Source organism: Barbus barbus (genome assembly GCF_936440315.1).
Source record: "Barbus barbus genome assembly, chromosome: 12".
In the NCBI taxonomy this organism is placed as follows: domain Eukaryota; kingdom Metazoa; phylum Chordata; class Actinopteri; order Cypriniformes; family Cyprinidae; genus Barbus; species Barbus barbus.
The window spans coordinates 20,661,476-20,775,669 of NC_136740.1; the positions used below are offsets into that span (position 1 = coordinate 20,661,476).

The 114,194-nt window shown below is 36.6% G+C and overlaps 8 protein-coding genes across 15 annotated transcripts; 2 read left to right on the forward strand and 6 right to left on the reverse strand.

The window, feature by feature from the left end:
- Window positions 1-8,032: 8,032 nt before the first annotated feature.
- Window positions 8,033-14,077, reverse strand: LOC306878142 (complement C1s subcomponent-like). The gene is made up of 6 exons (XM_079430289.1): window positions 13,922-14,077; window positions 13,545-13,746; window positions 13,292-13,466; window positions 10,721-10,837; window positions 10,520-10,594; window positions 8,033-8,933 (listed from the first exon to the last, which is right to left on the reverse strand). The coding sequence occupies exons 1-6, from the start codon at window positions 13,954-13,956 to the stop codon at window positions 8,185-8,187; spliced, it is 1,353 nt and encodes a 450-aa protein (XP_079286415.1). The 5' UTR covers window positions 13,957-14,077; the 3' UTR covers window positions 8,033-8,184.
- Window positions 14,078-16,402: 2,325 nt separating this feature from the next.
- LOC306878558 (ovochymase-like) lies at window positions 16,403-30,760 on the reverse strand. The gene is made up of 21 exons (XM_079430987.1): window positions 30,656-30,760; window positions 28,250-28,448; window positions 27,516-27,696; window positions 27,266-27,388; window positions 26,526-26,719; window positions 26,278-26,425; window positions 25,981-26,096; window positions 25,442-25,517; window positions 25,010-25,135; window positions 24,832-24,915; window positions 24,009-24,735; window positions 22,806-23,007; window positions 22,348-22,522; window positions 21,227-21,361; window positions 20,802-21,004; window positions 18,506-18,653; window positions 18,196-18,314; window positions 17,767-17,845; window positions 17,542-17,676; window positions 17,379-17,453; window positions 16,403-17,278 (listed from the first exon to the last, which is right to left on the reverse strand). The coding sequence occupies exons 1-21, from the start codon at window positions 30,721-30,723 to the stop codon at window positions 16,515-16,517; spliced, it is 4,077 nt and encodes a 1,358-aa protein (XP_079287113.1). The 5' UTR covers window positions 30,724-30,760; the 3' UTR covers window positions 16,403-16,514.
- Window positions 30,761-33,221: 2,461 nt separating this feature from the next.
- Window positions 33,222-41,624, forward strand: LOC306878143 (tumor necrosis factor receptor superfamily member 3-like). Its single transcript, XM_079430290.1, has 8 exons — window positions 33,222-33,664; window positions 35,995-36,120; window positions 36,211-36,366; window positions 37,668-37,761; window positions 38,403-38,479; window positions 38,623-38,739; window positions 39,721-39,828; window positions 41,156-41,624. Exons 1-8 carry the CDS (start codon window positions 33,631-33,633, stop codon window positions 41,323-41,325), a joined length of 882 nt encoding a protein of 293 aa, XP_079286416.1. The 5' UTR covers window positions 33,222-33,630; the 3' UTR covers window positions 41,326-41,624.
- Window positions 41,625-41,858: 234 nt separating this feature from the next.
- On the reverse strand, window positions 41,859-48,856 carry LOC306878144 (retinol-binding protein 1-like). Its single transcript, XM_079430291.1, has 4 exons — window positions 48,429-48,856; window positions 47,309-47,493; window positions 47,029-47,130; window positions 41,859-44,510 (listed from the first exon to the last, which is right to left on the reverse strand). The coding sequence occupies exons 1-4, from the start codon at window positions 48,502-48,504 to the stop codon at window positions 44,457-44,459; spliced, it is 417 nt and encodes a 138-aa protein (XP_079286417.1). The 5' UTR covers window positions 48,505-48,856; the 3' UTR covers window positions 41,859-44,456.
- An 800-nt stretch (window positions 48,857-49,656) lies between these two features.
- On the reverse strand, window positions 49,657-69,453 carry LOC306878145 (tyrosine-protein phosphatase non-receptor type 6-like; the record flags this gene model as incomplete). Of its 4 annotated transcripts, XM_079430294.1 has the most annotated exons (18): window positions 49,657-50,047; window positions 50,541-50,614; window positions 52,056-52,207; window positions 53,068-53,135; window positions 54,408-54,562; window positions 54,857-54,991; window positions 55,179-55,325; window positions 55,434-55,513; window positions 55,646-55,742; window positions 56,748-56,873; window positions 57,392-57,508; window positions 59,767-59,947; window positions 64,546-64,740; window positions 66,489-66,611; window positions 67,476-67,504; window positions 67,732-67,885; window positions 68,076-68,270; window positions 69,378-69,453. In XM_079430294.1, the coding sequence occupies 15 exons, from the start codon at window positions 67,481-67,483 to the stop codon at window positions 49,945-49,947; spliced, it is 1,761 nt and encodes a 586-aa protein (XP_079286420.1). In that variant the 3' UTR covers window positions 49,657-49,944. The 4 variants fall into 4 exon arrangements, with proteins under 4 accessions (XP_079286420.1, XP_079286421.1, XP_079286419.1 ...); XM_079430295.1 differs by lacking the exon at window positions 67,732-67,885 and having other exon boundaries at window positions 69,378-69,422; XM_079430293.1 differs by lacking the exon at window positions 69,378-69,453 and having other exon boundaries at window positions 68,076-68,297.
- Window positions 69,454-70,074: 621 nt separating this feature from the next.
- On the reverse strand, window positions 70,075-89,931 carry LOC306878146 (chromodomain-helicase-DNA-binding protein 4-like). 4 transcript variants are annotated; one of them, XM_079430299.1, is made up of 40 exons: window positions 89,558-89,931; window positions 88,883-88,946; window positions 87,965-88,077; window positions 87,055-87,324; window positions 85,889-86,007; window positions 85,478-85,773; window positions 85,185-85,303; window positions 84,336-84,453; window positions 84,038-84,207; window positions 83,615-83,863; window positions 83,219-83,422; window positions 82,485-82,696; window positions 82,267-82,398; window positions 82,059-82,155; window positions 81,572-81,763; window positions 80,630-80,830; window positions 80,326-80,463; window positions 79,609-79,730; window positions 79,301-79,474; window positions 78,999-79,140; window positions 78,734-78,865; window positions 78,538-78,655; window positions 78,320-78,444; window positions 78,114-78,206; window positions 77,862-78,003; window positions 77,019-77,188; window positions 76,774-76,948; window positions 76,044-76,130; window positions 75,868-75,959; window positions 75,652-75,785; window positions 75,428-75,572; window positions 75,164-75,320; window positions 74,632-74,726; window positions 74,235-74,475; window positions 73,859-73,918; window positions 73,613-73,777; window positions 73,421-73,529; window positions 72,674-72,806; window positions 72,372-72,567; window positions 70,075-71,420 (listed from the first exon to the last, which is right to left on the reverse strand). In XM_079430299.1, exons 2-40 carry the CDS (start codon window positions 88,929-88,931, stop codon window positions 71,245-71,247), a joined length of 5,862 nt encoding a protein of 1,953 aa, XP_079286425.1. In that variant the 5' UTR covers window positions 88,932-88,946; window positions 89,558-89,931; the 3' UTR covers window positions 70,075-71,244. The 4 variants fall into 4 exon arrangements, with proteins under 4 accessions (XP_079286425.1, XP_079286423.1, XP_079286424.1 ...); XM_079430297.1 differs by having other exon boundaries at window positions 76,762-76,948; XM_079430298.1 differs by having other exon boundaries at window positions 76,774-76,951.
- An 8,810-nt stretch (window positions 89,932-98,741) lies between these two features.
- Window positions 98,742-103,251, forward strand: LOC306877721 (protein Wnt-4-like; the record flags this gene model as incomplete). The annotated part of the gene is made up of 8 exons (XM_079429656.1): window positions 98,742-98,830; window positions 99,035-99,188; window positions 100,343-100,427; window positions 101,108-101,239; window positions 101,332-101,474; window positions 101,558-101,698; window positions 102,790-102,952; window positions 103,082-103,251. 8 exons carry the CDS (start codon window positions 98,742-98,744, stop codon window positions 103,249-103,251), a joined length of 1,077 nt encoding a protein of 358 aa, XP_079285782.1.
- Window positions 103,252-104,247: 996 nt separating this feature from the next.
- LOC306877542 (cell division control protein 42 homolog) lies at window positions 104,248-113,279 on the reverse strand. Of its 2 annotated transcripts, none has more exons than XM_079429367.1 (6): window positions 113,164-113,279; window positions 112,146-112,250; window positions 111,808-111,880; window positions 107,773-107,882; window positions 106,224-106,421; window positions 104,248-106,117 (listed from the first exon to the last, which is right to left on the reverse strand). In XM_079429367.1, exons 2-6 carry the CDS (start codon window positions 112,248-112,250, stop codon window positions 106,028-106,030), a joined length of 576 nt encoding a protein of 191 aa, XP_079285493.1. In that variant the 5' UTR covers window positions 113,164-113,279; the 3' UTR covers window positions 104,248-106,027. The 2 variants fall into 2 exon arrangements, with proteins under 2 accessions (XP_079285493.1, XP_079285494.1); XM_079429368.1 differs by having other exon boundaries at window positions 104,400-106,117; window positions 113,146-113,263.
- Window positions 113,280-114,194: the final 915 nt, after the last annotated feature.

Genomic DNA, 114,194 nt, shown 5'->3' on the forward strand with positions numbered 1-114,194 from the left:
AATGAAGCTAAATTCCTCTGAATTCACATTTGATAAATAATTGAATATAAAGTAAGACCTGGTTCCCTATCAAGGGAACTTCGAACTGCGTCCTCTAGAGGTCGCTATGGGGAACTCCATCTACGTGACCCGTGTCTGAAGCATATATACCAAAACACCAATTATTGGCCGGCGACAGCCTATGACGTCACTCCTGGTGTCACCACAGTATAAAAGGGCTCCGGGAAAAAGCGTCATCCTCTTCTTCGTCTTCAATGACTGTTTTGTTTGAAGCGTGCATCTTACGAGGTAAGTATGCTTTACTTTTGTAATGGCGAGCACTAGCAAGGCGTTTGAGAGATGTGTGCATCCGTGTCCACGTTATCTGATGCTTGATGACTCACATGATCTTTGCGTCTTTGGTTTGCGCGCTGCATGTACTGCGAGCGTTTTTCTAAAAGCTCCGCTCTCGTCTGTCTCTCTTTTCGAGGAAAGAGGGGCAGCCGTCTGCTTCCCGCGGTTCAGGACCCTCCGCTGCTGAAGCACTTGGAAAATGAGCTCATGGGGTTTGCAGGTGGTTCTCGCCAACGAGTTATAGAAGGGATTTTCCTTCTCGCGCTCGTCTGCCGTGAGCGAGGGCGAGCTGTTGGATGACAATGACGTGATTTCGCTGACGTCATCTGAGAAAAAGAAAAACGCTGGAATGTGATACATACGCAGCAGCAGGTCAGGCTGTCGCCTCATTACACACTATGGCAGTGTTTCAGGCATATCAGGCTGATCTGTTGAAAGACCTGGATAAAAGTCAGGGTTTGTAAAAAATAAAATAATTTTTTACTTGACGAGGTTGCTGAGCTGTGCCGCACCACCGATTTAGCTCTTTGAGCCATTAAGCAGGCCGCCTCTGCTATGGGCAGTTCTATGTGGGTGAACCTGGCAGATATTGAGAAGAGAGAGAGGGCTTTCTTCTCAGTGCTCCGGTTTCGCCTTCCGTACTTTTTGGTACCTCCGTCGAGTCGGTGGTTGAAAGGTTTAGGGAGGCGAAGGCACGTTCAGCGGCTTTTTAAACCTTCATTTAAACGAGAAGGTCCAGGTCTGAGCTCAAACAGCGCAGGGGTCCTGGCCCATCCCGATCTGAGGATCAGAAATGGGCACAGAAGGCTAGTGTCGCGACTCGCGTCCTTCCCCGCCTGCGGGTAGGGCTTCAGGGTGGCGCGGGTCAAAGAGAGGTAGCAAGACCTGATGGAGGTGGTCCGGACGAGGCGATGCTCTCACCCAGGCCAGGGTAGAGTTGAACATCTCTCCTTCCCTCAGGGGGCCTGTACATCTAAAGCCCTCATCTTACCTTCTCTAATTCCCCTGCAACCTCAGTTTTTTCTACCACCTGACCGAGGTTAGGTGAGCACCTCCTGCGCTAGGCTTATTCAGCCCCTACACTGGACCGTTCTTCTGCGCGGGATCCATGGATGGGTGAGTACGATCCAATTTGATCAGATTCGCTGGTATGTGTGTTCTTAAACCAGTACTACAGGCTGGTATCAGGTGTAGTGCTGAGCAACTTTATTACAATGCTTTGGCTCTGAGGAGCAGCATTTTCTAGTCTGGCCCTTTTGTTCTTCAAACGAGGCCATGATAGGTGCATAGAGGTTTAGGTTAGAACTGCTCACCCTTATTAGGGTTTTAAGTAGCAGTTTCCTTGACCCCTTGTTGCCTTCTGTTCAGCTACCGATTACCCTGATACTATTTCCAGCAGCTTGTTCGGGTTGTTAGGTATCCCTCTGTTTGTAGGTCGAGCTAGCTTTGCTCCCCTCGCCTAGAATGTGGAGGGTTATTTATGAGCATGCCGCTCCCTCGTGAGTGTTTGAAACTCTTTTGCTGTAAGTAGAGTTTCCGCTCCCAGAGCTTTGTTACTTAACAACCTGATCCTTGTTGCTGCTGTACCCCTCCGAGCTCTACCCTGTTGGTCGAGCTGGCACTGCTCCCCTCACTTAGAGGGTTGCCTATGAGCATGCCGCTCCCTGCTGAGCGTCCGAGTTTCCTGTCATATGAGAGTCGAGTCTCCGCTCTCAGAGCTCCGTTATTCAGAAACCTCAGCACATCAGGTCTTTCTCTAGGCCTCCTTGTCAGGTTGCTCTCATAGTTGGTCGAGCTAGCATTGCTCTCCTCACTTTAGAGGATTATTTATGAGCATGTTGCTCCCTTTCTGAGCTCTCTTTGTTGGGTGAGCTGGCATCGCTCCCCTTATTTAGAGGGTCACTTATGAGCGTGTCGCTCCCTTCTGTTGAGAGTTGAGTTCTCCGCTCTCCAGAGCTCTTTCTTGGTAGAGTTAGCATTGTTCCCCTCATTTAGAGGGTCATCTATGAACATGCTGCTCCCCCCAGAGAGCATCTGACAATACGGTTTCTAAAATCCATATTTGGTAAGTGCGCACGCTAGTCTCTGTGCACTTTTCTAAAAACCACGCTGTGGTAAGATCGCACACCAAGTGTTTTGCGGTCTTTTCTAAAATCCTGTATGGTATGGGTTACGCGCTGCGGCTTCGTGCCCATTCTTTGAGTTGGTTAGGCCCGTTTTCTCCTTGGGCCCCACTCTACTTATATATGTGCTGAGTATCCTCTCTGTCTTGGTAGAGCTAGCATTGCTCCCCTCATTTTAGAGGGTCGCCTATGAGCATGCTGCTCCCTCAGGAGCTCTCTTTGCTGGTCGAGATAGCATTGCTCCCCTCTCTTAGAGGGTTACTTTGACTATGAGCATGCTGCTCCCTCCAGAGAGCATCTGATAGAGAGTAACGTTATTAAAGCTAGAGCATTTGGAGAATAGAAATTTCAAATCCATGATTATGGTAAGTGCTCACGCTAGTCTCTGGGCACTTTCTGAAAGCCACGCTGTGGTAAGATCGCACACCAAGTGTTTTGCTGTCTTTTTCTAAAATTCCTGTATGGTATGGGTTACGCGCTGAGGCTTCGTCCCATTCTTTGAGTCGGTTAGGCCCCGGTTTTCACCTTGGGCCCCACTCTACTCTCGTATGTGCTAGTATCCTCTCATGAACTGAGAGTTAAGTTCTCCGCTCTCTAGAGCTCTGTTTTTGGTAGAGCTAGCATTGCTCTCCTCTTAATAGAGGGTTACATATTGTAAATTCCAAGTGTGTTTTCATGTGTCTTAACTGAAGAGAGGATTGAGTCTTGCTGCCATAAAGCCCAGATTGGTGGAGTGTTGCAGTGATGTTTGTCCTTCTGTAGATTTCTCCCATCTGCATATATGATCGTGGAGCTCAACTAGAGTGACCATCAGGTTCTTTGTCACCAGTCAAGACAAGGCCCTTCTCCATCAGTTGCTCAGTTTGGCCAGGAGGCCAGCTCTAGGAAAAGTCCTGGTTGTTTCAAACTTCTTCCATTAAGGATAACAGAGACTACATGCTTCTGTGAACCTTCAATGCTTCAGAAATGTTTCTGTACCCTTCCCCAGATCTGTGTCTCAATTCCTTGGACTTCATGGCTTGGTTTGTGCTCTGACATGCACTGTTAACTGTGGGACCTTATATAGACAGGAATGTGCCGTTCCAAATCATGTCCAAACAACTGAATTTAAGTTCCAATCAAGTTATTAGTATTTAAACATCTCAAGGATGATCAGTGGAAACAGGATGCACCTGAGCTCAATTTCGAGTGTCATGGCAATGGCTGTGAATACTTATGTACGTGTGATTTTTTTTTTTTTTTTTTCATTTTTAATTTTTAATTAATTTGCAAAGATTTCAAACAAATTTCTTTCACATTGTCATTATGGGGTATTGTTTGTAGAATTTTGAGGAAAATAATGAATTTAATTAATTTGGGAATAAGGCTGCAACATAAAATGTGGAAAAAGTGACGTGCTGTGAATACTTTCTGGATGCACTGTAACTGACCCATGTTTGACATGTTTTTAATCAAATCTCATACCAGGAGTATCCCCTTATAAGCACAGAATGCAGCCATCCAGAAACCCATGTATGTGTTCTCACATCGCTCTGTAAAGGGCTGAATAAAAAAATCTTGCCTGTGAGGATCAGCCTAAAACAAAAAGAGAAAAAGACTGACACAAAAATCAACCCAGGCTCACAAGAAATTCATGAATTTGTACTCTATGCAGATATCTATACTCTATATCTATATCTATACTTTTAAAAAACTACCAAATAAATATACAGGTGCATCTCAATAAATTAGAATGTCGTGAAAAAGTTTTTTCTTGTAAGTCATTTCAAAAAGTGAAACTTTTATATATTTTAGATTCATTGCATGTAAATTAAAACATTTAAAGTTTTTTTGTTTTAATTTTGATGATTAGAGCTTACAGCTGATGAAAGTCAAAAATCAGTATCTCAAAATATTAGAATATTTACATTTGAGTTTCAGTTAATGACCATCCCTACAGTATAAATTCCGGGTATCTCTTGTTCTTTGAAACCACAATAATGGGGAAGACTGCTGACTCGGCAATGATCCAGAAGACGAACATTGATGCCCTCCACAAAGAGGGTAAGTCACAGAGGGTCGTTACTGAAAGGTGTGCCTGTTTACAGAGTGCTGTATCAAAGCATATTAAATGCAAAGTTGACTGGAAGGAAGAATTTGGGTAGAAAAAGGTGCACAAGCAACAAGGATGACTGCAAGCTTGATAATACTGTCAAGCAAAGCTGATTCAAACACTTGGGAGAGCTTCACAAGGAGTGGACTGAAGCTGGAGTCAGTGCATCAAGAGTCATCACGCTCAGAAGTCTTCAGGAAAAGGGCTACCAAGCAACTTCTGAACCAGAGACATCAGAAGCGTCTTAAAGAGAAAAAGAACTGGACTGTTGCTCAGTGGTCCAAAGTCCTCTTTTCAGATGAAAGTAAATTTTGCATTTCATTTGGAAATCAAGGTCCCAGAGTCTGGAGGAAGAGTGGAGAGGCACAGAATACATGTTGCTTGAAGTCCAGTGTGAAGTTTCCACAGTCAGTGATGATTTGGGCTGCCATGTCATCTGCTGGTGTTGGTCCACTGTGTTTTCTGAAGTCCACAGTCAACGCAGCCATCTACCAGGAAATTTTAGAGCACTTCATGCTTCCTTTTGCTGACAAGCTTTATGGAGATGCTGATTTCATTTTCCAGCAGGACTTGGCACCTGCCCACACTGCCAAAGGTACCAAAAGCTGGTTCAATGACCATGGTGTTACTGTGCTTGATTGGCCAGCAAACTTGCCTGACCTAGATTCTCTATGGGGTATTGTCAAGAGGAAGATGAGAGACACCAGACCCAACAATGCAGATGACCTGAAGGCCGCTATCAAAGCAACCTGGGCTTCCATACCACTTCAGCAGTACCCCAAACTGATCAACTCCATGCCATTGAGGCAGTAATTAAAGCAAAAGGAGCCCCTACCAAGTATTGAGTACATATACAGTAAATGAACATACTTTCCAGAAGGCCAACAATTAAAAAATAAAATGTTTTTTTATTGGTCTTATGAAGTATTCTAATTTGTTGAGATAGTGAATTGGTGGGTTTTTGTTAAATGTGAGCCTAAATAATCACAATTAAATGAACCAAAGACTTAAACTACTTCAGTCTGCGTGCATTGAATTTATTTAACACACAAGTTTCACAATTTGAGTTGAAATTACTGAAATAAATGAACTTTTCCACGACATTCTAATTTATTGAGATATTTTTATAAATATATTTTTTTGGAAATAAACATCTGGAAACTGCAGTAAAACAATTATCAGTCATTGATAATCTGCCCCTGTAATCATAATTTGTGTCAAAAAAAGTTGCTGGTGTTTTACAAAATGCAAAATGAGGCCACTTTTGTTCACACAAATGATGATTATATGGCAGGTTATTGATGAATAAAGGCTTATTTTTGTGTGGTTCCTTGCCTTGAAAACACATTTATCATATGTGTTTATTGTAAACTAATATATTTCAAAGTTGGCATCACATATTGGGCTCCGTATACTTCAAATTAAACACTTAATGTTCTTGGCTCCATGAGAGATTTGGGAAATGTGTTTTTTCTTGTTACTCACCTCTATATGATACTCATTAACTGTTCTCCTCAAAGGATCCAAAATTTGCAGACAAATGAATGAACTCAGGTCAATTAACAAAAGAAAAATAATCAGGAGAACCGGCCCATAGTCCTTTGTGGCCTGGGGAAAGTCCAAAAGAAAAAAGAAAACGACAGACAGACAGGAAGGGCACACTGTAACACTTAATAATAGAAACAAAGAATTTTCACATTATGTATATCTTTTTTTATACTAAGCACAAATACTGAATCTTTCTTACCTTTTTTTCAGTGCTGTGGTTTTTGAAGAATGAATGAATTGTCCATGTTTTTGCAAACATGGCCCCAAAAGCTGCAGTGCATCCAATAGATAGACATGAGATTTGTATCTATGAATAATGCCACAGATCATATACATACACATATAATCGCATAGCAGATCTCAACATTAATATCATCTGATTCTAAGGCTTAATGTCCGGATAAAAGTGCTGTCCAAATAACAAACTTCTGAATGCATAAGTACTTACAGAGCAAGAAACTTCAAATACTCTATCAGAAACATAAGAACCATCTAGTCCCATGAAGAAAATGGAGCAATAAGACAACACAGCACCAAGAATAATCAAAGAGTTCATAAAAGGTCTTGACATGCTAATGGCCCTGTGAATGACAAAATAATAGAATACTACAGATGTATAAACATAGTTTAAAGAAATGCACTGTTGAATGAAAGACTTATACATTCAAGATCACAAACACACAACTTACCAATGATCGCGGTGTTTCACACTGAAGACCAGGAGACTGCAAGCTGTAAAAATTCCTAAGAAAGTTAGAAACGCCACAATACCGTAGATATTGTTGAGTGAACTATCTGATTTAGCATCTGGGAGTCTGGAAGAATAGAATGTTTCTATTAACTTCATCAATCGAATAAGGAAAAGCAGCAGGTCTGTTGTGTTACCTCAGAGTCTGTAAGATGCAACTGAAGCTCGTAGTCACCTAAAGGAGAAGGCTGCTTGCTCAAATGATGCAGTGCTAGCTCAACAGCAGGAAGCACCTCTGCTGTAATGTTGTCCCTCTCTGGATCTCCGCTGAGTGGCATAATCCATAAAACTGGCAGTTTATGCCGCACCAGACAATAGCATGATAGCATCTGAGTCACTTCCCAAAAAGTGAGAACATTCAACAAGTTCCACCAGTATTCCATCCTCCCAGAGAAAATTCAGGCCTGTGCTTGAAAAGTAAGCGTCAGCCAAACAAACTTACACATGTCTTGTGTGCAGCCCTGAGTCTTTAAGCATTTTCTAAAGCCTCATCTGTTGTCACCTGGGAGAACTCTAGCCCTCAACTATCCACAGGGATAAAGAGATAAGGACTGACTGTGGACATCTGCTGCTGTACACTAAATCCTCAGAAAGAGGAGGAAATGCCATCACACAAATCTGGGCACTACACAGGCAGCATATATAGATAAAGTAATCAATAATCTAAAAACACAAGAAACACAAAACATCTTATTACAAAAGAATATATAGACACATTACATTAATTTATATATACAGTGCCTTCATTTTTTGCACGTTTTGTTATGTTGCTGCCCTATGTATATATGTTTATCCATATTTTTAGTTTTTGTGATTTTGCTGTGTGTTTTTGTTATTTAGAAACCATCCAGACTAACTGGATTTTGGGGTGAGGTAACACAACATGAAAAAAATCAAGGTGCCATAAACCTTGCGTTTTCATTCTGTTTACACAAACAATCAGGGTTAAAGTCTACAGAGATCCTTTCCATGTATCTTTTCTTTTTAGGCTATTAGATGTTTCCATCTTTGTCACAAATAAGGTGTTTGTCTAAAAAGCAGTCTTGAGTTTTTTTAAACATTCCTAAATCTTTGCTGATTAACAAGAGATACAACGCGGAAGGAAAACAAGTTTAAAAGACACAACAAAATTTGAAGAGGAAGACTGGAAAAGCAACAGTACAAAGTATAAAAAAAATGCATGAAAAATTTCTATATTTGGTTTATGAAAATTATTTTATTGGCGAGTATAAAACACTTCAATTTACAAATGCTGAACCATTTATGGAAATAGCAGATGCCCATACAGCAGAGAGAAATTTACAACTGGTGTTGGGAAATATTATTTTTGTGCACTTCCGTTAATTTTTTTCCATGGTTTCCTTGATCCAATCTAGGTAGTTTTGGACTTTAGTATATAAGCCCTTAAAGCTTTTATGCCCACATCCAGAAGGACCCCACGATACAATGCCTGTTAGACGATAAGGCTTGTCTGGAGACCCATAGCCCAGAACAGGAGAAAACAAAGGACCTCCAGCATCTCCTTGACAACTGTCTACTTGGTCTCCTCCAGCACAGATCATGTTATCGGTGACAGGCAAACCCAGTGAATCACATTCATTAAGTGGATATATCTGGACAGGTGCATGAAGCAGATTTCTACTAATTCCTTCTTCAAATCTTCCAAAACCTGAGATTGTGCCCTCCATCACAGACTCATCTGTTTTGTTTGGCAGACATACTGGCCTGATGTTTGGACCAAGTGGCACTCTAGCAGACATTTTGATCAGTGCGATGTCATTATCATAGTTAGGTTGATGACCACTCAAAGAAAGCCTCTGGTAATTTGGGTGAATTATAATCTTCTCAGTCTCCAGAGTGACTGGGTTTTTGTCCTTACTATTGATTAGTCCCCCAAGCCAAGTCATGTTGGTGTTTTCAAATTCATCTACCATTTGAGCAGCTGTGAGAGCCCAGTAATCACTGATCAGACATGCACCACCTCTGGGACTTTCCGTATGAAAAAGTTGCCAGGGAATCTGTCCCAATCTGGCTGGCTTCCCACCAAAGACTCTGCCACCAAACAGGACTTCTGTGTTCATTCCACACACTGAGAAAAAAATTAAAAACCGCACATTAAAGAAATTAACACATTCAATCTGCAGTTTTTTTACAGTAATTTTGTCACCAATTTCAGAACCTTGATGCCATTTTTCCAAACTCCAGATACAAAACTCAAAGCAGTCTTTTTTTTTTTTTTGGTAACACAGGCTCCCCAATGTTCAAAACATTGCATGTTGTGTTCATATCTTTGGTTTAAATAACGCATTTATCATGAAATATCATAGGAACATTACTTTAGATCTCCCACACACAAGATGGCCATAGTTTCACTGTTTAGCTAGTACAGTCATTAAATACAGTGCAAAACATGTGATACAGGTTTCATTATGGTTCTACACATTCATGCATCATGTAATAGGAAGAAAAGTACAGACACTGGAATCATTTTACAAAATTATTGATGAAATAACTCTCAGCATAAGTTTTGAAAAAAACTTTAGATAAGAAAAATTAGATAAGAAGAAAAAGAAAAAACTACAGTCAACTAAAATGTCAACTGGAGTGTTCCTCACTACACTTCTAAGTTTTCATCAACTCTGTCTTGGGGATTTGGCCACAGATTCTCATCCACATCACAATGGATGTTTTCATTAGCTAAACTAATCTTGGAAAAAAAATCTTCTAGCATGGCAAATCCAGGCCTGACATTGGTCTCCTGTGATGTCATTGCATGCATTATCCATGACCTGGAGAAGCGTGACATGTGGACAAAAAGTACTCAGTCGGGTTAAGGAAGGGGGAGTATGGAGGTAAATACAATGTGATAAACTGTGGATGGGCCTGAAACCATGATTGCACTCAGTGCCATTGCTAGGAATTCTGTGCCCATTGCACTGATTTTGCTATGGGGCCTCCTCAAAATTATGTTCAGTTGGTGTTGGTCAGGCCCCCCAGAGAACATCGTTCTGGGGCCCTTGTCTCAAGCACTGGCGTCTCGATCTCTCCTCCATGTCTTGACCAGGTTAAAGCCTGTCTCATCCAAAAATATTAACTGTTTTCGTCAGCATCCAGCTCTATCACCCTCTAAAAAGACATTTACTGTAGGAAAAACAAATACTGGTAATAATGATATAGAATGTTTGGGGATTTTTTTTCTTTCTCCCCTTTTTTTTCTCCCAAAAATATGCATCTTGAAATTGGTCATATTCAGTCCTCATATACTAAACGTGTAATATTGTTCATCATTTTCCATAAAACCTATGTATCAAGATTAATGCAACAGTTACCTGGCATTTTAAGCAGATGTATCAATTGATAGTCAGATCATTGTAATGAAATGAATAGATGCTCAACTCATATGTAATGTGTGAGTTGCATTTTGAAATAGTAATACTTTCATGATGTGTCATTTCAAACTGATTTTAAGTCGATGAACAATGATCTTAGGTTTCCAAGTATTGTATCCAAGCATTTGGAAAAAGTGTAAGTGTTTTGAAAAAATGAGCATTTTGATCATCGGTTGTGAGTTATTTGTCTAGAATTTTGAAAAATAACATGAAGGTTCCGATATTAGTACAAAAAGTATTGTAAAAACTATGTAATTTAGTCAGCTTCACATTTCAGAGTCATTACCAGGAACACAAGGAGGAATACTGTCATTGTTGTCATCCACTGTCCATCTCTGGTCTTCTGTACAAGTGTATCTTACTAAGATTTAAAAAAAAAAAAAAAAGGGGGAAAAAATTGTGTACCTGAGTATAAATCAAGTTTAATTGGTTGAAAATCAAATTGTGAAATCACATGAATGAAAATCAATTTTGCAAAGTCTCTGACCATTAAGAGTTCCTTCAAATGTGTAGAATGGCTCATTGCAGTAATACTCAATGACTGATCCATTGATAAACCGAACACCTCCATTTAGCAGGGGTTTTGGAGCTCCACAGCCAGTAGCTACAAATATAAAATAAAAATTTTACAATAAAACATAACACACTGATGTAGTGTCATGTCTCGTAGAATAAATGTAAATATAGTAGTGATGTATGCAGAATCCAAAGAAAACCAACCAGTGTGACACATGTAAAGTTTTACATTTTAATTTTAGTACATTTTGAGGGAACAGTTGAATTAAATGAACGCAATGACTGAAGATATGTTAATTATATGCATGTATATACTTACATACATGCACACACACACACCACACGGATATACATCATAAAATTAAATTTAACAAAAGATAGATTTTTTTTTTTTTAATCAGACTGCATAAAGAAGCAAATTCAAGTTTTGTTCCAGTTGCTGCGTATACACTCACAGGCCACTTTATTAGGTACACCTTGCTAGTACCGGATTGGTATCTCTTGTTATTTGAAGCCACAATAATGGAGAAGACTGCTTGGCAATGATCCAGAAGACGAACATTGATGCCCTCCACAAAGAGGGTAAGTCACAGAGGGTCATTACTGAATGGTGTGGCTGTTTACAGAGTGCTGTATCAAAGCATATTAAATGCAAAGTTGACTGGAAGGAAGAATTTGGGTAGGAAAAGGTGCACAAGCAACAGGGATGAACGTCAGAAGCGTCTTACCTGGGCTGTGGAGAAAAAGAACTGGACTGTTGCTCAGTGGTCCAAAGTCCTCTTTTCAGATGAAAGTAAATCTTGCATTTCATTTGGAAATCAAGGTCCCAGAGTCTGGAGGAAGAGTGGGGAGGCACAGAATCCATGTTGCTTGAAGTCCAGTGTGACGTTTCCACAGTCAGTGATGATTTGGGCTGCCATGTCATCTGCTGGTGTTGGTCCACTGTGTTTTCTGAAGTCCACAGTCAACGTAGCCATCTACCAGGAAATTTTAGAGCACTTCATGCTTCCTTTTGCTGACAAGCTTTATGGAGATGCTGATTTCATTTTCCAGTAGGACTTGGCACCTGCCCACACTGCCAAAGGTACCAAAAGCTGGTTCAATGACCATGGTGTTACGGTGTTTGATTGTCTAGCAAACTCGCCTGACCTGAACCCCATAGAGAATCTATGGGATATTGTCAAGAGGAAGATGAGACACCAGACCCAACAATGCAGATGACCTGAAGGCCGCAATCAAAGCAACCTGGGCTTCCATTACACCTGAGCAGTGCCACAAACTGATCACCTCCATGCCACGCCGAATTCAGGCAGTAATTAAAGCAAAATGAGCCCCTACCAAGTATTGAGTACATATACAGTAAATGAACATACTTTCCAGAAGGCCAACATTTCACTAAAAAATTTTATTGGTCTTATGAAGTATTCTAATTTGTTGAGATAGTGAATTGGTGGGTTTTTGTTAAATGTGAGCCTAAATCATCACAATTAAAAGAACCAAAGACTTAAACTACTTCAGTCTGTGTGCATTGAATTTATTTAATACACGAGTTTCACAATTTGAGTTGAATTACTGAAATAAAATGAACTTTTCCACGGCATTCTAATTTATTGAGATGCACCTGTATATGATGCAAAGCTCCTGGTCCACAACATCACAAAGTTGCCACTGGATTGAGATTTGGTAACTGTGAAGGTCATTTGATTATAGTGAACTCATTGTGAAATAGTCATAATTGTTCCTGCTAGAAGTACTCATCACAAGATGGGTAGACTGTGGTCATAAAGGGATGGACATGGTCAGCAACAACACTCCAGTAGGCTGTGGTTTTTAAAAGAGGCTCAGTTGGCAATAAGGGACCCAAAGTGTCCCAAGAAAAACAATCTCCCATACAATTACACCATCATAACCAGTCTAAACCGCTGGCAGGATGGATCCATGCTTTCATGTTGTTTGTCAAAATCTGACCCTACCATCTGAATGTCGTGGCAGAAACTGAGTCATCAGACCTTCTTTAGTCCAGTTTTGGAGAGCCCTAATCTCAGTTTCCTGTTCTTAGCTGATAGTTTTTGGAGCCATTCTCTGTAAAGCCTAAAGATGGTTGCAAGTGAAAATCCCAGTAGATCAGCAGCTTCTGAAATACTTAGACCAGTCCATCTGGCACATAAAACAAAGTCAAATAAATCAGTTTTCTTCCCCATTCTGATATTTGGGTTGAAATTCAGCAGATCAACTTCACAATTTGAGTTGAAAGCCTAGTTGAAAATATGTACCTAATAAAGTGGCCTGTGAGTGTATATCTCCACAGAGGTCCAAAAAGTCAAATATTTGTGAAAGGTAAAAAAAAAAAAAAAAAAAAAAAAAAAAACAAGATTTATAAAGATCAATATAAAGATAATGTTTTATCATAATAGACTGATATAAGATTTCTCAACAAAAAAAGAAGTGGAAGCTAATTTTTATGCTTTGGGTCATTTTGACCAGGGAGGAGATGTTTTCACACTCAAACGATGAGAGGAAAAGGGTTTTGAGCATTACTCACCAGCAACCTGGTAGGATGCAGCAAATCCTAAGTGTGATATAGGGTTTGAATCATCAGTTAGAAAAAAGAGCTGGAGACGGTTACCAGGCACCACGATGGGCTTGTCTCCTGGGTGAAACCTGTCTGTGGAATTCTGGCCACAAAACTTCCCCAGAACCTTCTTATCAGACACAAGCTGAATGCAGAACAAAATGACGTCACATGATTCCACATGATTAGATTTTACATTATTTTGAAGTGAGGAAACACTTACAATGACAGAATCATGACCACAGTTTGGAGAGGGCTCAATATCCAGATGATTAAACGTCAGCTGGATCTGATACCCCTCGGGCACCTCCAGGTCCCATTGCTCCAGGGTATCTGCTGGATACGGTTTAGGGTAATGTGGAGAAGACACCACCCCAAACATGGCCAGCTCACACTCGCACACATTCACACATACCCACAGCAGGCTGAATCAGTGTGTTTTAGTAGAACAGAAATACAGACGGAGGTCAAAGAAGTTTAATCCTTAGATAATTATAAAACATGTTCTGAGATGGTAATTATTCTCTATTGATGATTATTAAAATAATCATGAGGATAAACATGATTTCAGATGAAATATGAAATCTAAAAAGAACTTACCAAAGTATTAAAACTTTTCCAGCCATGTCAGGCATGCAGATGTCAATAGCTTTTTAACTAAAATTATAAAGAGATTCAGTAGTTTTTTTCCGTGGCTACACTTGCAGTTCCTCTCTGACAGAGCAAGAGTCCAACAGTCATGATATGACAGATTTATTTGATTTGGCTGTGCTACAAAAACAATGACAGCAAAATATATGTGATAGAGAGAGATGAAAACAACTTTTGCCATGGTTCACGCTGCTTTTTCAGCTTGAAGGAAACATTTTAGGCTGCACTTATATCCACCTTATTTTTCAACACAGAAGTAAGCCATTGGCTGCATCCGAAAACTTAGGCAGCTGACTTGCTGCCTCATGATTCCGCGGACGGCGGAATCATCTTCGCCGCAGGCAGTAGCAGGCTGCCGATCCCCGGACTTCCATCGCGGGGAACCAAAATCAGCCGCCTTCTCCTTTTCTGTGTCGGTCCTGTCTTCTGTAACATTTCCATCATTTAAAGGAATCCAGGACGCCAGGAATAAACAGAAGTTCTTTTAATAAGAACCACAATCTCAGACAAAGGTTACACTTCAAGACAGGACAAAGACTAGAGGGAAACTGAGGACTTTAAACGGAACCAGAACAAACGAGTAAACGAGATAATTAGTTGGAACACAGGTGAAAAGACTAAACGATGATTAACTAATAACAGGAAACAAGAACAGGAAGAACCAAATAAGGGAAAAAGGGAACTAAACAGAAACAGACACATAACAATTACATGTAATCTGGATTACGTAATCAGATTCCAAAAATTAAGTACTTGTAATTAGAGTAAATTACATTTTAAAATACTCGTAATCAGACTACAGTTACTTTTTTATTGATTACGTGATACATATTATTCACACAATAGAAATAAATTAACCATTTATTTATTCTCTCTAATTCCTATTTTTTATCCTATCTAAAATAGTCTACCGCTTATATACACACTCAGAAAGTCTTTCAGTTTTGTTGACATTCACATAGAGATTAGTCATTCAGGTGGTGACAGAGGATTTGACCAATGATTTACAAAAATCATTTCAGGTTTAAGTGTTTCAACATTGCATCAACTACTGATGAATACAAACATTTTTATTTGTATTATCACTAAGTAGATTATTTAACCATGTATTATTATATATTATTGAAAGGCTTTTGTCTTTCAAACTCATTAAAATGCAAATTCTCATTATTTCTAATTTGCAGACATTTTCAAACTTTTTGTCATATGAACCTCATTCTCCTACTGTATTATTTTTACTTTAAAGGGGTGGTCAATCAGCAATTCTGTAAAAGACAATATCTCCCTTTGCATTGAACTTTGAGCAACTTTGCAGTAACTTTGCAGATGTTTTTTTTTATGCTCAAACAGCAACATTACACACTAAAGTAAAAAAAAAAGTGAAATTATAATCAGTGACCCTGAGATTTTTAAATAAATATTTGAATAATTATCACATTTGCATGTTGATGGTTTTCTGACATTGGTTAATGTTTATGACATGCAGGTAAACATAAAATATTTAATCTTTTTTAGTAAGTGTATGATTTATTTTAATTTGACATATTTATGATTTAATTACTTGTTAGCCTTTCATTAAACTCATAAACCCTCTGCAGTTCCTTTACGAACCCCAGTTTGGGAAATCTTGATCTAATGTTTAATGCACTTCATGTTGTTCATTACAATCAAAGGAAAATATTTTCTCACTCTTTGTATTTTTACATCATTATGGCATAAGATTATCCTGTTTAAATCAATGTGATAAACGTGTTGTCAAAAGTAATCAAAAAGTAATCTGATTATATTACCTAAAATGTGTAATGTAATGGATTACGTTACTGATTAAAATTTTTGTCATGTAATTTGGAATCAGTAACGGATTACAATTTGTAAGTAATCTACCCAGTCTCTCTCTCTCTCTCTCTCTCTCTCTCTCTCTCTCTCTCTATATATATATATATATATATATATATACATACATACATAGTGAAGTAAAGTGATGTGTGTACTCGAAATTTGTGCTCTGCATTTAACCCATCCAAGTGCGTGCACACACACACACACACCGTGAACACACACCCGGAGCAGTCTATATATATATATATATATATATATATATATAGAAATGGTCAGTGAGAGGTTCATTTATTTATTAATTTATTGTCTTACAAGGTTTGCATATTGTATACTGTCATTTATTAGGCTGCAGAAGGTGGTGGTGTGAAAATATTAATTACATGCAATATGGATAAGAAAGAGTTTATCTGACATGTATAGTATATAAGAATTATTTGCTTTGATGATGATTGATGATTGCATAGCCAGTTACATAACCAATTGAGACCTCAGGTCATTTATTTTTTAACCCTGCAGATGGAGATAAAGTTATGAGATAATCCTCTTTGCTTAATTTTGAAATATTTATACAAACTGGACAAGACAAACAGGCAAAATAGGCTTATTTTAATCTAGATCTTTCTTACCATTATGCACATAATTGAAACTGACCTCAGATACCACTTGAAATTAATTAATGATCTCTCATGTTGCACACCGGATGTTAATTATTTGCCATTGTTTCTTCAATCCAGCCCAGGTAGTTCTGCACTTTAGTGTAGTAGCCTTTAGAAACATGGCCACATTTTGCAGGACCCCATGACACAATGCCCCTCACCTCGTAGGGCTGCTCTTTAGTTCCATAGCCCAACATGGGGAAGAATAGAGGGCCCCCACTGTCACCTTGACAACTGTCTATACGTTTAACCTCATCTCCAGCACAGAACATGTTATCAGTGACAAAATAATCCTCGAAAACACACTGTTCAGAAGGATATTCCAGGATATGCCCATAACGTAAAATATCACTTGTTGAGCCCTTCTCAAACCCTCCAAAGCCGGATACTGTACCCATCATGCCCTCCATTACAGGTTCATCTGTTTTGTTTGGCAGACACACTGGCCTGATGTTTGGACCAAGTGGCACTCTAGCAGACATTTTGATCAGTGCAATGTCATTATTAAAGTTTTTTTGATCATCACCCACAGGAACCCTCTGATAATTTGGGTGAATTATAATCTTCTTGGCCTCCATAGTGACTGGGTTTTCGTCCTGACTATTGATTAGTCCTCCAAGCCAAGTCATGTTGGTGTTTTCAAGTCCATCTACCACATGAGCAGCTGTGAGAGCCCAGTAATCACTGATCAGAGATGCACCACCTCTGCGAATTTGCTTAAGAAACAGCTGCCAGGGAATCTGTCCCAGTCTGGCTGGCTTCCCACCAAAGACTCTGCCACCATAAGAGATCTCTGTATTCATTCCACACACTAAAAAATGTAAAAAAGACACAAAAATATGAACATATTTGTAATGTAAAATAAACTTAAATAACAATAGTACTGTCTGTTGACAAACCACAATTATTACCAGGATAACAAGGAGGAATAGCATCATTGCTGTTGACTTCTGTCCATTTTCGGTCTACTGCACACTTGTAGGTTACTACACAAGTGAAAGAAAGAAAGCAAGGAAATTAGGTCATGATTCATCAATCACAAAGAATAAAGGTGGGTTTTGAATGGTATCTGACCTTTAGAAGTATCTTTAAATCTGTAGTATGGCTCATTGCAGTGATACTCTATGACCGAAAGATATTCATTGTTTTCTCCACTGATAAGCTCAAATTCTCCATTCAACAGTGGTTTTGGAGCTCCACAGTCAATAACTGTAATGTGGATGATACATAGGAAGGAAATGATGAATGGATGCAATGTAGCCAAATGCAAAATCAGGTGTATATTATGTATTTACTCACTCTTGCACTCTGGCAGTGTCAAATGCCATTGTCCATTACTCTGACATATGGACTTAAAACTGGAAATCTCTTTCTCTCCCTTAAAGAAGGCAAAGGAAAATGCTTCATTAAGTCACCACCATATTCTCTAAAGGAACCCCATAACTAATGCACTCTTAGGCCGTTCACACAAAATGCAGTTTTGCATTCATTTTGGATAGACGTGTTTAAGCGTTGCACTCACATATTGTGTTTTTTGCAGCGTCTTGTACAAGAAACAGCGTTCAAAAAATGTGGTGTTCAAGATAAAAAAGTTCAACTTTTAAAAAATATGTCTTTAGACTATTTTATCCGACACTGCCCTGTGTGTCATGTTGAACCACAAAAACACTTTCTGTGTGAATGGCCCCTTAGTTCTTGCTTTACTATCAGCATTATTGTAAACCTCACCATCATTAGCTTGTATCCTGGCTCACAGCGCACATGAATATAGTCTCTGTACAAGTACTGGACAAATTTCGGAGTGAGTGTTCCATTGCCAATGATGCCTGGATGTGGGCACTTTACCCCTTAAAAAAGATGTGAGGAAATCGGACTAATGAAGATTAAAACCCACAAATATTTGAGGATTTATAATATTACTGTTCTGGTATGTATATTTATTTTTTAAAGAGTGAAAAAAAAAAAAAAAATATATATATATATATATATATATATATATATATATAGTGTATATATATATTTTTATTTTTTTTCTCACTCTGTGTTGTGTAACGTAAGCTCCACCCCTGGCTCTGTCCATGTCCATCAGTGTGATACTCCAGCTGGACAAAGTGAGAGCCCGTGTTCAGGACTCCAGGGCTTTTTCCTCCACAGTACTTTTGGGGCTCTTTTCCTTGGACAGACACCTGAGAAAGAATGAAAAGCAGCACAGAAATAAACCTAAAAATGAATACATTTGAAGATGCAGTGCCCTCCACTAGAATTGGCACCCTTGGTAAATATGAGTAAAGGCGGCTGTGAAAATAAATCTGCATTGTTTAACTTTTTGAACTTTCATTCAAAAAATTCACTAAATTCTAAACTTTCATTGAAGTAAAACAACTGAAAGTGGGGGGGAACTCACATTATGAAATAAATGTTTTTCCCCAATGCATGTTGGCCACAATTATTGGCACCCCTAGAAATTCTTATGAGTAAAATATCTGTGAAGTATATTCCCATTCATATTTAGATTTTTTTAGCACGCCAGGGGGACTGGGGTATGAAATTGTCCAGCCATGATTTCCTGATCCATATAAAAAGTAGGGGGAGAGTTGCAACACTTTTTGCATTTCCTTTAGTTTTTCAGAGACTGTTTGAATTAGAAAGCCAGAATTTTAATACAATAAATCCACATCAGTCAGCTACTCACCCACATTGCTGTAACACCCACACACATGATTATATACATACAATTTATACTTGAATAGACAAAGTCAAATGTTGCAACTGACACCACAACAGGGGACTGATGCAACAGTCCACAGGGGCAGTTGCAACATTCATTAAAATGTAATTAAAACCATTCTTAAATATGATTTAGCAGTTTCTTTATTTTATTTGTGCATAGACATGGTCTTTAATAAGTTAAATTGGCTGTATAAAAACAAAGAATAGTAAATGGGAAAAAATAAGTACAAAGTATTAATTTAATCATAATCAAGACACTAAAATTTAATAATAGCCTACATCTGTTAACATCTGTCAAAGGTTACTGAACTAAGGCCAGTTGCATGAACATAGCCACTAACTTAAGACTGTCTTAAGAACTAGTTTGACCAACTAGCAGTTAACCACGGGGTAAAGTCTTACTTTTCAAATTCAAATTAGACAAATCTACCATTTTATGTAACTGACTTTATAAGTGTGTGTGTGTGTGTGTGTTATATCAATGTTGAGGTAAGGGACAGCATGTTGGGATGGTTGTAACAACTTGTTGAAACTGTCCCTTCGCTTAACAGCTGTGATAAAACTTGGTATAATAGCGTGACACAATATCTTTGACACATGCTAGCTATGCCTATTAGAAGCTAAGAAAACACAGATATAAATAATATGATTTTACAATGCTTCACGCAAACAACTTAGACAGTATGACAAAAAAATCTGATAATTAAAAAAATACTTTTTTTTACCATGAAAATTAATTTTTGTAAAAGGAATGGTCACATGTGCTTGATTTCATCCAGGAAGGATGGGGGGCTGATTGAGCATATGCAGTGTGAATATCATTACTGTAGCTCATTCCTGATTAAAGAAATAAGCGATGTTGCAACTGCCCCTTGTTGCAACCGTATCCAAACTCCCCCTACACCATGCCCACAGTTAAATGCTGTATCTTTAATGTTGTAGGCCTATTTTTCTGCCGGAGGTCCTGGACATCTTGTTCAGATACATGGCATCATGGATTTTAGCAAATACCAACAGATAAAAATTCTAAACCTGACTGCCTCTGTTAGAAATCTTATAATAGTTGGTTGGATCTTCCACCAGGACAATGATCCAAAACAAACATGAAAATCAACACAAAAATGTGTCACTGAACACAAAACGAAGCTTCGGTCATGGCCATCCCAGTCCTCTGACCTGAACCCTATAGAAAATTAGTGGTGTGAACTGGAGAAGAAGCACCAACATAGAGTTGGGAATCTGAAGGATATGGAGTGATTCTGTATGAAGGAATGTTCTCGGATCTCTTGTCAGGTGTTCTCCAGACTCATCAGGCATTATAGGGAAAAACTCAGAGCTGTTATCTTGGGAAAAGGATGTTGCAATAATTGGGTGCCAAGAATTGTGGCCAACGTGAACTTGAGAAAAACATTTATTTCATAATGTGAGTTTCCTCCACTTTTAATTGTTTCACTTCAATGAAAGGTTAGAATTTTGTGATTTTTTAAATTAAAGAGCAAAATGATAAACAATGCAGATGGATTTTCACAGCCACTTTTGCTCATATTTACCAAGGGTGCCAATATTAGTGGTGGGCACAGATAGACATTTATAGCAAAGCATACTTGCAGCCAATGGAAGAGGCAGGACTCTCCTTGACTGTAGACCTGCTCTATGTGGAAGTTCTGGCTGAAGTTAAGAGTAATCATAAAGCCTGGCTGCACAGAGATGGTGTAGATGCAGTCCAGATTAAGCGGGGACATGTCTGGGAAACCAGGACTCGAGATGGTCCCATCTAGTTCACTGTGCACCCCACCTCCACACTCCACTAACACAGGGAGGAAACACACACTACTTGCTACAGGTTATCATTCTTTTCACCTGTATGTAAACTATGATAGTATACTATGATAGTTTTTGCTAACATTTTTTTTTTTTGATATTTTGAATTAGCTTTTATTTTTATGTTGCTTTTATTTCTAATCAACATAAACTGTGTGCTGGAAATATAAAACACAGCGCCTGGGTTTTTATTAATGAACAAACTCACAGACACAGGTGCGTTGGTCAGACCGCAACGTGTAACCGTGGTAACAGGCACACAGGTAGGAGCCGAGGTTGTTGAGGCATATCTGTGAACATGGTGGACGATTTTCCATACTGGAAGAGGAACACTCATCTATGTCTAAGGGAACAGGTAAAGGAGCATTAAAAGATGTATTATTACATCACTGAATTATTTAATTATGTTTAATTAAATAACATCATACGACACAATCAACAGTACTGCTATTCCAATATTCAGCATATTGCTTTTATACAACAGTTAAATAAACAAGAAATAAATATTTATCAGCTTCAATTTTAGACACAATATTTTTGACTAGTTAGTGTGTCTAGTTTTGTTACGTCAGGGAAAATAGTTCCAAACAAAGCCAATGAATAATTGATTCCGAGTCACAGAGCAACACACCATAGTGGAATCAGTGTTTTACATAAAACAGTTGAGCGAATGATTCAATGACTTGCTTATAAAGACAGTCACTTGTCTGCACCAACTATGGTGTATCGATGTATACCGTAGATGGTATCAGTTTCCATCCAAAAGTTGTGAATTTGTCTTATTTTAACTTTCAGAACACTGAACAAACAATTGCAAATAAAGCACATTTTCCATTTTATGAGTCCAAGAGAAGAAAACGGTCGCTTCCTGTGAAATTGGCACAAAATATATACACTGAAAGTAGAAGTTGCTGCCACTGTGGTGCTTTATTCCTACATAATAAATTAGTAGCGCCTCAGATGTGCGATGTTTGGGAATGCAGTTTATTCAGTTTTGTGCATATCTTCTTATAGGATTAAAAAAATATCATAACTGCGTGCCTTAGCATATCTATTCAGTGTTTTTTTCCCCTCTGTATGCCAAAAATGGATGGAAAAACAGCTACAATCACTGGAAATTCCCCACTTTTAATACACAAACAGGCCTGTATGGAATGCACAAACACAGGCAAGTGGAGTGATACACTACAATCTTGGAACACCACTCAAAGCCAATTAAATTCTAGAACTGCTGTGTAAAAGAGCTGTTTTACGTCCTTATAGAATATTAGGAGAAGTAACCATACTACTACACTGTTTTGTTTGCAATATGCTTCAAACATGACTCACCAACCGCCTGGTAGAATGCAGTGAATCCCAAGTGTGACTCGTGATTTGAGTCATCTGTTAGAAAAACCAGCTGCAGACGGTTACCAGGAGCCAAGATCGGCTTGTCTCCTGGATGAAACCTGTCTGTGGAATTCCGGCCACAAAACTTCCCCAGAACCATCTTATCAGACACAATCTGCACATAAAATAAAATCACATGTGCTAATGTTTTACAAAATACATAGGCCTTGCTAAATAAATGTCTTAGTAAGCCAAATGATAGTAGTCACAATGACATTTCAAACCTAATTTATATGTAGTGCATGAAGTATGACTTTTTTGCCGTTATTCCCCAACAAAACACAATACACAACACAGTACGAGGTATGGATTGTGCAACTCAAATGAGGTCACAGCACTTGAGCATTGTGCATGAAGACATCCACATGACACATGTTCTAAGATGAAGCATCACTAACAGTAACAGAATCGTAGTAACAGTCTGGAGAGAACTCAATGTCCAGGTGATTGAACGTCAGCTGGAGCTGGTAGCCTTGCGGCACCTCCAGGTCCCATTGTTTCTGGAGATTTGCTGGATATGGCTGAGGGTACTGTGGAGAAGACACCTCCCCAAACATGGCCGGGTCACACTCGCACACATTCACACATGCCCACAGCAGGCTGAATCAGTGTTTCAGTAGAAAACAGAAAAAGATAAATATCAGTCGTGTTGTTGGAATAATTTAGTTAATTTACTAAATACACATTATAACATTATTACAAAGCGTTGACATCCACCAATGACTGTTATTACAGTAATCACACAATTTACATTCTATTTTGTAATGCTGTATATGCACATTTGAAGAATGAAATATAAAAACAACTTGCCAGATTATTAGATGTACTCTGTCCATAACAAACATGCAGATATAGCCGTTAGACTGTAAATGCAGTCATGAGGTTTTCTTGTGATAAGGAGAATGTGGCTAACAATCACATATGAGAGAACAAGAGTCTAAAAGTCATCAAAAAAGGTAAACTTGTTTGGTTTGGCTATAGCAGAAGAAAGAGAGAGATGTGACTACTTTTCCCGTAAACCATGCGTTTTCAACCTGTTTACTCAAACAGTAAGGGTTAAGGTCTACAGAGATAATTTTCATGCGTCTTTTCTTTACAGATTTTTGGATGTTTCCAGTCTTGTCAGATAAAAAGGTGTTTCTAAAGCAGTTTTGAGGAAATAAATCATAATTTATTGGATGCAACGGAGGTAGAAAACCTTTAAAAGTTGTGTTTGTTTGATTTGGCTGAAGAAGAATAGTAATCTGGAACACTAATCTGGCACAACTGCTAGGCATGAAAAAAAAAAAAAAAAAGAGAGAGATGGCAGGCTGGGCAGCCCGTGAGCACTTTACCTGCTGAATTACCTATGACATTAATGTAATGGTATAACATTGGACAAAAAAGGTCTTGCCAGAACATTTTTTTTATAAAATAGGAAATAAGAGGCTGAAATGATTTACTTGTGAAAATTGTTTTATTGAATTTTGATATAAAAGTTTCAAAATTCTGAATTATTCATGGAAATAGCAGATGCAGATATACATCGATCAGATACAGCAGATAGTAACTTTATTGGTGTATTACAATTAACAATTGGAGTTTTTTGTGATTTGTGATGTTAGTTGTTTTCCATGGTTTTCTTGATCCAATCCAGGTAGTTCTGGACTTTAGTATATAAGCCCTTAAATCTTTCATCCCCACATTTAGGAGGACCCCATGATACAATGCCTGTTAGACGATAAGGCTTGTCTGGAGACCCATAGCCCAGAACAGGAGAAAACAAAGGACCTCCACTGTCACCCTTACAACTGTCTACTTGGTTTCCTCCAGCACAGATCATGTTATCGGTGACAGGCAAACCCAATGAATTACATTCATCAAGTGGATATATCTGGACAGGTGCATGAAGCAGATTTCTACTCATTCCTTCTTCATATCTTCCAAAACCTGAGACTGTGGCCTCTCCCGCAGGTTCATCTGTTTTGTTTGGCAGACACACAGGCCTGATGTTTGGACCTAGAGGCACCCTTTTAGACATTTTGATAAGTGCAATATCATTATCATAGTTCTTATTTTTATATCTTGGATGAATGATTATTTTTTCTATATCTATAGTGACTGGGTTTAGGTCCTGACCATAAACTATTCCACCTAACCAATTCATGGAGTTTGTTTTAAATCCATCCACTACGTGAGCTGCTGTAAGAGCCCAATAATCACTGATCAGAGATGCACCACCTCTGGGATTTGACCTGTGGAATAGCTGCCAGGGAATTTGTCCCAGATTGGCTGGCTTCCCACCAAAAACTCTGCCACCAAAAGAGGCATCTATATTCATTCCACACACTAAAGGAGAGAGAGAGAAATATAAAATATATGAAAAAGAGATATGAAAAATATAGTATATCTGGGTTTATAGGTGTATTCAGAATGACTGAGTACCTGCTTCACATTTAGGCAAATCTTCCGTTAATTTTTGACCACTGTCAGACTCCCAGTTACCCTCAGCATTACAGGTAAAATTACCTGATGAAAGCGAAGATAGTGAAAAATATATAACTAATTAGTATTTTGATAAGAATTATGTCAATGTAGTTCACATAAACAATACACATCTCACCATTTTTATCCAGCTGATAATATTCATTTGCACACTTAAGACTAATCTGGTTCAGATAAGTTGTTGGAGGATCTTCATCTGATAGCTTCATTAATTCAGGAAGCTCTGGAAAGCCACAATTCACAGCTAAAGAAGAAAACAAAAAGTGTTTTTTTTTTTTTGGACACATGAACATTTTTCAGCTTCACACATTTTCTTGGCATTGTACTACTGGTGTACCCACCATGCATCAAATTGTATGCCACAAGTTTGTGCTAAGTTTTGTGAGCTTGTAACATCACATCATGTCATTTACTGTATATAAGGAGAACAGCAGTGAAAACAGCTCATTTAATAAATTAAAAATGAATTATTTCTTCCCATGTATATCTTAAAACACAACAACGTTCACAAATCAAGACGAGAAGACATTATAAGAAGACATTTTCTCACGTTCACAGGGAATAACAGGACTCCACTGTCCATTCTTCTGGCATGTGGCCTCATACTCAACCTCAGCTGATACATTCTATGGAACATTTCATGCTAAATGTGAGTTTCAATGATTAAAAAAAAGGTTTGACTCATAAACTACAGTATAAAGTACATGCTGGTATATAATGCCGACTGATATCAGCAAAAACTCAGCATACTATCCAAATTTTAAATATATTTATTTAAAATAATTTCATAATATAATAATATTCTATTAATTATTATCAATTTAATTAAATTATATTTCTTTATCTACTAATCTATTTTATATGAATAAAATTAGTTACTAATTTATACTAATAAAATATTTATAAAATATATTATTATAATAAAATATAATTTATACTAATAAAATTGTTTACTAATACATTTTATATTGTCAATTTTAATTGAAATTTAAAAATACATTTTCTAAAAATGTTTCTCAGCAAACCCGTAACTTAAATCTGTGGCCCTTCAGCCTGAGAAGGTAAAATCAATCAGCCTGAAATACATACTGATTTCAATACATGTCCTTTGTCACATTTCACTGTAACTTTGTCATCTGTGGAATATTCCGAATGCTGTGGGTTCAGACTAGATTTTGGTGTCACGGGTCCAGTACATTTCATCGCTGTCAGAAATCAAATAAACAACAACATAACATGTTAGGAAACAATTCTCAGCACTTTTCAATCAATATTCAGATCAGTGATCCTTCAAATGAGTTTTTCAATGGCAGATTCTCAGATCGTGTGGTCTGAACATGCAGTATATCGTTGTTTAGTTTTAAAGACGGGGAGCAACAGGCACACCTCTTGTTTCGTAATAGAGGCTAAACCCTCGGTTTGCTCCTTTATGGTCTGTCCTGAAGATAATCTCAACACGGTGAGACCCTGTGAGCAGGGATGAAGGGACTTCCCTTTCACAAAATGTCTTAACGTCCCCAGAGAGTGTTTTTATCTAGGAGGAATGTATATGGAAAGAGAGAAGAGGTCAATAAGGATAAATATAAAAAGAAAAACAAGACTGGTTCAAATATTGTACTAAACATGTTGCATACAGTTAATGAGTCAATGCACTCTCCGTTCTCTTTCTTCTCCACATCAAACACCCCCGTGAACGTCAGTTCAAACTGCAGACCTTCTTCTACGGCCAGAATGTAAGAACACACAGAGTTTTCTGGGTACGGCCCAGGCCACTCAGGTGACATCAACACACCATCTTGCGAGCCTGTGCGATCTTCACTGCAGCTAACTGACACAAAGAGAGAAAATAAAGTCTTGATTCATACTGTATAAACACTAACAGAATGAACAATCACATTATTATTATAAGCGCATGCTGCAGTTATGTCATTTGCCATGTTAAATGCTCAAGCTCTTGGATTCAGGTTGGCTTTCAATGTTTTAATCATTTATCACTTGGAAAAATTAATTCTGAAAGTGATTCCAACAATATAATTTCTCTGTGGAGTTCCCTATTCTCTTAGAATTACAATGATTATTAAAAATGAATAGTTATAGTCTATGGTGTGAATGGCCTTTTAGTCTTGTTGCTATGCTGATTGCTTAGCACATTTTTATCTTTTTCTTAGTGGAAGCATTTACAAATTATGAAATTATTTTAATTCAAATTAATATTTCATGTCCATTTACTTGCCAAGTAGCTATGTAAAATGCGGAATAATAAAAAATGCTTATTTATTTGTAATAATGACTGGCTAGCTGCATTCCTTACATAATTAATTGAACTAAATCAACATGACAGCCAAAATATGCATCTCAAAATCTCATTCATTACCTTGGCAGGTGTGCTCATCAGAGTCAAGGATGTAACCTGGTCTGCAGAAACAGCGATAACCTCCAATGTAGTTATTGCAGAGTTGGGTGCACTCATTTTCAGGGTCCATACACTCATTAACATCTAAAAGTCAGAAAGATTTGAGGTTAAAACTCAGATCAGCAATAACTGATAATACTCTCAGCAACCCACAAATAATCTCATATGCTTTCGGCCCTGTAGTCAATGAATTACTCATCATATTTCTCACCCTGTATGGTGTAAAAGCCTCGAAATCCAGTGTATCTCTGAGTGTTCGAGTAGTCTGCAAGAAATGAAACAGAGAGACAACCACCAGGGGAAGAGTGGAGGAAAGGATTGACAGACGCCTGCAGCTCCTTTATGGACTTGCGTCCACATAGAGTGAAAAGAAGCACCTCATCTGCAAATAACTGCAGAAAAATAGTTGTCACTTACAAAGGCACAAATCTAAATAATCTATGCAAAATATACACTGTAGTAGATCTTTTCACACAAACACTCTCTTTAAAGGAACAGTTCACCCCGAAATGAAAATTTGCTGAAAATGTACTCACTCTCAGGCCATCCAAGATGTAGGTGAGTTTGTTTTTTAATCAGAACAGATTTGGATAAATCTAGTATTGCATCTCTTGTTCATACAATCCTGGAGCTTTTTGCTTCACAAGATGTTAATTGATGGGCTGGATTCATGTCGATTACTTGTGGATTATTGCAATGTTTTCATCAGTTTATTGAACTCTCATTCTGACGGCACCTAATCACTGCAAAGGTGAAAAAGTGATGTAGTGCTAAATTTCTCCAAATCTGCTCCAATGGAGAAACAAACTCATCTATATTTTGGATGGCCTTACAGTTTTGGAAACTATTTCATTTGTGGAACCTTTTCATTTTTGTAACTATTCCTTTAAGATAAAACTGCACTTCTAAGTACACAAAGATACAATTTGCATTTTGTACACACACCTTCAAGGCGTCGTCTTCACACTCAAAACTTTCTTCTAGGTCCAGATGTATGAGAGTGAATGTGATTTTGTGTCCGGTCGGAGCACACTTTTTCCAAGCCAGGCTGGAATGGGGGTTATACCCTCGTGGATGTCCAGGTGACTGCACCCATCCAGCCAATGACACTGACCCACACATGGGAAAGAGAAGGACAACAACACTGGACAGGAGGGGAAAACAAGGGAGAAAATAGTAGGGAAAAAATTTGTAAAGTTTAAAAGACAGGGATAGACATAACGAAAAGGATAGATAGATAGATAGATAGATAGATAGATAGATAGATAGATAGATAGATAGATAGATAGATAGATAGATAGATAGATAGATAGATAGATAGATAGATAGATAGATAGATAGATAGATAGATAGATAGATAGTGGGTACGGAAAGTATTCAGACCCCCTTACATTTTTCACTCTTTGTGATATTGCAGCCATTTGCTAAAATCATTTAAGTTCATTTTTTTCCCTCATTAATGTACACACAGCACCCCATATTGACAGAAAAACAGCATTGTTGACATTTTTGCAGATTTATTAAAAAAGAAAAACTGAAATATCACATGGTCCTAAGTATTCAGACCCTTTGCTCAGTATTTAGTAGAAGCACCCTTTTGATCTAATACAGCCATGAGTCTTTTTGGGAAAGATGCAACAAGTTTTTCACACCTGTTCTGTCAGGTTGGATGGTAAACGTTGGTGGACAGCCATTTTTAGGTCTCTCCAGAGATGCTCAATTGGGTTTAAGTCAGGGCTCTGGCTGGGCCATTCAAGAACAGTCACGGAGTTGTTGTGAAGCCACTCTTTCGTTATTTTAGCTGTGTGCTTAGGGTCATTGTCTTGTTGGAAGGTAAACCTTCGGCCCAGTCTGAGGTCCTGAGCACTCTGGAGACGGTTTTCGTCCAGGATATCCCTGTACTTGGCCGCATTCATCTTTCCCTCGATTGCAACCAGTCGTCCTGTCCCTGCAGCTGAAAAACACCCCCACAGCATGATGCTGCCACCACCATGCTTCACTGTTGGGACTGTATTGGACAGGTGATGAGCAGTGCCTGGTCTTCTCCACACATACCGCTTAGAATTAAGGCCAAAAAGTTCTATCTTGGTCTCATCAAACCAGACAATCTTCAGGTGTTTTTTAGCAAACTCCATGAGGGCTTTCATGTGTCTTGCACTGAGGAGAGGCTTCCGTCGGGCCACTCTGCCATAAAGCCCCGACTGGTAGAGGGCTGCAGTGATGGTTGACTTTCTACAACTTTCTCCCATCTCCCGACTGCATCTCTGGAGGTCAGCCACAGTGATCTTTGGGTTCTTCTTTACTTCTCTCACCAAGGCTCTTCTCCCCCGATAGCTCAGTTTGGCCGGACGGCCAGCTCTAAGAAGGGTTCTGGTCGTCCCAAACGTCATCCATTTAAGGATTATGGAGGCCACTGTGCTCTTAGGAACCTTAAGTGCAGCAGAAATTTTTTTGTAACCTTGGCCAGATCTGTGCCTTGCCATAATTCTGTCTCTGAGCTCTTCAGGCAGTTCCTTTGACCTCATGATTCTCATTTGCTCTGACATGCACTGTGAGCTGTAAGGTCTTATATAGACAGGTGTGTGGCTTTCCTAATCAAGTCCAGTCAGTATAATCAAACACAACTGGACTCAAATGAAGGTGTAGAACCATCTCAAGGATGATCCGAAGAAATGGACAGCACCTGAGTTAAATATATGAGTGTCACAGCAAAGGGTCTGAATACTTAGGACCATGTGATATTTCAGTTTTTCTTTTTTAATAAATCTGCAAAAATGTCAACAATTCTGTGTTTTTCTGTCAATATGGGGTGCTGTGTGTACATTAATGAGGAAAAAAAAATGAACTTAAATGATTTTAGCAAATGGCTGCAATATAACAAAAAGTGAAACATTTAAGGGGGTCTGAATACTTTCCGTACCCACTGTAGATAGATAGATTGATACTTTTGATACTGGATTTTTGACTTTCATGAGCTGTAAGCTCTAATTATCAAAATTAAAACAAAAAACCTTTGAAATGTTTTACTTTACGTGTGATGAATCCATAATATATGAAAGTTTAACTTTTTGAAATAAGTTACAATAGAAAAATTAACTTTTACACGATACTCTAATTTTTTTAGATGCACCTGTAGATAGATAGATAGATAGATAGATAGATAGATAGATAGATAGATAGATAGATAGATAGATAGATAGATAGATAGATAGATAGATAGATAGATAGATAGATAGATAGATAGATAGATAGATAGATAGATAGATAGATAGATAGAAATGATGATCAAGCTTATAATCCATGCAATATTTTGTTAGAGGAAAAATACCTTGTAGAGAAATACATACATACCAAAAAACGATCATGATGAGAAGTGTTAAAACACAGCCCGCTCTCTCCTTCTGCACTTTCACTTTCATGCTCTGTGTGCATCATCATGTCCAGCCCTCTTTTCCCCTAAAAAACAGTCAACATACTTAAACTGAATGTTTCCCAACATCTGTCAGTGGGCGTTCACCTTGAACTGATGTGAACTGGAGGGGGAACATGTAGTGACTGCTCCAGACAGACTGTTGTGGGGATATACATCATATTAACATTAATTATACATTAATTTAAAGCATATTCAGTTATTCAAATACATAAGATTATTATGTACAGTGGCCCAAAGAAGTATATTGGATTTTTCATTGTAATTTGAGTTCACAATTTAAAATAAATAAATAAAAGTCAATATCTTTACTAATACAAACACTATTTCAGTTAACTGACAACTTATGTATATGAGCCAGAAACACATTGGCTACAGTACAATGAAGAAAACCCATGGATGCACTTTGACCAGACAGAGAGTAAGTACGCCGCCTGGTGTCAGAAATGAAAAAGAGAAGAAAGTGAGGGGTGGAGACATAAAAGAGGAAGAGAAAATTAGTCAAATATAGATAACATGGGAAAGGGAGAGAGTGAGAGGGAGAGGCCAGAGCAGGTTTAGAGGGTAAAGAGAGAGATGGGGGCACGGAGGAAGACGAGGTTATCGGCAATGTATTTTTTTTGGATGTTTTCCAACAACTATTTAATTTACCGTAATAACCACACACAAAAAAGGTCAAACATTGTCATTATAAAATGTTGCATTGTTTTCTGATGTCATTTTACAGCAGTTTGCTAGTATACTATGTACAATACATTGGTGTATAGAGCTGTTTAGTTATATTTGTGATTTGCTGTTGTGCAGTTTTAGTAAATATGTAGATGTGCATACACTTTTAATATTTTCTCTAATGCAACAGTACATATACCAATTACACTACATGACCATTGCCAATAAATTCCACAAATTATGCTATATTATCAATCACTCAGTCACTCAGGCTTTCCTGTAGCTCAAATAGTAGAGCATGGCGCTAGCAACGCCAAGGTCATGGGTTCGATTGCCAGGGAAAGCAAGAGCTGATAAAATGTAAAAACTGTAACTTGAATTCAATGTAAGTCGCTTTGGATAAAAGCGTCTGCTAAATGCATAAATGTAAATGTAATATATTTACCTACAAAGGAGCTAAGTAAGATATAAGTCACCAGACAAAGGAAGTAAAACAGAAAGCTTTATTTAACAAAAAACTAAGGAAGTAAAATTGTTCACTATTACAGTGTAGGCCATGATTCCCACTTCTGTTGTTGTTGTGGCGAACCTGAAGTTTTGCCTTTTTTTTTTTTTAAATCTGGGGTCCTGGGACTCGAAAGGGGACACAAGATGTGCTAAAATAAAATAAAATCCTTGAATTTGACATTATTACAATTTTAATATTCTTTCTAAAGGCTCTTTAAAAATAATGAGCTAAATCACAATTATTTTATTGTTTTGACAGCCATTGCTTTATGTTTCTAACTACAGTGTTGACTTATTAAAAAGTAAATATTGCCTAGATGCTATTTTACACAGGTATGTGTGTATGTGTATGTGTATATATATATATATATATATATATATATATATATATATACAGTCTTAGGAAGCATTCCTATTTGTGGTTTCATGCCATTAAAAAGGTTGAAAACCCTGATCTACAGTATGCAGTATGTCTCACATAACAGATAACATAACCATTCAAATATAGTACATCTTTATAACACCAGTAGTTCTTATGAATATGCTTTGGGAAACAGATTAGATGCGTTTGTTTACATCACAAGGGTGATTAAAACACCTAAATGTATACAGTATGTTTTTGTTTAGTGTCTGTTTCTACGAACGACAGCATATTTGATCTTCGCTATATGTTGGTGATGAAATTAATATCGTGAGGAAAGTCCTTTTTTCATAAACTATTGAATAAAATAATACATACATGTAGAGGGTTCTGTGTTCCAGCCAGCACTCACATCAGAAATTACAGTAAAGATATGAAACTACACTGTTAACAGTTCTGACCAAATGAGGAAAAGAGTAGGAACAAACGCACACACATTCTCACCGTGATGGTATTACAGTGTCTTCCACAAAGCAGTCTGTGGGTTTTGAAGTCAAACCTCACTTTTTTTTCTGATACTTAGGTCACACTGTGTGATTAAGAGCAGATAGAAACAGATATTTGCAGATACATTTTGCTAAAACTTTCCTGCCCCTATTCAGAAAGAAATAAGAGTGATAAGATTATTCAGAAATCTTATTAAAATACACTAATACTAATACACTAATACACTTCCTCACTTGTACAGTTGATATAAAACCTAGTTTTAAAGAACTGCCTCATTATCTGAAACCTTTGGCAGCCCAACAGTAATTGAAGCAGCTGTTTTAGTGGATGTCCTGAATAATGTTGACTGCTGTAATCTAATCACACAAAAACTTCTTCATGTTTACACTATTGTCTCTGTGTGCCTCAGGGGTTTATTGCTGCATGAACAGGAAGGAAGGGCAAGAGAATGCAAGCTCAAGTGCAGAGGGTGGATATAGGTAGCGGGGCTTTACAGCACAGAGGGCGGAAAAAGAGTAACAGAGGGGGTTAAGAGTGGGTGACGTAAAAAGATACAGAAAGGAAAGAAAATAATGATTCCCCTACCTGCTGCGGATGAACTGAGACAACCCACAAAAAGACAGAGCGAGCAAGCAAGCGTGACAGACAGACAGACAGGAAGAAAAGAGAAGAAGACAACTGACGCAATAGCTCGGGTCAGCATGATCGAATAATTATCAATTCCTTAACTTACGTGAACGGATCAAGACATCACTTCCACAGTTGGTGTTAAGTGTCAACAGACTTCATATGACTGTACAAAACTGCTCACACTGAAAGGACCGAATCGAGAAAACACTGAACGTAGCAAAAATGGGAGATCTGGAATGCAGTGCATGTCCAAAAGGTGGGATTTCTATACTGTATCAATACTGTAAACCAGCTGATTTAAAAAGTTATGGGAAGTTATCCTTCTCTGTTAGAATCTTTTTACATAGGCTATAATATAGTGGGAATGTTAGTTGTTTTAATATTAGAATCTATTAGTGTTTAATGTAGCCTATTGTTTCACTTTCAGCAGTTCACAAACCATTGTGAGAGAATAAACGATCAAGAGTGATCTTCTGCTTTTCATTACTGCTGTTTTTACAGCGACATGATTTGAAGTTCATTTACATTCAATTCGCCTGTGTTTTGTGCTAATTTAGAGACATAGCTTGCCATTCAGTTGACTGTAAGACACATGGTAATATTTTTACTCATCACATTGTTTTTATCAACGTGAAATCAGCCCATTAGAGGCTCTGGCGTACTCAGGAAATCCTGTACTGTAACAATGCTAACAACTGAGTTTTTGATGGTTCCTGGAATTTACGCATTACAGGACATTCTGTATGAATTTGAAATAATGACATATAAGGTGGACTAATATGTATGTATTCACTACATTTTATAACAAAACAGCATTTAATCAATGAAAGATAGCTCAGGGGCACCTTTCCATCAAAATATTTCACAATGAGCTTATGTTTTAAATTTTAAAACTGTATATAATTGAAATGAAGCTAAAAGGTATTTGAACACTTTCTGGTTATACAGACTTCAGAGGAGGATGTTCATAGTTAATGTGCTGAACTACACCTATGGTTATTCTGGTAGAACACCTGTGTGAACTTGAGGAGAACTGACTTCTACTATACATGCATGAAAAATGATCATTTGAGAAGTATCATTTGCAGTTACCACTTTTTTTTTTGTTAATCTACTGCGATGAAATCCATACTTAATACCATACCATAATAATAATAAAAAAAATAATAATAATAAAAAATATATATATATATCTATATAGGCCTATATATATATATATATAAAAAATAATAATAAAAGAAAACACACTGAATAATGCTTTATTGTGCTTTTGCCAAGGAAAGCCATTGTTTTCAACCACACTGAATACCAATTTATAGGCAAACAAACACTTTTCTTGTCTGCAGTGTTTTACAGTGACATGATTTGAAGTAAATTACAGTCAATTTGTCTTGCGTTCTGTGGTAATTTAGTGACCAAATTATTATACAAGTAAACAAAACAATTTTTTTTTAAGAATCATTGTGTGTGTGTATATATATGTGTATGTGTGTGTGTGTGTGTGTGTGTGTGTGTATGCATGTTTATGTGGTTTATGAGGACACAAATTTGTATAATGACATGGGTATGACAGAGGTATTACAATATGAAGGTGGTTTATGAGGACACTGCCTATGTCCCCGTAATTCAAAAGGCTTAACCTGTTAGCCTGCACCAGAGCGACCTCGCACTGAACGCTCTTTGTTTGCATGTGTCATTGTTTTCTAATAGAATAAATGAAACGGGACAAAGTTAATCTTGTCAAACTCTATATCATTCTGAGGGTCTAAGCCTCAAGCATCGACGACAGATCGCTGTTTTTCGATGGAAAGCTTATAAGGAATGAGTGGCACAAATTTGCTACATTTGTGTAAGCAGTACACATCCAAACACGCAGAGTAAAAAAGCCGTATACTAAATGGTGTTTTTTTGAAAATCTAAAAATGCACAAAGTCTCCTGTGAGGGCTAAGTTTAGGTGTAGGGGTGATGTAGGGCAATAGCACACACAGTTTGTTCAGTATAAAAACCATTATGCCTATGGAGAGTCCCCATAAACAACAAAAACCAACATGTGTGTGTGTGTGTGTGTGTGTGTGTGTGACCCTGGACTACAAAACCAGTCCTCAGTATAATTTTTTCAAAATTGAGATTTATACATGATCTGAAAGCTGAATAAATAAACTTTCCATTGATGTATGGTTTGTTAGGATCGAACAATATTTGGCCGAGATACAACTATTTCAATATCTGGAATCTGAGGGTGCAAAAAAATCGAAACACTGAGAAAACTCGCTTTTAAAGATGTCCAAATGAAGTCCTTAGCAATGCATATTATATTACTAATCAAAAATGAAGTTTTGATATATTGAAATTTACAAAATATCTTCATGAAACATGATCTTTACTTAATATCCTAATGATTTTTGGCATAAAAGAAAAATCAATAATTTTGACCCATACAATGTATTTCTGGCTATTGCTACAAATATACCCCAGTGACAATTATATTGACAATAATTTTGGCAATATAGTGTAGATCATAAATACTAAACTTTTTGTGTGCATGTGGAGTCTTTTACAAAAACTGAGCTCTCTTTCTTTCTCAGGAAAATATATGTTTGCCAGCTGCAATGCCACATCGAATACAGTGTGTAAAACCTGCCCACGGCGTACATTTAATGATCAGGAAAACAATCTGAGCCAGTGTCGAGCCTGCAGGGAGTGTTCCAGCAGTAATTTCACTTTCACTCACTCTGGTTTTTATTACAAATAATACCACATGTATTTTATCAACAAGTAATGTTTGGGTATGTGTGTGACAGCCAGCAACATGGAGATGCTAAAGGAGTGTGAGGAAGACAAAAACACAGAGTGCAGGTGTAAGCTGGGATACTACTGTTCACACATAAGTGACTCCCAGTGCGATAACTGTAGTCCAGTCTCCATCTGTCCTCTGGGGAAAGGAGTTGCCTTTCGCTGTAAGTAATGAACATTTGGTTTTCAAAATGTTTGATGCCTTAGTGTATTTCCAAATATGAAATCCTTGAAATATTTTAAATCGAAATGTAAAGAAGTCTACTTATTTAAGTCTCAGTCATACTGAGAAAAATGAAACTATTATAAATAAATATATCATATAATCAGTGTTGGGGAGTAACATGTAACAGCGTTACATAATTAAATTAGTTACTTTTGAAATTGTAACAGTTACAAAGTGAGTTACATCTGAATAGTTTCTCTCACACACACAGAGATTTCTTTCCCAAATTGCATTGACTGCTCTTTGCATTGACACCAGTGTTTCAGGAGTTTAGGTTATGATTTTAAATCTGATTTCATCCTCAGAATGATCTCAAAGTAAAAAGAGGTGCTAAAGTTTGATTTTGTGGTGGATGAGCTTTAAAATTAAATGATTATAATCTTAATTCAAGTGATAAAGGATTTTGAAAAAATCTGACAGTAATCGGTGTTGAGTACTACTGTAAAGTTAACCATTCCTGGTTTAAATGGTTGAAAATTATTAACAGTTAAAAACATTTGTTAGAAATTGTAAAAAGTAATCAAATGTTATCAGGAACATAACTTTAATAAAGTAATAGATATAGTTACACTACTTAATAAATTTGAAATAAGGTAACTTGTAATCTGTAACCTACTACATTTCCAAAGTAACCTTCTCAACACTGGATATAATATATAAATATGAGGTCAATTTGTTGGCCAATCGAAAGGCTAATTTGTCATGGGTCCCTTTGGAATTTCCAATGGGTTTTAGAACACGAAAAAATAAAATACGAGCTATGCGTTACTTGCAGAGACTCTCACGTTTGGTACATTAGAGTCACGCCTCAAACGTGACTTGAAATTACTGGGCATTTTTAAAAACCTGACAGTTGCTAGGGACTAAGATGACTGTTCATTTCACCAAGCACCTAAACTAAAGATGCTGTTAATAGCTGTAGTCTTTATTTAGTGGCTTGTTAGCATTTTAAAACAAAACACTTTCTTTAATCCATCTACATATCCTTCAATATGTCTTAATAAGCTGGTTCAAAGACTATGGGAAGGGTGAGCATAACCATGTGAGCATAACACTACACTTTTCCACAAAATCCTGAGTGACTTCTATATTGACAAGTCAAAAAATAATCAGTTGAGTTTGCACTGAAGCATGGATATACCTGTTAGAAAATCTGCAATGGTCTAAACTGCATCCATAGACTGTTTAGAGTGGAATATGTGGCAGAATGACTGCTGAATAACTGAAGCTGTGTTGCAGACACGTTCGATAAAGACACTGTGTGCAGTCCTTGCCCAGAGGGAACCTACAGCGATGTGATCGACTACGTTTCCAGCTGCAAAAATTATACAAGGTGAGAGTCAGTGTTATACATTGACAGTATACTGTATCAATTTCACAATTGACAGAGTAACAGACTGACTTCTCACAAATTCACAGAATCCCCCACACAGTGCATATGACTAAAAAGTCCTTTAAACTGAGATGATCTCTTGCGAAACTATCACAAGCTTCTGACTCACATTAATTATTTCCAAGTTACACAACCAAAGATGTCTTGTCGTTTTCTCTATAAGGTATATCTTTTTAGACCTATAATGCCCTTTCTTATTCACCACTATCTGATTTAAACAAAAGACAGAGGAGGAATGCACAGCTTTTATATATAACCATTACAGGTTTTATGTAAACGTGTCTATATGTCATTCTCCTACACGAAATAAGACCGCATTAATTCGCTTCCATTCAATAAAAGTGTAGACGTACACTGTGTGGGAGAGTGGGTGGGTATCACTTCCTTTCTCAAACTCTCTGTGACATACCCATACATATGTCTTTCCTTTTTTATACACATACACAAAGCAATACACACATACAAAAACTAATATTATACACATACATCATAGTTTCCATGTAATTTTCTTTAGCTCAGTAGAAATAAAATGTGACACAGTTTCCCTTCTGAAATCATTTGCCTCATCTGTCATTTAACAGTTGTGATGATTTGGGTCGACATGTGAATGTTCCTGGGACCAGCCAATCAGATGTTGTGTGTGGACAATTTAAAGCTTGTAAGTCTCTATACCATTACTGGAAAAACTCTTATTTTATGGGAAATGTCACCATGTTCAATGTGTGTGTAAAAATGAGTTGGAAAAAATCCTTCCTACCAGACCTGGAAATGAGAAATCACTATATCTCTCCTTTATTTCAGCTTGTTCTTGGCTGTTACCTGCGAGTCTGTGGGCAGGGATTGTGATTACTACCGTGATTATATTTCTGATCCTGTTTATAATTTATTGGAGAAATAAACGTCAGTCAAAAACATTAGGTAAGTGTAATATATAAGTGTACTGTAACATACTGTATGAGGTCCCATCTCACTCACTAAATATATGCACGCATGTATTTTCATAAAGAGATCATGATTTATAAATCATTTCCCACCTAATATGTATTCTACAATCAATTTTGACAGCACATATTTAGAGAGCGACAGGGTTTAGAATAAATCCGGGAATCATCAACATAGATATATAATTTTAAATATGAAAACACTGATATGAGACTGAATCACGGTCTTAGAGACTGGTCACAAACAATTCTGCTGTGTGGTCAAATAAGTCAAGCTGACTTCATATCAGATCTGTAGGTTGTAGTTCTAGATTGACTGTAATTGTCCTTGATGATGAGCGAGCAGAATTTTGCACTAACGTACATAAAAGGGTCATTTTGCAGTAATGCATGTTTGACTGATGGGAAACCGAACCCAAACTCTGTCACTAACACTCCTAACATAGATGCATATGTATTCCCACACATACAATGTCTAATGCAGGTCACTGAGTGCTCAACTGCTCTGAAATCTTTTGATATTTAAGATAATACATCTGCTGCTGTCACTGATTTCCAGCATCAGTGAGGATGTACACAAAGTGCTATGTTATAGGCTTTGTCGATATCTTACTGCTTAGTGCACAAGATGCTTAAGATTAACTGTTGCTGGTAAACCACATCCTTTCAGTTCTGCATACAAGCTTGCAGACATGTACCAGTGTAGTGTACAAACTGCACAACAAAGTCTGTTAAAAATGATCAGACATCTGCTGGAAGTAAAATACAGTAAATGTAAATGATGACCATCTCTCTCACATAAACATTTGTGGAATTTTCTACATTAAGAACAAAGTAACTATCAAATAAATAATTCAAATGTATCTGTTGAATACAAATCTAAAGAACAGTAAAAAAAGAAATCATACAGGAAATGTAATTTTATTTATGAGTCATAACTGACATTTTGTGTTCTCAGAGATTTCTTTAAGCCACGTCTCGCCAGTGCTTCCTCCAGACATCCTGAAATACCCTGCAGACTGTGATGTGGAGAAGCATGCAGAACGTCAGCAACTCACACATTTAGGTAACATGTTTAACTAGATATGTGTAAATGTAGCTCCAAACAGTTCAGTTTTGATTCTGTTCAATTCAATTACTGTGTAAAGTTCATCAATTATGAAACTGAAAACAGTAGTGTCATTATCCAGCTCAATGTTGATTCAAGTCAGTCGATGTTGCTTCTGAAAGCATCTCTAATATTTCTAAAGCTGTGACCTGGAAATCTTTCAGATAACTTCACGCAGTATTTTAGAATCTCACCAAACATTCCCACAGTACACGTTAAATAGAGTCAGGAGAGTTTCGAAATAGGCCTTACCGTATTTTGTGATGACTTCTACCATGGCTTTGCGTCACTATGTAAATCATTACGAAGTTTCCTTTGACCTCTTCTGATCTTATCAACTGGCAGACGAAGGTAACAAACCACATATATGTTGTCTTTCATTGCATGCCAATTAACCAAATAGGTTTAGCTGTTTTGGCCTCCCAGGACTCCCACACTTTCCTCCTGCACTTAATTTGCAGCGGGCGATAAAGTCTTTGATGTCTCTGCAAAATATGGGGTCTGAATCGCATACTGTTGTAAAACCAGTCATATCGTGACAACAGGTAGACGTTACGGTTTGTACAGTAATCAGCTTTTCTGGTCTAATCTCAAAAGATGCATTTACAAGAAACTGGTTAACATCTAACCTGGACCATTTTTAATATTTAAAGAGTTTTGAATGCTTTTGAAAACGAAACACTAAGACAGACCAATCATCTTATTTAAAATACAGTAAACAGTAAAATTTTGAAACATGTTAGAATTGAACTTTTCTATTTGAATATGTTTAAATAAAGCAATAAACCCCAAGAAGCCATGGTTTACAAATTTATAACAGCTAAGGTGCCTAACAACGCCCCTCAGCTGTTATAAATTTACTGTAAACCACGGCTTCAGGGGCTTATTGCTTTTATAAAACGATTACGTAGTAAGGTTTCACAAAATAAAACAGAGCAAATAAAGTGGAATGATATTAATAAAAACATATTCTTCCACCAACCAATGTTGTTCCTCAGAAACGGTTGTGGCTCCAACAAAGTGGTTGTTTGTAGAGTAATTTACAACAGCTTCGAACTTGGCTCAACCAATCAGAATCAAGGACAAGAACTATCCGTTTTACAAAATGTAATTTATTCCTGATGGCAATACTAAATTGTCATGAGACATTACATCTGAATATATGTTAACTTTATTCATCTTACGTTATTAAAAATTTTAAATATTTTTTGTTCAAAAAGGACACAAATTATTGAGATGTTTAGCCAATCACTGATTGATAATTTTCTATTTTCTTTTTCCTCAGTTGGAAAGTACCCAGACATGGACAGCAGCATACAGTGTGATGGATGTTTGCCAACGCTGACAGTGTCAGAGAAATACAGGCCCTCAGCTGCCGCAAATGGATATACAGACAGCATCACATCCCACTCGTACTATCAGTCGGAGCCCCAGGAGTCTGAATGGAACGATTAACTCTGGCTCACAAACATCCTATTAACCTGACAATTATCTACAGTATAGAGTGGTTTTATCTACCAGCATAGAAGCTTTACTTCTGTTCTGGTAGAATTTGTAAATAACTAGATTTTATTTCTTTATAGAAAAAGAAAATGTATTGAATACACATTTTACAAAACCTATATGTATAAAAACATAAACAGATACTGCAGTTACACATTATGTTCTTTCTTGTAATAATAATATATTGTCTTCATTTAAGTTGCTTTTTTTTCCAGATGTTTCATTTCATTTCAATAAACAATTGGTATTTGAATAATCCCTTGACTGTTTATAAAAGCAAAGGGGTGAAGACTGTCATTGTGTCATACCAGGTCTTACCAGAAGATGTCCCAATGACCCGTAGACTTTTCTTTACAGACCTGTCAGTCCGAGTTAGCTCAACATTACATTTCCAAATCCATTATCGCCCCTTAGAGGTGAAATGAGGAAATTGCAAAAAAGGAAGGTGTTTCATTTTTCGTTCAATTTTTATTTATTTTTTTGTTAATGTCCTGGAAAGCAGTCCAGTTTGTGCTCACCTAGGCTGCATTTATTTGATTAAAATGGAGAAACATTACAATTTAAAGTAACATTTCCATTTGAACACATTTTAAAATGTAATTTATCTGTACGATACCAAAACGGATTTTTCTGCAGCCATTACTCCAGTCTTCAGTGTCACATGATTCTTAAGGAATTATTCTGTTGATTTGGTGCTCAAAAAAACATTTTAATAATGTTTTAAATGTTAAAAACAGTTGTGATGCTTATTTTTATTATCTATTGTGGAAACCATGATAAGGATTTTTTGATGCATAGAAAGTTTAACAAATCAAAAATTATACATATCTTTCCTGTCACTTTTGATCAATTAAATGCATACTTGCTAAAAAAAAAAAAAATACTTAAAAGAAAAATCTTACTGAGACCACACTTTGAACAGTTGTGTAGATAGATAGATAGACAGACAGATGGTTTATTTGAACAGTGGGAGACAGAATAACAAAAAAATCCAGAAAAACGCATTTCAAAAAAGTTATAAATTGATTTGTATTTTAATGAGTGAAATAAGTATTTGACCCCTTCGCAAAACATGACTTAGTACTTGGTGGCAAAACCCTTGTTGGCAATCACAGAGGTCAGACGTTTCTTGTAGTTGGCCACCAGGTTTGCACACATCTCAGGAGGGATTTTGTCCCACTCCTCTTTGCAGATCCTCTCCAAGTCATTAGGGTTTCGAAGTTAACGTTTGGCAAATGGAACCTTCAGCTACCTCCACAGATTTTCTAAAGGGTATAAGGTCTGGAGACTGGCTAGGCCACTCCTTTGTTGCCTTGGCCGTGTGTTTTGGGTCATTGTCATACCCATCCACGACCCATTTTCAATGCCCTGACGGTACATGGCCCCATCCATCATTCCTTTGATGTGGTGCAGTTTTCCTGTCCCCTTAGCAGAAAAACACCCCCAACGCATAATGTTTCCACCTCCATGTTTGACGTTGGGGATGGTGTTCTTGGGGGTCATAGGCAGCATTCCTCCTCCTCCAAACACGGCGAGTTGAGTTTATGCCAAAGAGCTCAATTTTGGTCTCATCAGACCACAACACTTTCACCCAGTTCTCCTCTGAATCATTGGCGAAGTTCAGATGGGCCTGTACATGTGCTTTCTTGAGCAGGGGGACCTTGTGGGCGCTGCAGGATTTCAGTCCTTCACGGCGTAGTGTTTTCTTGGTGACTATGGTCCCAGCTGCATTGAGATCATTGACAAGATCCTCCCGTGTAGTTCTGGGCTGATTCCTCACCGTTCTCATGATCATTGAAACTCCACGAGGTGAGATCATGCATGGAGCCCCAGACCGAGGGAGATTGTCAGTTATTTTGTGTTTCTTCTATTTGCGAATAATCGCATCAACTGCTGTCACCTTCTCACCAAGCTGCTTGGCGATGGTCTTGTAGCCCATTCCAGCCTTGTCTACAATCTTGTCCCTGACATCCTTGGACAGCTCTTTGGTCTTGGCCATGGTGGAGAGTTTGGAATCTGATTGACTGATTGCTTCTGTGGACAGGTTGTCTTATACAGGTAACAAACTGAGATTAGGAGCACCCCCTTTAAGAGAGTGCTCTAATCTCAGCTCCTTGTATAAAAGACACCTGGGAGGCAGAAATCTTGCTGATTGATAGGGGATCAAATACTTATTTCACTCATTAAAATGCAAATCAATTTATAACTTTTTTAAAATGTGTCTTCCTGGATTTTTTGTTGTTAATCTGTCTCTCACTGTTCAAATAAACCTACCATTAAAATGATAATTGACTGATAATTTCTTTGTCAGAGAGAAAATGTACCAAATCAACAGGGGATTAAATCATTTTTCCCCACTGTAGATAGATAGATGTATTGTGTGCATTGTTATTAATTTTGCAATTAGCATTGGAATAGTATATGAAATACATTAATACAAACAGGATTTTATGGTATAAATGGTTATATTCTAGAGTGGACAAATAAAACTACAAGACATATTTCAGACCGCATGTGTTACAGCACTTTTAGACAATGCATTTACTACAATTACTGCAATAATTCAAACTCCTATCATGTAGATTTATCAAATTCATTATTTATAATATTTGTCACTCCAGTAGCAGGACACTGGACATTAAATGTAATTTAGTAATGAAGAATTTAAGTTGTACTTGACTAAACCACTGGCTGATTTAGTCATTATTTTTTTCTTACTGCAAACATATCTGCATAATACAATATTAGGGTGCCATGAATCCAGCCTGATCCATATATTACAGTGCCATTCCTGAATGTTCACAGAGGGCAACAGGGCTCTATTGTAGTGATCTCATTTAAACTTTATATTTTAGTTTGGTTGCAGCTGTGAAGGAAAAACGGTGCTGCAAAAGCTGAAACATTTTTATAGAGAGTGAACCAATTTCTTAATTTGTAGTCTCCATTTAAACACTATTTGTTGTAGCTCAGAGACAAATCGCTGTTGCGATATGGCCTTTTTCTGAACCCTGAGCTCTAAGAACAATCTGAGCTCAAAAACCCCCAGCAAATGGCCCCTCTATTTCTTTCTCTTCTCTCCACCCTCACTCAGCCTTCTTAAAGACTTGCTTGGCAGTGACATCCTGAACCCTCATCTCCTGCAGAGAGAGTGAGAGAGACGTGACAGAGTAAAAAAGGATGAAGGACATTGTGAGAGTAGTAGCCCAGTTGTTAAAGATTCGATCAGGTTTAATCCAAGAACTAAAGACATTCAGAGAAGGTCCCATCACCACTGTGATTCTGAATAAAGCCTTGAACACCAAATTGGTCCATTGAAACCATTCCTAAAATGAAAGTACTGTTTCTATAAATGAAAAGAACTCAAATTAAAAGACTTTTAATTACTTTGAAAGAAGTATCTTATATTTACAAAGGCTGTATTTGATAAAAATGAAATAACAGTAATATTGTAAAATATTATTACAATTTAAAATAATGGTTTTCTATTTTAAAATGTATTTAATTTCTTTGATGGCAAATCTAAATTTCCAGCAGCCATTACTCCAGTTGTCAGTGTGACATGATACTTCAGAAATCATTCTAATACGCTAACTGGTGCTCAAGAAACATTTCTAATTATTATCAATGTTGAAAACCATTAATATATTTGTGGAAACTATGATACATTTTCTTAGGATACTTTGCATGGAAAGCATTTATTTAAAATACAAATCCTTTGTACAAAAGTCTTTAATGTCACTTTTGATCAATTTAATGCATCCTTGCGGATTAAAAGTATCAATCTTAAAAATAAAAAAAATAAAAACTTACTTCAAACTTGAATAGTAGTAACGTGTAACCCAAAAAGAATGGTTTCTATTTAAAGGGGACCTATTATGCAAAAATCATTTTTATAAGGTGTTTGAACAGTTGTGTGGCCGCAGCCCTGAGTGAGAAGCTGCGGTCCGCCAATACTGGAGATATACACTGTCAGCGCCAAAGAGGCTTTACAAGTGTTGTGTTTTGGGATGCACTAATGAACATAGGAGTCGCCATGATCTCCCCCAATCCGTGTATTATTCGTTCATTCGTTTTTTTTTATTTAATATTGAAAGTAAAAAATGAAAAAACGGCTCCTTTTTCTTTTATTTTTTCCAAAAAACTAAAAACGCTTAATTTTTTTTTGTTGTTGTTCAGGGATAGAAAAATTAATAAACAGCTTGAATATTCGATTTCTACACGTAGGTGGGAATTAAACGCCCCTTTCTGCTGATTGGTCAGCCGAAGATCAAACAGTCATCAGTTCTTCCGCAGTTTTCACGTGGCTGAATAATAGTCCTCCGCTGCTGCTGGGGTTGAACGGATTCTTTTTGCATTTATTGCAAAAAGCAATATTTGTATTGCGAAAATTTAAGCGGAATTCTCGGTTTTTTTGGAAAAAAATCTAAAAAGGGGCCATTTTTTCAATTTTCTAATTTCAATATTAAATAAAAACTAATGAACGAATGATACACTGATTTCCCCCCATCTGAGCCAAGGACACTGTGGTTAAATTTAATTTTCAAAGGAAATATCACAGAATAAATGTGTAGGAATCAATACCAACGCTTTGTGCGCGAACGTCAGCTCCAGACAAAGTAAGTATGAGACGTTTTGTTTTCCAAATTGCCTTTCTGAAAGAGCTTCACGGCACTCTGTAAAGCTAATTGCTAAAGTTATCATTGTCTCTGTCTGTTTTCACTAAAGCTGCCTTTAAGTGCTATCAGAATGATCGTGAATAGGAATGTGGTAAATAAAAGTTGCATATGAAAGCAATAGGAATCAATCACTTGGGAGTCATAATCACGAGTGGGACTTATAAAGTTTGAGTTAGCATGAGACCAGCTATGTTGTTATTTTTATCCCGCTGTGCTCCCTGTCTGTGTAATTCATAAACGCAAATTTATTATGCACAGTATTATCAGATGACTGACTTTGAAACAGAGTATGTTTTCTGTAAAGATAACTGGCTTGTACTAATAGGGGAATGTTTATTTGCCAATGCTAGCACTGCTAATGCAGAGCATGAGCTCTTGAAGCTCCACCCTCTTCTCTGGGAGCAACAGCTCATTTGCATTAAAGCTACATACTCAAATTCAGCGTGTTTTGGCTCATACCCTAAAAGTGGCAATTTTAACAAGCTATAAAAAAATTATTTGTGGGGTACTTTGAGCTAAAACTTCACATATACGCTCTGGGGACATCAGACACTTATTTTACATCTTGTAAAAAGGGGCATAATAGGTCCAAATTTAAACTAGCCCACAAAAGGACCATCACTCATTTAATCCTCTCCTCCTCCATCTCTTCTTTCACCTACTCTTTTCATTTTGGTTTGTCTCTTTTCTCACAGTTTATAGTTGCCATACGTTTGCCATTAAATTAAAAATATAAATAAAAATTTAAAAAGGTAGAAATAATATATATATATATATATGTGTGTGTAATTTTTAATAGTAATCTCCTATTATTCTATATTATTGAATAAACCTTCATACAGTTTTATCAAAAACTTTTAGTCCAATTTTACATTGTACATAACATACAAGTTACTTTATATAAGAGTCCTCCAGTTCAGACCCTGAATAATATATATGAAGCGGTTATCCTGGCCCGGGACAGTCCCTGCTTGCTTACTAAATGGAGGAGGTTTCCTTCTAGCCAGTGAGTCCAGCCTCTGCCATCTTTCTCTCCTCGCTGCATGCAGACCAGTTTATCACCGTCCCAGTTCACTGTGGTCTGAAACATATGGAGAGCATTATCCATTAGTGCCACACATACCACACTTTCCCACACTCCTTTGTCTGGCTGATGTTACTTTTAAAGGGGCCCATTTGTTTCACACAAATACATTGCAAATGTGTTAATTAGGAAAAAAATATATAATATAAAAAAGAAAACACACACACACACACACCTGGCACTTTCGCCCATCAACCGGTCCCAGGTCCTCAGTGAACTCCTGTCCCAAAGTGAAGTCCATGTCAAAGTTTTTAAAGGTGGTGACTGTCTTAATCTTCATTTTGCCAGAGTTCACATCGTGTTCAATATGTTTGCTGGGTTTCAGAATGCAGACGACTTTTCTTAATGCATAATTAACGTCTGATCAGGAGAGGAAGAGAAATTAAATGATTAGCATAATTCTTAATTGAAGAAATGAGATTCTATTATTATTTACCTCGTTGTTCCAAACCCTTTTTTCCTTGAACAAAGTTTTTTTCTGAAAAAAAAAAGTTTTTTCTGAACCTAAGTTTTTTTCTGAAAAAGTTTTTTGATCCAGTCTGAAGGATTTGTTCTGAAATAAGAATAATCTTGAATTCACGGAGTCAATGATCTGGTCGCAGACGCAGTGGTGAAAGATGATTATCAGTGGAAAAACAGCTTGCATTTGAGTTTGTTCATCACTCAGAAGCTATTGTATGAATTCAGAAAATTGTGGAATCTAATGCATGAATTGTGTCATCATTTTTATGATACTTGCATGCTGATTTATGTTTGAACGCTCCATTATTGCAAACAACTTTTCAATAAATTTTTTCCACAAAAGAAACTCATTTATACACAAGTTTGAAACAACATCATTTTCATTTTTAGGTGAGCTAACCCTTTAACACCACGTATAACATGATGAGATCAGTATTACGAGGTCTTATCCAATGAATATGGATATGATAAAGGGTTCAGGGGACAAATTCAGACATGTCTTCACTTTTCCAGTTGTATTCTTCACAAACCAAATTGCTATGATCTCGTTTTGGCTTTCTCCCCCAAGACAAGATGATGATTGGATTTCATTAAATTAACCCTGATTAAAAGGAGGTACATCATCCTCATGTTCACCGAGATTTGAAAACAGGTGAAAGAGGAACATCAAGGTCAACACAAGCATCACGTTACAATCAACGTGAGTCACTGTGGTTTTGAATAGACTCTTTATATACTATGACAGTTCACTGATCATCATAAGATCTGAAACTGCCAAACTGAGAAAAAAAAGAAATAAGAAATAAAAACATATAAAATATATTGTTACTTACCCAAAGCCGCGAGATATTCTTCAAAATTTTCCTGGGAAACCATGTGGTAAATGCCAGTATAATTAGGTTTGGACATTTTCTCAGTTTGTTTTTTGTCTGACACGAATCCAACTAAACTGTGTGATCTGTGCCACCGCGGGCTTGCTTTTCCCTCTGGTTATCTGTCTGGATCTCTATCCGTGTCTCTAGGCAGCACTATCGCATTGTACGCTTTTTAATTTGCTTAAATTATAGCGCGATTGACTGGGTTTCCTACTAACAGCACGCGAAGTGAAGATACCGAGCCGAGTCCGTGGTCAGTGTTTCCGGGAATTTATTCCGTGATGTTGCGTTACACAATTCTCCAAGACCTAGCTCCGGTTCGTCCTCTGTAAAGTAGACCCAAAAGCGGCTATGACTCCTCCCCAACCAGCTCAACTCCGAAGAGCGAAGACCAAATCCTCCCTGATTTTAGGATTGCTTTGCAGGCATTAAGGGGAGGTGCTACAGGTGGACCCTGAGGTTCTGACAAATTGCGACTTTAATATATAAATATATTGTGAATTTTCCCTTTAAAATAGGCAAATTAGGCTTCATCTTATTAAATAGCTATGCAACAATGTGTCTACAGAAAGTGTAATTTCCGTTACTTGAAATGAAATGAGGTTAACAAATAAAAAAGGCAACATTCCATTTTTTTCATTTAGTTTAATTCGATGTAGTGAAAAATCTAAAACTAAAACTGAAATAAAAAACGAATGCAATATAGATGGATTTTTAAAACACTAATAGAAAATGCAACGACACACTAATATTATTATTCTAATAATATTTATTCTTCCATAATTTTCTGACAGTTTGATAGAAGTTAGGTAATACTGAAAACAAAATATTTTTAAATTCAATCATAATTTATGTCTGTACCTCAAAATGCTCTCTTACACTCTTTTTTTCTCTGACACACTTTGTTCTGTTGCGTGTAGCATGTGGCGCTCTGTAAAGTTCATTCATTTCTCCTAATGTTTTCCCCGCTGTGCCTCTGTGTTAAATGAGGTCAGCCCTGTATGGGGTTCACTGATCAAGGGCCACATTTGACCCTGATGTCTACAGCTCTCTGATGTAAAGAATATGAATGAGTCAGGTCCCTCTCTTTCTGGCATCAGGCCAGAGTTTGTGCGTATCATCTCTGCAGGACATCATCCTTTCCATTCAGCCTCACTGTTACAATAACATCCCGGAAAATTCAACATTCTATGCAAACACGCCTTCATTTTATTACAGCAGATAAACATAATGGCTGGGATGACAGTGGATGATTTATATCAATTACATTATAAATTGACTTGACTTAAATCTTTACTAAAAATTAACAAATGCACATAGACAAAAACATAGCAAGATTTGTTTGATAAGGTCAAATAGTTTGGCATCTCTGTAAAACCCTGGCTCAGTTTTCTTTAAAACTGCTGAAAAAAATAAAATAAAGCTGTACAATCATGAAGCAAGATTAAATTTCATCATCTTTCTTTTTTCTATTTTATCGTTTCCTGACAGATCCACTCTTCTTATCCTCCGATTTCTGCTTTTTGACATCTTTCTTTCCCTTTGCTCCCAGATTCTCATAAACGTCTTCATTTTTTCTGAAAAAAGAAATAAATAAGTGTACCTGATTAGTCACTAACTTAAGTCAACACTAATTAGTCATCAAAACCATCCCAACTTCTAGAGAAACAAAGGAGTGAATGAGAAGTCCACTGCAATGCTTGGATTTAAATGCAGTTAGACTTTATTATGCAGAAGTTGTTATGATTATACTTAGTACTTAGTAAGTTCTCATTTTATTTTATTTCCAGTAAGCCAATAATTAGTTCAACTCTGTGATTAGAGCAAGGACAAACTGAAACAATACCAGACATGTCCAACTCAATCCTTCTCTTTCTCTTTCAATTGGACATTGCACAATGGTTCTAAGGCTTCCAAAAAGCTTGTGTAAGCAGATGGCTGTGACCGAGAGATCTTTGAACCGCCTACTGACCTGGTCATCGGTTCGTGGAAGATAAGGGGACGTGAGAGGAATGTCTCTGGATGGTTGTGGGAGTATTTGGGATACACTATAAGCAGAAGTCTACTTACTTTGCAGAGGCTTTGCGACTGGCCTTCTGGTGTTTAGGCTGAATTGAGAGGTTTCCATATTCGGTTTCTGTTTCCTGTAACAGAAAGTTAAAAAAAAAATCAATAGCAATACTATGTACAACAGATGGGAGACACAGATAACTGGATATCAGTGTTGACTTTGATAAGATATTGCACGGGAACCGTTTTGAGGGCAAATGGATATACTACTGTTGAAAAGTTTGGGGTCATTAAGTTTGTTTAATATTTTCAAAAGAAATGCTGATGCTCATCAAGCTGCATTTATTTGACCAAAAATACAGTAAAAAAAATTATATTATTACAATTTGTAGAAACTTTTTTCTAATTTAACCTCCTTAGACCCTGAGTCCTCAGTCAAGAACATTATGTTAGTGAATTTCTCTGAGACGATACATGCCACATCTGGATGTTCTATACAAAGCAAATTCAGGGCTTTTCAGAGTTACCAAATGTTTGGAAGTTTCACCATGACCACTCCCTCTCCTTGGTCTTTAGAAATGGCTGATATTAATTTAGGAATCACTTCTTTTTTTTAAACTGTCATAAATCAACATCTCAGGAAAATGTTATGGGGTTTCAAATCAAAATGTGACTTTCTGTTACGAAACAGGACGTTGATTTCATACATGTCCACTGTAGAGGACACCAGGATTAAAAGCATGTTTATTACGCATTTTTGGAGACACAACAAATGAATAGGGAAAGGAATTATATTTAAATATTCCTATGAAATATTAGATATTATTATGAAAACCTTGCCAATTATTACTCCCATTATTACACTTATTTTTTCATTACATTTTGCCCCAAGAACACAGTTTACAGTTTATAGATATATTGTTTACAATGGGAAAACCTGTTTATGGCCATTTTATACACATACTGCATAAAGAAAAATGGTATATCAAATCATTCTGTTATATCTTTCATATCATAGTTGAGAATCATCTTTATACATTGTTTGGTATTTAAAAAATCATGAAATCTAAAAATGTTTTGGTGATTAAATAAAAATCTATTGTTTTGGCCAATGCATGTTCATTCATGTTTTTTTATTTTTCTTAAACAATTGTGTCCCAGTTTCCATAGCATAACATATGAATAAAATATAATTTTTCTAAATTGTTATTTTTCCAATTTTTTCTTATGCTCTAAACAATGTAATGACATAAAAAAAAAACATAAAACAAAAACTAATTCACAAAAAAAAAAAAAAAAAAAAAGTTTTCCAGGTCTCAGGAGGTTAATATATTTTAAAATGTAATTTCTTCCTGTGATGGCAAAGCTGAATTTTCAAATAAATAGAAAATAGAAAATGAAATAGAAAACTTTTGTAACTTTATAAATGTATTAACTGTCACTTTTTTGCTAAATAAAAGTATTAATTATTTTAAATATCTTACTGACCCCAAACCAAATACTGGATTAATTTCCTTTTATTCCCTTAATTGCATTTTAAAAACCTCTCACCATGATCCTCAGCCATTTTCTTACCATGACAGCCCTTCGTGTGACATTCCTCGAATCTATATACTGTAGCACAGCCAAGTAGATGAACTTGTACTGTGCTTCAGTTTGCACCATGCCAGACCGCTGATCTCTAACCATCTGAATACACTTCTGGATGTCGATGTCACAGTCCAGACCTGACAAAGACAACATCTTTAGAATCATTTGCAAAAACTGTGACCTTGTTTGATCCAGAATCTAGGATGAAGTACCACCCTGAGGTGTTCATGTGAAATGTGGTTGCAACAACTAAGAATAAGCCTATTATGAGATTATAAAACTAACTGTATTCATTGGTGTAAAAACAATCTGGACCATTTAGAAGGGAAGCATGTTAGCCAAACATATTGGTTCCAGAAAGCCTGAGGACATTCACAGGTTATAATGCTTTCATCAATGTGATTGCACTGCACTAACCCAAAGTTGCAATAAAAATGATCAACAATAATGTGTCTCCTGCTGAGAAAGCTGATGTTTGATTTTTCATGTCCTGATCTAAAATGAGTTTTGCTATGGTAACGTTCATTAATGTTTCGAGATAAAGGTGAATATTGAAAGTAGTGACCCTCTCTAGAATGTTTTTGAGCTTAAATCAAATTGTAAACCTCTCATTAAGAGCTGTTATGAATTCCAGATTAGTCTGTTTTTTGAGTAAAAACAACCTAAATACACTCATTTTTCCCACTGTGTTTTGATACTTTTATTGCATTCAAGGTATTTGTGTAATGAGTTCATCAGTTCATCAGAATCAAACCTTTTCATGTGACATTACCAAAGAATGGTACCATGAAGGTATTAACAGGACAATTCCCTGAGGTTTTAAGCTCTTTTCTAAAAGAGCACAATGGCTAATATCTTGCTTCAGCTAGGGACTGAACCAAAAACCATCCGGATACCAGGCTGCTGACTTTTTAAAACCTCACAGAAAGCTGTTTTGCTTTCCATAGTAAAAGTAAGAAAACCTCGAAAACCTCAACACAGAGTGATATAAACTCACCTTTAGCATCAATGGTATCTATAAGCATGTCGATTACCACAATGGTTCCTGTTCGCCCAATACCAGCACTGCCAAAACACATTAAGGCACAAATAACTGAAGATATCTCTTCAAGCTTGCAGAGGTCATGAGACACTGAATTTCCCATAGCACATTAATACTAGAGTAAACAGACTATTAATTTAAAGGTTTAAAGAGGAAAGTACGGGATCATGAAAAGTTCAAGAATGTATTATGATTACGAAATGCTAAGTGGTGTGACTACTGCCTAAAGTTTAAACCTCCCTGCCTAAGACAGTCAGCGTGGATTACATTTCATGCCAAGATATGAAATGTACTACACTGTTCTCTTTGTTAATAAAATAAAATAAAATAACATTTTATTTTAGTATAGTTTATTTACATTCTTGACATTAAACTAACTAAAAACTGTATTTTGGGATAACTCACCCAAAAATGAAAATTCTGTTACTAATTGCTCACCCTCATGTTGTTCCTAACACAAATTAAAATATTTTTGATGCATTCTGAGAGCTCTCTGACCCACCCATAGACAGCAACGTAATTAACACGATCAAGGTCCAGAAACATAGCAAGGACATCGGTAAAATTATCCATGTGACATCAGGGGTTCAACTGTAAGTTTACAAAGCTACGAGATTACTTTTTGTATGCAAAGAAAACAAAAATAACAACTTTATTCAACTATTTGTGTCCTCCGCATCACCCTAGCGCAAAAAAGAGAGTATCCACTGAATGTAAACAGCGTATGCTGTTCTGTGTCAGCTGCGCCACACAGATACGTTTTCTACGTTGTTTATGCTTTGATTTGTAGCTTCGTAACCACTGATGTCACATGGATTATTTTACCGATCTCCTTACTACATTTCTGGACCTTTATCGTGGTAATTACATTGCTGTCTATGGGAGGGTCAGAGAGCTCTCAGAATTGATCAAAAATATCTTAATGTTCTGTTCCGAAGATGAACAGAGGTCTTACGGGTTTGGAACGACATGAGGGTGAGTAATTAATGACAGAATTTTCATTTTTGGGCAAACTTTCCCTTTAAATGATCCTAACTTTTTCGAACAATTTGGAGTGACCAGTTCACTATAAAAAAAAAAAAGAATTATGGCTTTTCCCAAAGATGTTTTGTGAGAAATGCAAAATAAGTGGCATTTAAACCAGCATCAGTGTTCAATGCGGTCTATAAAATGTCAAGAATATTCAGATATTATATAGTCAGTATATTTTATGGACATCTGAATATAATTTTTTGTGCTCATGAAGGCCCTAAATGGTAAATTAAGTTATAAGAGACTCTGTTGTGAGTTAGTACCTGCAGTGGATGACCATAGGTTCAGTTGTACACAGTTCTTGCTGTTTGACGTTGACCTGCTCCAGAAAGCTAAGCACTCCACCAGGCTCTTGTGGCACGCCGTGATCCGGCCAGCTCAAATATTGGTAGTGCCAAATGGTGCGAGCTGGCTCTCTCTGAAATCAGAAAAATAAAGAGATATCTGATTTAAGGAACATTTCACTTAAAAAAAATATACTACTGCCAGCATAACGATTTTAGTGAAAAGATGTCATTAAAATGAACATAATTTTTTTTTGTACATAAGACACGTTTTCATGAAAATACTTTTGTCAAGGCAAAGGTATAAAGTGCATTGAAAGAGAATGAGATAGAAGTACAGAATCTGGGCCGCAGGTGCTGTATGCAGAAATGTGGTGTGTGCTAGTGGGAATGTTTGCACAAAGGTATTGAAAAGACTGTTTTCTTACCCGGTGTGGTGCTGTGAGCTCCATCACTCTGACCTTGTAATCAGCAGCATCATTCTCAGACAGTAACGTCACCACATATCTGCCTGCTTCCTTTGACTCTCCTTCAGTAGTAGGCCAATATGGCACACACTTATTCTGCAGAGGGCGCATGTAACAAGAAAAGGAACTGTATATTTTAAATGTTACATTTGCAGTCGAGACATTTTCTACTTTTTTAACAGCAAGGCTATAATAGTATGCATATTTAATAATAATACAAGTTAATAATACTAAATAAAAATAGAATAAATTATAAATCGGAAGAATGTCAACAATTACTAACCCGTCCTTTCTCAACCTCTCTTGTTGTCATGACGATAACTTGTGACTTTTCTTGCCATACCATTTGCCAGAAATCGCTTACAGTTGTTGCGAGGCAGCCTTGACAAGCAATGTAAACTTTCTGGTAATTGATATCCATTAATTTGTTCTGTGAACACAGACATATAGAAAGAGAGAGGAGGAGGGAAAAAAAGAAGGTTTAACGAAAGAATTTGAGAGATTTATGATTATGCTGTGATTTATGTTGTGGACTTACTATAACGAAGTTGGCATTGATGTAATCGGAGCCGACAACATTGGGATCTGCGTTTTGCAGTTTAACCCTAGTGTCATCAACTGAAAAGAGAAGAAATTTGAATATTTATTATAAAAACTGTCAGAATTTATGCAACTCCTCACTATTAAACTTATATTTCATTTATATATTTTTCAAAGAAATACTGTATTGTTATTCGATTCATTTCTCACAGGGAAGGATGTTCTTGTATCTGTTTTTGCTTTTGTTTTCTGGTCTCATTCCTTCATCTCTGCTCTTCGATACCTTAGTTTCCAACTTCTGCAGCGCCTGCAAGCAGAAAAACAGATTTAGAAATCAGAAATAGCACAGACAGTGTGAGAAATTAAGATACACGTGAGAGTACACGTGACCACATCCTGCTTGTTGAGAGTAGCTCTGAACGACCGTTTGGCTGCTGTGGTCTAACCTTACTATGACCAGAGAGCCTCGTACAAACACACTAATTTTAGCAACAGTTGAGCAAATTCTTTTTGCCAAACTGTAGCAAGTGTTATAAGTACAAAAATGGCTGTAAAAATGCATGAATTGTCTTTAAGCAGACTCATAAGCTCATGTAAATGATGTGGGGGGAAAAAACTTGATGGTTATAAAACATATGCCAGCGACTTAAAAGTAAAAACACAAAATGTACAAAATAAATAAATCCAAATGTATCTCTTTCAAAAATAATCTCTTAAAATCTAACTGCCTTGGATGAAGAAAGGCAAAAATGGATTATGCTGAGTGGGAAATACAGCCTCTGTTGTGGCCTAACAGACTACAGGCTACTGTTAGGAGGTGTGAATGTATTAACTCCAGCCCGCGAACCCAAAACTACCACACAATCTTTTTTGTGTGGGAATAAAACTTTTTTTTACTCACTAATCTGCAGTTTAATTTCATTTCATTTCATTACTTATTTATTTTCTGTTTTTGTAATTGTGGTTTCTCCAAGGCAAGTCAATGCTCATGTTGGTTCAATAATGGTTCAATGTATCATCATTAAAAAAATCTGACAAAAATGGTATCATAAATATAATTTGTTTATCCCAAATCACATTTAAAAAGTGTATTTTTCAGGCTGGTCCATTGTATAAAACATGTTCTTTTACATGAAAATCAGGAATTCCATATTAATAGATTTCAATTTAGTTTCTTTTGAGTACCATTACTGCAATATTTTCAAAATAAATCCCACAATGAGTTAGTAAAATGTAACCGTGCTTCTAATGGATGAAGAATTTGTGATTCATCTACAGCAGGTGGTGAATAACCTTTAAACATGCCACTCACATCAAACTCTTCCCAGAAGCCAGCTTTTATCTTTTTATCGGCCCCATCCATGTTATCTGAGGTCTGGTCGAGCTGCTTTACTCTGCTCTCAATATCAGCTGCGTTCAACCTTGTGGAGTAATAAGGCTGAGGAAAAGGGTAGACACCAAAACAAAACGAGACATCAACATAGAGAGACAGAAAAGTGTAGGAGACACACAACACCAAGGAGGAGAGAGACAGACAGAAAGGGCGAAGATTAATCACAACTTTAAAGGTGCTTCCCACAGTTCATTAAGATGTGCCATTTTGTCACTAAGTAAAAAAACCTCAATTTCACAAATATTTTCCAGTCAAATCTTTTTATCTCAGCAGAACAGATACTCTTAAGTCAAAGCCAACATTTAGCAACTATAAAAGTAATAGCAGATCACTATAACAGTAACTTTATTAAAAAATTCAAAGGGTTTTATATTGAAACATTTTAGCTTAATATCTCAAAATGTATAAGCTAATGTGACCAAGCCTAACAGTCTGTTTCCACAGTGCTGCAGTTAATACCAGAAGCTGATTAGCTGCTAGTGCTTTTGTTGAACATCTTTCTTGACATTTAAGACATTCATGTTGGCATGAAAAAAAAACCTCTGATTACAAATGTTCTTTACCTGTTTGAGGTAAACCATTGTCCCAGACAATTCCTCAATACCAGTACGTTTGAAATGCTCCACAAGGTCTGCCAAAGTGTCAAAAACCTCTTTACCACCAACGGTGTAACGGTCATTCTGAAAATGAACAGGCGTAAGAAATGAAAATGTAATCAGTCAGTTGGATTCATACACAACGGTAACATGGGGTTCACTGGCACCTTAACTGGAAGCCAAAATGGACCTCCGAATTATAATATTATTAAAACATAAACACTGTGTGAGAAAGCATATGTGACCCTGGACCACAAAACCAGACCACATTTTTTTTAAATAAATAATAAATAAGCCTTCCACTGATGTATGGTTTGTTAGGATAGGACAATAATCGGCTGAGATACAAGTATTTGAAAATGTAGAATCTAAGGGTGCAAAAAAAATCTAAATATTGTGAAAATCGCCTTTAAAGTTGTCCAAATGAAGTTCTTAGCAATGCATATTACTAATAAAAAATTAAGTTTTGATATATTTACAGTATGAAATTTACAAAATATCTTCATGGAACATGATCTTTACTTAATATCCTAATGATTTTGGCATAAAAGAAAAATCATTAATTTTGACCCATACAATGTATTGTTGGCTATGCTACAAATATACCCCAGCGACTTAAGACTGCTTTTGTGCTCCAGGGTCACATATTATACTTTTTGTTTTACTCATAAATGTGGATTACTGCATTTACTTTTGACCAACATGCCAAGGTTTTTTTAATTGGATGCGTCTCATTTTAAGTCAGTTCCTCTAAAGTTCACTCAAGCCTTGTTCATCACATTAACTATGGCTGTGCTGAAAATGTCCAAAAGACTTTTTATGAATAGCTTTGCTTGAAAATTTGCTTATGCTATCCTTATTAAAAAGAAATACATAAATGGACATTTGGATTTTACTGCAACCTGTGAGAATGCGCATTAAATTTTAAATGACATCACCCAAAATGGCAGCACAAAAGCTTTCTGTGTCTTTAAATCAGATTAACAGAAGCAGTCCACTGGTGAGAGCTTACATTTTCTTAGATAAAATAGGGTTAACTTAGGCTGATTTAAAAAGTTTTAGGCCTTAACAGAATTGTTTGGTTCTCTGAGCTGATTAGAACCGTCTTCACAGAACACAGTTTGTTCTGTTAATCTGCTCAGAGGGGAACAACGCAACGACAGTGTTTTGTGCGCTTTGAACCTCACTAAAGCACATACACACATACACACACACACCAGTGGAATAAATAAACAATTGACAGGCAGTGCGTTGACCTGATTTTCCCTTGGTCATAATCGTCAACCATTCATTTGAACAGCTCAACAATAGCGCTTATTTAGAGCCCTGAGTGAAGCATGACCACCCCGCTGCCATTTGCACACACTTATGACTCAAAGTCCAGTGGCGTTCTTCAGGTAAGCCCAAGAAGCGTGTTAATCAATGTCATACCGTGTGTACCGTATGTATTTAAATGCTTTACTCTGCATATCTTTAAGTATGTCAAAATGTGTGAATGTGTATATATGCCAGACTGCAAATATATTTCCTTAAGCAAGTTTTTTTTTTTTACTTAAATTTTGTTATTTGCTAAATGTATAAAAATATTCAAAGCATGATAATTCTGTCATCATTTAGTCACCCTCAAGTCTTGAACACAAAAAACGATATTTTAAAGAGTGTGGGTAACCAAACAGCAGTTGGTCTGCACTGACTTCCACGGTATGGACTGTTTGGTTGCTCACATTCTTCAAAATATCCTATTTTGTAACAAATTCATAAAGGGTTGGAACAACTAATGATGACAGAATTTTCATTTTTGCGTGAACTGTCCATTTAAATACTGTGTCATTCACTGCAATATTTTAGCGTTTTAATAAGCAATTTATGATATATAATATGTATCTCACCATGTATAGTGCCTTCAGAAATTTGATAACACTCAATGCATGAGGGTTGGAACAAAATCAGCATAAATCCTATTCATTTTGTGATGACTTTGTATTGATAAGGGACAAAACACACACAAAAATTGTTTTTCAAAGCTTAATATATATTTATTGAAAAAAACAAATTCAGAACATAGAAAAATGCTAGAGCTATTTATAACAAATTACCCATTTATGTTGTTATTAGTGTGTAATCATGTACTGATTTACACAAATGATAAGGATTTTTGCTGATTTTGTCCAAAACCTTCCTTGAAGGGAAGTGTAACTAAATACTGGACTTGAAACAAGCTTATGAGGTAGAATATTCTATGTTCACATTCAAGCCACATACTTGCTTTTAAAATGAAAGCAAACCATTGACTTTGTTTGACTCACAGTCATACATGTATGAGCACATGCACAAACACTTACATTGCACATGACCTTGATATGGGAGACCCTCCTACCAGAACTGGTCATTTCATCGGTCAGCACAGACAGAACAAAGTCTCCTGGTTTGGAGAGTGACTCCCTCACCAGGAACGTCCCGAGCTCATCGCGCTCTCGGAGCAGCTTCTCAGCATTTGGACCTGACAAGTGGCCATGGTACCACCTGAGGATACAAAAACAAAGGGGGAAAAAGTAATTCTGAAATTCATATTACTATAGGTTCTACATATTACTGTAGATGTTCGCACAATAGAAACTTTTAACAAGTAAAAAGTATTTGTGAATTGTATTTCCTGCATCATGAGAATAAATTGACATCTCTGATGCAAACAAACCCGTCAAGGTATTTAGAGGATGACAGTACCTAAAAATAAAAAAACAATTGTCAAATGCAGCTGCACCACAAACCACTACAGCCATGAACAGAAAACAGAGGCTGAACATTTATGTCACATCCACTTCCAGCATGCATATTTTTATTAGCAATGCATTTCTGGATCATGACGCAAAAGTATGGCGGTCCTCATGCTCTTGCATACTAAAATGTGAGTTTACAATTGGGCTCAGTTCTCAATTTCTACATCTTAGCTTCCTGTACTGCGGTCGGAAAATTTTCTGATGACAAGATTTCTTGACTCGAGACTTTGGTGTATTTTTAGCTTGTCCTTCCTTCTCTCTTCTCTTGAGAAAAAAAAGGCTTGCTAAATCGCCCTTCTGGGGGTTCTTCCATGATTGCTCTTTGACAATTACAACCGGTGAATTATAATTGTACTGATTCTGAATAATAATACATTTAAAAAATTAAAAATATAAATTAAAAAAAGAATTAAATAGTTTGTTATATTCTTACATAAAAACATTTATGATAACAAATACAACTTTAACACTAATAAAATTAAAGAAATTGCTATAATGTCAATGTCAATTTTATTTATATAGCACTATTAAACACAACCAAAGTTGACCAGTGTTCTGCAAAAGCAAGATACATAGACAATGGCACATTGCAAAACATTCTAAAAGAAAAAAATTAAATAAAATCAATAAAACGATACAATAACATCAATAAAGATAGGTTTTTAGCTTGGAATTAAAACATACAAAGAAGGAGCAGATCTAATAGAAATGGGCAAGTCATTCCAGAGTCTGGGGGCATTTATAATAGTGCAATTTATATTTTTAGTTGACTAAATCTTGTTAATGCGATTCTATGTTCCTTGTCTTTACTAAACATATCTAAATGGCCAAAGGTTAAGCATATGTGACTGGCACATGTTTCAGCTGGACAACTGTCTTATTATTAAGACACCATGTCATGCAATCAGACGTCTTTGTGTTTCTAGTCATCAGTAATATTTTCAGTGCGTCTTTTAGGCCTCCATAAAGGGATCTAGATCTTTGCTCTTTTATGTTTCAGTTTTAGATTGGACTTGTGATCAAAGTTACAGGTTCTGGCATTAAACATATAATATTTTATATGAGTGTCAAATGTATATACATTACACTATCTGTCATTGCACATTCTCTTTCAAGTTATCATAACTTGCATGCTAGCCTTGAGAAAATAAGTCTAAGTCTTTCAGCATAAGTCATAGGTCTTTCAGCATAAGAAACTCTTGTGTGTGAAATGACATCAAGCCCCTTCTTATTAATATTAATTTATATAACAGACGCTCATCATAACTAAAAAACAGTGCTGTTATATATACCTACAGTACAGTACTCTTCTCATTTCCTCTGTGAACTTATATTTACGTTGCTTTACGTGTAAGCATTTACTTTTTCAATGAAAGTCAGTCAGTTGTTTTGGACCCAAGCGACTTTTACAGTATCAGTAACATTTCTGAAAACATCTTCTTTTGTGTTACGCAGAAGAAAGTAAGTCATTATCCAGGGGAGGGGGATTAACTTTCTCATTTAATATTTCTAATTTCTAGAAAACACAAGAAAGAATGTTTTAGAAATTTTATGGTGTTAAACCCACAAATGGGAACGCACTTTACGGGCAGCTGATAACACATAAACATAGTAAGCCACTGTAACACTTTTATGGGACAAAAATGTAGAAAAGTGTCACACTGAGTTCGGCTGTGACCTCAGTTTGCATACATTAGGTTCTCTGTCCATTAAACAACACCCATCAAGCAGCTCATCATGAGCATGACCAAAAAAAGAGATAGACAGACAGACAGACAGAAGGGTGGGGGACAAAGAGCTAAGAGAGACAGGGGAGAGATGAAGGAAGGCCTGAATGGGTCTGGTCACTGTTTGCAAATGTGTCAAAACTAAAGTTTCCAACCGCAGTTGAGAAGAGGAAGTCAGACACATGGCAGAAGGAGGGGTTGAGTGTGTCTGCAATTCAAGGTGCATCAAAATGAAATAAAGTGCTTTAAGAAAAATCAGTGACCAAGATGGTGAAGATTTGGGATCCAAAAGGCCACACTGAAATCTGGGATTCAAAATCTTACTTAAACCTGAAAATAAACAGGAAAACTTAACAACACACCAACATTTTGGCATAAAATGAATAAGACGTTTTTAAGAAGTCACTAATCAAATATGCAAATTTGTGACATTAACCTTGTGATCTCCTGTACACAGAGGGTCAGATGCTTTTGCTTCTGTTGATCATTGTGGACATGATCATCAGGTTTTACATAAATTTGTGGCGCTCAGGCAACTTGACTACCGAATATTAAGTCTAATAATAAGTCTAAGTCTGAATATTCAGTCTAAGTCACAAACCGAATATTAAAATCTACTTAAATTAAATAAAAAAAATATCAAATTTTTATGCAGATAATATAAAATATAATATAATATACATTTGTAATTGAAAAGAGTAATTACATAAAATAATGCAAAATAGACATTATTACTAGCAGTCTCAGATGTTTGCACTATATAATTATTAAAATCTAAGAATGACTATATACTTTATATAATTATTATGAATTATAATGAATAAAAATGTCCTTTAACTTACATTGCATTATCCGTTAGATTATTAATCATTAGTTTAATCAATTTTACTGCATTTTTAGACAGTCTTAATTTTAGTGAATTTTCATCTTTTTTTGTAGCATTACATAAATAACTAACTACATAATAACATAACTACAAAAATAAATCTGAAATATTTCACACCTATGTGTAAGTTTTGACATTCGCACCATAGATACATCATGTGCAGACAAAGAAGGGAAACTAACAGAGGAAAAAATAAGTAATATTTAAGTCCGCAATATCTGTGCATAACATGCATTTTCAGTGCTTATTATTACAGCCAGCATTAACACTCCTACACGCAAGTATGGTTAACTAAAGCAATGTGTATCTTACATTAGTCATGTTGAAAAGCTTGCGATTAGCAATGCTGATCCAGGATTGTGTGCCTGTGATCCATATAAACAGGGGAAATTGATACAGTATACTATGTAAAGTTCTCTAATTGTATGGTCAAATGCAAATCGTATGCAGAATCTGATGTAGATGGAGTTAAGTGACAGCTAATGTTCATTTGATGTAATCATAAAACAAAGAGACCATCTTAAATTAGTCATACTTGCTGATCGCATTAACATGTCTCTTTAACATGAATCTGTTGTTGTTTGGTGATTTTATGCTTTAGTGAAGTTTATTAGATTAACTTTAGTGGTGGAAGGTATTTTGAAGATTCGTATCAAGTTTTGTTCCTCGGTTTCTGACGTAATTGGAATTCTTCCACATTCTACTTTCAATGTGTGATAAAATGGCTGATCCACTTTTTGTTAACTGGTACTGTTGCTAGAGTAGCATTTATCTGCCATAAAAAAAGAAGTTCAGGCTCTCAGTTAGCATAGCAGTATTTGAACGGATAAATTTACATAAAATACCACAATGATAAAACTCCCAAGCACTCTCCAAAAGGGCAAAGCAGCAAAACTTCCTTTACCGATAGGCTGTATATTAGGTAAAATAAATGTAAATTCCAAGCCTTATGAGGCGAATGACTTTCCATGTCCAGAAAATTGTGGCTATGTTTACATGGATAACAATAATTTGACTACTGAATCCACTACAGCAGCAGTCTAAAAATAAATTTGCAAACAGAATTTTCCGATTACTCAAAAAGTGCTACGCTTATCTACATTAAGTTTAACATCAAACAATGAAGTAGCATAATACTAGACCTGGAAATGCCACATTATGATTTTGACCTTTTGAGTTTTTCCACTTTTTTCTGACTAAACACTTGACCTTCCTGCTGTTGAATAAAATAACAACCTAACTTGAGAAACAACTGCAAACAGCACGACTGCAGCCAGAATGGTTGGTGTTACAAATATTAATATAATCAATGTCAGTATGCATTTTAAACAAGCATGAATATAATGTGGATCTATGTATGTGTGTTTGGGGTGCCTCCTTAATTGGGATATGGTGTTGCAAAAGTAAACCGAGTGGGAATGGAACAGCTGAAATGGAATGGTTCCATACGCAGTCTATGCAAACATCACAATTAGAATATTTGACATGATTAAGAAAGTGAATATTACTTTGCATAGACAAGGTTAGTAAATACAGATGAAACTCTTCCTAGAAACCTGTTCTGGTAATAATGTTACAGAAACTTTTGAAATATGGTATATAAGAGTCTCAGAAACAATTTAGATCAAACCAAAGTCAAATAAAACTTGCTTGTATTAGCTATTTCGTTCAGCTAATTTTGTAAATACATCCCAACATCTTCAGGATGAAGGATCAAATATGATGGCTTACCTCTCAGTGGTGGGATCAGAACAGTTTAAAGGGTATTTGAGCTCAATAACGGTCCCATCTTTATCCTGTAGAGTTCCATGATCTCCAGTGTAGTATTCCACCAACTCAGCCAACGTCGCAAACTTTTCCCCGCCGTACAGGTCATAATAATCACCCGTGTTCTGAATCCTAATGTGTGTGATTATGTCTCCCACTCTGAGAGACAGAGGAAGTGAAGGAAAGAGGATTGGTGATGCATCACACTCAGTAAAATTAAATTATTTCCATTTATTGATAGAACATGGCATCTTAAAATAATTAATCAAGGTCCCCAAACATTAACTGGTTTAAACAGGACATAATGTCACAGGAAATGGAGTAACAGTAATAGTAACTTCACAAAGTGTGTAGAAACATTACGTGAGTATGAAGTAATTACTTGACCTGAAGTCTTTTTCACAAAGGATTGCAGTAATATTTTCCATCATAGACATTGATTACCCATATTCATCGTGTTTTCTCAGGGTTTGTCCTCCTGAGTTTGAATAAATCATTACCTTCTCCGAAAATAGCTGCGTTTAATTATGCCAGAAAACTGGTTTTGGTTACGTGGTTTGGAACCAGACTAAAATGACAGATCAGGCACAGAAAAGAGGCCACATCATACTAAGATATACGTGGAGGATCAATTCACTTCCTCTCTCCCTATTTTTGTAAGTTTTATAATATTCCAATTAATTGAAGTCTTCAAAAGCTTGTACATAAAATCAGAAAAATGATCAATGGAATGATTTTACACTAAATTAGAATGTTATAACAGTTTATTTCAATTATTGTTGTTAATGTTGTAATTTACCCCTAAATAAAGGTTTACTGAACTACAAATGCGGTTAAATTAATTTCTGAATGAATTAAAACCATAAAACCACACTTAATTTGCAAATATCAAAACTGATAAAGAATGACTACTTTCCAGGCTACACGCAGAAAATATATCATGTTATAATGAACTGCAATTCAGTATAATAGTCAGAATCATACGGTACTACATGTGCCAGTTTTGAGCTGTTGACACTGATATTTGCCCTTTCAAAAATGAACTGACATTACACTGGCATTTAGTAACATCAACTAGTTGCGTGACAACATCCAAGTCACACATCACATACAATCATACAATCAGCGTATTAATGTTTTCCATTTTTAAGCGGACACTTTTTATATTACAAAGATCAGAGAGAAATAAACACATTGTATCTCTGGAGCATGTTTGAAAGTCTATAACTATCTATATATAATAAGCAAATTAGATTTTACAGTCCATGGAATTAATAAAAACACATAGATAAATGTGAGAATTACTGCACTGATATGTGAAGTGAACTGTTGATGACAGTTACATGGCAGATGAGTAAAAGAAAAAGAAGAAAATAAAACTTTTGCATGAAAACATATGTCCATTAACATTTTTAAAGGTCAGAAAACCACGACACACACACAAAGCTTCTGAAAAGAACGAGACAAAAGCGCTGCATATTATATAAATACAGAACCAAATTATCACCACATATAATGAAATGTTTACTCCCACACTGTGCTCAATGTCTAGTGAAAAAAACTGCTTGCTATTTATTCCAAAAAAAGTAATAATTGGTTTGAAGGGAAGCATATATATGTTTCTTAACAAACTTGTGTTTCTTTACAACTAAACATGGTCAGAAAAATTTGAGTAAGAAAGACAAAAGCCCAAATCAACCAAATACAGAAACGTTCAGTAAATAAAAGAAAGATTTTTGTTTTTTAGCCAACACAGAAAGGCTTTCTTTTACTAAAGCAGAAAGCTTTGAAGGCTATCTATCCCCCAATCTGACCTCAGCTTATCCTCAGAACCAAATTTTCTCTAAATGACATAAAAAGTGGCTAAAGATAGATATTCTTATCATATCAAACCAAAAGTGCTGTACCTAACAGACAGGGAGAAATCGCCCACATTCTTCTTGCTGGGCCGGGCCAGGAAGCTGCCATGGACACCTCGGCTCTTCAAAACGGACTCTGCGTCTATTCCAGACAGATCTCTGTGGAACCACCTGTTTAACATGTAAATGAGCATATTTTAGAGTCAGACATGCTAGAAATGATAATATAAAATTTTATATGAGAGGTCTGACATGAATGGCACAACATACTGTGCGTGGATGACTTAACTGCATGCAAGCAAAATATTTCACAAAAAGAAGTTTAGTAGGTTTTAAATGATAAAAAAACAACATGTTGTTAAAAATATATATATATATTTGGACACTTTATGGCAGTGTAGTGCAGTATATCAGTGTAAAATATGAATAGTTAATGTGCTAAACTACACCTGTGGTTAGAACACCTGTCTGAACTCGAGAGGAACTGACATAAAACACATCTTATCACAAGTTGTTGAAATAATTTAAAATTTTGTTATCTAATGCAACTTTATAGGTACACACACGCATATGAGTACCTAGAGTATTTGAACACTTTTATAAATGCGCAAATATAATGTAATAATAAGGTATAATGTAATAATAACAGTTATTTAATGCAATTATTCGCATATATATGTAAATATAATTGCATACATATACATACATGTGTATGTGTGTGTGTGTGCATGTGTGTGTATGTATATATATAAAATAGTGTGGTGAAGCACATGCAACAAGCAGCAGCACACTCTACCAAGGCCTACCAAACCACCAAGTGCATTTGCAGAAATGCACATACACGTGCAGCTAGAAATGCATCAGCATATAAATACACCTTGCACATTGCAGTTATGTACAAAAAAAGATGTCTTTTTACAAACACTTTGCAAGACTCAAAGACTCGTGCAAAACAAGAGTAGCAAAACTGAAAAGGGGAACATGAGGAGTTGAACAAGATTGGAACAAGAGTGCATGAAGTCTGTCTCAACTTACCGGACCATCTTCCTTTTTCAAATGTTCCTCTTCCAGTCAAAAGGAAAAAAAAAATTAATGCACATTAATATATGTATTAAATATGATACAGGCAAGCACAATATTCCAGAGCAGTAAAGTACAGACTTCTTCTCTTTGTGTCATACGTCAGTACTCATCCTTTACTTTTCCATTTGCTTCCCTCTTTCTATAACCAGTGTAGTGATATGCCTATACACAGCCAACCACAACCATCATTTGACTAGCGGCTTCATACCTGCCCTCTTTGCTTCTCCTCTCTCTCGAAATGTAAACAGTTTTTGGTGCTTTGAAGAGCAGGTTGTCTTGACAGTGTATATAAGGCTGTCGTATGTCCCTCCCTCTCTCACTCTCTCACGCACTGTTACAAAATTCTTCCTTCCTTTTTGTGGCTTTTTCATAAAAGAGTGAAAGCAAACAAGAGAGGTAAAGAAAGATACAGAGATGACGGATTCATTTCTGTTCTTTTAGTCAAAAACTAATAATCAGACAAACATCCAGCTCACCATGTGAAACTACAAGAGTCAAATAGAGGAACTACAGGTAGAGCAAAAACAACAATGACAATGAAATGCAAATTACCCTCTCTTACTGCTTCCTCTCTCCAATGGCTTTCTGAATTTATTTAATCTTTCTTTTGCTCCGTGACTTTCTTCTTTTATGCCTTTTTCCTTGCAGACTGACTTTACAGGCCAGGTGTCAGAGGCTGACAGTTAAAGTCCATTTGTTTAGTTGTACATTGCACTTCCTTGTTTCCAGACCTTCCCCTCTCTCTCTCTCTCACACACACACACACACACACACACACACACACACACACACACACAGACATGTTTTGTGTTGTTAATTGCATAATTTACATAATTGTTTTACTACATCAAAATGGCCTAAGGTACATATGTAAAAGAATAACAACCATAATGCACCACAAGGCCAGCACTGTTTTCTAAAAATAAATGGTTTTAGTACTAGAGTTATTTAAATATAATAACCCTGCTACACACTAACTTTCAAAAAATTGGGTTCATGACATTCTTTAATGCCTTCAATGTTGACTTTTGATCAATGTAATGTAACATACTTTAAACTAATACGTCATCCAAAAAGGGGGATAATTTTTGCTTTGCCAATGTTACCTTCTAGCCTCTAGGTCACAACTTTAATATTTGAATAGTTAAAGTCCAGGATCCAATTTCATGATTCCACATAACATTTTGTTTTTTAAAAGCTTCTCTAAGTGACTCTTTATGAAGTTACCAGTAACACAGAACCATATTTACAGATTCACAGACAGATTACAAAAAAGATATTTAATAGTACCTGCAGTGGTGAAGGTGTGTTTAGTAAAAAGAAAAAGATCAAATATCCTAAACACACATTTCTAGAAACACCTTGCAATTTTACAGGTGATCAAAATAGTATCTACTTTTTTTATATATAAGCACTATGAATCTGAAAGTAAATTGTAAATGCAATAGCCAAATGACATTTTAATTTAATCAGACTTTTAACTCAAACCCTTGAAACCACATTTTATGGACCAGCAAAAAAAAAACAGGTTACTGGTGGTGGTGAACTAGATAACACCAGTTAATTACAAAGTCTGGGCTAGATGTGGTTGGCTGGATTATTGGGAGCACATGGAGTAAAACAGCACCGCAGAACAGAAAAGCTGTATTGAATCTGATCCTGGCATCAACAGGAAGCCCATGATTATATATATATATGAGAGCAAAGAGAAGTTTCGACCAGCATACTGAATCCAGAATGTTGGAGCATCTTTTAAAAAAATCCCAATATATTTATAAAAATAATTCAACCTTTTCAATTTAATCTACACTGACAAAGTAACAAAAAGTACCAAGGTAAAGACAATTCCCTTACCTACATTACATGCTTTTGTCCTCTTCAATACGTTGTTGTACACACACAGCTACCCGATGTCCAGTGCACATGAATGGAATAGAATAGCTCAAACATTGTTTATGTACTGTGCAGATTGATCTAACAACAAAGTGAAGGCTAACTAGACTTGCAAGTCTTCTCTGCCCAAAGCATTTGCTCTGATAAGTTATCTGCCTCCACCCAGCCATTTTCGTTAATTGTCAATTTCCCCATCCTGTTTTTTTGTCATTTATTAACTCACTTGAATTCGACCATTTTTCCCAATCTGATTCAGATTCAAAAATACATTACACTCTCATACACAGTTCTGTTGTCTTACAAACTGGTCTGTAGGGGAGACTAAATTTTTGCTACTTAGTACGATTCACACACATTTGAACACCCAAATGGAATCCAAGAACTGATTTTAGGGGATCAATAATGAATTAAAACAAGGTAAAATGTGTTAAAAAAGGTGCATAATCACAAGAAGAAAAAAATAGCTAAAATGTAGCTAAAAAAATTAAATTAGCTAAAATATGCATTAAATTAACAAGAAAATGTATAGAGATAATGGTTTTCCTGAACACGGATCAAGTCTAGTTCCAGAAGAACCAAACTCCAATACAATTCAACAATATATGAAACTTATATAATACTTTACTTACACCTAAATAAAGAGACAAAACGCTGCACGCTGTGTTACATTTTTATTGCAGGGCTAAAAAAACGAAACAGAAACATAAGACATTACAACAATAACAGGGTAACAACGATAATTACAAAGTGAGATCAGAACTTCTGAAAGTGTAAAATTAGACGTTAAATTAACAGCTGTGTTTTTTCACCTGTGCTAGGAGGATTTTGTTTTCTCTTGTAGGAAAAAGAAACCTGCACTTATTCTCTAGTTACATTATACACAAGCCAATCAGGAGAGAGAAAGGGGAATAAATGTGGATTATTAAAGCAGCAGTTCTCATAATAAAAAAAAATCTTGATTATAATATATATATTTAATCTAAGGAATGGAAGGTCATTTGATGTCCTTATAGGAGTTGTGACCCTGTCCCAATCGCATTTGTAAAGACCGTAGGGTGTCCCATTTGACATTTTAGATTTCAGAAGAGTTCTTATGTGTTTTAGAAGGCTAATTCTGCAGAGCCTGCATCAGTGGATAATTACCTGACAGTCTATCTGGCATAATATCACCAAAGCGTGGACTCAAAGTAGTATGTGGGCATTTGGGACAGGGACTGTGTTTACATCAGCATAAACCTTTCACAAGTTGGAAACAGGAGTCAAACAGGCATTTAAATTTAAGCTTGAAGCATAATTGTGGAAACGCACAAAAACAGTGATTCAACTAGTGTGAATTACAACATAAAACACACCTGAGGAGGAAAGAGTCCCCACTGCAAAGATCCATTCCACGCAAGGCAAAAATCCACACCAGCTCTTCAACCTTGCCCTGCATTGCCTACAACAGTGCAGAGGAGGTGACCTGGAGAACCTAAACTGGATTTACACTGGAGAACAATTTGGGTGCTGTGTATCTAACATATGTACGCATCTCTCTGGTCAGCAGGTGTGTTCACAGAATTTTTTAATGGAGGAGGTTGGAATGCCTCTAAATTGAGCTTTACAAGAAATATTAGGGAACCACAGTGTGTTAGCTAGGAACCGTTCCACTCTTCTTCTGTCCAAACTAGTGCAGGTAGCTGGAACTTATTTCAGATATATATATATATATATATATATACACAACGCATCTGATCACCTGACCCAGGTGTATGTCTGTATGTGTGTGTGAAATGATTCCTCATCGTGTCTTATGGGAAGTACAAGTGAAAACTTCATCCAGGGGTCATCAGCGTGGCGCCTGCGTCTGTGTGACCTCTGGTCCTCGGCTGGCCAACCGGCTAAGGATGCTTCTTTCCGACATCTGCAGCCGCACAGCGACGGGCGGAATCCGAGCGATGGTTGCCGGGAGCCGGGTGACATCTGCCTTCATGTCGCTGAGTAGCTCCTCCAGTTGTTTAAGAACTTACAGAACGATTGGAAGTAGGATAGATTTATTTATTTGAACATATAAAGTAAATGAATTCATTTTAGCCTTTAAACAACATTACTGCAGCTACAGGATGCAATAAGCAAGCTAAATGTGGTAAAACTATGCTGAGATACTAAGTGTGAAGTTTTGTGGCTTTGAGCAGTGCAGTGCTGGAAACACTGTGTTCTGGACTGTTTAGAAACTTTGGGCATTTTACTTTCATATTTAATGTATAACTCCATATTCAAATGATTTTATGGTGCTACGTTAAATTTTAAAATTTAAATTTTTTTATAGTATTATGCAATTATAGCTCAGTAAATAAACAAAACGTACATAAATCACTACATACAAATCCACCAGGCCTCTGTAACTACTGTAACATGTATTGTCAAATCTAGCCAAGTCAATGCAAAAACACTACATTCAGACTTAGAATGAATTTAACAGGTTATTTCTGGTTTTTTAACAACAATTAAGAAAATATAATTTTGACGTGTCATAAGGCAGGTGCCAGTGACCTTTTATTCTGCGAGTAACAGTCATTTCCAGATTACAATGAGTCCAACGTAAAAACAAAATGGAATTTGAGTGCTTGATATCCATTCTTCAATTTTTGATTTTAACAGTTTTTTTTTATTATTTGGTTTTATACTGAAAAACAAATGAATGAACAATGCCTGGATTATTTGCATTCAAGTGCAGTTAAATTTAAATTTAGATAAACAATTCATAAAAAATTCTGGCCATCTTTTAAGATCCTGAATAATTTGTGAAATAGTAAAAGTATCTGTGAATAGTTTTTGTCCTGGTCACTAGAAATAATATAGTTATTTTGTATTTCATTTATTTGTGATTTTAGCACACTTCTACACTGCAAAAATACGTCCAAAGCTGTGAGGCAAATCATATTGTGCAGTATAGAGTTATGGGAGTTATTGTACCTTTGTGTAGAACTGCATTAGCAGGCTTGTTTCCTGACATGGACTCTTTACTGAGGTGCTGGTGTGACTCTGCCAGACACTCCACCTCACTGAAGCGTGTGTTGAGTGCCATGGAGGGGTGAGAGGGGTCCTCTGTCATGTTTAGATACGCAGCACGTCTGAGCTGCTCCTCGATCACCAGAGCCTGTTCCAACAGCTAAAGAGAGACACATAAATGAAGCAGTTGAAGGAAGAGCCTTATAGCTCTGTGCAAACACTGCCGTGCAGTGTGTACGGATTCATAGTATCTGTACATCTCTAACCTTAAACCTGCGAGCAAGAAACTTGTTCTTAATCTCGAGGAAGTTTCCTCTGCTCATCTCTCCCTTAAAGGGCTCATTGAGGATGGCGAACCTCGGGTCATTCTGTACGTCCTGCCAACGTGCGTAACCGTGGCTGATGGTACAGGGGTGAAGGACATAACAGACAGTTTTTATATTAGATATACTGTAAAATTTGAACACCTGAATTTAAGTCGCTTATGTTATGATCTTAAATACTTTTTGATTTAAAGGCATATGCTCAAATGCAATAAATCTGCTTTGAAGACATATAGATTATGTATGTATTATTTTCTTAAAACTAGAGCTAAAAGTTTCCACTAGATTGCTAGTAGAGGATTTGATTTATAGCAAAGTTTTGATTTATTAAACATTTCTTGTCTACTACATAGCTTCGTGACTTTACTATTATTTTAAAAATTTATTTCAAATTTTTGACTGGTAATGTTTTTTGAAAAATAAAAAAATAAAATTCAGGAACTAGTAAATAAAGAATTAAATTGTATGTCTAAAATTTTGACTGGTATTGCATTTTAAATAATACAAACAATGAAAAACAAAATTATATTAATAAAACTATAATTTTTTTAAAATAAGATAACATTAATAAATAAATAATAATAAAGTACACTAAAGCAAGACACATTCCTTTTAGTGATGCAAGGAAATGTATTGCTGTGTCTGTACTGAAAGACACACCGATTATCAAAATGATGGCATTAAGGATACTGTATGATACCGGCCAGCAGCCAGTAGTCATGGCGACGATGCCAGATCTCGTAAGTCTTCTTTGTGACCGTGGCGGCTCTCTCTTCATTCTGCCAGAGAGAGTGAAGCTCTGGAGAGAGAAACAAGAGAGTTCATTGATTCAGAATTCACCAGCATGTACACATACACACAGACAGTAAATTCCCAGTGTACCTGTGAAACCTCCGTCAGCGATGTTAAACATAAACCTCTGCTTCACTGCTTTCTTCTTCTCCTCACTCACTCCATCCACTCCTCCACTTGTCTCTTTGGCATTCTCTCCATTTTGCAGCTTAGCAGCATCTTCTGCCTTCACTCCGTCCTTCTCATCTTTCAGCTCTGTTTAAGGAGAGAGAGAGACAGATTATTCATTGTAACAGTTATCTGTGATATAAAGGTGTTATTTGTATTAACACGTACCTTTCTTCTCATCTCTTGCTGGGCTAGTGTCCATTTTTTCTGTCTTCTCTTCAGATTCTTCTGCAATGGAGTAAGACAGTATGGGTGCTATGTGTGATCAGGGTTATGCAAAATTTAGAATTGAAGAACTGGCTCACTTTCAATTCATGAGAATTTGACAATTTATAGATTACTTTGAATTTCAGTTCATTTTAATTCTAATTCCCAACATCAAAATTCAAACTGCAATCCTGCATCTGGTTTTGCTACACAGGGGACCTTTACCAGAAGAGTTTATCTGGTCATTTTAAGATAAGTTTTCATGGAGTGGATATGTAGTATACACAAGAAAATAAATTAGTATTTTGGCCATTTTAGGTAGTGCTTTGCACCTCACCTTTAGTTTTAGATGTGTCTACACTGCTTATGGCATCTGAACTTTCAGCTTTGACACCTGAAGACATGTTTTCCTTAAATTCAGTGGACTTCTCTTTGTCTCCCTCCTTTTCATTTTCTTCATCTCTGTTTCCTCCATCCTTTTCTGCTGATGGTGAGGTGGTCTCTCTCTCTCTGTCCTTATTCTCCTCTTTCTTTGCTGGACTGGGGGATTTCTCACCTTCATCAGGAATCTCAATGATCTGAGAAAAAAAGAGGGGACGTGAGAATGAGAGTTAGAGACAAGAAATAAAGACGAAATGAGACAGGCAGGTGTTTAACAAAGGGAAACTGTTTAAAAATACAGGAAGAGAAACAGGAAGGTGAAATTAAAAAATGAGACTGCAAATAACAAGTACCTCATCCTCCTGTCTGGAGCCTTTCGTCTCCTTCTCTCCTTCCCCTTCCATCTTCTCCTCCAGCTCTTTTATGTCATCGCTCTTGGAAAGGTCTTCTGTTTGGATTAAAAAGATTAATGTGTAATGATTGGCCATGCAGAGATACTGGACAAATTATCTGTGAATGAAGAAAACATCCTCTCCTGGGAATAGATTTTCAAATATGTTCATAAAAAGGTTTAATTATTTGAAATGATCCGTTTTGCTCTGTTTTTTCTTCATGTTCCTTGGACATGATTTTTATTAGTCACAACACATGAATTTTGATAGACAAAAATTTCATAATTGACCCATAAGGGTCAGTATTATTTGTAGAATTAATTATATATTATAGTATTTATTAGTATTTTGATTTAGCTTTAAGTATAATTTTGTAATTTTAAATGTCTATATAGCTTTTACCATTGTCTGTTGTGTTTTACTGTTTATTTTTTAATTTTAATACTATTTTCTTAGTTTTATTTTTTAGTTAACATTAACAACATGTGTATACCTGGTGCTGGTGTGTTGGGCTGGGTATCTGCAGGCGTCCCAGTAGAGGGCGTTTTTGGATCTTCTCCCGCTGCAATGGCTGCCGCTCTTTTGCTTTCCTCCAGTTCTTTCATCCAGGGCATTGACCACTGACCATTGACATGCTCAAATTCCTGGACCTGTCAGAATTTAAAACAGTCAGTCCTATAACAACACCACTGCCATTCACAGAATCAATTAGCTCAGTCCTGACCACTAAAACACTAGCAAGCATAACCTCACACACCTTCTTGCGGATCAGTGACATTACACCTATGCGTGTGAGAACATGTTGTCGTGACAGTCCTTCTCGTGGAACGCCATCAGCAAATGTTTCTGCCCCATCGGCGCCTGGCTCACACAGGTGACGCATAAAGAGGGACACATATGCCCTGAGAAAAAGAGAGAGAGTCCTCAAGTAAATGAGGTAAAAAAAAAGACAAGAACTCCTCTAAGGAAAGTCAGACTTACTTGAACTCCTTCTCTGATTTGCCTCGCAGGTCTCTAACGAGCCACTGAGTGGTAAAGGCATCTTGGGGAGGCATCCCATAACGCATCACTGCATTCAGGAAGGCCTTCCTTTGTCGAGCATTGAAGCCCAAAACCTAATGAGGAGAGAGAGGTTAACTATCGCTGAGTGTGTGGAGGGAATAGCTAAAACAAGCTGAAAAGTAACTGAAGTTGAACCTCAATGTTTCCTCCCACTCTGGCCAGTAGAGGAGGCAGTGGTTTATCTTTATCATTCCTCAAGCCTTTGCGACTTGGTCTTCGGGAGTTAGCTAAAACAAAAAAAAGAGGATAATGTAAATACTAATTTATAAAACTGCTTATTAAGATAAGGATGGTTTTACTTTGTTCCTGACCTTCAGATCGCTCATCAAAGTCCTCATCACCCTCCTCTGAAGCAACCGAGTAATCTGATTGGTTATCAGACTGATCATCCTGCCAGTCTGGGAACACAAATGATTGAGGCAATATATTACTAACTGAACATTAAACAGAAAATATTTAATTTAAAGGGACAATACAACCAGGAATCATGCAAACACGTAAAACAAAAGGGTCAAACTTTTGGACACACTGGACTGAATGTGTTTCTCATAATCTTAAAAACACGTCTAAATGCTATAATTTCTTCTATTTTATTCATATACAAATGTATGCATTGTATGAATTGCATGAATTTTTAAATGAACTATTTTAGGCATATTAAAGTTGCTTTGATGAACATTTTTTAGTACATAATATACAACACATTTCCCATGTTTCAGTTTAGTTTTATAAAAGTTAAGAATGGGTAATAATAAAGAATGGGTAGGTGTGTCCAAATTTTTGACCGGTAATGTACATCTAAACAACCACTACCATAAATTAAAAAAATTATAGATTATAAATGTAATAACTTGTAAATATAAATGCATTATTTTAAACACAAAATAATAATTTCCAATAAAAATATTACAGATATAACAATACACCAGACCTGAGATCACACCATTAAGTTCATCTTCATCTATAACAACACTCACAAACGTACAGGGAAAGAGCAGTAAAAGAAAATTGTTAAAAGTGCGTCTGTACCCCGTCTACTACCTCTGTCCTCCTGTGAGCAGTCGTTGTAGTTGACAGGTTTGCGTGGCCGTTTGCCTTTGCCCAGGTGACGAGCGAGATCTTCCTGCTGCTGCTCATAATGATGGCGCAACAGTTTCTCCCAGTAATCAGGATCTACACTTTCTTCCTGCTTAATGATCTCTCTATCCACATCCTCCTGCTGACAGAGACACACCATATGATCTACATATACATACACACACAGTCGCAATCCCACACAAACTCACCTCCTCGTCCTCATCTTTGACCACATACTGGGCCACTTTAAAAGAGCTGAGGTATTCATTCATACTCTGCAGCTCTGTGTCATCTGTTGCGTCTTGGTTTCGATCCAACAACCGATCAATCGCCTTGTCATCATAGTGGATAACACTGCTGTCTTCCTCCTTATTGTCACCTGGAGGACAGATTTATTTGATTTAGAATTGATTTTAGTGTTTACTTTGTGCCCTTCGTTTATTGTGTGGATTACTTCCATTAATTTCTGTATTAACTTATTCACCTTATTTATTTTCTGTATTGTCTAGTACTAGAAGTACTTCATATGCATTGGTATTTGGCAGTATTTACTTTTTCTGTCCAGTGCTCAAAACTAAGTTTTTTTGTTTCTTTGTTGGCACAGTCAGACCAGTGTGTCAGATTTGTTTTTGTTTTGTTTTTTTATACTTCACTACATTTTCTCTGGCCCACCATAAAAGAATATTATTAATTTTATTCTTAGCAATATATTTAAAAAGCCAGAAAACCTACTGCATCATCAGAATGAAACTCAGCTTATTAATATCAGTGCTCAGGAAGGTCATGTGTAGTTTTAGCTCTAAATAAACTTCAACTGAAAGTAGAACTTCACACCTACACCGCAGCAGTTTACGTTTGGGGACGTTTCTATAGTTTATGCAATAGTGATTGATACACAAAACATGTCACATACAGATCCTTAACTAAAAACTGTACAGGTGTTACTTAGCCATAGTTTCACTGCCTTTAAATGTTCTTATTATTCTCTTAAATATTTTATTTTCTGATCTCAAAGCAACATTATGTTCAGAAGATGAAGTGTTCAGAGAAACCTTCTCCAAGCTCGTATTTGAAAAGCTGTTCTGTGCCAAACTTCAAGATGTCGTCCAATTCTTGTTTGGACATGGATCCAGCCTTGGAGCCCAGACCAGGTCGCACCACTAGGTGAGTCAACATCATCTTCTTCTTTGCCACCTGAAACACAAGTGTCATGAGATGACTTTTGCTAGTGCTGGCGTTTTATTGTTTTTTTTCAACATAGTTTTGTATTTGCCTGGGTTTTAAACTATGGTTTCATATCTCACCTGTGTAATTCTCTCCTCCACAGATGCTTTAGTGACAAATCGATAGATCATCACCTTCTTATTCTGACCAATACGATGAGCCCTGCTAAATGCCTGAGAAAGACAACAGGACAGAGACAGCGTCAGAAAGAGTCCACTCACAGACTCTCTCACAGAGATGCAGGTGTTTGACAGTTTTAGCATCAGATATTTTACAGCGCCTCTACCTGTATGTCATTGTGTGGGTTCCAGTCAGAGTCATAAATGATGACAGTGTCAGCGGTTGCCAAATTGATGCCCAAACCCCCTGCGCGGGTGGACAAGAGAAAAACAAACTGAGGAGCACCAGGAGCTGCAGTGAGAGAAAAGAAAAGGAATTAGTCAAAACAAAACATCCATTATGTTGCTATTATTTCATGGAAATGAGTGGCTTTTCCCCTCTCACCATTGAATCTATCGATGGCTTCCTGCCTCATCCCTCCAGTCACCCCTCCATCTATCCTTTCATACTTGTAACCCTCATTCTCCAGAAAGTCTTCCAGCAAATCCAACATCTTTGTCATCTACATCCATGCACAAAGCTTTTTTAGTATACTTGAATTATATAGTTGAGTATATCTGTGTACAGTATTTGTGTGTACCTGTGAGAATATAAGTACTCTATGTCCACCCTCCTTCAGTTTTTTCAGCATCTTACACAGAAGCATCAGTTTCCCAGAAGCCTTTGTGAGGGCACTGCCATCATACATGCCATTGGGCATTTTAGGGGCTTCCTGCAAAATCAGACCCATAAAGATCAGCTGAAAGTACTGCTGTTATTCATTCAAAACCTAAGAACTGTAAGTTCCCCCATTTCTACTGTTAAATGGTACTGTCCTAGTTGAGAGTGAGTGCGTGGAAGCTCACATTAGCAGCTGTCGGGAAGAGGTAGGGGTGGTTACAGCACTTCTTTAGGTCCATAACCACATTGAGCAGAGACACCTGGTTTCCTCCTCCACGAGTGTTCAGAGCTTCAAAGTTGCGTGTCAAAATGTACTTGTAGTACTTCCTGTTCCAGAAAAACAGAAAGATTGAATCAGAGGCTATTGCCATATAAAAGTCATAAACGGACCATACAACAGAGAGGGTGCCCAGCATGTGGCATAAATGGGAGACGAATGTACTGAATTTTTAGCAAAACACTAAAAAACACCAAACATGTTTTGTACTTTTGCATGGGGCTGAGCTCCACTCGCACGATGAGTTCCGTTTTTGAGGGCATGTGTTTGAAGACATCAGCTTTGAGTCTTCTGAGCATGTGTGGACCCAACATGTCGTGCAGTTTCTTAATTTGGTCCTCCTTAGCTATGTCAGCAAATTCTTCCAGGAAACCTTCCAGATTACTGAAACACACACACATTTGTTACTGAACAACAGCAAAAAAACAAACAAAAAAAAAACGAACAAACATCCTCTTCACCCTCACTTATCAAGAACGAACTCTCACACACACACACACACACACACACACACATACTTGAATCTCTCAGGCGTGAGGAAGTTGAGCAGATGGAAGAGCTCCTCCAGGTTGTTCTGTAAAGGTGTGCCTGTCAACAGCAGCTTATGCTGAAGAGGGTAGTTATTCAACACACGAAAGAACTGAAAAAGATAAAACGAGTGTGATATTGAGTTAGTTTTACATCAAATACTAGTTAAATCATAATATTAAAGGAACATATCTCTCAGGAATCAAACTTCTGTCATCATCTATTCACTTTAATGATGCTCTAAACCTGTATGACTCTCTCCATAAAGGACGCAAAAGCACTCTACAAGCTCTGTGCTATTTTTCTTCTGATTTCATTTGATAGCTTTATGTGAGGAAAAAGCTAAATGTACGTAGTTATAACCTCTAGAGGAGAAGGGCTGAAATGGGATTACTGAGTGAGTGAGTGAGTGAGTTGAACTAAAGAACCAAATTAGTCAGATTTGTGAATGAATCATTCAAACTGGTTTTGTAAACCAAACTGGTTCACGAAAAAAAAACATGATCAGTCAGAATTAATGAACGAATCAATTAGACAACATTTAAAATGAAACAATAGCCAATAAATTTTTTATCAAAATTTAGGACAAAATAAAGTCATACAGGTTTGGAAAGACAGGAGGGTGATGACAGAATTTAGATTTTTGGATGAACAAATACTTTAATTACATATTTTAGTGTGTCACTCATCTGACACATGGAAATTACCTTTGACTGGTTATTTTTCAGTCTATGTGCTTCGTCTACTACAAGACAAGCCCAGTCGATGGAGCCCAGGATGGCTTGATCGATTGTGATCAGCTCATAGGAGGTCAACAGCACATGGAACTTCACAGAAGCCTCTTTCTACACAGATAAAGAGAGATTCAGAAACCACACAATGCAAACAGATAAATCATCAAACCACAAAGCAGATGTGGCACTAATTTACATTAATTTACCTATGTTTAGTGTTATGGTTACTACTGTATCAACTCTTCCCCTCCAACCTCTTTTCCTCTGGGTTTCATACCTTCATTTTGGAGGCCTTCTTCCCACCGCGGATGGCGTTGTCCTCAAACGAGAATTCATTCTCTCGTATGACAGCTCTGCTGTCTTTATCACCCACATAAGTAACCACATACATGTCTGGGGCCCACATCTCAAATTCCCTCTCCCAGTTAATGATGGTGGATAGAGGGGCACTGACCAGGAACGGCCCCTTCGAATGACCCTGAAAGAGACCATTACCAAATGTACTGTATTATAAACTTCAATGTCACATTATAAACAATAGCTTTTATGATAAACATGTCTTCATGGAGACCATTTATTCCTCTAAAATCAATTAATCAAACTAAAATCACATAAATAATGGAAATAAACTACCGTTCAAAAGTTTGAAGTCAGTAAGATTTTTTTTGTTTTAAAAGAATATAATACTTTTAATCAAAAAATTGATCCAAAGTCACAGTAAACTGATTAGAAAAAAAGAAGAAAAAAAAAAGATTTCTACTGTAACTAAATGCTGTACTTTTTAACTTTTTATTCATCAAATCGTCCTTGGAAACAAATGTATCAGAGCTTCCATAAATTAAGCAGCACAGCTATTTTAACACTGATATAAAAAAAAAAAAAAAAAGGATTCTTTAGCACAAAATCAGCATATCAGAATGATTTCTGAATGATTATGAGATGGAGAAGATTTCAGTAATGGCTGCTGAAAATTCAGTTCTGCCATCACAGGAATAAATTAAATTTTTAAATTAAAAGAAAAGAAGTTATTTTAACTTGTAATAATAATAATAACTAATAATACATAGTAAATAATAATACAGTTTATGTTTTACTTTTGATGAAATAAATACAGCTTTGGTGAGTCTTTGGAAAAAGTATTTTTTCCAAAAACGTTTTTTTTTTTTTCTACCGACCCAAACTTTTGAGCAGTAGTTCTAATTTTTTTTTAGAAACACACCTCTTTGTAGAGTGAATAGAGGAAGACAGCAGTCTGAACCGTCTTTCCAAGACCCATCTCATCAGCCAGGATGGTGTCTGTGCCCTGAGCCCAAGAAAAACGCAACCAGTTCAGTCCCTCAAGCTGGTACGGGTGAAGCGTGCCACCAGTAGAGTCCAGATAATCCGGTTGCCTATCAAACTTTATAGTGGGCTGAAAGTAAGAGACAGGAAGAACATTAGATCATTGTCAGTCAATAACCTCTGAATGTATTTTCTCAAAAACAATGTTTCCAAACTAATTATGCAATTGTGGCCTTGCTTATAATTATATTAATGGTTACACTTGAGAGAACAGCAAATTATGGGATAAAAGTGCAAAACATGACAGAGAAATTAAGCGGTACTGAATAAACCATGGCTCCAACCTAAAATTGTTCAGTTTTGAAATTCTATCCTAGCCAATAAAGTAGACAAAAGTTAAACCAAGCTGTTCTAATGTTCCTTACATCCACCACAGGATTAGCAGGAGGTCTCTCTGTCTTCCTCACTTTCACCTTCTTCATCTTTTTACCTGGTCTGCCCTCCTCTCCGAGCATCAGCTCCCTGACAAACAGAAAAAAAGAAGGTTTGCAGATTAATTTATAACTGCACTCAATATTGTTTCACACTAGTGTGCATGTGTGTAAAGTGCTGTAGAGGCCCGTGTGGATGTACCTGTGGTTCCAGTAATGTTGTTTAAAGGTCTCATAGTCTGGGATGTCCATGTCTTCAGACTCCCAGGTTGACTGATCATACGCCAAATCTCTCCATTTGATCAGATAGTGAACATTATTCTTCTTGTCCACACTACCAGAGAGAATGAGAGAAATGACTGCCCAAATAGTTTAGCATATGTCATTCTTCAAAAGGCTTCGGCATATTAATGTTCTCACCTGTGGTTTAAGATGCGGTGGATGAAGAGCCACTCTAACTTTACTCCAAAGCGCCCATACCGATCCTCTATACGAGCATAGAAGGGATCTTTATTCTTTCTCTTGCAGCTCTTATCCTCATCTCCCTCCGCACCCATCTCTAGATTGGGGGGCTCCTCCATATCTGTCTTCCGTTGGTAGTTACGGAACATTACCTGACAGTTTAGCTCCAACTGTGATAAGAAAGAAAAAGACATAAATTATTAAATGATTTTACTAATAAACACCCACGGAAACAAAAATGCATGAATTATTGTGTATATATTATGCTTTAGTATATGAATGTGTAAATACTTTTATGTCCTTGCATTAAAAGAAGGAATGTACAATATAATGGAACTACATCAGCTACTAGAGTTTTTTTTTTAAATAACTAGTGTAAATCAATATTGGAAATTAAACTGCATAATCCTTTTCTTCTATTTTTACATAGATTACCATTGACGGCATGTAATGTTCACTTAAACTTAATATGCAAAAACATTAATGATTTAAATGTAATCTTTAGCAAATTTCAAAATATAATTTTTTCACACTGTACATTATAATGTAGTGATGCCAAAATTCATTATTAGCATTTAAAAGCATTGATTTATTTTTGAATTTTTATCACTTATTTAGACAAAAATCTATAGAATTTCAATGTTGGTGCATTCCTACTTACAAGAAAGTGTGTGTTTTTATTTGTGTGTCACCTGCAGTTCCTGGACCCATGAACTGTGCCAATAAGACATGTGGCTCCACTTCACAAAGAACTCTCTCTCCTTCCGACCAATCATAGGAGGAGGATCCGGAGCATCAGCTGGAAGGTCTGCAGGACGTGGCACGGGCATAGGGGGAGGGGCTTCACCCCAACGCCAGGCCAGGACTTTCTGGACTTTGCCCTTCAGTGGAAGACTCTGCAAAAACAAAGACATTATCTTTGGAACATGTTTTTCAAAATTAAACCATAATATTCAACTAATTTAAATAATGGGATCAATCAATTAATCTTACATATTTCAACACTGGCATCTCTGAAAATAAAACCCCAAGAAAACCTAATCCAAAGGATAGATTTGGACTATCACACTATATTATTCCTCTCTCACCAGGCAGCGTGGGCAGATCCACTCTCCGTTGGGGATGTCTGGCAGAGGAGGGTTGAGACAGTGTAAGTGATAGGACGAGGGGCATGTGTCACAGCACAGCAGCTCTCCTCCATCCTTACACACCCGACAAAACTCTATATGATGATCGTCCTCCTCTTCTACCTCTCCATCATCTCTCCTTGCATCATCATTCTCCTCTTCACCCTCAGAACTCTCCTCACGAGCCTCCCATTGAATTCCCTCCTTCTCCTAAGAGAGAGAGAGACATAAATAATGCATAATCAACAGAAACTTAAGTCATTAAATATCTATGGTAGAGAAACAGTGCACATACACACACAGAATGTAGATTTTACTCGGTGAGCCCACAGCAGCTCAAGGAAAGGCCAGACATTTATACTGAACACATTTATATGTACGTACGCAGTGGGGGCAGCTCCATGTGCCCTCTGGAGCTCTCTCCATGTCAGGATCTAGACACACCATGTGATAGGCTCTCGGACAGGTGTCACACAGAATGATCTCACCACCCTGCTGACACACCTCACAGTAGTCCTGATGATCAGTCTCATAGCCATCAGCATCCTCATCCACTACAAAAGAGAAGGCGGGTTTATAAAAACTGTAAATGGCTGGAAAATGGCCATATAGTGTGTTCATTACAGTGTGTGTGTTCAGTAGACCGAACAGAGTAATCTGAGTTGTGCTGTTTTTGACTCACTCTTCTTCTTCTTGGAGCTCTTGGATTTTTTAGTCTTGGAGCGGCTGCTCCGACTGTTGGATCCATCACTTATGGAGAAACTGTCAAAATCGCTCTCACCATCATCATCCTCACCGCTCTAAGAGAAGGAACCATGGGTGAAGGGTTGCAAATCAAGTTGGTGATGTAAGCCATAAAAATAAGGAAGAATTTTAAATATATATTCACTACTGTTATACAGTTTGGGGTTGGTACATTTTTTGAAAGAATTCTCTTAATGCTTAACAAAGCAATTATTTATGCATTGATTTGATCAAATATAGTAAAACATAATATCAAATAAATACGTTCTATTTTAATAGGTTTTAAAATGTAATTTATTCCTGAGTTGACAAAGCTGAATTTTCAGCAGCCATTACTCCAGTTTTCAGTGTTGTACGATCCTTTAGTGATCATTCTAACATGCTGATTTGCTGCTCAAGTATCATTTCTTATTGTTATTAAATATTGAAAGCTGCTTAACATTTCTCTAGTAACAGTGATACATTTTTTCAGGATTCTTTGATGAATAGAAATTTTAAAAGAACATTTATTTAAAATCTTTTGTAACATTATAAATTAATTGTCCTTTTAACTGTGAATTCACTGTCAATTTAATGCATGATTGCTGAATAAAAGCATTAATTTCAGAAAAAAAAAAAAAAAACTTACTCATCCCAAACTGTTGAACAGCAGTATATATCTTCTATATGTATATACATTATATCATTAATTAATATAATAGTAATATTAACTAATAATGTTAAATAAATGTTAATAATAATGTAATTTAGATTATGGTGCAGAAATGTAAGCAGAGTGGATACATACAGATGAACGTTTTCTCTTGAAATTGCCCAGTTTAATCTTGAGTGGAGCCACTTTCTTCGCTTTAGACTTTTTGTCCTGGGGCTTTGGAGTGGACTTGGTCTTTCTACGTGCATTTGGGCCTAGATAAGATATATAAATGACACAAAAATGTTTTAGTAGATTAAAAAAAACATAATTAACTCACCTTTGGGCCCCCTGAAATTCCTTATTTTTTCTGTTAATTATTTCTGATCCTGACATTTTAATTTCCAATCAAATCTCATATTTAATCCACATTCCTCTCTCTCTCTGACCTTTGCCCTCTTTGGTCTTGGCTTTTCGCAGGGGGACCGCTGGGGGCTGCTGGGATGGGGGTGGTGCAGCAGGAGCTGCTGTTAATGTGGGTGCGGCCAAGGGGGCAGCCCCTCCTCCATCTACCCTGGTCACCATACTCTCCACTGCAGCAGCTACGTTGGCAGCTGCCAGGGCTGCGTTGGCACTCGCTGAGCCTCGCATGGGATTATTAGTGCTGAACTCTCGCCATTTAGCCCCCAAAACCATCATCATCTTTGACACAGCGATCTTAGGGTTCTTAGCAGCTATTAGAGGTCTAAACAGGAAGAGAGAGAAATTTATTTTTACAGAGTAAATTAACCATAGGATATTATAAAGATGTTTACATAAGGAGATAATAGAAATGGGACAAAAACAGATCGCTGTTCTACCTGATAAACTGACTGAAAGCTTTGTAATTGGTGAGAGAGTTGTAGTCCTCCTGGGTAAAGGTGTAGTCGATGTCTTTCATTCCCCAGTCTGCTAATAGCTGCGAGGAAGATTTGGGCTCCTGTGAAAGAAGAACAGAGGATGACAGGTGAATAACACTAGAGAATGCAATCATACATTTAATTTTTATTTTTTTATATACATACATATACACACACGTTGGTTTTTGTGGTTTATGGGGACTCTCCATAGGCGTAATGGTTTTTATACTGAACAAACTGAACAAAACCATTTAGTATGTTTTTTAAGCCTTTTGAATTACGGGGACATAGGCAGTGTCCTCATAAACCACCTTCATATTGTAATACCTCTGTCATACCCATGTCATTATACAAATTTGTGTCCTCATAAACCACATAAACATGCGCACACACACACATATATATACACACACACACATCATGTGACTTGAACCTTTATCCAAAAACATACACTACTGTTCAAAAGATTGGGGGCACGGGGCAATACATTTTTTAAAAAGAAAATATACTTTTATTCAGCAAAAGTAATTTATAATTAAAATTACAATATTACAAAACGTTTCTATTTCAAATAAATCCTGTTCTTTTTTGAACCTGAAAAAAAGCATCACGGTTTCCACAAAAAATAATAAGAGACTTCTTTAAAAAACATTTAAAAATCTTACCAACCTCAAACTTTTGAATGGTAGTATACCAACAAAAGGAAAATGAAAAATATAGGAAGCACTAATAAAAGCCTTTACAAACAAAACTGAAAATCTATATTTGTTGTGGCAACAACGTAGACAGTGAAGGCATAGACGAGGCTCAATATCGGTATCAGACTTCTCCAGGAACCTGTACTTTGTACAAGTAACACAGATTGCTAAAGCACAAGTCACAAAAAATCTAAATAATTAAATAATAATAACAATATATCTTATATACAAATATCTTTCAGGCAAGACAAATTGCATTTTGAATCCTGTGCAGCTGTTTTTTTTTTGTTTTTTTTGTAAATGCAGTGTTTTTATTTATGTATTTTGCAGTTATCAGATCACCCTCATGTGACATTGATTTTTTAGTTGTCCCAAGGTTTTAACATCAAACCTTGGATTAACAATGACCACCCATTGGCTAACCCTTACCTGACCGTCATCATCATCATCGTCATCATCTTCCTCCACGGGCTCTGGGTCTTTACGTTTGCTTTTTCCTACAGATGAGCCACCAGCCTTTTCTCCTGCTGAACCTCCCTTCTTTCTCTCCTTGGAGGAGCTGGATCTCTTTTTCTTCTTCTTGCTTGGGGCATAGTCACTCCCTTCACTCTCAGATCGCATCACTCTGTCCCCCTCATCTTCCTCACCTTCTACCATTCGGATTGCTTCCATGACTTCAGGAGAGCTGACAGGAACATCCTAGACCACAATAACCACCCAAGGATAATATCAGATAAACTCAGGGAAGAACCTCAGTTCAATGCTTGTGTAAACATGCTTAACAGTGACGGTAACGGCAAATGATGATTGATGTGATACTGCAGCATTGAAATCAGACATACAATTCTTATGCTCACTAAGGGTGCATTTATTTGATCAAAATTTAAGTAAAAACAGGCTATTGTAAAAAAATATATACATTCAAAATAACTGTATTCATTTTTAAAACAAAATCTAATTTGTTCCTGTGATGGTAATCTCAATTTTCAGCCGCCATTACTTCAATCTTCAGTGTCACATGATTTTTGAGAAATCATTCTTATATGCTGATTTGGTGCTCAAGAAACATTTCCTATTATTATCAATGTTGAAAGCTTAATATTTCTGAGAAAGCCATGATACTTTTTTAAAATTCTTTGATTAATAAATAAAAAGCAAAAAAATTGCACCATTTATTTGAAACAGAAATTGTGAATTTTGGTCAATTTAATGCATCATTACTGAATAATGGTATTTAATTTATTTTAAAAAAATTAAAAATCTGACCTACCCCAAACTTTGAATGGAAGTATCTAGCTATATATAGCACATATTCAGACCCTAAAGGTGCTCCACTAACCTCTCTGAGGAGTTTCTGTCGTTTACTGCTCCTGCTTTCACGGCATTTCTTTGCTTTCTTCTTCTTTTTGGATTTGGGAGTTTCTGCCTCTGATATTGGTTCATCGGCATCATCTGTCCAAAACAGAGACACACAGCATGCATCAAACATGAACAATTAAAGCTGAACAATCTCAATTTTGATTTTCTGTCATACCTATCCTTCCTGAACTGATACAGTACTTTTAATTCAACTTTATGACTCATACGTCTTAACATTGCATACATCATAACATAGCACATTAATTTAGATATTTTACCAGAGCTCAATTCCTTCAGAATACACTGTTTTTGTGCATTCCTACCTCAAGATGTGAATCTACTGTCCAAATATGTCAGCAGCAGTGAAACTAGGGCATAAGGCTCTTGCTTTTGAAATCATTCATTATTACAAGCTCTCTGCTGATAGGCTGCGCTAGCAACGCCATTACCGAGGGCGGCCAAAAGAGGAAAGCAAAACAAATGGGTTTGACACATAATGCTAACGATATTGTGCACGGTATGATCGCTGAGGTAGAAAAACAAGCTTTTATTTCGTTCTTAAGATACTAAGGAGTCAGTAACAAACAGATTTGTCTTTCATTTTAACATCTGCTGCTGACCAGTGATACAGGAAGTGATTTGACTTTTGTATACAGCTTGCCGCTACCGCATCATAAACTAAAGATGTATATCTTTATATAGGCGTATGATGCAGTAACACGTGGCTCACCAGCTCGAGCAAAATATATAAACATTAAATCTAGCAGCGTTCTCCTGGCAGAAATGACGATTTGTTTAGAAGAACTCTTGACATGACAGCAGTTCATTTGCTTGTTTAGGCTCATTTGGGGAGGTTATATAACATGATGAGGGTCCTGACAGGACAGCTAAACCTTACCATCTCTCATGGGTCCAAAATGGTCCCTGTCGTCTTCACTCCCCGACATATTCCCGTCTGGACGCTTGATAAAATAGAAATGATAACATTATTTTGGTTTGGTATTCAGCAGCACCCCGCGCTGGCAGAAAGAGATAAACAAGTAACAGGGGAGGCTAACGTGTTGTATTGAATTAAAATCAATTAACGCGTGTGACATTTCATAACTACAACATCATACAGCGTGTAGTGTTAAAAAGAGTTTGATGTAGTCGTGTCATTTCGGCTTTTTTCGTAAACTTCCCCGCTCTGTCCGAGCGAAAGACGCCTTAACTTAGCCGTCAATCAAGTTAGCAAAGCTAGCAAACATGGTCAAATGATCCGGCAGCAGGGAAAATGGCAGCCGGCTGGACGAGTTGAGTTAAAGCGCTTATCTGCTTTCGTTTCTGGTTGGATTTGTGTCTTTAAAACTTTCCTCCATGAAAAAAAATAACACGCGGAGGTCGCGAAGCCCCCGACAAACACCACACGGCGCTTTATAACGCGGTGTCTCACAGTTGTAAGTTAGCAGTCATTTTAGATATTTGTTTATTTTCTGTTTCATGCTTTAAAAACTCGCCGAGAAACGTAAATTTACTTGTATGTACATTTTTTTTAACGCAGGCGGTTGGAGGTGGGTGGGAGGAATTGACTTACAGGTCAGTCCAAGGTGTAGACACTCGGCGGTATGATCAGCTTTAGTCTGACGCGAAAGCTGCAGGTTACCTATCACTGAAAAACAAAAAGAAGCTCCGAAAAGGTGTAAATCTTTGGGAGACGTCGTCCACTCTTCTCCCCTTTCCCCAGCGTCAGTGACCAGAAGCGAACATCCTCATACACACAAAGAAATCAGGGGGGGGTAGAGACATCCCATAATAATCCTAGGCACGCTCCCCCCTCCCTACAACACTCACTCAACTCTGCATAGTTACCTCGCAACCTACAGACCATAATAGTCATCTCTCCTCGCACACAGTACCAGCAAGTACACACTGCCTTCCCCTTTCTTAGTCCCTGCCCCCTTCGCAACCATGTTGCTATGGAGACACTGCCCCCTCCCGCCCTCTCCGGCATCCCATAATAGTCATAAGCAGGCCGCTCTGACATCCCATAATAAACACAACTCCTAAAAGAGAGGGAAGAAAAAAAACAACACCAGTCACATGGTCTCCAGGGAAACCCCAGACCATAATAATCTGCCGCTGTCTGTCCACCTGGCTGGGTTTTTGGTGCACGAGTGACAAATATAAGTGAAGTGAAGTGACATACAGCTCTGCATTTAACCCATCCAATGTGCACAAACACAGCAGTGAACACACAGTGCACACACACACACAGTGAACACACACCCGGAGCAGTGGGCAGCCATTTATGCTGCTGCGCCCGGGGAGCAGTTGGGGGTTCGGTGGCTTGCTCAAGGGCACCTCAGTCGTGGTATTGAGGGTGGAGAGAGCGCTGTACATTCACTCCCCCCACCTACAATCCCTGCCGGCCGGAGACTCGAACCCGCAACCTTCGGATTACAAGTCCGACGCTCTAACCATTAGGCTTGGTTGGAAGTCGACTAACAAGTAGTGCACTTCAGGGATCTGTCAAACGCCATCTACAAGAGTGACACTTCACAGTTTCAGAGGTGATGAAATGTCAAGGTGCAACAGTTCCTCTTTTTAATCCCTTATCAGACCGATGTCTGGAAACTGACTTCTGTAATAAGTCTATGGGCAGAGGTGTAACAAAAACAGTAACTCTTATGAATCTGATCAGCCATGTCAATCCCGAAATAGACTCTCTGAACTCCAGTGACTTCACATAGGACTGAATGAAATGCAGAAGTCATGTTTCTGTGATCCATTCAAGCGTCACAGGTTTAGTTTTGGGCGAGTAGATCTATTTAAAGCAACAACAACAAAAAAATCTGTATATATATATATATATATATATATATAGCAGTCAATTCTGTTTATATTTATACTGTACACTGTTTCTCACGAGAGGATCTTGCCAGTCATGTAGACAAATGTAGCTGAAATGCGTGAAGGATTTTATTGCATCTCCTGCTTTTGCCCAAATGTAATAGAACTGAGTGTAATCCCAGTATTTGAGTAAATGTAATTAGTTACTGTGCTTAAGTATCTTTTTTTCGCAACTTTGTACTTGGACTGAATATGGAAGGTATTAGCAGCTTTTACTCTCTGCTGACTACATTTTTGAATAAGTATATGTACTCTTTACTCCAGTACATTTGTAATTACTCATTATGTTTTGCATTGCATCAGACTTTTTCTGCAGCAGTTTATTTCTGCTAAAAAGAAACAATATTACCATGCAGGGTGTTGACAGTAGAGCTTGTGAGTTTTGTCATTATGCAACTCATACTTGACATGAATGTGAGTTCATTAGCAGCTGCTGAATCGCAGGTGTTTCATATGAGATGAGGACATGGCTGCAGCCAGTGATAAGGGCCAAAACCAGCACGTCCAGTGCAAGTAGGCTTTGACTGTTTTACTTTGACTGTTTTCATTTTACTTAATATTATTTGATTTTTCAGTTATATTGAAATGACCATATTTACTTATACCATTTTTGACCATTTGAGCTTAAAGGGGTGGTTGATTGCGATTTCACTTTTTTAACATTAGTTAGTGTGTAATGTTGCTGTTTGAGGATAAACAATATCTGTAAAGTTGCAGTGCTGAAAGTTCAATGCAAACAGAGATATCGTCTTTTAAAATTCTGGCAGTTTAATGCCTACAAAAACGGCTCGTAGGGACTACAACGAGTTACTTCCCGGGTCCGTTACGTCACAAACCCAGATAAACCCCGCCCCCGGGAACACGCAGCAAAGGGGGCGAGGCCATGCTGCGGTGCTTTAGAGAAGAGGAAGCGAAAACTAGGGGTGCACGTAAAAATCTATTCATAGATGAATCACGATTCTGTCTTCTAATGATTCTAATGGACACATAACTTTCAAACTCAATGTTCTAAAGCAGCGGTTCTCAATCCTGTTCCTCGTGTCCTCCTGCTCTGCATCTCTCTCTCTCTCTCTCTCTCTCTCTCATTCAGATCATCAGCTCAGTGAATACTTTATTTTCACATAGCTATGAGAAGCGTTATACATGGACGCACGTGTAGGTACTGTATTAAAACTTTACTCATGATAAAATCGTATATTAAAAGCTAACAGAAGCAGTAGCATTTACAAATAACAGCATATCTAAAAGTATGAGACAGCAACAAACAAACATGTACAGGTTCTGCGCGATCCTCTTCACTAATATCCTCTGCGTCTCAATCGGGCTCAGATTGATAAGAAATATAGACGACGCCATTGTTTACAATACAACCAGAGCACATGCCACTGAGCTGAGGGGTGGGACGTTCAGATGCGCACTAGTGGCAGTTTAGCCAATCACAACACACTGGGCCACCTAACCAATCGCGTTTAACAGAGAAGGGACAGAGCCGTGAAAATAAAGCTAAATTATGTTAAAAATAATGCTTTTTTTTTTTTTTAACGAAGCATTAACACATGTTAGACTGCACCCCATAAACACAATCAAGCCTAGGAAAAAAAACAGTCATCCACCCCTTAAACTGAGACTTGTTTGCAAATGTTTACATGTTTGTAGATGAGACGTGTTTGTAGATGTTTAAGAGGATGTTGTTTCGACCTTGATTCATTGCAAAATTGAGACAGGAATTGATTTCTATTTTAGAAAATAAATGTCAGCTGTTTCTTGTTTTTCACAGTTATGTGTCTTAGGTGTTGTTGAGGTCTACAGCATCTTTTATCCTTCATCCAGAAACACACGAGTCTTATATCGACAACAACAATCAGGCATGTCATCCTGGTAGAACTTATGAACTGTGAAGTTTCAGAAAAGAAGAAACCGGGAATGTTGTCATTATAAAATACCTGGAAGTTCAGATTTGTCACTCACACACATAGCCTAAGAGTTCATTTGCAAAAACAGATAACTCAAATGTTCAAAAATCATGTGTTTTTTATCCTGCATTCCAAATAATATCAATCAAACTGCAGTTGGGTTGTTTTGATTAAATAATAATAACTACAATAATACATCTAACTAACACAATAAAACACAACAAAGCATAATAACACTATAAAAAAACATGATTTATGAAAATTAATAAAAACTGAGTTATCTGTTTTTGCAAATAAACTCTTTGCAAAAACACTCCCACTCGCGCGTGTGTGTGTGTGTGTGTGTAGTAACTGATTACATGTAATCTAGATTACGTAATCAGATTCCAAAAATTATGTAATTAGAGTTAATTACATTTTAAAATGCTCATAATCAGATTACAGTTACTTTTTTATGGATTACATGATTATATATTATTTACACAATGGGAGTAAATTATTCATAATTTATTGATTCTCCCTATTTATTTTTTCTCTTTAAAAAATTTCCTCTGTAAAAATCCTACTATGTCAAACCATTTAGCTTGCTTCTGAAGAGGAAAAAAGAAGACCATGTATGAAACAAATAATTGGGCAAGTTACTGGTGTTGTATAACTGTGAAACACTATGTCTTCATCATATCCAGTGACCTTCTGGAAGTCTGGACAAAAATATTTCAAACCTTCAGACTTTTCTTTGTTTAATGGTAGGTTTAAAACAAGTTTGATTAAAAAAAGTAATCTAAAAAGTAGTCTGACTACATTACAAAAAAATAGTAATCTAGATTGTTAATAACAGTTTTCATCATGTAATCTGTAATCAGTTATTCACTACAATTTGTAAGAAATCTAAACAGCTCTTTGTGTATAATTGCATGTACAGTTATCATATACATATAATTACTGTATGTAATTAATTACAAGAATCATGACCTTATGGCCTGGCTAATGAAGGGCTTCTTTAAAGAGCCCTAAAGGTTAAGCAGAAGGTCACTGTATTCATTGTTTGTTCATTCAGATCTTATATCTGAGAAACTGCAGTCTAATGAATGCTACAAATGAATCTTTTTCTTTGTCTTTGATAAGCGGCAGAGGAGAGATATCTCTAGGCTTTTTTTTTTACACTGCCTTTGAATACTTTGTCCTTTCTACCTTTGACAAAAGTCTCTGTTTTTCACATCACGGTGCATCTCTCCTGTACAGCAGCAGAAATGCATCAGTGCTTGAGGTGCATGTCCCCCCAACACACACACACACACACACACACACACATGCTTATGCACACCCTTCTGCTTAAAGTAGATCAGTCACCATGGTGATTGGGGGAGTCGAGGGGGGGGAGTCTTAGGTGTAGCTCACAGTCACCAATCATGGCAGACTGTTAAGGGAGGTGGTGTGGGGGGGGGGGGGGGGGGCGGTATGTTCACCCTGCAGCCCCCACCACCACACTCTCTTCCATCCCATAATATTCTCCTGAAGATCAGTGGAATGTTGACACTGCGGACACAGTTAAAACGAAGTGTATGTCTGCATGTGCTACTATAAATGCTTGTTCCAGTGATAACCAATACCACTCTTGCAACTAGCACAAATATACTAGCATCACCTTCCTCTTATTAAAGGAGCAGTGAGGACATCCAGTGGTGAGATGGATGGATGAGACGGTGAATTGCATCACTCACAAACAAAGAACATGAACATTTCACTTTAGGTCCTGCAGATGAGTTACTGCCATCTTAATTTAAAATTGACAAGACTCAGCAATGCTGTACAGAAAGTCATTCTGGCGTTCATTCAGTTCTTGCAGAACACTGACTGAATGTGTGTGTAGTTTATGGAATATTGGGTTGGATGGGAGGGATTGCCAGATTGGAGGGCTGTCATTTCTATCCCATAATATTCTCTCAGTGGTCTGCAGTAACCCAGTGCAAGCGTTCCAGAATGAGGTCAACAAGCCATCCAATAATAATCACTGTGTGCTGTCATGTTGTGTTCTGATGCATGTTATAACAGCACACACACACAGAGACATGAATTTAGCTTTTACGCTTTTATCCAACGACTTACAAATGAGGACAATAGAAGCAATCAAAACCAACAAAAGAATGTTATGATAAGTCTCGGTTAGTACATACATACATACACACACACATATATATATATATAATATGTATGCATTTATAATATATATGTATATATGCAAATTATTTACAAATGATATACTTAATTTTAATTCAAAATGAATATACAAATAAATAATATTAATACGAATAATATATTAATACATATTATGATATAAAGAATTGTATGATTATAATTATATTTACTGATGAGAAATAATTCATTATTAAAATTGTTTATTATATAATTATTTAGATTACATTATTATATTATTAATTATTATATTTACAGATTAATTTATAAACATCCAAATATGTAGATTAACTGAACTATTAATTGTTTAAAAATGTATAGAAATAAATAAATTTGTAATATGTACACACACACATATACAGTATATATGTACATTTTTATTTATATTTATATGCACACACAGATTATGTAGGCCTATACAAATTAATTGTATAATATTAACATTAAAATAGATTAATGTTTAATATTTTTGAATTATTTAAAATTACACACACACAGGTCTCTATATTTATATATATTTATAATAAAATAATAAAATTTTATATTCTCAAATAATGTAATTGAGAGTCCATTGCAGGTGTTCACCTGAACCCATGTTAAATACACAAAACAGCCACAATTAGCCACTGTGACATCTCAAATGAGAGTGTAAAATGGATTCTGACAGATGGGACACTTGATTTAAAAAGAAGAGATTTTATTTACGAGCAAGGGCTGAGCGGATGGAGAGATGAGGAGAAGAGAGGCGCCGGACATGACATGGGGGTGCAGGTCGCCATGGCGTTGCTGGGGGAGATGGTCCGAAGACGTCACTGCGAGGGACGGCAGGACACAAAGAGAGAATACGACGAGAAGAGGGGTGAAACAGTGCAAGGGAGGGGAGCGATAGGGGGCACTGCTCAAATGGAGAGAAAGGCAGTGAATCTGTAAGGCGGCACAGTTATTTATTTGCTTGCTGAGGTGCAGGAGAGTTCAGCAGTAAAACTAAGCTAGAGGTGTATTTAAGTAAATAAATGGTTCTGTAACATTTTCACAAGATCTACAACTATACAGATATATCTAACAAATTAAATTATGTGTAGTTTATGTAATTATGTTAGGTCTGAAACAAAAACAGAAATGTATTATTGCAGATAAAAAGCACTTTAATTATATAAGTCTGAAATTTCTGATTTTTTAGCATAAAAATGTATAAAAACTATTTTATGGAGATATTAAACATTTTAAGGCAACATAATACTAGATTTTATAAATGAAAAGAGTAAATGCTTAGAAGAAAAAGAAAATGTTTCATTATATTGAGCCACAAAAGCTAAATGCCTTTAAAAAACGTATATTTTACATTTTATAACAATATAAATTCCATTAAAGAAATTTGAAATGCAAAATGGCATTTATTTTAAAGAAATGTATACATTTTGTTTGCAAGGTTTAAAATAATATATATATATATATATATAGAGAGAGAGAGAGATTGTTCAAAAAAGCACTTTCTGTTTATTGATGTCAAATGTTAGTGAAAATGTCCATAGTTATCTGTGCATAAGAAATTGCTCAGAATGTTTCTGGTTGTTTTTAGATGCCACCTCATTTAATAATGTGTTTTTAAACAGAGGCTTAAAGGGATAGTTATAATAAAAATTCTGTTATCAAATTTACTCACCTTCAAGTTATCTTTTGTATAAAAGAAGATATTTTGAAGAATGTTGGTAAACAGTTGATAGTAGCGATTGACTTCTATAGTTTGGGGAGAAAAAAAATCAAAGGCTACCCTCAACTGTTTGATTAGCAACATTCTTCAAAATATCTTCTTTTGTGTTCAACAGAAGAAAGAGACTCATACAGGTTTGGAACAAGTGGAGGGTGAGTAAATGATGGCAGAATTTTCATTTTTGGGTGAACTTTCCCTTTTAGTGTCCAAGTACTTTTCGAGGGCCACAGTAGATCCATGAAATCCAAGATCTTGTCCTATTGCGCTCTCTCTCTCTCTTTCTCTCTCTTTCTAGTGATTTATTTGCCTCAGTTCTAATATTTGTCAGCACTGTGTTTTCTCCTCCTTGTCTAAATGTCATCCCTTCTTCGAAGACAATATGAAGGGAGAGAAAAAGAGGGAGCAGGGCAGAGAGAGGAAAGAAAAGGGGGAGGGGGACACTCGTAAAAAGAGCAACAAAAGTTTGGGAAAATTAAACATTAGGTAAGAAACGTTCACACAGGCCCGTTTCAGGACAGGTCTGAGCACCCTTCCCCTGCAGTTCTATCTATTAGGTTATTTATTGTTACGGCACATATTTCTCCGTCAATTTCCGCTGGCTTTCAAGCGCAACTCTTTTGTGAGAGTCTCAGGATTTAAGGGCAACATATTCCGATGCAGCCTTCACTGATACTAGGTAACAGATGCTCAAGTCACATGCATTGACAAAAGGAATTCCCTCCCTCTCTCACTTACTCACAGATGTATGCATTAAGACAGTGATTTGGCACTCAACTTTTGGTCACTTGCCCTCTTTTTGACGCACAATACAAATACAAACACACAGTTGAGCATGTTAGCATTTGTATAATCCCACGAGTCGAAGGCACCATCCTGCGGGACTCATTAAGCAGAGGTCACGCATTACGTCCTGAGTAAATTGGACAATGAGAGTAAGCTCATCCCTCAATGTTAATGTACTATGTCCGAAACCTTCACCCCACCCCACCCCTCCCTGCAGTCTTCAACCCTCCCACCCTTTATCCATCCTTCCTTTATAACCCCGCAACCATCACTTCATCCACACTTAAGTTTTTTTTACCTTTGGATTTGCTCATTTTGTCGGACAAATTGGATTACTGGCAACTTTTTCCTCACATATACTGATACAGATCGGAAGGAAATGGAGGTGCTGTCTTAGGATAAGAATAATATATTTTTAGTTAGCTGGGACAAGGAATAACTTTGTTAGAGAATCTAAGAAAATGGGATATCATAAAGGGGTTCTGATCATTTATCTATATAATTAATACATTTGTTTTCCTTGTCCTGATTATTTTATTTAACCAACAAGATATTGAGAGATTTTTTTTCTTTTTGTTATAGATGACAATGTCATAAGCCTCTCTCAATGTCTCTCTCTGCGTGACAATAAGATTACAACTCAAAGGCATTTCATCTTCAAAACATAAGTGGAATTAATGGACATTGTTACAATAGATCAAGCTGATGATATATTGGGCTAATTAGCAGATTTGAAAATTAATTTCAGCAGTTCGTCAACTGGAATATTTTGGATCCTTTTGGACCTCAAAGTGGTAAAAACATATTGCTTGCCTTTTGTAGTGATTGACAGATTTTTTTATTAGATCGTATTTATTATATTAGAAATATCACATTTAAAACCTCTCTTTAATCTTTACATTGTAAAGGCTGTCAAACTGTTTGGTTTGAATTTCTTGCATTGCCCTCGTTTAGATTGTATTTTGCTCATTTAAACAACAGAAATACATAAATATACTCTGATGCCATGTGTCATAATGTGTAAAAATATAATTGCTATTATACCGTCATGCATATGCTTAAATAGAGATTACGTATGAGCAGTTCAAGTAATTGCCAATTAATTGTATATCATAATAGAAAATTATATCACACAATAATGTAAAAATTAATTTCATGTCTATTGATTTTGACAGATATGAGGGGAACAACCCCAACGTAACAAGCACAGCTGTAAGACTGAAAGAAACAAGAGTTGATCACTAATTCAGAGACAGACAGGCGATCTGATGCCAACGGTGTCCTCCGTGACTCTCACGGGACGACTCCTCCTGCTGTTGCTATGGGCACCCCACCTCACCATGACAAGCAACTGGCTGTAAGTTGGCTTGTGTGAAAATGTTTGTTTGTTATGCCTTAACTTGTAAAAGATGGTGGCATTCTCTCTCACACAATTTAATCTAACTCTATTTGTTGCCTCTTCCTGCTGTTTTCGATTTACCTACAAAATGTTGTCCTTTTATTTATGTATATGTATTGATGTACGCTCCATGTTCTTTACTGTGCTGTACTGTCTCTGTAGTTCTCTTGCACGTCTGCCACGCTCGCGTCCTGTGTCTGGTGCAGAGCCATGTGGCCGTCTGAGGGGGTTGACACCAGGCCAAGTCGGGGTGTGCCGGGCACGGGGGGAGGTCATGGAGTCCGTGCGAAAGGCTGCAGAGATGATCATTGAGGAGGTGATAAAGGCTGAAACACAATGACAATTTTGTAAACATACAGTACTGACATTCATTTATTCAAGGACATGATGGTAAAGAATCATGTCAAAAATGTTTATACAGTAAGCTCCTGTCAGCAAGATGAATTCCTTGTGTATGTAAACACACTTGGCAATAAAGCTCTTTCTGGATCTGATTGTGGCTACAAACAAAGTAGTGTACATTTCTATTGTTATTGTCCCAATAAAAAATATAGTTCGCTGGACAACACACCACTTTTGTTCTCTCTATTGCCTGTGACAACTAGCCCCAGTCACATTTTAGCCCACAAATACTTTTAGGCTGGAAATGAGCTTTAACCTTTAAGCTTAAACAGTTGCATATCTACATATATTATGGCAAGCCGTTTTGACTTTTATTCCTTCTCAGGATATGAATTCTTGATATCAACAATTCAATTTTTACTAGTTAAAATGTTAATTCTTGATATCAGGAATTAGATTTCTACTAGTAACAATGGCTATTTTTGATATCAGCAATTCAATTTTCACTAGTTAAAATGCTAATTGTTGATATCAAGAATTAAATGGTTGATATCTGTAATTGTATTTTCACTAGTTAAATGTCACCATAGGCTGCCATTCAAAATCAATTGTTGATATCAAGAATTAATTTCTTGCTAGTTGAAATTCCAATTTCACATATCAGAAATACAATACAAGTCACTAGTGACAATGTTCATTTCTGATATCTGAAAATGTATTTCTGATATCAACAATTGGGAGGGTAATTTCTGATATCAACTATTTAATTCTTGATATCAGAAATTAACATTGTCACTAGTGACAACTAAATTTTTAACTAAATAAAAAAAAAAAGAACAGACATTTTTACTAGTAAGAATTGTATTTCTGATATGTGAAATTGGAATTTCAACTAGTAAGAAGTTAATTCTTGATATCAACAATTGATTTTGAATGGCAGCCTATGGTGACATTTAACTAGTGAAAATACAATTACAGATATCAAGAATTAGCATTTTAACTAGTGAAAATTGAATTGTTGATATCAAGAATTCATATCCTGAGAAGGAATCAAAGTTCAAACGGCTTGCCATATATATATATATAAACTCTGACTTACAGCTATTTGTTTGGTTTTAACTACTGCAGTGTCAACACCAGTTTCGAAACCGGCGCTGGAACTGTTCCACTACCCCTCGCGGGATCAATATTTTTGGACGAGTCATGAACCAAGGTTACAACGAAATGCTTTCACAACATACAGTATCAGAACATATTGGGTTATGTCATTATTTTTCGCTACAATTTTGAATATAACCTTACTGTCATGGCTCAAGTATGGGCTATAATGAAATAAAAGTGTTTAATTTCAAGCTTTTTTTTATTCAATTCAATTCAATTTAGGAGACAAATTATTTAATTACTTTTTCTACTCAATGACTGGTCAAATATTTAACCAGTAGGGGCCCTCAGAAAATATGGTCAAAAAAACCAAAACAAAACAAAAACAAAAAGATAAACACTGATATATTTATTTTTCTTTAATAAGTATTGTTTTTTTATTGAAGAAAGTACAGTTATTGGTGTTCTTAAAGTTTCAATAAATTGTGTTGATTGATTTAATATATTAACACTCACAGCTTCTGCTGATCAAAGTATGAAAACAAGCAAGTTTTCATAATAACTGCAAAAATACAAAAAATATAGGCCTATATATGAAGAACATCAAGTTGGACAATTTAAGTCATAAAGCTTGAGAACCACAGTCCCAGAGTATTATAACTACTGATTATTAATAACAGACCACTTTCCAACATTCTTCAACCTTACATTAATCTCACAAAACACAATCAATACTGTCAACACTAAAAGACAACTTAGTTTAGTCCTGTTCCACTTGTGTGCTGTCTTCAGGCACCCGTGAGGCGGCTTTTGTCCATGCCCTTTCATCAGCAGCAGTTGCTGTGGCTGTGACTCGGGGCTGTAGCAGGGGAGAACTGGAGAGGTGCGGCTGTGACCGAAAGGTCAGGGGGGTCAGTCCCGAAGGTGCGAAGTGAGACACATCAATAACCAATGATTCACACTGATAAAAAAAATAAAACATTTACGCCTAACATATGCCTCTCACTCACCCTTAGGTTTCCAGTGGTCAGGTTGCTCTGATAATCTGTCCTATGGCGTTGCATTCTCTCAGACCTTTGTGGATGAGCCAGAGAGAGCTAAAGGCATGTCGTCAGGGCGGCCACTAATGAACATTCACAATAATGAGGCAGGACGGAAGGCAAGTGAGATGTTTTGTTTATTAATATTAAAATTCATCGTCAACTGCATATTGTTTTCATGGTTTTCTCTATCTTTGTTCAGGCAATCCTCCATAACATGCAGGTTGAGTGTAAGTGTCATGGTGTTTCGGGGTCCTGTGAGCTCAGAACTTGCTGGAAGGTCATGCCTCCATTCCGCCGGGTCGGTGCTGTGCTGAAAGAACGTTTTGATGGGGCCACAGAGGTATGTTACAATGGCTCTGTTACAAAAACTACTGAGCCGCCTAGCTGACGACTACCTACATCTAAGGCAGAACTCTAAAAGAAACCAAGTGTGCCACAGGCGGCCTGAAAAGTGAAGCCAAAACATTTCGAACGCCCCCTGGTGGCTGGCTGCAAAATAAGTCATAAACTCACCTTCTCCATGTAAACTCATGAAAAAATAAATAAATAAAAAAAATCAAATTACAGTTCAAATACATTTTTCCAAAAATGTTTTCTGACATTTTACGTAGTTCTTATCAAGCTGATGTATGTTCAAGTGTTTGTTTTTCTGAGTTTTAGTTAGTTATTTGGTGCTAGAAAAACAGGGTGTGGTTCTGTAGCCTTCATAGTTCATTCCTATTAATTTTTCCCAAAGGAATCTTTAAAAAGTATTTGTTAAAGAGTTATAAGCCATAAACCAAGCCTACAAGGTGAATCACAAAACTACAAATTTTGATTTGAAGCAAATAAGAATCTGAAATAATGAAAGAACTACAATCCCCTAACACATTGCGAATGACCGTCGGATAAAAAGGTAGAAATATTAAACTAGTGTTTTAAAATTAACTATAGATATAGAAATTATATATTTTATGTTTATTGCAAAATATGCATATATGTAGCCTGAGAGCATAGGGAAAATGACTCTATTGCAGTATGTTACATCAGTGGGTGGAGTTAAAGAGTTCTTTTGGCACAATTTTCTTGCGCGATTCAACAGTTAGTGGATATTTTTCTGCAGAATCATGGGTAACAATTTTTCACCATGAATTCCACTGCTGAATATGGTTACTTAAACTAAAAGTTGAAAAATGTGGGTTCTCTCCACCAAACAACAACACGTAACACTTACTGTAGGTACAATAGTCTTTTTTATCAGTGTTTCTAAGCACTGAATGTAATCCACCATATTTGATGGTTTTTGGAGCTTGTCGTAAAGCATTATGGGACTGCATTCTCTGCGAAGGATACAAGCATTGCTGCATTAGAATTTCACCATTGTAGTGTTGTTGAAGGCAGCATAAATGTGTGTATCTAAGGTCAAGGGTCATGATTATACTTTCTGCTTAGGTACGGCTGACACGTGTGGGCTCTCGGACAGCTCTCCTTCCACGGGACCCCCAAGTGAAGCCACCAGCCACACGGGACCTGGTTTACCTAGCCCCTTCACCAGATTTCTGCCGCTTGGATCCAGACAACGGCATTCCTGGCACTGCAGGACGACGTTGTAATGGTAAACGTGAAAAAACTAGACACAAAATAATCTTTGATCGATATAATTTCTAATGATTAATTCTCTAATCATACCCTGGTTTTATGTGTTAATTTATCACTCTTAACTTAACCTTGTTCCACGTCCTAGGAACCTCACGGTTGGCACCAGACGGATGTGAACTGTTATGTTGTGGCCCAGGTTTTCGAGCAGGCCGGGCTGAGGTGGTCCAGCGCTGCTCCTGTAAGTTCTCCTGGTGCTGCTCAGTTCGCTGCCAGCAGTGTAAGAACACAGTGCTCATACACACCTGCCGAGAATGAGACGTACCTAGAAAAACCGCACAACCACATCAGAAGCACCTCATCTCATGCCAGCCTGCATTAATGTCCACATGATGAACAACAAACCAGCTCCATTTAAAACATTCTGCAGCATGTCTCCTATTTGGTGACTTCAAAGTTCTTTCAGATGTGACATTACATTATGCAATTATTTTAATCTTCAATTGCACTTTTGCTAAAAAAGAACTTGCAGACGCTATTACATTTCTTAAATGCTACAAAACCATTAACTAACATGCTCAGACAACGCTCTTAAAGCTGAGATTAACCTCTGAATAATAGCAGAAGAATAATGTTAGTTTAGTCTGAGGTCTAAGCATTTAATTCTAGAGTCTCTCTCCCTGTTTACTGTATTTATGAATTTCTTTTCAGTTTTGCTGATTGTGTTTATTTATTTGACTTCATCATGCCAGTGGCGCATTATTCTCTGGATGGAAAGTTCCACCAGCAAACTCTGCGGCTTTAGCTGTGTTTTTTTTTCAGCTTGCCCTATTGCATATAGGCTCATTTATTGCCATTATCTCATTTTTATAATCAATATGGCCTAAAATAAAGTTGTTTGACATCCTACATGTGGAAAGATGTGTTTGTTAATTATGGATTGACACATTTTAAATTAATAAATTAAATTCAGATTCATTGGGCTCACTAGGATTAGGAGACTAAAGTCTCTTAGGGTCACCAGAACCGCATTTATTCAATCAAAAACAACTTTTGCAGCTAAAACACAACATTTATATTTTTTATAAGTCATTTATAACTGTCGTGGCAAAGCTGAATTTTCAGCATCATTACTCCAGTCTTCAGTGTCACATGATCCTTCAGAAATCATTCTGATATGCTGATTTGGTGCTGGAGAAACATTTATTAGTACTGGTAAAAACAGCTGTGCTGCTTAATATTTTTAATGTTTTTTTTTCCCAGGACTCTTTAATAAATACTAAGCTCAAAAGAACAGGAACAGAATTTTTTTGTAACATTATAAATGACTTCACTGACACTTTTAATGAATTTACAGATCCTTCCTGACCCCCAAACTTTTGAATGGCAGTATGCGTGGCACACACTATAAAAAACAAAAAAAAACATCACGTAATCATCTAAAAAAACAGGATAGAAATACAGCTGTGTGTCAGTCGCACCATTTTTATTACAAATATAGCGAGATTCCAAACACCGCAGACTAAGAAAAGGCCACATTTCAAACCATCATTATCATCATTGGTAATCCTCCTTTTTATTCACACAACTGTTAAGATCGGTTATTCAAAATATTACATTTCAAATTGTTATTTTATTAATAAATCACAATCAAATGGTACTCTAGCAAAAAAAAAAAAAAAAAAAAAGGCATTTAAAAAAAAAAAAAAAAAGTCAAGTTTCAAAATGTCACCACTATTCATTCACCCAAGAGTAAAATAGTAATACATTTAATACATCATACTCTAAGACAATACAAAAGAGGAAAAAAATAAAATAAAATTCAGGTTTCTAACTGGCCAGCAGAAGGCACTGCATGGCTCGAGAGTAAATGCACTTATGAGAGATTCTAGGAGCATGAACCACAGAAGAAGAGAACAGTCTGGCTCATACAGGAAGAAACAAATGCTTGTGAACTAAAATCCATTGGCTCCCACTCAAGTCCCAAACTCTCTTATAAACCATATAACACAGGTCAATCAGGAGGGGATGTGGCCATAGAGTGTAATTTCTATGGCCATAACACTCTGATCCAACATTAAAATTGTAAAATTATCTAAAATTGTTATTGTTTATTTCTGTATATATTCTGTTTCAATGCCACAATCAGTGATTAGAGCTAATTATAAGCCCAAACCAATCACGTTAGCTTGCTTTTGTGCCAGATCCAGTCCAGTACATATAAACAACAGTATGTGAACCAGATGTAAAACAGAACCTGCCTACAGTTGTCATGCGAGTCCAGCATCTAGAACTGGCAAAACCGCAACATTAAAAACTGGAAAACGGAGCCCATAACAACACTAAAAGGCAAATTTGTCTAGAATAGCTTTTGTGCCCATTGCAATATTGCGACACGGCGAAAATGCTCAACTGAGGAGATTCAAGAAAGCTGAAATCAGCTTCTGCACGCACACTATCCACAGGTTACAGAGCAAATAGCCGAGCCCTGCAGAAGTGTTCATCAGAGCAGTCAGCATGTTCGGCTTTACACTTTATGAAATGTGCTATTTATAGACATTGTGTGCTAACCATTCTTGTGCGGCTTACAGAAAAGCATGTGTCAGAGACAAACCCGCGTTTGTCCAGCGAAAGCATTTCAAAAAATCCTTTTGGATGTTGATCAGAAACCTGAAGCATTTAATCTCATGTATCTGTGCCACTTTGTCACACTTTTTTTTGGATCACATTAAAGTGACTCTATATGTTGTTCTGTAAGACATCACATGCGTAAAGTGCACCTAAATCGTTTTTCTTTTTCTTTTTTTATCGTTATGCTCTTTGTTTGCAGGGGTGTTATTGGTTCCAGGGTTCTCTAATTTCTTCTGTTGTTCTAGAAACATTTATAAAGGCACAGTGTGCACTTGTTTGCAATACCATTTTTGTTGCCAATCTTTTTTTTTTGGCCGTTTTGTTCCCGTAATTTTTCCAAATTAAAACTCTCCACTCCAAACCCCAAGCCCTACCAACCTTAAAAAAAAAAAAAAACCACCAGAATGTTTCTTTTTCTTTGCCTCTCTTGTTGGAGTGAGTGCATCACCCACTGCTTGTGTTCCTACAAAAGGATGCAGCGCTTCTTAGGTTTGGTCTCCGGAGGTTCAAGGGCGGCGAGTATCGCCTCGTCGAATACATTCTTCAGGCCTCTCTGTAAGAAAGAGATCGTAAAATATAATTTGCAGTAGGTCATGTGAGTAATGATAAGTGAGTAGAGCTGTTATGTCATCACGGGTGTGTGCGGTTGCACTTTTAACCTGTGTGAGGGCGGAGCACTCCACGTATTTAACAGCTCTGAGGTCTCTGGCCAGCTTTTCCCCGCTCTCGGGTGATATGGGGCGCTGCTTGTTTTTGGCAAGTTTTTCCACAGTGTTACTGTCATCCCTCAGGTCAACCTGAGTGCCCACCAGAAGGAATGGAGTGCGTGGACAGTGGTGAGAGATCTCTGGTACCCACTTAGAGAAAGAGAGAGGTGAAAAAGGACTGGTAAGACAGTGCCTAGAAAGCTATTCAAAGTGCAGTCAGAACAAACAACCCAACAACCTTAAAAACACTTGCAATTTATACCCATTTCCAATTGTGGAGTTAAAACAAATATATATAACAAGAAAGATTTTCAATATAAAATTACAATTATTTTAAAATATACATAGCATGTAAAGAAATATGCAACAGTACAAGTTCAGTAAGTTTTTATTAATTAATACTTTCATTCCGCAAGGAAGCAGATGATTAAAAAGACAAACATTTATAATGTTACAATGTTCTATTTCAAATAAAGGTTGCTCTTGTGAACTTTCTATTCATCAAATAATAACATCAAACATAAAATAACTGCAGCCTTGGTGAGCATCTTTCAAAAACCAAACTTTTCAATGGTAGTGTGTGCATTCTAAAAATAATAATAAACCTCATAAATTACTCAAAAAATAATGAATGGCCCTTGTGGGGCCATGACATTAAGAACTTAAATTCTCTGTGCAGTCTTTATCTTACAAATGAATCTGTGCTGCCTATTTTCACATACATTTTCTGTTTCAGTTCCATACTCCAAAAATGGTAAAAGGTTATTCATCCTCCACGTTAGACAATATTAATCCGTTTATTAAGCATTTTATTGCTTCAAAAACAGCTTCTTAAGGAGACTGTGAAGTGATACAGGAAACATGAAACTAGCACCACTGTGCAGGAAATCAGTTCCTTAAATAGACTGTAAACAGCAGACTGTAAAACTAAAATGTGCACAGAATGCTGCAATTGATCGATGATAACTGCATAATAAAGAGAGCTAAGTAAAATCTTAATTCAAAAGTATATATTTACACTTTAAATCTGAAAAGAAGACCACTGACAAATATGCATTTGAAAGAGAGTTACAAAAATACAGCATTTCTACAGATATCTGATATGTCTCAGTAATGAATGTGCTTTTCATGTACGCTTTGATCAGTTTAAATACATCTCAGGTCTATTCACTTGAGTTCCATTCTCCAAGTCCAGCAGGAAAATCAGGTACTGCTAAATAGTGCTGTAGTGACACTAAACAACATGTGACGTCAGTGTCATCCAACTAAAGCCTGACTGTATGAAACATACAATGCTGTTATAGCAAGTATCAATACCGTAATGTATCTGTACATGAAACTATACTGTAGATGTTTCATTGAAACGCTAAATCATGACAGTTTAGTATACTATCAACAACAAATGTCAATAATCCTATCAGAGAAAGGTGGTTCTTTCAGGTTCTGATGTCCCAAACAGTGAGACCAGCAAGAAAGCAGAAAGCATTTGATGAAAACCTACCTTCTCTTTCACATTCTCAAAGGAGGAAGGAGAAACAACAGAGAAGCAAACAAGGAAGACGTCTGTCTGCGGATAGCTGAGAGGCCGAAGTCTGTCGTAGTCTTCCTGACCTGAGAAAACAAGAACAGACGCAGTTCATTACCTCCTCTCTTCAGCTCCGAGAGTCATTCTAGATGAACACAACAGCTAAAACTGAAGAGAAATCCAATGCATCTTAAAATAAAACCGCTAGAAATAATTATAAATTAATGTACACAATGTTTAAAAGTTTAGTGTGAATAAAAATTTGAATTGGTTTTGAAAAGAAGTGTCTTAAAATACAGTAAAAACAGTCAAATAAAATATTAAAATATATTGGTTGTTATATTTCAAGATATTTATTTAAAACATTATTATTATTATTAATAATGTTAAGACAGTTGTACTTCTTAATATTTTTGTGGACACCATGATACATTTTTACAGGAATATCTGAATAGAAAGGTGAAAAAAAGAGCATTTATTTGAAATACACATGCTTACCGAATAAAAGTATTAATTTCTTGAAAGAAAATAAAACTTACTAATTTAAACCCCAAACTTTTAATCAACAGTGTATAAACGAACATGGTGGAATTTAGTGCTGTGTTCGATACATCGATACGACATGTATCGTCACAGAGATTTGATGATATGAGTATCGATATTGTGGCACGTGTTCAGCAGTGGACTGAGCTTAATTTGAATACAAGAACACCGTTTAAAGAGCCCTTATTATGGGTTATGAAAGGTTCATATTTTTGTTTTGGGAGTCCCCAACAACAGGTTGACATGCATGCAAGGTCAAAAAAACTACAAAGAACGGCTCGTTTGAACTACAAAGTTGTTTTCCTGTATTTGTGATATCACAAAAATGTATCCCGCCTACGGAAATTTGAATGGTCGGGGGGTGCGGAGAACGCTTGGTTGAGCACTGAACGTTTCAAAATCCAAACCCGGTGCGGGTGTTTTTATATCACTGTATTTCTGATAGAAACAGACTGTTTTCAGAAAATTTTGGATGTCATTTTCATTTCATCTTGCATGTAATGTCTGCTAAACCAGCGTTTGTGAGCGGAGCTCTGTTTTGTGTACAGCGTTACCGTGGAAATCTCAAGCTCTCCCGCTCCAAAAGCGTCTCCCGCTGGCAGAGAATTAATTTGCATATATATGCCGCCACAAATAGAGTAAGTCTGTGGGACTATGGTATAAATAAATTCAACTGTATAACAGTTTCACTGCAATTCATGCTATGTTAGAATTAAAGAACAATAAACAATAAAACCTTTGCACTTATCTGTACATAGTAAATTAAGTTATTTTTAAGCTGTTGTTGACATCCTATCTAAAACGTGATTTAGCCAAAAAAAACACAAAAACAACAGTAACGTTACCACTTTAATATGTCTTGAAACATCTGTGCGTGCAGAGGTTCTGATATAGCAATATTGATGAACTTGCTGTTTTGGCAAGGGGCAGGATTGTACCGAAACACCGCCTTAAGCTGTTCGTCAAGCACAACGCACTGGGACAGCTAACAAATCAAAACACATTTCATTTTTCGAAAGGCGGGCCTTCATCAAACCTGGAACTAATCGAGTCATTTGTGCCAGGCTGGGGAGAAAGTTATTATAATAATGTAAATCATGTGAAAAATAATGCACAATAGGACCCGTTTAATAAACAGCCGTTTTACTAAATTCTTCTGAGGTGAAATTCAGTGCAATCCCGTATTGTGATACGCATCATGGCCTCTGTATCGTGAGCTACATTTACTTCGTTACATTTACTTGAGTAACTAATACTTTTAGAGTATATTTAAAATTGGGTACTTTTACTCTTACTCAAGTACATTTTTAGTGAAAAAACGGTACTTTTACTTAGTTACTGTGGGCGACGCTCCTCTCGTTACTTTATCTTAATGCAATACGTAATAATAAAGATAAAAATTATTCAATTTATTCCAAACGCGCCGTCTACCTTTCTCTGGGCAACGAGCGATGTCCGTTCGCGAATGATTCATTCTTTTGAGTCAATTCTGTTCGAAGGCTCGATCAAACCAGTTGGCAAACCAGTGAATCGGTTCACAAATCAATTTGAATGATTCATTCAGTTCCCTGCCGCACGCTGAAGCGGTTCTCACTCAGATAACAGAAAGTTTATGAACATTAAGAGCGTTGAAGACGTGGCTTTGGATCTACAGTCAGTTGAAAGCAAATCTGCAAAGGCTATGGTTTGCTAGCTATGAAGATCTTCATTAGATGAACACCGCGTGTGCTGTCGGTTCCACAGGTATAGATTTATTTAGAGTACATGAACCACTATGACATTACCAGTTTTTTGTAAATGTACCTTATACATTAAATACAATCTAGAATGAATTCATTAAATAAGCTGTCACAGAGTATGACATGAACACCCGCCAAACCCGCGTTAGTTCCAGGAGGAATGCCTTTGCTTAGACACAATTAATGTTGATATTTTCACAATATTTACGCTTGCAGAAATAAAAGCTACATTTGTTTACATTTTGCAGAACAGACGGAAGAAGAGCCATCATATGCATTTATTTCGTTATGTTCAGATGTTCTGTAGCGGTCATGTGAGGAGATTTCTCTCTTCTCCGTGTCAGAGGTTATATACATACAAAATACATAATTAATATACTTAATATACTTTAAAATATAATTTAATTCAGTGATGCAAATCTGAATTTTTATCAGCTGTTACTCCAGTTTTCAGAGTCATATGATCCTTCAGCAATCATTCTAATATATTGATTTATTATCAGTGTTGTTGAAAAAACAGCATATGCTAGTTTGGTATGTTTTGAAGCTGTGATGCTGGTTTATGCTGGTCTTTTGCTGGTTTATGCTGGTCCTTAGCTGGTCATGTGCTGGTTTTAAGCTGGTCAGACCATTTTAGGACCAGCTTAAGCCAGCCCAAACCAGCATCCCATGCTTCAAAACATACCTATACCAGCATATGCTGGTTTTTTCAACAGGGTTTTGCTGCTTTTTTTGGAACCTGTGACATTTTGTTCACAATTCTTTTATGAATAGAAAGCTGAAAAAAACAGCATTGATAATAAATCAAGATATTGGAATGATTTCTGAAGGATTATGTCACACTGAAGACTGGCTTAAAGGCTGATAAAAATTCATTTGCATCACTGAAATAAATTACATAAAAAAAAACATCTTTTGAACGGCAGTTGTGTGTGTGTATATATATAAATTTTATCTAAATATCTATACATCTAAATAAAAATAGACTATATTCAGTATATGATCCAAAGTAGCGAGTAACTAACTACTTGAGTAGTTTTTTTATCCGATACTTTTTTACTCTTACTCAAGTAACTATTCAGACTATTACTTTTACTAGAGTAAATATTTCTACAAGTACTTTTACTTGAGTTCAGTTTTTGGGTACTCTACCCACCTCTGATCGTGATACGTATTGTATTGTGACTTTGCTGGTGATACACAGCTCTAGTGGAATTGTGTGTGGGCAAGATGTGATTTATTATACCCATTTAATATTATACCCATTTAATTCTACAGATTGTAGCATCAATATGTTTATATTAAATCAACATGCAATTTTAAATCCTATTAACATTTTTTAACAAGTCTCAGTCTGAACAAGCAGGTTGGATATAAAATAGTTTTTATCGTCTTCAGAGCATAATATGTATATGCATAATATGCAAAGCAAATATGCATAATATTGTCTAAAGCCATATCCAAATAAGCATTTTCTCTCACTTGTCCTAATATAACATTCACTAGATAGTGAATAGTGAATGAGTCAGCGGATCTGGACACAGTATGAATTGATGCATAAAACTTATTTTCCCATAAGTTCAGCACCATTTTTCCAGTTTTTCCTTTTTCCACAGCAACAGCTATTTTCTCGTGTCTCTTTGCATTATGTTGACACCACACACTATTATGCTAACCAGAATCAAATCAGATTCATGTCAAGTGTAAAGAAAGCCCCAGACTACATTACCTGCTGTGTCAAAAAGCCCCAGTGTATACGGTTCACCTCCAATCATCACTGTGACAGCATAGTTATCAAAAACCTTTAAAACAAACACAAAAACATCTAGTTCACACACAATGTACATCACATTTTAGTTCAAACAACACTAAACATACAATACTAACAATGTTAAAGACTAATCAAATATCCTACAAAATACTCACATACATCAGAGTTCCTAGTTTTAAACAGCACAAAGCACACACAACAAATAATAGCTAGCATTATTACTCATAATCATTCAATCACTGAGCCCCCTCCCCCTGAATCTCTGACCCAGAGCCCACCACCCTTTACTCCGTTACCGTGGGAACATATTCAGAGGGGAATTTGTTGGTTGTGTATGAGATGAGGAGGCAGGTCTTTCCGACAGCTCCATCTCCAACCACCACACACTTTATGGTCTGCATCTATATAGAGAGAGAGAGATTGAAAATCACGTTATTACCGGTTTTCTCACGGGATACCTTTGAATGAATCATTTGTTTTGAGCAGTTCCAGCGTTCACTGTTCCCACTGTTACACAATTAGGCAGGTTGAACGCATTTAGCAGAATTGCCAGTAATGTGATGTGATTTGATTTCAGAGACAAAAGCAGGCAAACAGAAAGACATCTACAAGAATGCGTCCCGTCTTATTTGCTTCCGCATATTAACGCTGCTGAGAGGAAGGCTCGACTTTGTCACTTTGTCGTAACAATATAGTCTGGTTTTTAACTACATTACCGTTTGTGAATGATTTTACTTTGACATTAGACTTTAATTAAAGTGTTCGTCTTTAGTAATTACTACATTTGGAGTCCAATTTGGGACGATAAAACAACCGAACACCACGTAGCTTGAAAGTAAAACACTAACAGTTAATTAACCAGTGTGTATTTTTTTTCAAAGCCGATTTTTCTAAACATGAGATGACACGTGTTTTATTCATATTAAAAGCCTGATTTTACATTAGAATAATTTAATTATGCTACCCCCCCTCACCACCACCACCAATAATAAAGTTAAACACTTCGTCTGATAAATCTACTTATTTAAATACTACAGTAAATAGCAAAGAAATGTGGAGTTTGTGGTGATAACAGAAAACGAAATCCATCTTTGGGAAATCTGTCAGCAGTGAAGCAAATCAAAGTTTTGTTTAATGAAGGCGACAGGATGCTGCGAGGCTAAGCTAACGCGCTAGCTCTGCTGAGAGGGCCAAAAATCATCCTAAATTAAAATTACACAACGGTTAAGACCGGCCTAAAACGTGTACTGTTTAACAACCGTTTGATAGGTTAAAAGCCAAATAAAATAATGTTACAGATTAAGAATTGCTTGCCGTTCCTCTCCGGCGACTAGGCGTTGGTTACGTCCGGGTTTGAGAGTATCAATCTGACGTGAATGAACGCGAAAAAGCGTCTCGTTGTAGTTCCTGCGATGTCCAGACAGCCCACCCTGCGCACACGCCCAACACGGGTTGTAGTTCCTATTAAGAGGCCGCTAGGACTACAGCTTTACTTTATGGTTAAAGACGACAGAGGGATTTTCAAATAGTATTTTATGAATCCAAATGGAATATATATTAAAGACACACAAACTAGAATGGAAAGAATGTGGTCCAATAGTCATTTCATTTTACATACTATATTAATACATCCAATTATCATTAATATAATATGCACTCTTAAAAATAAAGGTTATTTTTTATTGGCATCAATGGTTCCACAAAGAACCTTTACCATCCATGGAACCTTTTCATTCCACAAAAGGTTCTTTACAGTAGAGAAGGGTTCTTTAGATTTTTAAAATGTTCTTCACACTAAGAAAAAATGGTTCTTTTAAGAGCTGTTCATTGAAAGATTCTTTGGGGAACCAAAACTGGTTTTTCTATGGCATCGCTGTGAACCCCCTTTTTGGAACCTTAACTTTTAAGAGTGTACATATTATACATCTAAAAGGGTGGGTGCATGGAGATCAAGTTTAATTTTGTGCAGTCAAACGGTTTTAGACAAACTGATATGGCTAAATATTTGAAGAGTAATAAAATAGCTATTTTTAAAAATCTGAATTAATCTAAAATACAATACAATAAATACAAATACAATACAATAAATACAAATACAATACAATAAATACAAAGAAAATGCTTGTCAGTAAGATATAAAAGTACAATCACGTGACTGAATTCGGCAACTAGTCAGTAAAAAAAAAAATACTTAAAAAAAATTAAAATGAAAATTAAAGCCATCTTTCCACTAGAAAGATGGCTTTAATTTTAATTTTAATTTTTTTTTACTGTGTACTGCCATCTAGCGACCCGACAAAAGACGATAAACCAATAAATTATTTTTCTGTTTAATCTTGAAATTC

What these genes read in the sequence shown, in the direction of transcription:
- LOC306878142 (XM_079430289.1), bottom strand. Translation starts at nt 13,956, where the DNA reads ATGCCTGACATGGCTGGAAAAGTTTTAATACTTTG. An exon ending in GGAAAAGTTTTAATACTTTG is followed by an intron (nt 13,747 to 13,921) that starts GTAAGTTCTTTT and finishes ACACTGATTCAG; the next exon opens with CCTGCTGTGGGTATGTGTGA. An exon ending in ATTTGAAGGAACTCTTAATG is followed by an intron (nt 10,595 to 10,720) that starts GTCAGAGACTTT and finishes TTTAAATCTTAG; the next exon opens with TAAGATACACTTGTACAGAA.
- LOC306878144 (XM_079430291.1), bottom strand. Translation starts at nt 48,504, where the DNA reads ATGTCCAAACCTAATTATACTGGCATTTACCACATGGTTTCCCAGGAA. An exon ending in AGAATATCTCGCGGCTTTGG is followed by an intron (nt 47,494 to 48,428) that starts GTAAGTAACAAT and finishes TCTCCTGATCAG; the next exon opens with ACGTTAATTATGCATTAAGA. An exon ending in TTGATGGGCGAAAGTGCCAG is followed by an intron (nt 47,131 to 47,308) that starts GTGTGTGTGTGT and finishes CATATGTTTCAG; the next exon opens with ACCACAGTGAACTGGGACGG.
- LOC306878146 (XM_079430296.1), bottom strand. Translation starts at nt 88,931, where the DNA reads ATGTCGGGGAGTGAAGACGACAGGGACCATTTTGGACCCATGAGAGAT. An exon ending in GGATCTGCCCACGCTGCCTG is followed by an intron (nt 83,423 to 83,614) that starts GTGAGAGAGGAA and finishes TTGTTTTTGCAG; the next exon opens with AGTCTTCCACTGAAGGGCAA. An exon ending in TCAAAGATGAGGACGAGGAG is followed by an intron (nt 76,952 to 77,018) that starts GTGAGTTTGTGT and finishes TGTCTCTGTCAG; the next exon opens with CAGGAGGATGTGGATAGAGA.
- LOC306878143 (XM_079430290.1), top strand. Translation starts at nt 33,631, where the DNA reads ATGGGAGATCTGGAATGCAGTGCATGTCCAAAAG. An exon ending in ATGCAGTGCATGTCCAAAAG is followed by an intron (nt 33,665 to 35,994) that starts GTGGGATTTCTA and finishes TTTCTTTCTCAG; the next exon opens with GAAAATATATGTTTGCCAGC. An exon ending in GTGTGGACAATTTAAAGCTT is followed by an intron (nt 38,480 to 38,622) that starts GTAAGTCTCTAT and finishes CCTTTATTTCAG; the next exon opens with CTTGTTCTTGGCTGTTACCT.
- LOC306877542 (XM_079429367.1), bottom strand. Translation starts at nt 112,250, where the DNA reads ATGCAGACCATAAAGTGTGTGGTGGTTGGAGATGGAGCTGTCGGAAAG. An exon ending in GGGGCTTTTTGACACAGCAG is followed by an intron (nt 107,883 to 111,807) that starts GTAATGTAGTCT and finishes TTGTTTTCTCAG; the next exon opens with GTCAGGAAGACTACGACAGA. An exon ending in TTGAGAATGTGAAAGAGAAG is followed by an intron (nt 106,422 to 107,772) that starts GTAGGTTTTCAT and finishes TCTTTCTCTAAG; the next exon opens with TGGGTACCAGAGATCTCTCA.
- LOC306878558 (XM_079430987.1), bottom strand. Translation starts at nt 30,723, where the DNA reads ATGAAAGTGAAAGTGCAGAAGGAGAGAGCGGGCTGTGTTTTAACACTT. An exon ending in TGACCAACGCACCTGTGTCT is followed by an intron (nt 21,005 to 21,226) that starts GTGAGTTTGTTC and finishes TCCCTGTGTTAG; the next exon opens with TGGAGTGTGGAGGTGGGGTG. An exon ending in CAGGATACAAGCTAATGATG is followed by an intron (nt 17,846 to 18,195) that starts GTGAGGTTTACA and finishes GCCTTCTTTAAG; the next exon opens with GGAGAGAAAGAGATTTCCAG.